At 42.3% G+C, this 144,179-nt stretch overlaps 1 long non-coding RNA gene and 1 pseudogene across 4 annotated transcripts; one reads left to right on the top strand and one right to left on the bottom strand.

The window, feature by feature from the left end:
* Positions 1 to 58,218: 58,218 nt before the first annotated feature.
* Positions 58,219 to 138,485, bottom strand: LOC131278795 (uncharacterized). 4 transcript variants are annotated; one of them, XR_011649089.1, is made up of 5 exons: positions 90,926 to 91,006; positions 89,962 to 90,247; positions 88,999 to 89,056; positions 84,607 to 84,680; positions 58,219 to 64,348 (listed from the first exon to the last, which is right to left on the bottom strand). It is a non-coding gene; the product is annotated as an uncharacterized lncRNA (long non-coding RNA). The 4 variants fall into 4 exon arrangements; XR_011649090.1 differs by lacking the exons at positions 84,607 to 84,680; positions 89,962 to 90,247; positions 90,926 to 91,006 and adding exons at positions 137,650 to 137,709; positions 138,361 to 138,485; XR_009186230.2 differs by lacking the exon at positions 84,607 to 84,680.
* Positions 100,664 to 108,428, top strand: LOC101431404 (RNA polymerase II elongation factor ELL2 pseudogene; annotated as a pseudogene).
* Positions 138,486 to 144,179: the final 5,694 nt, after the last annotated feature.

Below are 144,179 nucleotides of genomic sequence, written 5' to 3'. Positions count from 1 at the left end.
TTAGGAAATAAGGCATGCTATACAATACTATATTTTTATCCAGAGATATGCTTCTATTCCTCTATTAAGTCAGCATTTCTGTTTCTGTTACATAAATATGATCTGCTTATCTCAGGGATATGTATAGCATATGGTATCTGAAAGATTTCTGATTGAAATATTGAGTCCTGAAGCTATTACAATGAGTTTTAATAAACTATAGTCCTTTACTGTCTTTACGATACAGTTTCCAGTCTAAGGATGAGTATAACAGAAGATTTTGAGCTACTTGAACATAAAAGGCATTAATGTTTAAAAATCCTTCAGGGAAGTGGATGTAGCTCAAGTAGCTGAGTGCCTACTTCCCATGTATGAGGTCCCAAGTTCACTCCCCAGTACCTCCTAAAAAAAATCCTTGAAAAAGTCTAATTTATATTAGATGAGGAATCACCTGAATAAGAAGAAATTTATTAATGACAGATAAGCAGAAGAGAATGAGTTCAAAAAATGATGTTTATCATTTCCATGAAATTTGGGAAAAAAAGATTATACTAGAGAAGTTGTAACTCAAATTGGGTGAGAAGAGTCATGAAATAGTCAAACTTTTGAACTGGCAAGAAGTCAATATGCTGAAAGGATAAAGATGAAATGCTGAGTTTCTTCATCATGCTGTCCAGAAGTTTTGATCTTAAGGTACTCGACTGTACTTCATCTATTTTATGAAATTCCTACTTAAAAAATGAAAGTTCAGCCAAACGCCTGAAGAATGCCTTCAGACCAAGTCCTGTATAGGCACAGATGTTTGTGGTGGGTGGTGGGTGAAGCTGGGTGGTGAGGTAAGCGTGCTGGTCTCTTGCTCACGTGTGACGGTGTTTTCCATGGACTACTTTCATAGCAGTCCTTTGACTATTAATAAAAATACTTGGCAGCTTGAAGCCAGCATGCATCCCACTGAGTGCGGATCTACAATGACATCTCCATTGAGAGGACAGACACAGCAGCAGGTTGTCAAGTTGTCATGGTAATAACAACAAAATTCTCCTACCATATTTTCAGTACAAAAATGGTGCTATGGGTATCGTTTTTCCTTAGCTTAAATTCAGTGCCATCTAAGGAAAATTATGCAAGCCCCTTGGGTACATCACAGTTCCTTTCCACCTGACAGGAGGCTGCAGTTAATCTCCAGCAATTGCACAGCTCAGGAGGAAGCCACTTGGCCACATTCTCCTCCATTAATTTGCAACCCATCCATGAACTGGCATGTAACACCCCATGTAAGTGAGGCTGATTTGCCATAAATCCAAGTCGTAAATGTAATTTAGTGTCTTATGAATCCTTAAAGGGGCATCTGGAGAGTTTCTGTGGTGGAATAGGAGGACCTCTGGGAAGATATGCAGCCCTCAAAGAAGCTGGCCTCCACAGATAAATGCAAAATAATTCAAGATTCTCCCAGAATTACGCTAAAATCCCATAATTACAGTAACCCTTCCGAATTACACTCTGCAGTTGGCAGAGACATAGTTTCTAAAGATGACCAAAATCCCATCAATTTCAATCTTCTTTACTTAATCCTTACATGCAAAACATTACAAGAAATAGCAAAATCAAGAGAGTAACCTCAGGATAAGGCAGATTCCTCTTTTTGCTGCACTTGTACTGTTCACGAAATTCTCCTTAAAGGACTGAATGAAATAAATGATAGAGGAGCATATTGAGGTCCTGGCATGCAAGTCCCTCAGTGAGAAAAGAGAAAAACCTCCAGCTTTAGAGGTTCTTTCCTTGTAGTTATATGAAAGTTCTATATTCATGAGTCAAAGACCAAGTCTTCATCAAGATGCTTAAAATTGTGTTGTTAAAAACCACTGAGAGGGAAGCGGACTTGGCCCAATGGATAGGGTGTCTGCCTACCACATGGGAGGTCCACAGTTCAAACCCTGGGCTTCCTTGGCCTGTGTGGAGCTGGCCCATGCACAGTACTGATGCACTCAAGGAGTGCCCTGCCACGCAGAGGTGCCCCCCACGTAGGGGAGCCCCATGCGCAAGCAGTGTACCCAGTAAGGAGAGCCGCCCAGTGGGAATCAAAGTGCAGCCTGCCCAGGAATGGTGCTGCACACACGGAGAGCTGACACAACAAGATGATGCAACAAAAAGAAACATAGATTCCAGGTGCCGCTGATAAGGATAGAAGCAGTCACAGAAGAACACACAGTAAATGGACACAGAGAGCAGACAACTGCGCGGGGTGGGGGGGGAGGGAAGGGAAGAGAAATAAATAAATAAATAATAAATCTTTATTTTAAAAAACCACTGGGTTTTCCTTTCTTTTTAGTGAGTTCAACTTGCTTTTGAGTTTGAAGAGTACCAATGTTTGCAGAAATAGAGAGGTTTTACTACTATTAAAAATAAATCTTTTAAAATCCATAAAAAGTAGACAATGTAGTACCTAATATTTACTGGATTTGAAATTCATTTTTAAGATTATGGTGGGAGAAAGGAAATTATATTTTAAAAGATCCAAGTAGTTCCATATCTTTAAAAACAGGGACTTAAATCCAGGTGTAGTTGGCTCCTTGAGGAATATCAGTGGAATGGTCCTTCAATTACATAAATGCTTGGAAGAAATGTTAATCCTCCCAGTTGTGGGCTCTAGGTTAGGCTATGGAGGGAATGTCTAGCAGTGCGTCTAATAACTGGTTTCTGCCCCAAGGTCAACTTGAAAAGCCTTGACCTGAGCTTGTAGGTCAACAGGTCAGGGTACAGCTGCATTTGGGAAAGGCCGCACCTCAGGTTATGCCAAACAACTCTGTAATGATCACCTTGTCCGAGTTGATACTTGAGAGCATCCTTGTCCAATGCCACCAGGAAAGGACGTTTTCTGAGTCAGAGTGTAAGTGCATGTGGTGCTATTTTAATTGGTGAAGGACACCAAAGTGGCCTCCAAATTGGCAGTCATCCCACAAGCAAGCTTGGTATTCAAGTTTGTGGCCTTTGATAATCTATTATGTGAAAGAGATAATTCATTGTAGATTTTCAATTTATTATCATGGGCTTTCTGGATAAACAGTGATATTTTCTGCTGATAATGATAATTTTGCTTCTTCTTTCCCAATGTTTATGAATAATTTTAACTATTTTTTCTAATACCATGGTCTTCCAAAAGCTGTTCAAAAATAGGGATAATAGCAGGTGTTCTCATTTTGTTTTCATATTTGGTGTCAATCCTGTCAGTGTGAAACTTTTGATTTTAGTCATTTTTAAAATCATGTTAAAGAGTACCATTTCATCTTATTCCCAATGTAATAATCTTTGTTCAAATTTGGATTGAAAGTTGATTTTTTTCAAAACATTTTTATCTCTTTATATAAAAGATTTTACAGGTCTGTTTTTAATTACAAGGTGTTTCATCAGTTGTGCTCCATAATACCAGACTATTTTCCCCATTCTTTGCATTTCTTATTGCACTTTTTCATTTATTCAGTCATTTATCAATGGCGTTCTCTACTAGGTGGACCCATAAAGATGGGGAACTTGTTTCTTGTCATTGTTTTGTCCAGACACAGTGTGGACCATCAACAAATAATTTTAAAGGATCAAGTGGATGAAACGAGGAGCCACAAGAGCATCTAGATTGAAAGGAGCTGTGTTTCAGCCACCACCACATGTGGCAGAGGCATTTGCAGTAGAAGTAAAACCTCCATGCTTGCCAGGGGCAGATACGCCTCTGAACTTTGCTGCCTAAAGCACTGAAATGGACTGAGTAGGACCCTACGGTTACTCAGTGATCAAAGTGCCCATCCTGGCCCCATGTGCATCTCTGTGTCCAGAGAACTCCTGTCTGTGGAAGCTGTGCTCACATTTAACTTGAAACCTATTAGAGATGCTCCCTTACCATACCCCGAGCTGGTGAACCAGGTCATAGCAGCACAGATGGGCAGGGAAGCGGAGCTACTGACCAGACTAAGGCTGAATTCCAGCTCTGAGCACATCACTGCCTTGCATCCAAAGAACCAAGTACAGACTCTGGAAAATATTTTTAAAAGAACAATTTGCAGGCAGCAGAGAACAAAAGCAGGCATAAATTGGATGCATTTCAGCTTTCAGAAGCAGAGGCCACATTTGGTGAGCTTCACTTTCAGGCAGCTTTCTCTATTGGGGTCTTCCAGTTTCAGTAGTGTGGAATGGCCAGAACTCAAACAGAAAATCAAATTTCTTTTATCTTGATTGACTGAAAACAACACTTTTGCCCACAAGAGTGATTGGAAAATGTGAGCACTGGAGAATCAAGTCATAGATAAGGGAGGCTTCACATTTTTATTAAGCTCCCCAAAATCCTTGGCTGACTCCTGAACTATAAATGCATGGAGAGACTCCAAAATCCTGGTGGAAAGCAATATCTGGAAGCCTGGAATATCTGAGAAGAGATTTCCCATTACAGAGGAGCAGAAGTTTGAACCTTGCCAAATCCGAGAAGTGGGTTAACAGCTCAGGTTTGGCTGACACCCCGAAAGGAAATAAAGATTCATTCTGAGACAGAGAGGCAAAACCAAAACACCCCATCCTTAAAAATTCCAACATGATCTTCCAGCAAATTATGTTCTTGCTGGAATAAAAATCAAAATTCTTCTAAGGGAAATAGCAAAATCCAGAGTCTCTTCAACAAATCATCCACACTTTTCAGTATTTGATAAAACAATTATTAAAAAGGAACAGGAAAAGGTGGCCATGTTAGGAGGAAAAATGATCAAGGCAAACAAACCATGCAATGACTCAGATGTTGGAATTAGGAAAGGAAGATTTTAAAGCATTTATCACAAGTAATTAAGTGACAAGATGCCATGATGAGGGATATCAGATAAAATAGACTTCAGTATAAAAAGGATTACCAGAGAGAAAGAGGGATATTTAATGATGAAAGTATCACTTCGTCAGGAGAACATACCAACCTTAAATGGTATGTACCTACTAATGGAACTTCAGCACATATGAAGCCCAAACTGCCAGAACAGAATGGCAACTAGACAAATCCATAAACATAATTGATTACTTTACAGCTCTGTTTCAGTAACTAACAAAACAACTGGTCAAAATGTCAGTAAGGATATAGAATATATGAGCAATACTATCAGTCACCTTTACTTAATTGAAATGTGTAGAACATGTCACGCAAAACCTGCAGAATACACATTCCATTAAAATACAAATGGAATATTCACTAAGTAAATGCTGGGCAAGAAAATAAGTCTTAACAAATTTCAAAATATTGAAATAATACAAGATATGTTGACTACAAAGGAATAAGTATATGTCAATAATAATAGGATATATTGTACCATATATATATACATATACACCATATATATATGTATGTATATATACCATATATACTGTATATATATGGTGGGTAAAAGGTTCGTATATTTTTCAAAACTCATCAAATTTATATCCAATTGTATAATGCATTGTACATATATTTTATCTTAGTAAAAATATTTAGGGGAAAACCTGAAATAAAAGAAGCTGCTTAATTATCTTTTGTGACTGCAGTGGAGCCAATTCTTTATGAATTAAAAATCTATCTCTTGTGGGCAGATGTGACTCAAGCAGCTGAGCACCACCTCCCACATGGGAGGTCCCAGGTTCAGTTTCCAGTGCCTCATAAAGAAGATGAGCAGATACAATGAAAAGGTACAAAAAGCTGACACAATGAGCAGAAAAGTGAGCAGACACAATGAGCATGGAATGATGTGCCTCAAGTAGTTGAGCTCCCAACTCCTACATGGAAGGTCCCAGGTTCAGTTCCTGGTGCCTCTTAAAGAAGATAAGCAGATACAACAAGCAGACAATCAGCAGACAATGAGCACAAACAGCAAGCAGAAACAATGAGAAGACAGATGAGGGAGCTATCTTGGGGTGAGGAACCTAAAAAAATTCCATCTCTATACCTCCAGAAAATAAAACCCCCATCTTTCCTCTAGGAATGACAAGGACCCACACCTGACTTACATGTCACTTACAGTTTTGAAAACAATAACCGAAGTATAAGAGAAAAGATACTTTGAGGAAAAAACATTCCTTAAATTCTTTATCAGTTTTTAGTTTTCAATAGTTTTTAGTTTAAAATGAGCTAAACATAATACCTCAATAAAATTTTGCTCAAAGTGATTAAACATACTTTCTTCCATTTTTCTTACTTGGATCTTAGGTTGACTTTTTCCCATCTTTCCTACTTCCTTCAGTAATGGACTCCATTTTCTCATTTATCTTCCTTTCTCTCACTTTTTTAATGGTCAATTGATTTTCTTAAATTGACTTTTTCAATTTTTTAATTGTCTTTATTTAAAAGATACATAGATCACAAAGAATGTTACATTAAAAAATATAAGGGGTTCTCATATACCCCACACCCCACACCCACACTCCTCCCACATCAACAACCTCTTTCATCATCATGGCACATTCATTGCATTTGCGGAATACATTTTGGAGCACTGCACACATGGATTATAGTTTACATTGTAGTTTACACTCTCCCCAGTACATTCAGTGGATTATGGCAGGATATATAATGTCCAGCATCTGTCCCTGCAATATCATTTAGGACAACTCCAGGTCTGAAAATGTCCCCACATCACATTTCTTCTTCCTTCTCCCTGCCCTCAACAACTACTGTGGCCTCTATCTTCACATTAATGACACAATTTCTTCCATTGCTAGAGTCACAATACTTCTATAGTATAATACCAGTAAATCCACTCTAATCCATATTTTGTTCCTCCATGCTGTGCACCCTGGGATGGTGATGTCCACTCCACCTCTAAATAAAGAGGGGGCTTAGATCCCATATGACTGATGGATGCAATTCTCCTGTTTGAAGTTGTAGGCATTCTTGGTTCCCTGCTGTGGTGGTTGACCATCTTCACTTCCCTGTTAGCTAACCTGGGTAAGTCCAACAAACCAGAGAGTAGGTGCTGCAACTCTGCTGAGGCTCAGGGCTGAGCTGATTTGAATCTCTTTCACTTTTAACTTTCTAAATATCAGTCCATTGTGAGATCACTTTCCATTTCTCAATAACCACTTCCTAAAACTGCTGATCTCTCCAGATGATACCAGTCCTTAAATTAAGGAACTATTGAACTGTATTGGTGCCACATGCTAATGTTTGAAGAAATCATCTTTTCAACTTTGACATTTTCTTAATATTAAAATAATTGATCATTTACTGCTCTGTGAGTAGGGGTGAGGGACCAAAACCAATCCCCCCTCTATCCCTACACCTAAAACACAATTTGCCACAAAGTTGAGGATCTATAAAATTTCATTTTAGTGAATGATTATTCATTATTTGGACTTGAAGGATTGATAAAATTCATAAGATTTCTGGGAAGGATACAGATAAGAATAACTATGTCCATAAATGCTAATCATTTTAATTGATGTTGAAAATCCAATATAAATTAGGGATGTAACCTCTGAGCTCCTGGGCTCTGCCCGATGTTCTGAGTTTATTCTAGAATTATCCAAATGCTTGAACAATCCAAAAATTACTATTAGAAGAGGTAGATCCAGGAACGTTTGATTTTGCCTAAAGTTAATCCAGAAATCTCAAGTACCGAGATGAGGGTGAGTCAGTTCAAAGATTTTGTTAAGTAGTTTCCAAAGTGTGAATTATATGGAATAGTCTCTCTAGAATGCTAATAAAAGAAGGCTTTGTACATATAAAGAGATTATATAGTCATAAAAAGAGATGAAAAGTGGACTAATTGCAGGAAAAAAATGGAAGAAGAAAACTGTGGAGACAAGTGATTGAAACCAATAACTGTAAACTAATATGATTCTCCAGTTGGCCCAGGAATTGATGACCCCACTTCAGAATACACCAGAGTTAACACAGTGTAAGTTTTCTGAAGATTCCCTTTTGATTTTCTGGCTCTTGGGTAAACCAGAGTTTAGGGATAGAAGAAGCATCACATAATCAGAGGTATGACCTTGAAGACAAGGTCTAGAGAGCAGATAATACTCATTCCTGCTCTCAAGCTCTTTGCTGCTGAAGCTGCCTTAGAGAAAGTCATTTTACAACAATTCCCTAAGAATGTTAAACTATTAATATGGAAAGGGGAGCATGTAACATTGCTTTCAAGTGTGCTAAGTCTATTTGGCTTTCTTTTGTTTGCCACCATTGTCTTGGCTGAGTTTGGGGAGATTATAAAGGGATTAAATGGTCATGTTTATGATATTCTTTGGTAGTATTCAACTATTGAGATTACAAATGAATTACAAAGTTCCATAGCTATAGAGATGCTAACTTATTCTAAGATAAGGAAAGGAATAAAGGACATAGACATGCACCTTCTTCATGAAATGCAAGTAAGACTATATATATGTACATGTGTATGTATTTGTATATGTATTTGCATTTAAGTATCTGACAATGAAAATAGACCCTTTAGATAGGTCTTTGATTTCATTTCAAAATCTTTGTACACTACCCTCACATTAGTTGAAACAGCTCAAATTTTGAACCTACGTTTGTTGAAAGGATTTTAAGATAGAGGACACGTCCATCTGTTGAGTGGCAGAAGTAGTCCAAATGCCCAGCAGGCTTCATCACTAGCCCTGTGTCTACACAAAGGGAAACTGAGTCCTCTTTCTCTATTCATTACAGTCTGTCAGAGACATAAAAGATAGAGGAGAAATTAAAACACATTTTGAAAGAAAATGAGTTCCCAGCTGGAAAAATGCCAGTGCGTGTCTGCGGATGAGTCCCCCTAAGTCGTACCTGGGATGTGAGTGCCCTGAGGCACCACTGCAAGTTCAAAGCTCCCCTCTGACCTGCAGTGCCCATGGTGGGCACCTCCTTCCCCTGTTAAGCAGGATATCTTGAAGCATGAGCAGGACAGCGTATTCAATTGGGAGCAAAAAATTCCAATACATTCCAGAGGAAATTGGAAATTCTACGTAGGAACTATCTTACCATAAATATTTTCTGGGCTGATATGATTTTTTAAAAAGTATTAGATTATTTGCAGAGAGGATTTTAGTCAATCTACTCATTCAATGAACAAAAGAGAAGAAAAAATGAAGAAAACTCTCTAACTTCAAAAATAAAAAATTAATGAAATCTCTATCTTCTATGAAATAAGGAAACAGCCACAGCCCATGCACAAAATGCTACTAAGAATGACCAACCAGTGTTGTGCAATATGAACAGAGCCCAGAGATAGAGGGAATGGTAGGTTTAAGAGATGCTTACAGCAAAACAAATGCTGTAGAAGCCGTGGACTGATCCGATTTACACCACCACTGCAGATTCCCACAGGCCATACTAAATACTAGCACAGAACACAATATAATTAGGTTCATATTCATTCAACATAAATAGAATTGACCAAAAACCACCAGTGTGGATCTCTGCAAAACCGGAGTCCATCCCCAAAGAAGAAACAGAATGGAAAAACAATGTAAAATACACCTGCAAGGAGAACTCTCCAAGGCAAAGATGGAACATTCAGAAGTAATTCCCCAGAGTCTCAAGCACAGAAGGAATACTAATTCTCCCTAGAACACTAATCAGAAAGAGCTATGTGCGTTTGAAGATGAGATTATATAGTCATAAAAGGATATGAAAAGTGGACTCATTGCAGGAAAGAGATGCAAGAAAGAAATAGAAACTGTGGAGAGAAATGTCACCTTAAAAAGAGCAATATATATTATTTTAAAAGATTGTTTCTAAAAAGAAAAAAGTGGAACAGAAAGCAATATTTAAAATTCAGTTGAGTAAATAGGTATGTCTACTTCAAAGTGCTTAGGGCCCAAGAAAAAAAAAGTGATAGAAAATATTCAACCCAAGAATATCATGGTAAAACTGCTGAATGAAGTGTAAAATTTAGCATGCAAATATGAAATTTCAGGTAGGCTTACAGGACAGAAAATACTAAAGCATTTTAGACATTGCTCTGAGGCAAAGAGCACGAGACCAAAGGATCTTACCACTCAAATTCCTCTAAATTATATAGGAATCAAACTCAAGATATATGAACCCAAGAATCCTCCTCAAAATGACCGGAACTGAAATAAAAGTATGTAATAAATAAAATAACCACGGGATAGTAAATTCACATAAAATAATGGGAGGCAAAATTTACAGCGGTTATGTAGAGATAATTTAAGAAACACTAAGTGTAAATGCATGAATAATCCTTGCAGGATCAAATGTAAATGCCATGGGAGGTGGGGCAAGATGGTGTCTGAGCGAGTGCACCTTATGGTCTCTCCTGCAAAGAGGCGGCTGAGTCTTGCCAGAGTGGGCTCTCTTGGGGGCTTGTAGGGTGGAGGGCATGTGGACATCAATTTGGAGAGAAAGTGACAGAGGTGGTGCTTGCTAAAGGTAGAATTGCGACTTACAAGTACAGAGGTTGGAAGCTGTGGGCTGGCAGGATCCTTCCCGTGGGGCTGGCGGCCGCGGTGTTTCCTGAGAACTTTCCTTTGTGCTGTGGCATTCCTGGGGCCCATGGTCCCTGGATGCATGGTCCCCAGGCCAGTGTCCCCTGAGCCACCATAGCCCATGTTCCATGGACCTACATGCCTTGGTTCCGCAGAGTCCCGGACTTCCCTTTCCCAAGTCCAGTGCACCCAGAGGTCTGGGATTGCCTTAGCCCTCTGGTTTTGGTGGGAAGGATTTGGTGGGGGGATTCAGTAGGGGGGCCTGGCTAGTGTGGGTTTGATTTTTTGGTGTTCCCCCCCCCTTTTTTTTTTCTTTTCTTGCACTGGGAGGAACATACCAGCTGGATTGGGGAGACTCTGGGAAGAGAGGAGTGGCGAATTTGCTGAGAAAGCCCAATTCACCTAAACACCCTGGGATAGGAAAATTGGCCTGACAGAAGGTGGAGTCAGAAAATCAACAAGCCCTCTCATAGCACACCTAAAGGAGAGGGACTGCAGGAGCTGCTTTCCAAGTCTCCAGTAACATACTTGGCATTCCTGGTGAGGTGTGGGTGCTCTCTCTCTGGAAAGTAAGAGTCATTGTTTTCTGTGCAGAGCTGATTCAACAAGGACCCACTTGAATCTCCTACTGGACCTCTCAGGCAGCTTTCCTGCTGCTTGGGAGAGAGGGACGTGTGGAAGGGAGAAAAGGGGGAACATCAGATCCCTAAGCATTTTATTTAACTACAAATAGAATTCCTAGCTTGAAACTTTCCCTAGTATTTGGTTGGTTTTTCCTTGTTTTTCCTTCCTCTTTATGTCCCCAAGGCCCTTTTTTCTTTCTTTTTTCTTTCTTGCTCTTTTCCTTTTTCCTGCTTACTACCCCACTCCCTTTTGTCCCTTTTTTTCCTTCTTTCTTTCTTTCTCTGCTTTCCTATTCTTCTTACATTAGGTGCTGCAGGGAGAGCTTCACATTTGCTGTATTTCTTCATCCTCCATTTACTCTTTTCTGTGTGTATAGATTTTGGCCAACAACACTACTCCCTTTCCTCTACATCTTTTTTATCCTCCATGATTGATTGTTTCTCTTACATTAAACCTCTCTTTCTTAGCCCCCTTATTTTTTTTGACTTTTTATTACTAATATCTTTGTTCTGCTTTCTGCCTTATATTCACTCTTTATATTATTGTCCTCTCTTTTCTCTTTCCCTCTCACCTGAACACACAGGCCTTTTAATTCATGCTGTATTCCTCCCCATATTCAGATTTTTATCTACTCTACTTTTCTTACTGTTATAACTCTACATACCTTCCATGAGTCTCATATCCATTCTCCTATATCTCACATGGTTCCTCTGTTAATATTTACTATTAGTACTACTATTATTCATTTTCTTTTCTTACTCCTTTAGCTTTCTCTGGCCCTAATATTTTCCTTCAAGTTAACTTAGCCAAAAACAAGGAAATAGAATAAGAAGAACAAAGTGACAAAGAGAAGATTTAACATGCACGCAAAAACAACTAATTAAACTCCAAACTAGACAAAGAAGGTAAGCAACTGACTAAACCCATCAAGATGAAATGATGACCAGACAGCAACAAAAACTACAAACCAAACCAATAATCAGGAAAATATGCCCCAATCCAATGAACAAACTAAAAACCAGGAAGAGGAGCAGAACATCGAACAAGTAATTATAGATTGCAAATCATATATTATGGACCAGTTTGATGAGGTGAAGGAAGAGATTAAGAATATGAAGAAAACAATTGGAGAGAATACAGAAGAAATTGCAATCATACTCAAAAATATACTGGATATGATGATGATGAACAGCACAATTCAAGAAATCAAAAATACACTATCAGCAAATAAGAGCAGACTCAAAGAGGCAGAGGAGAGATAAGTGATGTGGAAGACAGTACATCCAAAATCAAACAGATAGTAGAACTAGTCAATAAAAAGATAGAAAAAATCCAGCAGGGGCTTAGAGACCTGAATGATAATGCAAAACGTGCAAACATACATATTATAGGCATCCCAGAAGAAGAAAAGGGAAAGGGAACAGAAGGGGTGTTGGAGGAAATAATGGCTGAAAACTTCCCAAACCTATTGAGGGAGATGGATGTACATGTCCAGGAATCACAACGCACCCCAAACAGTATAAATCCCAACAGCCCTACCCCAAGACATATACTTGTCAAGTTATCCAATGCTCAAGACAAAGAGAATACAAAAAGCAGCAAGAGAAAAGAGAACCATCACATACAAAGGAGGCTCCATAAGATTAAGTGCTGATTTCTCATCTGAAACCATGGAGGAAAGAAGACAGTGATATGACATAGTCAAGGTACTAAAAGAAAAAAAATTCCAATGGCGAATACTCTATCCAGCAAAGTTAGCATTAAAAAATGATGGAGAGTTCAAACTATTCACAGATAAACAAAAACTAAGAGGTAATGCCAACAAAAATCCTGCCCTTCAAGAAATACTAAAGGGAGTTCTGCAGAAAGAAAGAAAAAACAAGAGAGACAGAGTTGGAGGAGAATGTAAGAGCAACTAAAAAGACAAAAACAGAGAAATAAAATTAAACAGAATATGACAAACACAAATCCAAAGAAAATATGGCTAATATAAGTAATTCTTTGAAAGTAAGAACACTGAATGTCAATGGATTAAACTCACCTGTCAAGAGACTCAGATTGGAAGATTGGATAAGGAAATATGACCTTTCCATATGCTGTCTGCAAGAAACACATCTTAGACCCAGGGATTCAAGGAGGTTGAGAGTGAAAGGCTGGAAAACAATCTTACAAGCAAACAAACCAAAAAGGGGCAGGAGTAGCTATATTAATATCAGACAAAATAGACTTTAAGTGCGAAACAATTGTGAGAGACAAAGATGGACACTTCATATTATTGAAAGGGATAATCTTTCAAGAAGAAAGAACAATCATAAACATTAATGCTCCTAACAAGGGTGCCTCAAAAATATGTGAGACAAACACTGGAAAAACTAAGTGAAGGAAGAGATGCCTCTACAGTTATAGTGGGGGACTTTAATATACCACTATCAACTTTGGACAGAACATATCAAAAGAGAATCAATAAAGAAACAAGACTTTGAACAATATATTAGAGGAGCTGGACCTAATAGACATATACAGAACATTACATCCAAATACAGCAGGATATACATTCTTCTCAAGTGCACATGGATTATTCTCCAAGATAGACCACATGCTAGGCCACAGAAAAAGTCTCAATGAGTTCAGAAAGATAGAAATCATACGAAATAATTCCTCTGACCACAGTGGAATGAAGTTGGAAATCTACAAGGGCCAGAGACCCAGATTTGGCACCAAGATTTGGAAGTTAAACAACAAACTCCTAGAGAAACAGTGGGTCAAGGAGGAAATCTCAAAATAAATTAATAAGTACCTTGAAACTAATGAAAATGATAACACAACATATCCAAACTTATGGAATGCAGCAAAAGCAGTACTGAGAGGGAAATTTATGGCCATAAATTCATACATCAAAAAAGAAGAAAGAGCTAAAGTTGAAGAACTAAATGCACACTTGGAGGAATTAGTTAAAAAACAACAAACTAACCCCAAAGGAAGAGAAAGAAAGAAAGAAATAACAAAGATTGGAGCAAAACTAAATGAAATAGAAAATAAGAAAGCACTTGAAAAAATAAACAAAACCAAGATATGGTTCTTTCAGAAGATCAATAAAATTGACAAACCCTTAGCTAGATTAACAACAAAAAAGAGAGAAGATGAAAATACACAAAATAAGAAATGAGAAAGGAGATATCACCACTGATCCCACAGAAATAAAGACTATCATAAGAAGATACCTTGAGCAATTATATTCCAACCAAAGCAACAATTTAGAGGAAATGGACAAATTCCTAGAAACACATAAGCAGCCTACATTGACAAAAGAAGTTGACAATCTCAACAAACCAAGCACAGGTAAAGATTTAGAAACAGTCATTAAAAACCTCCCAATTAAAAAGAGTCCTGGGCCAGATGGCTTCACAGGTGAATTTCACAAAACATTCTGGAAAGGACTAACACCAATCTTGCTTAAATTCTTCCAAAAAATTGAAACAGAAGGAACATTTCCTAACTCATTCTATGATGCCAATATTACTCTAATACCAAAGCCAAATAAAGATACCACAAGAAAGGAAGATTACAGACCAATCTTTCTAATGAAACTTGATGCAAAAATCCTCAACAACATATTTGCTAATCATATTCAACAACACATTAAATAAATTATATACCATGACGAAGTGGGTTTCATTCCTGGTATGCAAGGATGGATCAACATAAGAAAATCAATTAATGTTAATGTAATACACCACATAAACAGATTGAAGGGAAAAAATCACATGATCATATCTATAGATGCAGAAAAAGCATTTGACAAAATACAGCACCCTTTCTTGATAAAAAACACTGCAAAAGATCAGAATAGAAGGAAACTTTCTGAACATGATAAAGAGAATATATGAAAAACCCACAGCTAGCATCATTTACAATGGTGAAATCCTAAAATCTTTCCCTCTAAGATCAGGAACAAGACAAGGATACCCACTATCACCCCTCCTATTTAACATAGTCTTAGAAGTTCTTGCACTGAGGCAAGAACCAGACATAAAGGGCATCCAAATTGGAAAGGAAGAAGTCAAAATTTCACTATTTGCAGATGATATGATCCTATACATAGAAAACCTGGAGAAGTCTACAACAAAGCTTCTAGAACTTATAAATGAGTTCAGTAAAGTTGCAGGCTACAAGATAAATGCCCAAAAATCAGGAGTATTTCTGCACACCAATAATGAGCAATCTGAGGAGGAAATCAGGAATCAAATACCATTCACAATAGTAAATAAAAAAATCAAATACCTAGGAATAAATTTAAACTAAGAGGTAAAAAACTTACACACAGAAAACTACACAACACTGTTCAAGGAAATCAAAAAAGACCTAAATAAATGGAAGAATAGTCCCTGTTCATGGATAGGAAGAATAAATATTATTAAGATGCCTATCCTACCAAAACTGGTCTACAGATTCCATGCAATCCCAATAAAAATCAACACATCATTCTTTAATGAACTAGAGAAACTAACTATAAAATTTATTTGGAAAGGAAAGAGGCCCCTAATAGCCAAAGACATATTGAAAAAGAAAATGGAACTGGAGAATTCACACTACCAGACTTCAAAACATACTACAAAGCTACAGTAGTGAAAACAGCATGGTATTGGCACAAGGATAGACACATTGACCAATGGAACCGAATTGAGAGTTCAGATATAGATCCTTGTATATACAGCCATATGGTATTTGACAAGGCCACCAAATCCTCTCAACTGGGAGAGAATGGCCTCTTCAACAAGTGGTGCCTGGAGAACTGGATATCCATATGTAAAAGAATGAAAGAGGATTACCAACTTATGCCTTATACAAAAATCAACTGAAGATGGATCAAAGACCTAAATATAAGAGCGAAGATTATAAAGACCCTGGAAAGCTAAGTGCGGAAGCATCTACAGAACCTTGTAATAGGAAACGGCTTCATGGACTTCACACCAAAAGCATGAGCAGCAAAAGAACAAATAGATAAATGGGACTTCCTCAAAATTGAAGCCTTCTGCACCTCAAAGGAGATTGTCAAGAAAGTGAAAAGAGAGCCTACACAATGGGAGAAAATATTTGGTAAACATATATCTGATAAGAGACTTATATCTTGCATATATAAAGAACTCCTATATCTTGAAAATAAAAAGACAGCCCATTTATAAAATGGGAAAAATATTGAACAGACACTTCTCCAAAATGATATACAAATGGCTAAAAAACACATGAAAAAATGATCAAAATCCCTAGCTATTAGGGAAATGCAAATCAAAACAACAATGAGATATATTCTTACTCCAATAAGACTGGCAGCTATCAAAAAGTCAGAAGACTACAATTGTTAGAGAGGATGTGGAGGAATGGGAACACTCATCCACTGCTGGTGGGAATGCAGAAGGATCCAGCCATTCTGGAGGACATTCTGGTGGTTTCTCAAAAAACTAGCTATAGATTTGCCACATGACCCAGCAATTCCACTGCTGGGTATATACCCAGAAGATCCGAAAACAAGGACACAAACTGGTATATGCATACCAATGTTCATAGCAGCACTATTCACTATTGCCAAAAGTTGGAATCAACCCAATGCCCATCAACAGATGAATGGATAAATAAAATGTGGTATATACATACAATGGAATACTACTCAGCTATAAGAACAAATACAGTACAAACACATATGATCACATGGGTGAATCTTGAGACCCTTATGTTGAGCGAAGCAACCCAGGCATTGAAGGACAAATACCACACTACCTCTCTGATATGAAATAAGTAAACCAAGCTGTCTCAGAGAACTAGGGACAGGATGATAAACTTTAAGGTAGTTGGAGGATAGAGGAAGGTTGTGAGCCGACAGCTACTCGGGTGAAATCTATGGTAAGCTGGAGGTAAGTATTTGTACAGGAAAGGGATAAATTGAGAGCATAGTGATAACTTTGGGTGGGGCTGTGTGGGCTTTAGGGGTGCTAGGGATGGGAGGATGGGTCAGATTACCCAAGAAATTGGGGAGAAGGTGAGGGGAACATTTTATCATGGGTGATTGTCAGGTATGTGGTTGAAATTGTAGTGCAGAGAAAACTCTTTATTTTTTTATTTTTATTTTTTTTACCCTTTGATAATTTTATTTTTTTTAATATTTATTTATTATTATTATTTTTTAATTACATTAAAAAAATATATGAGGTCCCATTCAACCCCACCGCCCCCGCCCCCCACTCCCCCCACAGCAACACTCTCTCCCATCATCGTGATACATCCATTGCACCTGGTAAGGTCATCTCTGAGCATCACTGCACCCCATAGTCAATGGTCCACATCATAGAAAACTCTTTAAAAATGTAATATGGAAGGTTGCATGTTTGGAATGCTTAAGGGGGGGGCATCTGACACAGGGCAAGCTTCTGGGGAGTATGTGAGTGCTCATTTTGTCACAGTATATTATATCATTGGGTGGAGACCAATAGTGAGAGTGAAGGTATACCCACATCCTAGGGAGGACTGATGTTCTCAAACAGAGGGAACTGTATCTCTTGAGAGAATCAGTGGCTCCCAGGGGTTAGGCCAGTCAAGTATGTCAAGCCCTCAACATTTTTGCAACTATCTCTGAATATGGCCCCTCAAGTAATGAAGATTGATTGTCATGGTAGACCCTGAGGGGAGGGGGAAAGAAGTGTTGAATACATGGAATCAGGATAACTGTGGGGCAATAGAAGTGTTCCACAGGATCATGCCATGATGGATATAGGTCATGTTAAATTACACCAAAAATGTATAAAAGTCTGTAGGCTAAAATGTAAACCATAATGGAAAACATAAGATAACTAAAAATTTAGAAAATTGTATAGTCTAAAATATAAACCATGATGTAAACCCAAATGGAACCATGTTTGAAAGCTATCGTTTCAATATCTGTACATTAGCTGCAGCAAATATTATATGAACATGTAAAAAGATCACTGTTGGGGAAGGGACAAAGGGTTTGATGTAGGATATGTGGGAGTAACATATATTGTATATGTGAATTACTGTGACCTAAAACTTATGTCAAGAGAAACTTAACAATCAGGGGAAAAAAAGAAAGAAAGAAAGGAGGTAGACACTGAGGAAGAAATTGCCTTGCCACTGTACATACAGGACAACACCTGTAGTACTGATGAAAGGCAAAATGTCAAAAACAAAGCTTTTTCATTTTTTCATTTCTTTGATACCCAAGTTTATTTTTCCTTTATTTAATTTTTCTAAATTTCTATGTATTCTATATCTAACTTTTATTTTTTTTTTTTAATTTTTTTATTTTTTATTGACTTTGTAATAATATTACATTAAAAATATATATGTGAGGTCCCATTCAACCCCACCCCCCCACCCCCCCTCTCCCCCCCCCCCAACAACACTCGTTCCCATCATCATGACACATCCATTGGATTTGGTAAGTACATCTTTGGGCACCTCTGCACCTCATATACATTGGTTCACATCATGGCCCATACTCTCCTCTATTCCATCATGTAGGCCCTGTGAGGATTTACAATGTCCGGTGATTACCTCTGAAGCACCATCCAGGGCAGCTCCATGTCCCGAAGACGCCTCCACCTCTCATCTCTTCCTGCCTTTCCCCATACCCTTTGTCCATTATGTCCACTTTTCCCAATCCAATGCCACCTCTTCTATGTGGACACTGGATTGGTTGTGTCCATTGCACCTTTATGTCAAGAGGAGGCTCAGATTCCACCTGGATGCTGGATGCAATCCTCCCATTTTCAGTTGTAATCACTCTAGGCTCCATGGTGTGGTGGTTGTCCTTCACCTCCATCTTAGCTGAGTGTGGTAAGTCCAATAAATCAGATTGTAGGTGCTGGAGTCTGTTGAGGCTCAGGATCTGGCTATCACATTGTCAGTCCAGAGATTCAAATCCCCTAAATATATCTTAAACCCCAACATTAACTGCACCTCCAGCACATTAGCATGAAAGTCTTATGAAGGGAGATCCCATCTGAGTCCAGATTCATCACACATAAACACCATTTCCAAAGAGGGGCCATCTGCCCTGGTAGTTAACCCCATCGGCCATGACCATAATTCCCATGGGTCTCTTTAGCCCTCAAAGGAACCAATATCTGGGGGTTGTATCTGCTTTATCTGTCTCTCTGACTCTGCTCATTTGTGCATGAGGGCAAACCTTCTGCCAGCCTCCAGACTCTTTTTTAGAAACTCGTAGCCATATAAACTCATTTCTCCTTTCCATTTCCCCCTTACTTTAGGTCAAACAGCATTTTAAAGTCATGGTATTTTATGTAGACATGGATATTCTGCTGATCCGCATTGAACCTTCCGTATAAGGTCATTTTCCAGTTGCATCATCAGTTGGTAGTTGATAGTGGTCCCTCGTTGCCAGGGAGGCTCATCCCCGGGTGTCATGTCCCACGCTGGGGGGAAGGCATTGCATTTACATGCTGAGTTTGGCTTCGAGACTGGCCACATTTGAGTAACATGAAGGCTGACAGAAGGAAATTCCCAGGCACAAAGTTGCTCTAGGCCTTGTTATTATTTTGGGTTTATCAGCTCACAAGCATAGTCATTAGTATCAGGGGCTCACTGTTGAACCCTCACTCCCTCCCGGTCCCCACCACTGTACCTGGGAGACTGTCGCTGCTCCCCTAGGGACCACGACAGAGCACCACTGGCCGGGAACCCAGTACCCCCCCTACTGTGGTTTTTAATTGTTGCCACTATGAGTATATCCAAACATTACCATGCACCCTGGACATATGTTCTGTACAGCTCCCTGTCAGTCATATATCATCTGTCATTGGTATCCCATACCAGTATCCCTCCATTGCCATTGTTGAAACACTCTGTGATCCAGAACTCCCCGAAATTTGAAGCCCAATATAATGTCATGGTCCCTTACTAGGGAATGGCATATAGCGATGAGTTTAAAGGATAGATAAAGAACTTGGATAAAGTTAGATAAAGAACTTAGATAAAGAATGTTGACTTGAAAAAATTCCACTAACTTTTAAACCCATCATTATATTCCATTTTTCTATTAATGGAAACCTGGGTTTCCTTTTTAAAGAAGTTTTGGACTACAGAGAGGTTCAACTATGCTGAGGGAGGAGCACTTGTGTGGGGTGTCATTAGTGAGGTCCAAATGTTTGGGAGGGAGTTCTCCAGGGCAAGTATACAGGGTACATACAAAGGTTTGGATATTTTTATAGTGGTTTCAGTTGGAAACGACAGATGAGAGAGTACTGAATTCCTGACCAGGGGAGCTCTATCACATTCCCCAATGGAACAACAACAATCCCCCAAGTGCAGTGGCAAAGACAAATAAAGATAGATGGTCCAATGATGAGCCCTTGATACTGATGGTTCTGATTATGGCCTGTGTGCCTGAAATATGAACTAGGTCTATAGCTGTGGGGTGCCTAAGAGTTACATCCTGAAAGCCTCTATGTTGCTCAAATGTTGCCACTCTCTAAGCCAAACTCAGCAAGTAGATGCATTGCCTTCCCCCCAGCATGGATATGACTCCCAGTGATGAGCCTCCCTGGCACGGAGGGATTAATAATCAAGCACCAGCTGATGATGTAACTACAAAAAGACCATGAACAAAGTGGTCAATTCAGACCAGCAGAATATCTTAGCCTACATATGGTATCAGGTGTTAAAAACTGCATTTTGACCTTCGATAAAAGGGAGAAATGGAAAGGGCAAATGAGTTTATATGGCTATGAGTCTCCAAAAAAGAGCCGAGAAGTCATCAGGGGGTGATGCTCATGCATGCCTCAGCAGGGTACCAGAGACAGCCAAGGTAGATGGAAACCCAGGTGCTGGTTCTCCTGAGGGCTTCAGTGACCCACAGGTTCTATGGTCAAGGCAGATGGCTCTGGAGTTCAGGGCCACATCAGTTGGCCCTACTTTGAAGTTTGTGTTCCTGAGTGTGATGGCATCGGACTCAGATATAACCTTTCTATACATGCCTCTTCTGTTACTTTTATCAGACCTGTGGTTGGTGTTTGCGTTGGTGTATACACAGGAGACCTGAATCTCTGAACTGTTCATGTGACAGCCAGGCCCTGGGCCTCAGCAGACTTGCAACTCCTACCCTCTGGTTTCTTGGACTTACCCTGGCCAGCTGACAGGGAGGTGGAGAGGGTCAACCACCACACCAAGGAGCCAAGAGTGCCTACAGCTGCAAGCAGGAGAATTGCATCCATCATCCATGTGGAATCTAAACCCCCTCTTGATGTAGAGGGGGACTGGACATAGCCATCCCAGGTCGACAAGATGGAGCAATAGCACATGGATTAGAGTGGCCTTACTGGTGTTCTGCTGGGGAAATATTGTGATTAGTAAGGGACGAAATTGTAGTAGTGATGTGGAGAGGGTGGCCACGGTGGCTACTGATGGTTGGGAGAGGGAAGAAGAGATATGGTGTGGGGGCATTTTCAGGATTTGGAGTTGTCCTAGGTGGTGCTGCAGGGATGGGTGCTGGACATTATGTGTCCTTCATGGCTCATTGGCTGTACTGGGGGAGAATGTGGACTTCAATGTGGACCATTGTCCATGTGCTGCAGCGGTTCTCCAGAACATATTCGCCAAGTGCAGTGGATGTGCCACAATGATGGAAGAGTTTGTTGATGTGGGAGGGGTGGCAAGGGTGGGGTGAGGGTTATATGGGGACATCATATTTTTTTTAATGTGACATTTAAAAGAAAATAAAGAAAAAAATGGAAAAAAAATGGAAATGCCATGCATCTTGTGGTATAAAAATTAAAGTAAAAACTGCACAAATAAGGAAGTGAAAAATGTGTGGAAAGTTAATTTTTTAATTTAGTCATCTGTTATAAAAGGGAAATAATATTGAAGAAAACAAGTCAAAATTTTACATTATATTTTCTTTACTATATCAGGATGTTTCAGTAAATAATGCTTATTAGTGTAAATAATATTTTACCTGAATTTCATCATCTTCAGGTATTTCATTGATTTTTCTAATTCAGTTTGAATTGAAAAACAAACATTTAAAACATTCACATTCTAAACTTACCTGTTTAAAATATTTCTGTCCTTGTAAATATTCCTCTCCTTCCTCCCTCCCTTCTCGGAACCACTTTCTCTTCCTCCTCTCTCCCCTCTCCTCCCTCTTCCTCTCTCTCCATAGATAACTGTGAGTCCAACCAAGTCCAGAATAAACACAGATTAAGCTGTCCAATCACAGAATTGAGAGCTAAATAGGTAGCTGCTTTAAATAACTCAAGTTTGGAGGTGATTTTTCACCCTGTAAAAGCTAGTAGTTGCATCATACAATTGTCTATAAAACATGGATTAAAACAATGCATTTTAGTGTTGTCTGGATTAAATGCAATGCTGATTCCACTTACTACAGGATCTGTTACACAGGAGGAGCCTGTTAAAAGCTAACTATGACTAAGGAGACGGACAACTGCTTTGGCTTCTAGGACCCCAAAAACGTGATAATGAAATGCACAAATGCATGAGATAGACTTTCTCACCTCAGAACCATCTACACACATCTCCAGCCTTACACAGTCCCTGAACCCAGCTGCTTCCTTCCAGCAGTCCCTCAGTAAGGACCAGTTTTTACATGAGTCCAGTTCTCAATTAGCCATTTGTGAAAATGCCTATGAAAGGAGTGGCAGTGGATGGTAGCAGATGGAGCTTTTTCATCCCCTGCTTGGCAGCTCCCTGACCAAAAACAGGAGCCACTCTTTTTTTGTTTTCCTTTGATTTTTCACATGACCCTAATCTACAAAATACTTTGGACTAAGTATTTTCTGTGATCCTACCCATTCACTTTACTCTTTTATTTGACTTTATTATATTCCCCAATGGTTGCCTTCTATTTAATGTATTCTTTGGACATTGGAGTAAAACCAGTGCTTTCTCCAACCCAAGACTTCTCTTCTGGGTCTGCAGTCCATTCAGACAGAGCAAAGGGAAAGAGGAGAAAGGAATGTGAGGATGGTACTCTAGAAGTTCCTTCCAGACTGCTGGCGGTAAAGATCTTTTTTTAATTGATCATGGTCCAGGAAGGAAGAAAAGCAGGTGGTAACAAGGAGAAGAAAAGAAACTTTGGAAAAAAAGAAATCATCCAAATGATATGTTCTTTAAATGTCACATAATTACAGATGTTAGGGAAAAGTTCAGGAAGCAAAACAGCACATATCCTCTGGAAATATAATAGGATCTGGTTGCTTCAAATAATACAGACATTTCCCATCCACATGTTCAGCTGTGGAGAAGACATGGTCATTCCAGGCAGCCAAAGGGACATAAACTTCACCAGGTTGTCAATTCACCTGTCATTTTTAACAGGCAAGTTGTTTGACCCCTACCTAAATGTGTATTCGGTGGAGATTACCTCCACAACAAGTTGCTTCAAAAGCATTTATTAAAGAGAAAAGTGTATCTCAGTAGTCATCATTCTCAGGTTGATGCAGTGGTCCTCCCTCCTGAGGCTGATGATGTGGTCCTCCTTCCTGTGGTTGATGATGTAGCCCTCCTTCCTGAGGTTGTGGTCCTCTTTCCTGATGTTGTGGTCCTCCTTCTTGAGGTTGATGGTATGTTCCTCCTCCCTGACACTGATGGGTGTGGTCTTCTTTTCTGAGATTAATTGTAATGGTACTTATTTCTAAATACTATTACTCTTTCCTAAGATTGAATTTCTTGTTCGGAAAAGAACCAGAATATTACTGTTGCTGAGTAATACGTAATTACTGGTTATTGCTGATATAAAAACCTAGAATTTAGTACCTGGTAGTAATTATTATCTGCTTCCCATCAGAATTTCTTAATTTATGATACGATATTTAGGATTTGAAAAAAAGCATGGTTTGCTTTCAAGAAATGAAGAAACATATTTCATTTTAGGTTGATACAATATTACAGACTAGCACAGAGAAAAGTAGTTCTAAATTAGCCCAAAACTTAACTTGCATTGAACACACTGAATATGACACATAATCTGTATAGAAATGTGTGGTTCTATCTGCCTGTTATGCTATCCTCTTCCATAGATGAACATAACTCCCAGAGTGCAAATAACTCTTTTTCCTTAATACCAGCATTATTTTTTAAATTTACAATGTTTCATGCATCTCTTTTTGGAACAATTTGATATCCCATTCAAAAGAATGACCTAACACCATATACAAAGATAAATTCAAATGGAACCAATACATAAATGTAGGAGCAAAACTATAAAACTCTTAGAAGCATCAGGGTAAATTTTCCTGAACTTATATTTGCCAATGGGCTCTTACATATAACACTAAAAACACAAGAAACAAAAAAAAAGTAGATAAATAGGACTTCATCTAAATTTTAAAATTTTTGTCTAAGACACTATCAAATAAGTGAAAATAAAACATAGAGAGTGGGAGAAAATATTTGTAAGTCATATGCCTGATAAGGGTCTAGTTTCTGTAATATAGAAATAATGCTTATACCTCAATGACAAAAAAGACAAACAGCCTAATTAAAAGTGGAGAGAAGACTTGAGTAGATATATTTCTACAGAGCTGCCAGCATGTCCTGGCACTTCCTGCACCTCTCCCAGGCTCTTTTGGGGTTCAGGCCACTGACCGTGACATGCTTCCATGTAAAGACCTGTTGGCACACCTGCCTCAAGCTTAGATTATGAAACTCCAAGTCCAGCAGTTCTTCCTGTCTTGTCTCTGTGGCCCCAGCATTGGGTACAAGGCAGGGCAGGTTCATATGCTCTGTGAAGAAATAGTTAACTAGGTGGAAAGCATCCCCTTTAGCAGGAATGGAATCACTGCCCTTTGGTCTGAATCAGAGATGCAAATGGGGGGGCAGTATTGGGGACAGTGGGGACTGAGAAGTCAGAGGTCCCATGGACTCAAGTGCTACATGCTTAAGGAAAATTACCAGAGACCTATAATTTCCCATCTTTTCTCATGAGAAGGGCGATGCTGACACTTCTCATGAAACCACATAACAGGATTGAATTTTATACCTCAAAAAGGAGGTATTTTTTCTTTACTAAATTAGAACCAAATATGTATATCTAAATGTTTGACCCATGTGTATTTAAGATAAATTAAGATAATGTTATCCAAGTCTATTTCTTCCTATTCATTCCAGGTATAAAAATTGATATAAGCAAATATATTTTATTCACTTTTTATTTTTAAATAGGTTTTAGATTTCATTAATGTTACATAAAAAAATAAAGGGGTTCCCATATGCCTCATTCCCTCCCCATCTCAAACTTTCCCACATTAACAACATCTTTTGTTAGTGTAGTACATTTGTTATAATTGATGAACCCATATTGAAGCACTTCTATTAACCATGGACTTCAGTTTACATTACAATTTTCCGCTCTGTCCCACAAAATTTTGTGAGTTATGACAAAATATGCAATGGCCTGTATCCATCACTGCAATGCCATGCTGAACAAATCCAATGTCTTGGAAATGTCCCCACACTCTACCTATTCTTCCCTCTCCCACCCCTCAGAACCTCTGGTGGCCACTGCCTTTATATCATTTATAAAAGTTCTTCCACTGCTAGCATATTAGTAAGTCTATAGTAGAATAATAAGTCTACCTTAGCCCATTGTTTATTCCCCAATCTTGAGGATTTGGGGATGGTGATGCTCACTTTGCTTCTAACTGAGAGGAGGCTTAGAGCCCATGGGGCAGATAGTTGGAACTATCTTGCTTGCAGTTGCAAACACTCTCTGTACTTTGGCATGGGTGTTGTCCATTGTCATCTCCTTGTTAGTTGTCCTGGGTGAGTCCAATGAACTGGTGAGTAGGTGTTGCAAGTCTGCTGAAATTCAGGGCTCAACTGGCATCATGGACAGACCAAAGATTTAAGTCTCTGGGACATATGTTTATCACGTATAGTGCTAATTATAGGTTCAAATAAAAGGGGCAGAAGAGCCACGTGTAGAGAACCTATAAATGAGTCTAACTCTCTTGTACTGGGGAAGATAAATTCCAAAGTAAGGAATCCCTGAGCTTGTTTGCCCTGCTTATAGTGTCTGGATGTCTCTAGAGCCCTCAGGAGCCCTGCTGTTTAAGGCACTGTTTACGGCAGAAGTCATGGAGATCTTTTTGAGACGTGCATCAACATAACCTCAGTAATGACCTCCCAACTCACTTGTGAAATCTCCTAGCCATGGAATCTAATTTGTATTTAAATTTTCCCTGTTTTGGTCAAGGTCTTTTTCAGCTGCATTGCTAGTTGGTGCTTCATAATAATCCCTCAGTGCTGTGGAGGCTTATCCCTGGGGAGTCATGTCCCACACTGGGGGAAAGTAGTGTGTTTATATGCTGAGTTTGGCTTAGAGAGAGATCACATTTGAGCAACAAGGAGGTTTTCAGGAGGTAACTCTTAGTCAGTATATAATACTAGGCTAATTGTCAATTTCACAAGAAAAAGTTCATAAGTACAAGCATCGATATCAATGGCCTGGAATAATGGTCTGTCTCCCTTTACTAGGCACTGCCCTTGCACTTGGGGAATTCTTGCTGTTCTATTAGAGAATGTAGCAGGACTTCCCAAGATGGGAATGTCAATATCCTTTTCATTATTGTGTGGACTCCATCAACCAAGACAGTGTTCCATAAACACTTGATCATATTCATATATCTTAGAGGCATGTCACAGGTGAACCCCTTCTCATGCATCCCCCCATCACTGATATCCCACACTAGTGATCCTCCCCTACCACTGCTGTGACCAGTGATACTAAACCTCTGCAAAATGAGGCCAACAAAATAACCAAATAAAATTAGTGAGAAAATGAAATAATAATTTTAAAAATAACCAATAAAATTTAAAAAATTGAAATAATTTTAAAATGTTAGACATTGTGTCTTTCACCACTGAAAGATCTTTTGTCGTATATATATAGTGACATTTTCTTCCATTTCCTTCCAGTGTCTTATTTTTCTCATTCTATCTTCATAGAAGCTTTAGGACACAAAAAAGTCACATAGAGAATACAGGTGATTCCCATACACCCAAACCCTCCCCCTTTCCCCCCCTCTCTTATTACCAACATTTTACATAAAGATAGTACATTTGTTGCAACTGAAGTACAAATATCGAAGCATTGCTACAAACCATAGTCAATGGTTTACATTATGGATTACATTTTGAATCATATACTTTTATAGTTTTTGATGAAATTTGAAGTGGTTTGTATCCATTATTGCAACATCATTCTGAAAAATTCTAATGCCTTAAAAATTCCCTACATTCCATCTATTCTATTCTTCCCGACCCCACCCCTCAGAACCTATGGCAACCACTGTTTCAATTTTTGAGGAATAAGATTCTTAGTTACTTGCAATAATATTTAGGACTTGACATATTGGTCTGTTTTCTATTAAGAACAGCCTATATTCTCTAGGGATTCTTGTCCCTCTAATTGAGAATGTAGCAAGAGTTTCCAGGAAGGGAATTTGATATTTTCTTGATTACTGTGTGGGTCTCCACCTACTGATATAACATACTATGACAAGATGGACATTTATATAGTCCATAGAAGCCTTACCCAGGTGCACCCTATCCCATCCAACACCCTTCACCAGTAACCTACCCCTGACATATTTGCCAAAAGAACATCCCCAACATTGTAGTATTAAGCACCGATCTGCAAATCCCCAGAGTTCACCTGCTCCTTCCCTTGGCCCTCCCCCCAGTTCCATGGATAGTCCAACTCACAGACCAGTAATGCCGAACCCAATCACATCATTGCACCACTGTCATGCTCATCACTGCACAGCTACAGCCTGCACCTTATCAAAGAGTTTGCCTCTATGGGCATCGGCTCACCACCCTCTACTCCCTTTTAGTCTCCTGATAACCTATCTTCCAGACTCTAGTTCTGTGAGTCTGCTCAATTTGCTTAACTCACATCAGTGAGGTCATGTACTATTTGTCCTTCAATGCCTGACTTACTACACTCAACATAAAATTTTCAAGATTCATCCATGTTATCCCACGTGTTGATACTGCATTCCTTCTTACAGTTGAGTAGTATCCCATTGTGTGTCTATACCACAGTTTCTTTATTCATTCATCTGTTGATAAACAGTTGGGTTGCTCCCAACTTTAGGCCATAGTGAATAATGCCACAATGTACATTGGTGTACATATTCTGTTTGTGTCCCAGTTTTCAATTCTTCTGGATATAGACCCAACAGTGGGATTGCTGGATTATATGACAGTTCTATAGTTAGCTTCCTGAGGAACTGCCAAACTGTCCTCCACAATGCCTGCACCATTCTACATTGCCACCAGCAGTAGATGAGGGTTCCCATTTTTCCACATCCTCTCCAACCCTAGTAGTCATCTGCTTTTTTTTAAAAGCCACCCACCTAATGGGTGTAAAATGACATCTCATTGTAGTTTTGATTTGTATGTCCCTAATAGCAATGATTTGAATATCTTTTCATGTGCTTTGTTGCCAGTTATATTTCTTCTTTGGAGAAGTGTTTGTTCAAATCACTTGCCCATTTTTAAATGGGTTTAATTGTTTGTCTTTTTATTTTCAAGATATAGAATTTCTTTATATATACTGGATATTAGGCCCCTATCAGATAGATGTTTCCCAAATATATTCTCCCATTGTGTAGGCTGCCTTTTCACTTTCTTGACAAATTCCTTTGAAGTGCAAAAGTTTTTAAGTTTGAGGAGGTCCCATTTATCTACCTTTTCTTTTGTTGCTCATGCTTTGGGTGTAAAGTTTATGAAACCATTCCTTACTACAAGATATCATAGATGATTCCCTACATTATCTTCCAGGAGCTTTAAGGTCTTGACTCTTGTATTCAGATCTTTGATCCATCTTGAGTTATTTTTTGTATAGAGTATAAGGTGATAATCCTCTCTCATTCTTTTGGATATGGATATCAAATTCTCCAAGCACCATTTATTGAACAGGCCATACTCTCCCAGTTGAGTGGGTTTAGTGGCCCTTTCAAATATCCGTTGACCATATATGCAAGGATCTATATCAGAACTCTCAATTCTGTTCCATTGATCAGTATGTCTACCTTTGTTCCAATATCATGCAGCCGTAATTGCTGTAGCTTTGTAGTATGTTTTAAAGTCAGGTAGTATGATTCCTCCGATTTCACTTTTTCTTTTATAATAAGTCTTTGACAATTTTGGGCCCCTTATTCTTCCAAATAAATTTCATAGCTAGCTTTTCCAAGTCAGTAAAAAATATCGTTGTAATTTTTATTGGGAATGCATTAAATCTGTAAATCAGTTTGGGTAGGATAGACATCTTAATGATGTTTAATTTTCCTATCCATGAGCAGGTAATATTCTTCCACTTATTTAGGTTTTCTTTGATTTCCTTTAACAATGGTGTGAGTTTACTGTGTACAAGTCCTTTACATCTTTAGTTAAGTTTATTCCAAGGTATTTGAGTCTTTTAGTTGCTATTATAAATGAATTTTTTTCTCTATTTCCTCCTCAGGTTGTTCATTATTGGTATACAGAAATGCTACTGATTTTTGTGCATTGAATTTATATCCTGCCACTTTATCAGCTCTACAAGTTTTGTTGTAGATTTCTCGTGGTTTTCTATGCATAGGATCAGATCATGTGTGAACTTTTTACTTCTTCCTTTCCAATATGGATGCCTTTTATTTCTTTTTCTTGCATAAGTGCTTGAGCAAATACTTCTAACACAACGTTACAAAAGAGCAGTGACAATGGGCATCCTTGTCTTGTTCCAAATCTTAAAGGGAAAACTTTTAGCATTTTGTCATTGAATATGATATTAGCAATGAGTTTTACATATATACCATTTACCATGTTGAGCAAGGTTCCTTCTATTCCTATCTTTTAAAGAGATTTTATCAGGAAAGGGTGAGGTATTTTGCCAAATTATTTTTCTGCATCAATAGAAAGGATCATGTGATTTTTTCCTTCTATCTGTTAATGTGGTGCATTACATTGATTGATTTTCTCATGCTGAAACATCTTTGCACACCAGGGGTGAAACCCACTTAGCCATGATGTATAATTCATTTGATGTACTGATGAATATGATTAGCAAGGATTTTCTTGAGGATTTTAGCATCTAGGTTCATTAGAGAAAATTGACCTATAGCTTTCCTTTCTTGTGGCATTTTTGTATGGCTTTGGTGTTAGGGTATGTAGGCATCATAGAATGAGTTAGGCAATGTTCCCTCCACTTCTATTTTTTGGAAGAGTTTAAGCAGGATTGATATTAGTTCTTTTCAGAATGATTGGTAGAATTCATCTGTGAAGACATCTGGTCTTCTTAATTGGAGGTTTTGATGACTGATACAATCTTGTTACTTGTGATTGGTCTGTTGGATTCATCAATTTCTTTTCATTAGTCTAGGCTGCTTGTGTGTCTCTAGAAATTTGTCCATTTCATCTAAGTTATCCATCTTGTTGGCATACCATTTTCCAAAATGTCCTCTTATGATAGTCTTTAGTTCTGTGGAATCAGTGGTGATATCCCCTTCCTCATTTCTTATTTCATGTTTTTGCATCTTCTCTTTTTTTCTTTGTTAAGCTAGTTAAGGGTTTGTCAATTTTATTAATCTTCTCAAAGAACCAGCTTTTGGTTTTGTTGATTTTTCCTAGTGCTTTCTTCTTTTCAACTTCATTTAGCACTGCTCTAATTTTTATTACTTCCTTCTTTCTACTTGCATTGGTATTAGTTGTTCTTTTTCTAATTCCTTCAAATGTGCTGTTAGGTCTTTGATTTTAGCTCTTTCTTCTTTTTTAATATAGGCATTTATGGCTATAAATTTCCCTCTCAGCATCCCATAGTTTTGATGCATCCCAAACCTATATGCATCCCATAGGTTTTGATACATTGTATTGTCATTGTCATTCATTTCAGGGTGGTTACTGATACATTTGTAATTTCCTCCTTGAGCCACTGATTGTCTAAGAGCGTATTGTTTAACTTCCATATCTTTGTGCCTAATCTGCTTCTCTGCCCATTACTGATCTCCAGCTTCATTCCATTGTGGTCAGAGAATTTACTTTGTATAATTTCAATCTTTCTGAATTTATTGAGGGTTGTTCTGTGGTCTATCATGTGACCTATCCTGGAGAATGATCGGTGTGCACTTGAGAAGAATGTATATCCTACTGTATTTGGGTATAATGTTCTGTATATGTCTATTAGATTCCTAATAGACATATTATGTATTATTTAAGATCTCTGTTTCTTTACTGATTCTCTGCCAAGATGTTCTGTCTAATGGTGATAATGGTGCATTAAAATCCCCCACTATAATTATAGAGGCATCTATTTCTCTGCTTAGTTTTTCCAATGTTTGCCTCATGTATTTTGAGGCACCTGGTTAGGTGCCTAAATGTTTATGATTTTCCTTTCTTCTTGATAGATTACCCTTCTTTGTCTCTTATAAAAGTTTTACATTTAAAGTCTATTTTGTCCATTATTAATATAGCTACTCCTGCCCTTTTTTGGTTATTGTTAGTATATAAAATTGTTTTCCACCCATTCACTTGCAACCTCCTTGTGTCCCTGGGTCTAAGGTGGGTTTCTTGTAGACAATGTATTGATGGAGCATATTTCCTTATCCATTCTGTCAATGCGTCTCTTGATTGGAGAGCTAAATCCATTAACATTCAATGTTATTATTGTCAAGAATTACTTACATTAGTCATATTTTTTAGGTTTATGTATGTCATATGTTGTTTTTATTTCTTTTTATCTTTTTTGTTCTTATCAATAATCTTCATTTCTACACTCTCCTTCAACCCTCTCTGTTTTTTCCTTTCAATGTGAAGAACTCCCTTTACTATTTCTTGAAGGGTAGGTTTCTTTTGACAAACTCTCTTTATTTCTTTTATCTGTGAATATTTTGAACTTGCCCCCATTTTTGAATACCAACTTTGCTGAGTACAGCATTCTTGGCTGGGAAATATTTCTTTTAGCACTTCAGCTATGTCATACCACTGCCATCTTGCCTGCATGGTTTTGGATGAGAAATCATCACTTAATCTTATTGCACTTCCCTTGTATGTGATGGGTCTCTTTTCTCTTGATGCTTTCAGAATTCTCTTTTTATTGAGCATTGGGCAATTTGATAAGTATATGTCCTGTGGTAGGCCTGCTGGGATTTATAATATTTGGAGTGTGCTGCTTTTCCTGAACATGCATTTACCTCAAAGAGTTGGAAAATGGGCGGCAGACTTGACCCAGTGGTTAGGGCATCCGTCTACCAAACGAGAGGTCTGCAGTTCAAATCCCAGTCCTCCTTGACCCATGTGGAGCTGGCCACATGTGTGCTGATGTGCACAAGGAGTGCCGAGCCACACAGGGGTGTACGCCAGGCAGGAGAGTGCCATGTGCAAAGAGTGTGCCCCAGAAGGAGAGCCACCCAGCACAAAAGAAAGTGCAGCCTGCCTAAGAATGGTGCCAAGCACACGGAGAGCTGACACAACAACAAGATGATGCAACAAAAAGAGACAGATTCCCATGCCGCTGACAACAACAGAAGCAGACAAAGAAACAAGATGCAGCAAATAGACACAGAGAACAGACAACTGGGGTGGGGTGGGGTGGGAGGGAGGGGAGAGAAATAAATAAATAAATCTTAAAAAAAAAGAGTTGGAAAATGTTAAGCCATTATTTCCTCCAACACTCCTTCTGCCTTCTTCCACTTCTCTTCTCCCTCTGGGATACTTATAATGCATATGTTTGTGCATTTCATGTTGTCATTCAAATCCCTAAGTCCCTGCTTGATTTTTCCTATCTTTTTATCTCTCTGTTCCACTATCTGTCTGATTTCAGATGCACAGTCTTTAACATCAGTTCTTTCCTTTTCTGTTCAAATCTGCTGCTATGTGTTTCATCTTAAGTGTATTTTTTATTTCTTGCACTGTGCCTATCTTCACCATCAGGTCTGTTATCTTTTCATGTGTGTTTACAATTTCTTCAGTATGTTCTCCCAGCATCTTCTTAATATCCTTTCTCTTCCTTCACTTCATTTACTGATTAATGATATTTGTTTGGACATCCCTGATTAGTTTTTCCACATTCTGCATCTCTTCCTATTTTTAGGTTTGTTTATTAGACTAAGCCATGTCTTCCTGTTTCTTATCATGGCTTGTAATTTTTTGTTGGTGTCTAGACATCTGTTTATCTTGATGTACTTATTAAGTTGATTAGATTCTCTTTCTACTTTAGGGTTTTATTTTTTTGGAGTCTTTGTGTGTGTGTGTGTGGTAAGTTTCCTTTTTGACACTTGGTTCCTCTTAATCTATATACTTGCATTTGTCTGTGTTCCCTTGAAAAAAAATATTAGGGGCAGAGAAAAGGAAAGAGACAAGAAGAGAGAAAGAAGAATAGTATTAATAATAATAAAAGTAGAAGAGGAGCCATACAAGAGATAGGAAAATAAAAAGTAATATGAGTAAAAAAATCTTTAAAAAATACAAAGAAATAAGAATTAAAAAGGTGGAATAGAAAAAAATGAAACAAAAAACAAAATAGAGAAAAAAGAATAGGCTGAATTAAAAAGCTGGAAAGAGGAGAAGGAAGGTTAAAAGAAGAGAGAGAGAGAGAGAGAGAGAGAGAGAGAGAGAGAGAGAGAGAATAAAAAATGAAGGCCAAACAAGAAGAGTTGGAATGAAAGAAAAACAATAGATGGCAGAGGATAGGAAAGTGAAGCAAGAAAAGAAATAAAGTAGGTTGAAAACTAAGGAAACGAAAAAAAAGAAACAAAGAAAGAGGAAAGACACCAAACAGGAAACAACAACAAACAAACAAATACAAACAACCAGGAAAAATAGCATTCCTTCTTAGGCCCTTAAGGAGCTTCTCAGACTGCCAGAACTGATCAATTAATCACCCTGCAGCCTATCCTCTACAGATGATGTACCTGGTTTTAACAATTAAAATAAAGAAGAAGATAAAAAGAAGAAAAAAAGAACTAATGAAAAATAACAGATTCAAGACAATCTAAAACAGAAAAAATCTGTCTATGCATCCCCTGTCATAAAGTACTGACTGATAACCTGGCAGATTCCCTTCTCTTCCAATGTACCAGGAATCAATCCAGGGACCTTCTGTATGCAAGGAAAGAATTCCTCCACTGAGCTACATCTGCCACCCAGATTTACTAGGCCTCTGAAAGTTTATCTGGGTCTTTCTACCCCTGTTCCCTCAGGCGAGTTAGGTTTCCAATAGTTTGCTAAGCCAGGCTGAATATGTGACTGTCTCCACATCCTTACTGACCTAATTCCTTTCTGCCAGGGCAGCTGGTTGTGACAGCCTGACTGATCAGATCCCCCCTCTTCTCTCCTTGGGGCCATCTCAGTGCTGGTTGGGGTCTCTTGAGATTCAAAGGGGTTCAGATGCCCAAACTCACCAAAAATAAACCACTCTCCACCCTCTGCCAGTCCCCTCTTTCTCCTACGGAACACTCCCTCCCATTCAGTTGGCTTCAGTGAGCCAGGCGTTTTGTCAAGTCTTTTCACCTTGAGAGTGGGGCATATGTGCTATTTCCAGCCACAGGGGGAGTAACTTATGGTTGGTTTTCCTTTGGCTTCTTTATGTGCCTCACTCCCTCCTGGATAATGTGTAGCACCTTCCTGTTCTATAGATCCCCAAAGCAGCTCCCTCAGGTAGGCTTTTGCCCTTTATCTGCTGTCATTTGTGGGAGAGTTGAGCTTTGCCCTTCTACCTGGATGCCATCTTCCTGGAAGTCCATATATTTTTTTATGATACTTCTATTGAGCATAGGTGAAGTGGTTCTTGTAAAATAAGAAAAAATTTAAAATGTAAAGTAAAAAGCAAATATAAACTAATTGCATTTACTTGATGACAAATAGACTTTTATATGTTTATTGGCTATTCAGATATACTTTTCTGTGACATCACTTGTCTTTTGCCCATTTTTCTATTGGGTTGCCAGCCTTTGTCTTATTAATTTGTAGGTGTTGTTTGTATATTCTTGATAAATTGCTCTTATCAGATTAAGTATTGTAAATATCATGGCTTGCCATTTTACTCTCTTAAAAGTATCTTTTGCAGGGGTGTCCCCCATGTAGGGGAGCCCCATGTGCAAGGAGTGCGCCCCTTAAGGAGAGCCGCCCAGCCCAAAAGAAAATGCAGCCTGCCCAGGAATGGCGCCACACCCATGGAGAGCTGACACAGCAAGATGATGCAGCACAAAGAAACACAGATTCCTGTGCCGCTGACAACAACAGAAGTGGACAAAGAAGACGCAGCAAATAGACACAGAGAACAGACAACCGGGTTGGGAGGGGGAAGGGGAGAGAAATAAATCTTTAAAAAAAAAAGTATCTTTTGCACAGAAAATCCTAATTTTAATATATTCCAATTCAATGTTTTTATTTCTCTTCTGGTCCCTTTACATCAATTTTTGCCTATTCCTAGGTCATAATGTTATTCTTTGATATTTTCTGTTGGAAACTTTTAAAAAGTCTTTCATATTTAGATTTGAAATTCATGAAAAATGTAGTGTGAATGGTGTAATCAAAGGATCAAGCCTCTCCCTCCTCCCCCACATGGTTATCTATTGACATCAATCTACTTGTTTGAAAAGACCATCTTTTTTCACCACTACACAGAACGCTCAAGTCTGTTCTATTGATATATTTTCATTCCTGTTCCACTCTTACGTTTGATTCCACTAAACCAGCGGCAGGACTCACCCCAAAGAAAGAAATAAGGGAAGATCTATCCAGGACTGCCCCAAGCCACCTCACAGCTGGGCTTCGTGAGAGTCCAAAGAAAGAGCCACTACACTCCAGGGTAATCAGTCTGAAAGCATTTATTAGGAGAACTTCTTTACAGAGCACAGCAGCTACCTTGTGACAGACAGCAAGATAGCAAGAAGTTCATTAGATTGTGTCCATGCCTATGGCAGTTGCTTACAGGTTGAGGAACAAAGGTGACTAAGTGCCAGGGGCCTGTGTGCAAGTACTGGGAAATCATCTTGCTATGTGCTCTTTTCTCAAAACAAGATGTGCTCCTGATAGGCTGCACTCAGGTTAGAGCAGCCAAAGCTCCCTGTGCCTCTAGAGTGTTGGAGGGATGTCTGAGGAGGAGGGCAGGGGTGAATTCAGTCCTTGGTGGAGTAGGAGATGCTATATGTATTGCACAACCCATCTCCCTACCAGACTGTACAGTCTCACATGCCCCTTCTCCTGTAGGTGTCCCTAGGCTATGGGCAGGGTAGAAGTAAAGCTTGTAAAATGGTTTTCCCCATTTTTAAGGAGCATTGGAGACAAAATCTGCACCAACAATAGAATAAGTCCAGTTGCCCCAATATGCAGAAGGCCTATCAATAGTGTTTTCCAACAGTGAGCCCACCCTGAGAACCAAGCCTTCCTTTGGCACCACGATGAATCATTACCCATTTGACCTATGATTTGCAGTTGTTTTTGTGGGTGGGCAAAGGACTTATTCACTTTGATTTCCTTATCGAGACTGTAGGCACAACACTCAGTTTTTATTAAGGCACACTTTCCCTTTGAACTGCAGTGAGAATATTCAGGACCATGCAGTTTTGTAACACAACCTTGCATAGAGCCACAGTTTCTTGATTTAGGGGAAGAAAGCTGCGGCGGCTTGCTCGGTCGGTAGAGGTGGGGTCTGGCTGTGGACGAGGGGTCGGTCCAGCTCAGGACAAGGGGTCAGTCCCACTCCCGCTCGGGACGAGGGGTCGGTCCGGCAGCAGACGAGGGGTCAGTCTCACAGGGGTTGCATGGTTCGGCTGACGGGGTCGCCCGGCGAAGCCGGCGACGAAGGAGTCACCCAGAGAAGCAGGTGATGAAATGGGGACAAGGGAGGCCAGGCCCTTGTCAGGGGCTCTCAGGACTGGAGGGCGCACGGCAGAAGAACTACCACGGAGACAAGGTAAACACGCAAGTCCACTTTATTGAGGGAGAGGCAACAGTTTTATAGGGGCTGGGGAAGGCTGATTGGTTGAAGCCACACCCTGTTCTGATTGGTTGCCGGAGAAAGGTCAGTGGGCAGTACTGGACGGGGGAGGGGTGGTGATTAGGGATTGGCTGTTGCTGTTGCTGGGGGAAGTGGCAGGGTTCAGTGATTGGTGGCTGCTGTTGCTGGGGGAAGTGGCAGGGTTTAGGGATTGGTGGCTGCTGTTGCTGGGGTGGAGGGCAGACTTGAGTTTCCCGCCCATGCCTGGCTGTTGCTGCTGTCGGGGGAGGGGAAAAGGGCAGACTGGATTTTTCCGCCCACGCCTGGCTGTTGCTGCTGTTGGGGGAGGGGAAAAGGGCAGACTGGAATTTACCGCCCTGCGCCTGCACAGGGAGAAAGAAGAAGAAGGGTGCCGCCCCACAGGCATCGTGTGGCACCATCCGGGAGGAGGGGCGGCCGCGGAAGCATGGCTGCCGAGAAGGGGAGACCCGAGGGCACTCTGCGCCCATGCCGAGCTCCCTTCAGGGGTGGCGGTGAGTCCGAACAGCCACCCTATTATGGGGGCAGCGGCTTGGCCTGCCGTGGCTGCTCCCCCGCCAGGCCAGCAAACCACACTTCAGCCTGAGGGGTGACCGCATTTCCCCCTTCTTTTCAAATAAGGGCCAGGATGGCAGCAGTAACAAGTAGCCGAGGCTCAAGAGGCAGTAAGCAATGAGGGAAGCGGGGCTGAAGAGGGAGGTGAGTATGATGGGGATATAAATGTACAATTTAGGGGGCGGTATCTTGCCATTGCAAGCAAGGGTGGCCAATGTCCAATTCTCGTTGATCTCGGTGGCCATAAGGTCCATCTGCTGTTAAAAGTCCAGAGTGACAGCGTGTTACAGGTAGTTGATCTCTCTTTGGCGGCGAAGAATGGCAGAGGCAGACTGTGTGATGGTCTGGAGGATCACAGCGGTGAGGACAAGTCGCGTCAGGGCACCAGCGACGGTGGTGGCGGCAGCGTCGGGAGTGGTGGAGACGTAGGCGAGGACAGCAAGAAGGCCAAAGTCTCCACGGGCGCGAGAGAGGCTGATGTTAATGGGGCGGGTCGACATGGGGCGGCCCAATCTGCAACGCAATGGGGGTTCAAGCAAAAAAAGGAGGGGGGCAGGGGACGAGAAAGGATGCTTTGGATGGCTGAGAAGGGGAGTGAGGTTGAGACAGGAGGAAGCTCCGCAGAAGTATGGGGAGGCAAGAGCAGAAGCGTTATTGGATGCTAGAAAGCAGGCCGTGGGCCAGGGAAAGCGGGTTGCGGGCTGTTTAGCGGGGCTGGAGCTGCTTGAGAGCGATGGCGGCATGGGGGGCCGCGGTTACAGAAGACTTGGGGCTGTTTCAAAGAGATCTTACACCGGTGAGTGTCTAGGAGACCGGCGAGGGCCCGAAGTTGCGGGGCTTGCTTAGCAGATAGGATGTTAATGGCCTTTTGGAGTTGATAAGAAAAGGGGCCCTTACCTTGAGAGTGTGGCGATGGGAGCCAAGGTGCACAGTGAGATGAGGGGTCGGAGCCGATGGGACTCCGACGGTGGTCGCGGGCCAAGAGAAGGCCCCGACGAGGGGAGGGTGGAATGACGAGCAGTGGAGCAAGGCAAAGGGGAGCAAGCGCAGAGGGGAGGAGGCAGAGGTGAAGGCAGGGGTGGAGGTGCTCAGGCACGCGCTCCTGAGAGTTTTATTGGCGCCTCTTAATCATAGCGGGTCAGTATAAGCCCCCGACATGGAAGGAGAAAGCCATCCAGCGATTCTCCCAGACCGCCGTGGATTGTATGAGGTTGCCAAGGTTCAGGAGGAGCAATGCAGAGCGAAAAGATAGGGGTGAGAAGAGAGGAGGGCGTAGGGCTGTGGTAGGGTTACTTCAGACGTGCAAGCGCAAGCTCCCGAGAAATCCAAGGCTCCTCTTAATCATAGCAGGTTGGTATAAGCCCCCGACATGGAAGGAGAAAGCCATCCAGTGATTCTCCCAGACCGCTGTGGACCATATGAGGTAGCCAAGGCTCAGGTAGCGGCAATGTTGCATGAGAGAAGCCACACGGAGAGAAGAGAGGAGGGGGGGCGCCAGGTTATGGAGTGAGGCTGTGGTGGGGTTGCCTTGCCCCACATTGGGCGCCAGCTGTGGCAGCTTGCTCGGTCGGTAGAGGTGGGGTCTGGCTGCAGACGAGGGGTTGGTCCAGCTTTGGATGAGGGGTTGGTCCCGCTTGGGACGAGGGGTCGGTCCCACTTGGGACGAGGGGTCGGTCCATCAGCAGATGAGGGGTCGGTCTCACAGGGGTTGCGCGGTTCGGCTGACGGGGTCACCCGGCGAAGCCGGCGACGAAGGGGTCGCCCGGAGAAGCAGGCAATGAACTGGGGACAAGGGAGGCCAGGCCCTTGCCAGGGGCTCTCAGGACTGGAGGGCGCACGGCAGAAGAACTACCACGGAGACAAGGTAAACACGCAAGTCCACTTTATTGAGGGAGAGGCAACAGTTTTATAGGGGCTGGGGAAGGCTGATTGGTCGAAGCCACGCCCTGTTCTGATTGGTTGCCAGAGAAAGGTCAGTGGGCGGTACTGGATGGGGGAGGGGGTGGTGATTAGGGATTGGCTGTTGCTGTTGCTGGGGGAAGTGGCAGGGTTCAGTGATTGGTGGCTGCTGTTGCTGGGGGAAGTGGCAGGGTTTAGGGATTAGTGGCTGTTGTTGCTGGGGTGGAGGGCAGACTTGAGTTTCCCGCCCACGCCTGGCTGTTGCTGCTGTCGGGGGAGGGGAAAAGGGCAGACTGGAATTTTCCACCCACACCTGGCTGTTGCTGCTGTCGGGGGAGGGGAAAATGGCAGACTGGAATTTTCCACCCTGTGCCTGTGCAGGGAGAACGAAGAAGAAGGGTGCCACCCCACAGGCATCATGTGGCGCCATCCGGGAGGAGGGGCGGCCGTGGAAGCATGGCTGCCAAGAAGGGGAGCCCCGAGGGCACTCTGCGCCCATGCCGAGCTCCCTTCAGGGGTGGCGGTGAGTCTGACCAGCCACCCTATTATGGGGACAGCGGCTTGGCCTGCCGCGGCTGCTCCCCCGCCAGGCCAGCAAACCACACTTCAGCCCGAGGGGTGACCGCACAGATTTAATGCAATCCAGATAAAAATTCCACCAGCATTAAAAAAAAATTTAAAACATGATAAATAAATTTATTTGGAAGGGTAAGGAGGCGTGAATAGCCAGAAATATCATAAAAAGGAAAAGTGAACCCTCATCTCCAGACTTTAAATCATAATACCTACCTACAGTGGTAAAACCAACATGGTAGTGACCTAAAGACAGACACAATAGACCAATGGATCCAAGTATATCCTCACAGGTGTGCTCAAGTGATTTTTGACTAGCCTGTCAAACTCACACAGCTCAGGCAGAACAGTCCATTCTGCAAATGGTGCTGAAAGAATTGGACATCCATAACTGAAAGAGGAAAAGAGAGCCCTATCTCACACCCTATACAAAAACTAACTCAAAAATGGATAAAAAAACTGAAAATAAAGCAAGAACCATAAAACTTCTAGAAGAAATTATTGGAAAATATCTTCAAGACCTGGTGGTAGGTGATGGATTCTTTTTTTTTAATAGTACATTAAAAAAATATGAGGTCCCATATACCCCCCACCCCCTCAAGGTGGTGGATTCTTAAAGGAGATAAGAGAAGAACTGAGTGAGCTACTGCTCTTTAATGTATGTAGAAGTTTTAATTAGCTTTGCTGTAAAAGTGTGTAAATGCATAGAGTAGATGGTAACACACAGTAACAGCTAGTTTATAAATGGAGATGTGACTGAAAATGGTAGTCTAGTTATGTAAATGCCAATTGACAATGCTTGAGAATGATCTAGGAACTGGATAGCACAGTAAATCAAGAGGTGGGTGAGAATTGTGGTTGATGGTACGGATGCAAGAGTTTCCTTTGCTAGCTAGAGCAAATGTATATCACTACTGCAGGGTGTTGCGAATGTGGAGAAGCATGGGAAAAATATTGCTGGAGTGACCTATGGACTGTGATTAGTAGTAATAATATAATATTCTTGCATCTACGTGAAAGATGTACTGTGTTGATACTGAGGCAGTATGGAAAATGCGAACCAAAAGTACACTATGGACATGGCAATAATCAGATGATATTATTTTATCTGTAGCAAATGACACACCACGTTGTGGTGTGTTGATGAAAGGGTGTTGTTTGGGAATTCTACTCATGTGCATGATTGTTTTATAAATTTACAACTTCTGTCATAAAGAATATATATTTAAAAAATAATAATAGGGTGGGTTGGGAGAAAAACATACCAAATGTAAGATAAGAACTGATCAATGGTATGATTTTGACCGTGTTCTTTCATAATTTGTAACAAACATCTCACGACGATGCAGGGTGTTGGTGGAGGGTTGATGTAAGGGACCCCTGTATGATGTTATGCATATTTGCTTTGTAAGTTCACAACTTTTACTATACACTTAATTGTTTATGTATGTTCATATATAAATGATCTAAAGATAATAATAATTGGGTTAGGGGAAAAATTGTTTAATAGAAATATTTTGACAGTGCTCTTTAATCATTAGTTAAAAAGGTTTAAAAACAATGCAAGTTATTGGTGGTAGGGTGAGATGGTATATATGTTTGATGTTATATGTATTTGTTTTGTAAGTTCACAACTATTATACATTTATTTTTTATGTATGTTATGTATGAATGATATATTTTCAATAAATTTTTAAAAAATGAAGGCCAAAAAAAACATACAAAACAATCCTATGGAGGGAAGCAGATTTGGCTCAACTGATAGCTCAACTGATGGAGTGGCTGCCTACCATATGGGAGGTCCAGGGTTCAAACCCAGGGCCTCCTGACCCATGTGGTGAGCTGACCTACATATAGTGCTGATTTGCACACACCTAGGGGAGCCCCATGTGCAAGGAATGTGCCCTGCAAGGAGAGCTTCCCCACGTGAAAAAAGTGCAGGCTGCCGAGGAGTGGTGCCATGCACATGGAGAGCTGACACATCAAGATGATGCAACAAAAAAAAAAAGAGACACAGATTCCTGGTGCCACTGACAGGAATGCAAGCAGACACAGAAGAACACACAGTGAATGGACACAGAGAGCAGACAACTGGGGGAAGGGGAGAATGGGAGAGAAATAAATAAAAAATAAATCTTAAAAAAAAAAGACCCTATGGAGATCTGTGTCTTCCCTGTCCCTTTGCCATAGAGCCCATCCCATTCCATCCTCTGTAACGACATATATAGCTCAAATGGTCACCCTGGAGTCACAGTTTGCAGGACCTGTGCTTGGCTACTAACATTTTTTTCTTTGACAAAGTTCTCTTCTTCCTTGTGACTCTAATTTCATACTGTTCCCTTTTCCTTAGCCAATACAGGGGGCATGGGCATTGTGCCAAATGAGGAATGAACCTCCTCAGATAGCCCAATAACTCCACAAGAGCCTGCACCTCTTTAACCATTTGTGAGCAGGGTAAGCTTGTGTCTTATTTTTCACAGCTGATGGAAAAACACAAGTTTTATGTAACCATATTATCCTGAGCAACTTGACAGTATTTCCCGGTCCCTGCATTTTCTGAGGGTTGATTACCCATCTTCTCTTCTGGAGGTGGTGCCAGACCTTCTCAAAGGTTTCTGTAAAAGATTGGAGTCTATAGAGATCAGCAAAATATCATCTACATAAAGTTCTACATGTATTCCTGGAAGTGGACCCAAGGTTGCCAGGTTTCTGCTCCTAACCCATGACAAATAGTAGGACTATGTAGATATCCTTGGGGAAGGCCTCAGAAGGCCCACTGCTGTCCTCCCTATGTCCTGTGACTGTTTATCAGTTTGCATACTAAAGAATGCATTCGCTAAGCCCATCATAGCATGACAGGTCCCTAGCCAGGTTGTTAATGTCTCTAATATTTGGGCTATGTTGGCTATGGCAGCATAGATGGTAGGAGTCATTTGGTTCAGTTCCAGATAATCTAACAGCCATTTTCCACACTCCATCCAGCTTTCATCCAGGCCAAACTGGCCTATCAAGAGTCATCTGTGCTGGTGATATAATTTTCACCTTTTCCAATTCCAAGATAGTTGCACAGGTTTCTTTTTGTCTCACAAGCAGGTGATCTTATTTAATAGCTACTGTTTTCCTTGGTCATGGTAGGCAGCAGTTTCCCACCTTGTATTTCCCTGCAGCCCTGCCTTCATGACACCCACCTTTAGGCAAAATTCTCCAAAATTGTATCTAATACAGCCCCTAAGAGAGCATCTACTCCTAGTATATTGTCAGGTACTGGAGATAGATATACCCACTGTGGGATAGAGGGGTTGGACCTATCTGACAGATGATACTGGGATGGATGCACCCTGCTTTAGTTTGCTAAAAGCTGCAGAAATGGGTTGACTTTTACAATGAGGATTTGTCAGGTTGTAAACATACAATTTTGAGGCTGAGAAAAATGTCCAAATCAAGGCACAATCTGATGATGCTTTCCTCTTGAAGATTGGCACATGGAGGCATCTTCTGGTCTCTCCCTTCTCTTCCAGGTTTTGTTGCTTCAGCTCCTGGCTTCCTTTTCCTGGGATCTGTTGATTTCAGCTCTTGGTTTTCCTGTCTTTTTCTTTCTGTTCCTGTGGTTTTTTTGTATTCTGTGGTTTTCTGTCTGTATTTATCCCATTTATAAAGGACTTCAGTAAGAGGATTAAGATCCGCCCTGGGTCACACCTTACTGAAGTAACCGAATAAAAAGAAGATCCCACCTCTAATAGGTTTATACCCACAGGAATAAATTAGCCCTAAGGACATGATTTTCTGGGGTCCATAAAAGCCTCAAACTATCACACATTCTTATACCCATGAATGTATGTCAGGGGTCCGGAGAACTGATGGGGATTCCCATATATGAAGTTCATTGTGCTCCCTTTTCTACTAGGGCCAACACCTTTTTTTATTTTGTGGGGTCCAGTGTATAGTTACTTCCATGGCTTCCAGCTCCCAGAATGGTCCTGTATCTCAGGGAACCTTGGCCATTCTCTTTCTGTCTTCTCCTGAGGTGTCAGAGCTCTAACCCTTGCCTACAGGACCCTCTAGTATATTGCTGTTCTGGCTTCAGCCCCTTTCGGTATTTCAACAGGACTGCATTAGATTGCTTGTCAATTTTCTCCTGTGTCACCTTAGCTTTCAGCCACATCTGGCTTCTGGAAACCCTCTTTGCACTGGATTTTGGGGAGAGGTAATTATCTTTTCCCTGTATTTCACTCTCCCATTTGACATTCTGAACTCTGGGTATCCTGTTATCTGTCTCTTTCTTTCCTGTCTTAGCAAGGACTTCTCCTGCCTCATGCAAAGGTATACTGGCAAGAGGACCTAAAGTGGGGAGGAGTGTCCTCTTCCAACTGAGAGGTCCCACTTTTAGTCCTTGATTTAATAAGTTTTCCTCATGCTTGTATAAGAGTGGCAATGCCAGAGCCCCAGAAGAGCAGGGCATAAATGGCCAAGTGCATTGTCAGCTCTCTGAGTAGTGCTTGGGCTTCAATAGTTTTCCAGGGAACAGTCATGCATCTTGGTAGGCATTAATGAGCCAACTGGTTAAGGTATGATTGCCCTGCACTGCCTTGCCCCATGTAAGCCCTATCTGATGGATGGGTGGGCAGTGGCATTATTGATCTTATCAGCCTTACTGCCAGACAAGACTCACCCACAGCCTCACTAGCTATGCCACCAGTATCTCCTAAGGATTTCGGCAGAAATGGCTTGCAATATCCATCAGCTGTGGTGGGATATATTCCCATTTGGAATATGTTTGACTCGCTGCTGGAGGGGCCCTTGAGCTCCCACTGCTTGTGTCTCTTTTACTTTATCCTGTATAAGGGACTGAGTGCACAGAGACACTTCCCCACCCTTGTCTTCTGAGCTGACTACCTCAACCAAATCACCAGACTCACTCTCTTTCTAAAGGATTCTGTATCTTTGCATCCCAGTTGGTAACCTTCACGATAGCCCATACCTTCACTTTAAGGAGTCTTTTCCCACACTTTTCTGCACATAGCAGGCCAAGGTGTTTAACCTAGATTCTCCTTTTTCCACCTTTATCCTCTTTATCTACCTTTTTCATCATATCAGTCACCTGCAAAGTTGTAGTTGACTTCATGTCTTGCTCCATCTGCACCTTTTCCTCTACATTATATTCTCTGGCCTCAGCTGCTAACTCTGCTTCAGTAGCAACCTTTACTGCCCACAGGAGGGGCTACTCTATGCCAGCCACAAGATCCTTTACCTCCTTTCTGGCTGGGTGCAATTTTGCCTGGGCCTTTGGAGCATCACTATACTCCTGAGGCAACTTAAAGGTTTCTAAGAGATGTGTGGCAGGCGTGGACCATTGTGGGCAGCTTGGAATTTCCTCATTCAGTTCCTCTTGTCCCCATCCCATTTCCCCTGACTCCTGCTCAATACCAGTTGTTGAACCAGCAAGCTGGACTTGCCCTGAAAAAGAAATCCGAGAAGGCCCATCAAAGACTGCCTCAAACTGCCCAACAATGGGCTGGTTGTGATTCCAAAGAACCACTAAATACCAGTATTTATTAGGGGAACTTACTTATAGAGAGTTGAAGCTACCTCATGGCTGACAGCGAGACAGCAAGAATTTCAGTTGCATATGTCCGTGCCTATGGCAGCTGCTCATAGGTCATGTATATATATGGGTGAGGAACAAGTGCTAAGGCTTATGTGCAAGTACTGGAGAAAGAGCTCGGTATGTGCTCTTTTCTCAAAACAAGATGTGCTTGGAGCAGGCTGTGTTTGAAGTTATGGCAGCCAAAGCTCTGTGTGCTTCTACGGTGTTAAGAGGAAAGTTTGTCTGAGGAGAAGGGCAGGAGTGAGGTCAATCCACTGTCAGGTAGGAGGTGATATATCTACACATGATATCATATTATCTTAATACTGTGTCATAAAAGAGATCTTAATAGCAATATAAATCAGCTTTGTTCTTATTCAAAATTGATTTGGCTAGTCTTTGCTCTTTGTATTTTCTTATTGATTTTAAAATCAGCTTGATATTTTCCACAAAAACCTCGTAAGACATTAGAATTATTTTAAATCTTTTATTAGTTTTAATCAATTTCATAAAAGTTGTCATCTTCCAATATTATTCCAAGTCATGAATATATGTCCCTTTATATTACGTAAAGCTTTAATTTCACTCAGTGTTTGGGGTTTCCAGTGCTACCACATTTCCTTTTGTATTTCCTTGTTACTGTATTAGAAGTAGAACCAATTTTGTATATTAACCTCATATCTGGAGACCTTAAATAATTGACTATCAATTCTAAAATTTACAGATTCCTTTGGATTTTGTATTTACACAAATATGTCACCTACAAGTTAATGAGAGTTCACTGTTTTCTTCTCCAATTGTTAGGCCTTTTATATCTTTATTCTGCCATATTGTATTGGTTCTAACCATGTGTTGAAGTGGCTATACCACTTCTATTCTGCCATTTTCTATTTCTGAAAGAATAATGTCAATAATTCACCATTAACTATATTGTTTGTGGTAGGTTTTTATTAGCTTAAAGAAAAGGTTTCCTTTTATTTTCAGTTGTTAAGAATTTTAAAAATCATAAATAGGCACGGGGTTTTATCACATGCTCTTTTTGTATTTATTGAGATGGTCAAATTATTCTCTTTTGTTCTCTTCATGTAGTGAATTATAGTGTTCCATTTTGAATATTAAAAATAATCATATTCCTGGAATAAACTTTCCCTGGCCATGATGTATTATGCTTTTTATATATTGATGGTATTCAATATTGAGTATTACAATCCATAATTGCATATGGGGACCTCATATTTTTTAAATGTAATATTGAAAAAATAAATAAAGACCAAAAAAAAAAAAGAATCTAATAGCATGTTAAAATAAGTATGCACCATGACCAACTAGGATTTATCCCAGAAATACAAGGCTAGTTCAACAGAAAACAAATTCACCTCATTAATAGAATGAAGGAAAAAAACATACACAGTCATCTCAATTGACACATTAAAGACATTTGAAAATATCCAACACCTGTTCATGATGAAGACATTCAGAAAAAATTAAGAGAGGGGAACTTCCTTGGCATTCTAAAGGGCATTTATGAAAATGCCATAGCTAATATCTTACTCAATGATGAAAGACAAAAAGCTTTCCCTCTGAGATCAGGAATAAGATAATGGTTTCTGCATTCATTACTGTTCTTCAACATTGTACTGGAAGTTCTAGCCAGAGCAATTGGACAAGAATAAGAAATAAAAGTCATCCAAATTGAAAAGGAAGAAGTAAAACTCTGTTCATGATGACAGGATCCTTTGTATAGACAATACCAAAGAATTCACAAGAAAAGTAATAGAGTCAAAAACAAATTCTACAACCTTGCAGGGTACAAGATTAACATGCACTGGGACCCCTTCTCCTCTGCTTGGGAAAAAGGGAGCCTCCCAACCTGCTTCCCAATCCTACAAGGTAGACACAGTTGTCCCTGCCATTTGGCAGAGGAGGAAAGTAAGGCTCAGATCTGGAGGCCTTGTCTAAGGTGAAAGGGCTTCTGAGGAGTGGGGATAATTGGATGGGGGAGCCCAGACCCTTCCCTGACCCCTGAGTGAGGGGCCTCTCAAGGACTGACTTTGGAAGAGGGAGTGGATTTATGGCTCTGGGGGCCTGGGGCAGAATTAGGATCAAAAGGATGGAAAGCGGTGAGTCCTCCAACTATCAGCTCCTTTCATCTTCACAATTGCCCTCTGTCCTCTCAGGCCTTCCTCACTGGTTGTCCTGCTCCCCAAGATGTCTGGATTTTGGGTCTTCTCAACATTCAGATTCAGATGCTATTTCCTCCGGAAGCCTGCTCTAATCCACTGTAACTAAACTGTCCCCTTCCTGCTTCACTGGGTGTCCCGCTGTCTCTAATTTACTAGGTTCTAGTCTTTTGGGTTGGGAGCTATACTGTGATGATGCCTCATCACACAGTAGGCACTCAATAAAGATGTGGCAGATGCTATAGGTTTGCCCCCCATGTCCCCTTAGCACCCCACTACTGTGTACGCAAACCCCAAAACAAGAATAGCACCTGCAGTTCTCACCTGGGGGCTTTTCAAGTCACCTGAGCCTGCCCTGTCCACACACTGGGCATGCTGGAAATGTCAGGGAGTCAGTGCCCCTTGCAGGGAGGCACACAGGACACAGGAGCTGGTGGGCCACTGCCCCAGCCCTATCCACCTCTGCAGGGAAAACTCAGATGAGTGGTCTACACTCTCCTAAGAGCCCCAGGACTGAGCTCAGGGTCCCACAGCAGTCATCCTCTGAGACCCGCTGCCTTGCACTCTCTGCCACTTTCTCATCGCTGTCTCCACCCCACCTTCCCTTCCTTAGGTGCTTCCTGGGATCAGCCTGCAAACTAGTTGCACTGAAAAAAGAAAACTATAGCAAGGGGGTTGCAATCACCTGACAGCGTAGAGACGCTCTCTTTTCCTTTGCTGGCAGACACATTGGACCTTCCATAACTGGTGCCCTGCAGCTCGGTGTGTCTCAGCTGGCTGTCCCCGAGGCTCGGTATGCCTCAGCTGGCTGTGCCCCGAGGCTCAGTGTGCCTCAGTTGGCTGTGCCCCGAGGCTCGGTGTGCCTCAGCTGGCTGTCCCTGAGGCCGGGTGTGCCTCAGCTGGCTGTCCCCAAGGCCCCGTGTGCCTCAGAGCTGGCTGTCCCCGAGACTCACTGTGGCTCAGCTGGCTGTGCCCTGAGGCTTGGTGTGCCTCAGCTGTCAGTCCCCAAGGCTTGGTATGCCTCAGTTGGCTGTCCCCGAGGCTCGCTCGGTGTGCCTCAGCTGGTTGTGCCTGAGGCTCGGTGGGTGTGCCTCAGCCGACTGCGCTCCCCTGACCCTGTGTTAACCCAGCAGGCCCCTGCCCACGCCTGGGGCTCTGGACTCTGGAGGAATGGGTCTGACCTTCCTACAGACTCCACGCAGTCCTGATGAAGCCACCACGTCCTCCTACAGTGGAGGCTGAGTGTGCTCTTAGTTAAACCAATGCGAGCTTGGTGTGGCCCCTCATGCCTTCCCTGCACACAAGGACACAGTGGCAGTGCTGGGCTTAGGTCAGAGGTCATCTGTCAGGTCACTGGGCCCCCTGACGGCCACATCTGGGACTTCAGACCTCGGCTTCTGCTGAGAACTGAACATGAGGCTTCAGGAAAATGGGATTTCATGGACAGTCCCTCCCTGGCCCTCTCCCCCCCTCCCTCCCCTCAGCTGACCCTTGGCTGGGGGCTTGATCGGGAGCCCCTCAACCCTAGTGAGGGGAGAAGGGGTGCAGCCCTCTGTGACACCCCCTGCCTGAGTCCTCGGGGCTGGAGAAAACGAGCCTCCCCTCTGAGCTGCCCACATCTGAGAGGAGTGAAAGGGGGACTCTCCTGGGGAATTCTTCCTCCTTATTTTAAATCAGAGCAATAAATGCACATTTCCCAAGAGGCAGAAATGAAGCAGACCCTGCAGAGTCAGAAGGAGCTGGAATGGGCACGGGAACAAATAGCCCCACTCATGAAATGCCGCATGGGAGGACTCCCTCACCCTGACAGGGCAGAGGGGCTCCTGGCCACGGCAGGCACTGAGCCGCCACGTGGTCACTTGAGGCCAATGACAGTGGTGGCCCTGCCAGTTGGAACATCACCCAGGAGGCAGAAGAGCTGGAGAGGCTGGCAGGGGTCTGCCTGGCCACGTGCCCTGACCTGAGCTCAGACATGGCCCCACCTGACCACGGGGGCCCTGGGGTTCAGTCCAGGCACGAGCCCAGGTAGGGAGGAGGGACACGTGGAGAGTCCCCAGGCTCTGGCACAGACCCCTCACAAGCGGGAGGACCTTGGAGCCGGCCTTCTGGTGTCACCCTGGCATCCACACAGAGGGGCCACGGCAGTGACACCCACGGGGCCTGGTGGACCAGGTCGGCACACCTGTGCTAGCTGACCTCTTCCAGGTGGCTCACCTGAGCTAGAGGAGACCCGGGGAGGCAACCTGGCCTGGGGGCGATTAGTGTGTCAGGACATGCTCTGGGAACAACGCTGAGGGGAGGCGCAGTTGGAGCCGGACACCGCAGAGAGGTGACAGCAGGACGTGACACGGCCGTCATCCCAAATCACCTGCCAGGGAAGGGGCGGTGGGGGACGGGGGCTGCCCTGTGTGGAAACGCAGATGAAGGGGCTTCTCCTGGGCCCTGCACTGAACCTGTCAGCCCAACAGCCCCGCAGGGAGGGCAGCAGGGGGCTGGAACCCAAGCGCCTGGTGGCAAGGTGAGTCCTGAGGGTCCCCCACCCACGCCCACCCCACTCGCAGGGACTTCCCTGCCGAGGCCTCCACAGGCAGGGGCGAGACCAGTCCAGGGAGGGGTCAGAGCCATGGGCCTCACTGGCCTCACAGCCCGGGGTCCCCTGCACCCCGAGAACCCCCGCCTTCCAGAGCCAGGGCCTCAGGCTCGCTGACCGCCTCCTCCTCTTCAGGCGCTGGCCTGGCCGGGCTCCTGCAGTGCCCGTTCACTGTCCCCCTCCTCGAGCCCTGGGCTGGGGGCCAGACCCTCCGCAGTCCCAGGTGGAGGCTCCGCCCACTAAGGAGCAAGGAGCAGCACTGGTTGAGCAACCAGGGGGAGCAGCGCTGGTTGAGCGACAGGGGGGAAGGCGCAGCCCCCAGCTGCGGGCACACTCGCCCTTCCCACACGCAAATGTGGCCCCTTCTCTGGGCCCCAGGAGATGCCTGTGGTCCAGACCTCAGCCTCCCACATTCTGTCCCTTCCAGTCCAGGCTGGCAGGGGTTCCTTTCATAGGGATCTCTCAGAAGCTTGTTGGTTTTCACGTGCTGCACAGGGGTCCCAGCCATCAGGCAGCAGGGCGTTCCCAGCTCCGACCTGGAGAACCGCATTTGCAGTCCTGACTTGGAAAGAAACCACTGCCCGGTTCCATGCTCAGCTAATCCCTCACAGGGAGCGCTATTTTCTGGGGCTTGCTTTCTCAAAGCTCAGAATTTTCCCAATCATCAATTTCTTTTTTTTTTTTTTTTTTTGTACCTAAGAGTTCAGTTTCCAGTTATCCCTTTCCTCTCACGTTTTATTATAAGGTTCAAGGAGAAGCGGGCTGCACCTTCCACCCACACTTAGCTTGGAAATATCCTCAAGTTCATAGCTCTTAAGTTCTCCCATCTGTCATCAGGAATCAATATTGCCAAGTTCCCTACCATTTTAAAACAAGGACTGCCTTTCTTCCAATTTTCAATACACATGCATTCTTTCTATCTAAGGATTCATCAGAAATACCTTTTGCATTCATATTCCTACCAACAGGCTCTTCAAATAAATTTAAGCCTTATCTTTCAAGCACCTCACAATTCTTACAACCTCTGCCCAACCTAATTCCAAAACCCTTTCCACTGTTTCGTATTTGCAATAGTAGCACCCCTCTCTCATGGTACCCACATCTGTTCTGGTTTCCTAGGATGCTCAAAGCAGATACCATGAAATCAATTGGCCTAGACAATGGAAGTTTGTTAGCTTACAGCTTGAGGCCGAGAAAATGTCCAAATCGAGGCCTAGCCCAGAATGGAGATGGAGGGTGCCCAGAGGAAACTGCTTTTCTCAAACGCGTACAGGTGCTTCTGCCTGTGCCATGCTGGGCAGCCTGTGCCAGGTGAGGCAGTGGCAGCTCACCCACTGCTATCCTCTGTCTTCTGATCCATGGGACAGGCTGGTGGCCTGGACCAGGTGCTGGCAGGGGAATGAGAGGCCTGGGGTCAGCATCCCCTCCCAGCGTGGGCCAAGGCTGATGCTCACCCCAAGGGATGCTGTGTCTCTAAACACAGGCAGGGTCAACAGGGACAGAGGGCAGAGGTCAAGGTCAGAGGTCAGAGGGAACCAGCCTGAGGATCCAGGGCTGAAGCCCGAGGAGGTCACTGGTCCCAGGGCTGTGTGGTGATGAGGACTTGCCCTCCCAGAGGTCCAAGGGTCTGAGGGCTGAGCAGGCCATGACCAGGTGAGCCGGGCAGCCCCGAGGATGGCAGTGGGGCCAGGCCCCTCTGGACTTTGACACCAGCCTGAGGAGGGGGAGCCCCCATCGTGGGAGGGGGGCTTCAGGAGCTTGTAAGGCTGCATCTTGAATCTGGGGGCTTCTATCGCCTAACATGGAAGCTTCCAGGGACCCACGAAACCTGCACAACTTTCCACAGGCCACTTCCAGATGCCCCCAGCCTGCGGTGTCCCTCAGTGCCTCTGTCAAGGGGCGTTTCCATGGAAACATCAAAGCAGCCCTGCCAAAGGCTGCTCCTAGCAGCACAGGCCTGACCTGCCTCAGGCTGTGCAGAGGCAGCGACCCCAGAGCAGAGGACAGGGCTGAGGGGGCAAGGGTGGGGTTAATGGAGGGGCGTGGCCTGGAGTGAACTGGAGGTGGGGCCTGGGCGGGGCCTAGAACTGAGCCAAGGGCCGGGGCCTGGGGGTGGGTCCTGAGGTTGAGCTGAAGGGCGGGGCCTGAGGGCTGGGCTGAGGCAGGCAGCAGGGCCTGGGGGCCTGGGGGTGGGGCTGCACGGGTTGAGCCGCGGAGGCGGGGCCTGGGGCCTGAGGGCCGGGCCGGGGAGGGCAGCCAGGACCAGGGCTCCAGAAGCTGGAAAGCCTTGGGAACCAGCAGAATTTCCTCCTGCAGGCTCCTGCCCTCTGGGTGCTGCCCGCACCCCCTCCCCCCCCCACATCCCCTGCGTGGAGGACTGAGGGGCTCCCAGACATCTGCCCGGTACCCCTACTAGTCAGGGTCCCTCCTGGCCACCCACTGGTCACATGACTCCAACAGAGCTGCTGTCAGGGCCCAGACAGGGGGAGGGGCAATTAGGAGGGGGCGCTGGGGGCTGTCAGGCGCTCCCGGAGTTGTCTCCACATGTTGGGGAGCCTCTGCCTCTGTCCTCTCGGGGTGCCCTGCCCCCTCCTGCTCCTCTTCCCACAGCTGCGCCTCCTCATGGCAAGCTGAGCCCTGGGGTCACGCTGAGCTCCTCTCTGCCCCCTGCCCAGCACCTGCACCCCCGCAGTCCCTCCCTGCTGCCCAGCCTCCACAGGGCTGTGCTGCCTGGGAGGGGAGGGCGGGGTCTGTCCCTCACATGCAGGAAGTGGGGGTCAGCGCTCAGCAGACACCTCAGGAGCCCCTCAGGAAGTGGGAGGTACTGGGGGTAAAGGTGTCCTCTGAAAAGACCCCCGAGCTTTGGCAACTGTATGGCTTGACCCCGTGGCCCCAGGCACGTTGTGCAGCCACCACCAGGAGGGTGGAGTGGAGCCCGGTGGTCCTGAGGGTGGACGAGGCTCTGCACAGCTCCCAGCAACCCCCAGATGAGGGATGGGGACCCCGCTGCTCAGCTCAGGTGGCTCTGACACGTGGAAGCAAGAAAGTGGGTGGGACCCATGGGCGGGGCCCCAGTGATGCCCTGTAGAAGAATGACCAGCGGGTCAGCTCCTGAGCCCAAAGGCGACCTGGGACCCTCATGCCTGAGGGACAGGATTCCTTGTGTCTGGGAACCCCCCCCCCCGCCTGCACCCCCCACCTCACCACCCCACCAGGTGGGGCCTCCATGGGAAGCCAATTCTGGCTACTGTAGCACCCGCCCTGGGAGGTGTTCCCTGGGCACCCAGAAATCAACACGAGGCAGGAGGTAGGGGGTGGGGGACCCTACCCTGGGTGGGGGCTGTCTCAGAGATTGGCTGGGAAGCCTGAGCCAGGGTGCAGGGCCAGAAAGCCTGTGGCTGAGGTTCACCCCCTAGTGCCTTCCTGCCTCAGCACCAGGTGCCCAGGTGCCCAGGTGGGGCCTGGGGGTTGGGGAGTCCCCTGTGATGTGCAGTTGGCTCCAGGAGATGGCACCCGTGGCTTAGAGTCATCCCTTTCCCTTTTAAAGAGCTGATCTCAAAACCAAAGTGTTTGCAGTCACGGGACACACAGGACTAGGACTTCTGTCTCACCTGGAGCTGGTTTCCTGCCCGTCGTGTCACACGTTTCACCACGTTTCCTTGGTTAGGCTGATTTTCCCCTTTCTGCAGGCAGGCGCCAAGCTCAAGGCGCCCCTTTGCCAAAGCTCAGCCTCTGCTGGGGATCAGCAAGCCTGGCCCTGAGCCCCCAGCCCCAGCCCCCCAGCCCCCTGCAGCCACCCTAGTTCCAGCGACGTGCAGGGCCGCAGGCGATGAGCCGAGCAGAGTCCTGGAAGCCGGGCAGGCCAGCTGGTCCCGTCATCACCAAGCCCGCGGGGTCTCAGCATTCCTGGTCCTGTCCCCGCAGTCCCCCCTTTCCTGACCAGTTCCCCCATGCTGCTCCTCCCAGCCCACGTCACCCCGCGACGCCCTTCGGAGCACCCACTTCACGCCTGGAACTTGCAGCCTCCACCTTCTACGGCACCTGCTCCCCCTCCCATCCCTCGGTCAAAGCCTGGGTTTGCTCCCCGTGACCGTCACATGAGGACGATCAGGCCACGCTGCTCAGCCAGTGCCAGCCCCGTGGTGCTGTGGAGACTGTGGGTGACCAACGTCCACACCCCGTGGCCATGGACCAGGCTCTCAGCCCAGGGCTCCTGCCCTCCTGTCGGCACCGGAGGGCCCTTGCTGCCTTCACACCCAGCTAAGGGACAGCAGGTGAGACTGTCACAAAGCCTCAGGTCAGCAGGCGTGAATTGTAATCCAATTCTGGGATACGCTGCTCACATTCCGTAAATCCCTTCTATCCAATTGAATCACTCCAAATCCCAATTCTGTGATTCCAGTGGAATATTCAGCCTATCATCATTGAATTTTTCCCTGTCCCTCTGGTGTCTGGAAAGTTCTCCAGCAGCCCCACCCCAAGGATTTAACCTAACTCTGAGCCTCGGATGGACTCCCCATCCTCTGCTACCCTCAGGCAGCCCCCACCCCATCCTCTCTGTAGCACTTTGATATGGTTATGAATTCCGAAAATAGATATTGGCTTACATTTGTAGTCTGATCTGTACTTGGGCATGATTGGGTTTTGATTAGGGCTTTAATTTTGCCATGTCTTTAGGGTGTTGCGTCCCACAACCTTGGTGGGTGGAGACTCACAGATAAAAGGTGTGGCAAAGGACAGAGTTGGGGGGGCTTTTAATATTGGAGTTTTGATGTTGGAGTTTGATGCTGAAGCTGGAGCCCCAGGGAGAGAGACTGAGCTATTTTCCTGAGAGTCTACAGCTGACCTTGTGGAGAGAGGCAAAGTCTAGAGAGCCTCATGGTCTACAGCTGACCTTGTGGAGGAAACAGAGGAGCTGAGCCCAGAGGAACCCAGGAAGCCTGAGCCCTCGCAGATGTCGGCAGCCTTCTTGCTCCCACACGTGGAAATAGACTTTGGTGAGGGAAGTAACTTAGGCTTTATGGCCTGGTATCTGTAAGCTCCTACCCCAAATAAATACCCTTTATAAAAACCAACCCATTTCTGGTATTTTGCAGCAGCACCTCTTGGGCTGACTAATACACTCTCCTACCTGCAGGCAGCTCCTGGGCTTCCTCTTCTTTGTCCCTGTCCCCAGAGCCCTCTGTCCTGCCCCTCCACCTCCTAGAGGGTTGAGGCCTTGGTGGTGGTGGTCTCTGCAAAGCTGTCTGCAGGCATGTACTGAGCAGAACTGAGGGCGTGGCTAACTTCACAGAACAGAGGAGGGAAAACACATACCTGGAAAAATGAAATCACATCTCAATAAGTTATCTTCCAGCATGAGCGGCTAAATTAAGATGTTGAAAGTTGCCACAATGAGCCAATGAGGCTAGAATAAGATATTTTGATTTCAGATGCATTTTAGTGATCCATTTTAGCCAAGAACTTGCTTTCTTTCCATCTTTATGTGGGAGAGAAATAAAACACCACAAGGCCAAGATTCCAGATTTCGAATACCTGCCAATTCCAGAACCTTCCAGCCTGGGTTCTGACCCCCAGACGACTATCTGGCAGGTTGGTGAAGGTGTGAGGAGCCTCCTGCTTGGGGGTGGGCCCTTGGCCCCTGAGCGGTGTCCTGGGAGAAGGGGCAGCGGCTCCCCACATTGGCAGATGGCAGGCTGGGGGAGGCTGGAAATGAGGCCTTTAGGGAGAGGCGGTTGTGGACTGCTGGTGGGGGGGAGCGTGGACCCCAACTCTGTTCTGCCCCAGCCTTCAGCAGGTCTGGCTGCACCAGGGGCTTCTGAGCGCAGAGCACCCTGCTCCCCCAGGCGCAGGAGACCCAGCTTAGGGGTGAGGCATCAGCAAGGCCCTTCCCAGGGCGCCCGGGACCTCCCTGGCCTTGGAAATAGCGGCGCCCCCGGGGGCGGCAGGCCCCCTGCAGGCTGCTTCTCCAGGAGGGGAGGTGATGGGTGATTTGCATAATTTTGGTTCAGTTTTTAGGATGCAGGCTGGGAGGCCTAAAGACCATGCAATACAATGCGAAATCCCTAGAGGAACCCTTTCCTTGAAAACCTCCTTCTCCCATCGTTTGAGCTGGCACAGCTCTGAGCAGAGAGGACTGGAAACGCCCCGACAGGGGGCAGGGCGGGCGGGAGGAGCAGGGACGAGGCGACGCCTGCCTTCCGCTCCCCGCGTGTCACCCGGCAGGCCGCCGTGGGCCTCGCCCCGCTGCCCCGGCTGCCTGGAGGAGGCGCTGCCTTCAGGGCCGTGGCCAGGGGCTCCCACCAGGGCAGCCCAGGCAGGGGGGCATGCGGGCAGGGCAGGTTTCCCCAGGAGCTTGCGGGGCCCGCGCGCCTCCCCTTGGCCACTCCTCTCGGGCGTGAGGCCGCGTGGGCAGCGGGGACCTCACCACAGCTGACCCGGCCGCCCTGGGCCCGGGCCCGCAGGAGGCGGCCACAGGGGTGCGCCCACAGGAGGGGAGCAGGGCTGGGGGCCCGCGGGCTCCTCCTGCAGCGCGCCCCGGGCGAGGTGGGCAGGTGCCGGGGCCTCAAGACCTTTCTGGGTGCTGCGCTCCCCAGCTCTCCAGGCCCCCTGCCTCGGGGCTGGGCCAAGCCCCCAGGCCCTGAAGGTGAGGTGCTCTGTCCTTCTCTCCTCACACTGTCCAGCAGAGACGTGGCCTGTTCCTCACGGAGACTCCCTGGACGCAGCTCAGTGCCCAGCCCCAGCCCCAGCCCCGCCGCACCCAGCTCATGGGTGGTCGTCGCCATCTGGTCACCCTGCCCCTGGCCACAGTGTCCTGGTGCAGGGCCCAGCTCTCCTGTCCCACCTGTCCCTGGGTCCTGTCTGCAGCCCCCCTGCTCCTCCCCTTCCCTGGGGACGGCCTCTGGGGAGATGGCCCCTCATGCCCCAGGCCCCTCCTCCTTCCTGCGGTCCCAGGATAGACCCCCAAGGGCCCTGCCCAGACAGCCAGCCCAGGCCCTGCCAGGGTGAGGCCCGAGCACTCGGGGCCTTTCCAGTCCCTTCGTCTTCCGTGCTCCCACCCACGCCCCAGCCGGGCCTCCCGGGCCCCCTGTCCCTGCCCACCTGGACAGGGAGGCCTCAGGCTCCTGCAGTCCCACTGAGCCTCACTCCCCACAGTCCCCCAGAGAGCCAGGCAAACCCCCCTCAGCTCGCCCTTCCTGGGAACTGGGCGCTGCCTTCCCTCGGGCTGTCTGAGCTGCGCCATCCCCCGTCCTGTGTGCCAGGCAGGGGTGGGGGGTGGAAGGGGACATGCCAGGGACAGTGTCCACCCCTGAGGACTGGGAGGAGGTGGGGCTGATAATGTGGAGAGAGGAATGGGGCGCCTGAGGTTAGGGAAGAGGTGAGAGGTCAGGAGGGGACAGAGGTCAGGGAGGAGGTGTGAGGTCAGGAGGGGACAGAGGTCAGGGAGGAGGTGAGAGGTCAGGAGGTGTCAGGTGTGATTCAGTGGGGGTCAAAAAGGGCTCAGGGAGGGGCCAGATGGAGTTGGGGGGCTTCCCCAAGCATGTGGCCTCTGAGCCTGGGAGCACATGGGTGTTTGGCAGGTGGAGAAGGTTGGTGAGAAACATAACAAATGCAGCTCAGTGTGGGCTGTGGCTGTGATTGGATCCAGCATGTCAAAACGGTGGGGTACTCCAGGGGAGGGCAGCCTGGGCGGTGGGGACACCCTGGGGGTCTGCAACCCCCCAGGACTGCATATGACCCAACAGTAATGCAATGTGAGCCACGTATGCAAGCCGCCACAGCATTTAAGTTTTCTATTATTAAAAGTAACAGATATTACTTTTAATAATGTTTTATTGAACCCACTGTGTCCAAAATACATTCCCTTCAAAATGCAGTCTTATTTTCCTACGCTGCTCAAAGCAAATTTCAAGAAGTGGCTCGTAGTTTGAACAATGGGAATTTTTGCATCATGGTTTTGAAGTCAAGATGATGTCCAACTCAAGGCTCATCAGGGCGAAGATTTCTTCCCCAAGACCAGCTGCCTGTGATCCTTGGCACCTCTGTCACATGGCAAGGCACATGGTGGCACCCATCTCTTCTGGGTTTCATTGATTTCAGCTTCTTGCTCCCTCTCTGAACTCCAGTAATAGGATTAAGGACTATCCTGAGGGAGCTGGGCCACACCTCAACTGAAGTAGCCTCATCAAAGAGCCCTATTACACTGGGTCCACACCCATGGGATCAGATTTAAGAACATGTTTTCTGGTGTACAGACAGCTTCAAACCACCACATAGTCAATATAAAAGTGAATGGGATGTTTATATTGTTTTGTTCATACCAAACCTTCCTACCCAGTGTATTCTTTGCACTCACAGTTCAATTTGGGCCAGCCATGTGCTCAGGAGCCACACGTGGCTCGAGGCTCCCATATTGGATGGCTCAGGTGTAGGACCCCATACTCGGCAGACCTGCATCTATTTGTAATTCCTGTTTTGAATATCTCTCTGAATCAAAAACTAATCTCATCGTGATTTTATCTGCATTTTGCAATATTATTGAACTTATCTCCTGAAAGTGACGTCTAAATGCTTATGGAACCATAAATGACAGGGAATGGACAGCATGCATGTGGTTCTGGTCATAGGCATACCCAGTGTGTCCCTCCAGCCTCCTCTTACTGATGGGAGCATGGGTTCCTTAATTGTGCATGCTGGCAAGGGAAAGCCCAGGGTTCATCAGTCTACTCAGTCAGGCCCTCCCACAGGGCAACAATGGCCTCATCTACTAGAAAGGACACTATGCTCTCAAAAGAGACATAACCTACTCAGTGAAGGAAGAGAAGTTTAAAAGCATTGCAGCTCAAGAATTAGGCTTATATTTAAAAATTGGTCTGATTACCTGTTTTTAATACCACCTCTGGTATTTCTGAAGAAATATTCTGTTAAACAAAGCAGACATGACAATTCTAGATCCTTTGAAAGCATGTGTTTCACCCCCCAATATTATGATAAATTGGTTAATGATTTAAAAGGCAATCTAACTCTTCAACCCAAAAAAATAAGTCTCCCAAATCAAAGTTCCTCATATATAACTATGATTTCTTCTGACATTCTTTGATCTAGAGTGAAAAAATTCTTTTTTTAAACATGCTACGAAGCTCCTCTACAATATCATATTTTTGTTCACTTCTGCATGATTTATCAACTGCCAAATTCTTTTGAATATCAACTGTAGAGTCAGATCCATGAAATATGCCAAATTATAAAAGATAATAATAAACATAAAAAAAAGTAATTATTTATGAGAACCCAAAACTTGAGGTGGTGACATCAGCAAAATGGTGGAATAAGAGGCTCCTGGTGAATGGCTCTTCTTAGAATAGTGGAAACCTGGCACTCTGTCAGAAACAACTTTCCCAGAATTCTGGAAATTGACTGGCAATACATAACTTTTCAGTAAACAATGAATCAGAAAAAGAAAACCTAAAATTGGTGGGAAAGCTGCAGAAAACCTTCACTTGTGAGCCCCTCCCCAGCTGTTGGCTTGGCCCAGTGTCTGAGGCTTGATGGTTTGGCAGCCTGCACATCTTGAAGTGCTGGTCCCTGATGCCTGGTGATTCTTTCACCTAAACACACACATTACACGTCTTTGTACATCAGCTCCAATCTGCTTCTTCGAAGACTGACTCAAAGCACGTGTTTGTTTTGCCTAACATGGAATTTGCCAAGGATGGAGAAACAGTGCAGAAAGGAGGAACAGAGCACGGGAACAGAGCTGAGATGACTGCAGTGTCTGGGGTGAAAGACTGTAATTGATACAAACAGCACAACCCAGGGCCCGAAGAGGAGAACCGGAGAAGAGAAACTCCTTTTGTAGAGAGAAAACAGTTGCACATACTGAAAAATTCTTGAAAGGTCCCAAACATGCCAGGGCAAGATGCATGCTTAGAAACCCTGAGAAGAATCTAACTTTTCACCATAAACTGACCTGTACATTCAGTATAAACTGGGCTGGATATTGAAGAAGAATCTCAACACACAGCCAATGTACCCTAAAATCTGGTAGAATTCCAGAGTCAAAACCAAAGGAATTAAAAGCCCAGACTTTGACAGAAGATCACAAAGCATACAAAGAAACAGAAGAGATGGTCCATTGAGAGGAATAAAGTAAAACAACAGAAGAAGCACAGATACTGGATGAGTAATCAGGGATTAAGTCAACTCTCACAAATAAGTTCACTGAGCTAAAGGAAATTATGGACATAGAAGTAAAGGAAATTGCAAAGCCGCGTGGAGGAGAAAGTCCCCAAAGGACCAGCCGGCCCACGGGGCAGCCCTACCACCACCTCCATGAGGCCCAGTGCCGCTGGCATCCGACTCCACGGTGTGGGGTCCGCTGGGTCCTCAGGGCCCGCAGCTCCTGGTCTGGTAAGGGCTGAGCTGAGCGCAGCCTCCACGCACAGGGCACTTCCCCACTGCCCACAGCCAGAGCAGGCAGTGGCTGCAGTGCTGAGCCCGTGCCCCTGTCACGGCACCCCCAGCCCAGACCCAGCTCCAGGCACCAGTGGACTCAGAAGGACCCTGGGCTCGGGGATTCAGACACCGCACTATGAGGCTGTGTGTTACCCAGATCTCTCCTGTCCACTCCCAGAAGCGCCCTTCCCAGCTCTGGCTCTCAACCTCAGCACCAGCCTCTGGCTGAGCAGGAACGCCCTGGAAAAGCAGGTCTGGGGCTTCCTGCCTGGAAACCTTTGTCTACGTCAGTCCTGGCCCTGAAATGCCTAATTAAGTGACCGTGGCATTGTCCTTAACCTCTCTGAACCTCAGTTTCCTCCCCTTTGAAATGGGAGTTAGAATACTGTCATATACCTGATGATTAGAAATCATATGTCCAGTCTGTGGGGGTCTCCACCTGTAACCGGGGATGGCACCTGCCACCTGGAAATGTCAAGAGCTGGATGATTCCAAAGAGGGAAGGACTGGGTAGCCTGGGAGTCTTCTCTCCATTTAATACCCCCACCTCCAACGCCATCTATTCCTAAGTTCTTAGGGTTTCCCTACAGGATTCCATTCAGCTGTCCCACAGGGGCCACAGGGCACTGAAGAGGTGCCCTCCCTGATGGGACCACCGAGAGGAAGACGGTGGTCGCGTCAGGCAGGTGAGAGGCCAGGGGCAGCACTTGGGGGCCCCGGATGGGGCGGCACCAGGCCTTCCTGCCACGACCCGCTGCACCCGCTTCCCTTTCTCTGGCTAAAGACGTGTTGGTGGCATCTGCCTCCAACAGGGCCCGAACTTCCTGGAGCCAGTGACAATAAGAACAACGTCCCCAGAGCTGAGCGTGTGACTCTGTGCCTTAGAAAATCTGGGCTCCAAAGTTCAGGCCCTGCTCCCAGTTTAGATTCTTCCTCCACTGCCAACCCGAGGCATGTGCCGTGGATTTAATGAGAGAGATTGGGGGGTGGGGGTGACAACTCAGGCAGCGAAACAGTCCTGGCCTCTTCAACCCACCTTCCAATCTCTCGGGGACACCCCCTGGAGATGTCAGAGGCAACCAGGACCATGGAAAAGACACGGGCCACTTGGAAAATGAAACAGCCCCATCATCCGGGTAAGTAAAGCCCGGGCTACGTGACCCCAGAGGCAGGGAGGCCCCAAGGGGACTGGGGAGCACCACGGCCAAGCCCGAGCTTCCTCTGGTCCCTCAAGGCCCTTGCCCTCCTGGACAAGGGATGAGCCCACCCCCCGCCGCCCGGCTGCCGCAGGGGCTCCTCCTGTCCGCTCTGCACACAGGGCCCATCAGTGGTCGGCGTCCCGGGGCTGCCCCGCACCACACGCAAAGCCCACCTGCAGCCCTTCTGCTCTCCCCCATGCTTTCCCGTGAGAGTGCCCATGGCTTGCTCGCATCGCCACACTTCTCTGTCCTCTCACCCAACACCTGCCATGTTGCATCACCCCGAGGACGGGGTCTGGCTCGCACCCCTTTCCTCCAGTCTGCTTTTCATGGTATCCGGTCCCTGGGATGCGGCGCTTAGTAGGAGCTCCTAAAGGGCTAAGTAGCAGGTGAGGCCAATGGCAGCTCGGCCTCTGGGACCCTGTGTCTTGAGGGTTTCTCATGAAGCAGGGGCCAGCTGGGGGCTGCACGAGGTGGGGAGGGGCCTGCAGAGGCCGTGACCAGCAGCCCCTTGCAGAGGCTCTCACCGTGGTCACACACGCCCCCACCCTCCAGGCCTATGGGAGTGGGAGGGTGTTCTTCTGGAATCATCTGGCTCTTGGCCTGGGGCCCAAAGTTCGCAGGGTGCAGGCTGAGGCACTGTGGGTATTTCAGGGTGGGCACCAAGGCCCCAGGCCTGTGGGCACAGGGCAGCGTCAAGGGCGACCGTCTCGGGCATGGGCAAGGAAAGGCGACGGGGCAGGGTGGGGTGGGGATCCTGGGAGGCTGCTGAGGACCCTCCTACCCACTGGCTCTGGGCTGCTGCTGGGCGCCCCCCAGCCCTGTCCAGTGACACTTTGGAAGGGAGCTGAGCAGTGGTGGGGTTGGTTCTCCACTGTTCCTGGGGCTCGGTCTGCACCAGCCCCAGCAGGGTTTTCTCTCCAGGAGAAATGGCCCTTGTGCTCTGGGGAAGAGCCCCTCGGGACAGACAGGGGCTCCCAGGACCCCTCCCACTCCCCCAGGGGCCTTCGCCCCCCACCTCCCAGATGCAGGCCCACAGCAGAGCTGGCAGACCCTCCTGAGCCCGTGGCTGGCCCCGCCTCCCCCCACTGCCTGCTGCAGGCCCTTGGCGCTGGCGCCCCCTGCAGGGCCTTGGTTTCCCTCTGGAGCTGGCCAGGGGAGGACCGCCTCCTGCTAGGTGAGGAGAGGGAGGCGTCCTCAGCCTGTGAGCACCCTCTGGGTTCCACTTGCGGCCCGCGAAGGACTGAGAGTAACTGCAGACCATAAAGATGCCTGAGCCCAGCCTCTGCCTCCAGGCTCTGTTCCCAGGCCGGGGTGGCCAGGGCGAGGGGCGAGGGAGTGCCAGGTACTCACCAGCAAACACCCAGAACCTAGTAACACACAATTCACCAAAAATGCAGCAATTCTGAGGGTCCTAGTGGCCCCCTGTGAGGGTCTGGGGGAAAAGAGGGCCCGTTTAGCTCCCTCCCACCCCGCACAGATCCTGTGACTCCCCCTTGCTGTTGTGAACAGCCCCGCAGAGCAGCAGGTCACAAAGTGGCCACACGTCAGCCTCCTGGCCTCATAATCATCGGGTCCCGGGGCAGACGGAAGGGGGCGAGCAGGCAGGTGCGGCCGGTGCCCAGAGCCAGCCGCTGCCCCTCTTGGCGCGCTGCGCGGGTGCGTGGCGAGGACGTGCGGGCCTAGGCCAAAGGCGCAGGCCGGGGCCGTTCAGCACGCGCAGAGGCGCCCGGCGTCTGGGCCTGCCCTCTTCTGACTGCTGCTGCTGCTCCTGCCACCGCAGCTGCTGAGCTCGGGACACAGACCCCGTGTTCGGGGCGGGAGGAGCGCTTTGTCTGCAAAGGGGGAGCCAAAGGAAAGCGTGAATTCTGAGTTTGACCTCTACTTCATCCTGGACAGGTAAGTGGGTGGCGCCGGGAGCAGGGGCCCCGGGAGCCGGGGGCGGGCAGTGGGCGGAGCAGGACCCAGCTCTGCAGGAGGTGCCCCATGGCCCTTCTCTCGCCTGGCTCTGGGGGGCGCTTCCATCAGGCACGACCAGAGAGGGCTCTGGGAACTCCTTGCTTCCGGAGGCAGAAGGATGCTCTAGGCTTTTGTGTCCAAACACTTTTCCTTTTCAGGGGAACAATGCCACCATCGTGTTTCTGCAAGGCGTCTGTCCCTCCATCAGGTGGACTGGTCCTTGTCCTACTTCGCCTTAAGCAGGCAGCAAGGGCAGGTGATGGCTAGGAGCTCCCTCCTTACTCACCAGTTGCAAATCTCCTACAACACAGGACAAAAGATAGAGTCTGCAGGACTGAGCCTTCTTTTCTGAGCATCAAAAATAATTAACCATTTTCCAGATCATTAGAAACACTGGTGAAGGGGCACGGCCCACCAAAGACTGAGAGTGAAGCATAAGCTTTGAGAACACCCTCTCTTCCCACACCTTACAGCACACCAGCAGGGCTCAGTGCAGTAACAGTGGGTGTCAGCGCAAGAGCTGCGAGACAGACTCTCTCAATAGGAGTCCTGAGGGAAGTGCAAAGTCAAGAGGGAAGGAAAAAAACAAGGACACTGGAGGAATTTGAAGCCTCTTTCATCTACAGCTATAACAAATGTTAAACACAGCCAACTCCTGGCCAGAATAACATAAATCCTCATGCTAAAGCCTATTTACTTCAGTTCCCGTTACCTAATACCACATGTCCAGCTTTCAACAAAAAATTTCAACAAATGCCAAAAAGGCAAGCAAAAATATACTCTGAAGATGCAAAGCAATCATCAGAACCAGACTCTGACATGGCACAGATGTTGGAATTATCAGAGAAGAAACAAAGTGACTTTGAGAGATATGTTCAGGACTTGAATGGAAAAAGCAGACAACATTCAAGAACAGATGAATAATATAAACAGAGAGAGAGAATCTCTGAGAAAAAAATCAACAGGAAATGCTAGAAATAGAAAACACAGTAACTTCAGCCATAAAAAAGGAATGAAGTTCTGATACAGGCTACAAGAAGGAAGAATCTTTAAAGCATCATTCTATGTGAAATAAACCATGATTCATGATTCCACTTATATGAATAAGCATTTTCATATAGACAAAAAGAAGACTGTAGGTTACCAAGGGGTTGGGGAAAGGGGAATGGGGAGTTCTTGCTTAATGCACAGATTTTCTGTTTATGGTGTTGAAAATGTTCTTTTAATGATGTAACATGATGGTAATGTTAGCACAACATTGTAAATGCAATTAATGACACGGAATTGTACACTTAAAAATGGCAACAGGCAAATTTTAAGTTATATATATATATATATCCACATTTAAAAAAATTTTAAACACGGTAACAGAAATGAAGATGGCCTACCATGGGCTCATCTGTAGAGTCTAAACAACTGAAGAAAGAATTGGAGAACTTGAACAGAAACTTACAAACTGGGAGAAAAAAAAGTACCTAATACATGGAGCTGGATTATTTGAAGTAATAATGGTCAAGAATATTTCAAAAGTAACAACATATCCAAGAAGTACAGAGAACACCAAACAAGATAAATACAAAGGATACACATAAACATGTCCATACAGATCAAAGTTAAACCACAGAAAACCAAAGACAGAACAAATACTGAAAGAAGTCAGAGGAAGTTTAAAAAAAAAAATAAAACACCTTACCTACAGAGAAACAAGAATAATAACAATAACAGGCAATGTCTCATCAGAAACCACACAAGAGGAGAATGGAGTGAAATACATAAGAAATGAAAATGACACATTGAAGCATATCTGTATAATTCCAATAAAATCATACAAGCCTCCAGATGAAAAGAACAGGTTGCTCATAAAATAGAGAAATACCCTAGCTTTAGATGTCTCCTCTGCAGTAGTGGAAGGAATAAGATAATGTGATTATGAAAAAGAACTTCAATCCAAGAATCCTCTGCACAAATAGCTTTTCATACTACAGGCCAAAAATAAGATGTGTTCAGACTGCAGTCTCGAAAAGTAAATGACCCAGATGACCCTAGCAGAGAAGAACCTGAGGTGTTCCTACAAACCAGGAAACAAATCTCAAGCAGGGAGAACACGAAGAGGAGAAGGAGTAGCAAATAGTAAATCTTGTTATAGATAAATGGTTACAACTAAATGGATAATGTTAACATGATTTGAAATGCACAATGTAGTATTAAAGAAGAGTAACTGAAATTGAAAAAATTCACCATAAGGGAAAAGATATATATATTAAAACTATGGAAAATTACTGATATACTAGCAAAATGATATACTAGTAGAAATTAGCAAATTGAAGGAATATGGGGATGGGATAGGATGGGGGACTGAAGCTTTCTAGAGGTTGTCTAAGGAGGTCTGGAAGAGGAGGAGTGGCAACCACAACACTGTGGAACAGCAGGAGGGCATTTAAGTAATCTGGAACATTAATAGATACAGGCTCAGTTATAATTAAAGGTAGGCTGATAACCACGAAAAATGAAAATCAGAAAATTACCAAATCAATAGAGAACAAAAAAGAAATGAGAATTCTGAACACGCCAGAAAAAGTAAAGAAACTAAAAAAGTATAATGGTACAAATTATAGTGTATATGTTATGTTTTATTATACTTAAATATAATAGTTGCTAAACCAAGACAGAAAGCAAATATACAAATTATCACAGGAAATACGAATGCCTGAATTCCATATCTGAGACAATCATATTGGTTTTAAAAAACAAAATCCAGTCATAAGTGGTTTTTAAAAAAAGACAAATCTGAAACAGAGATAAAGGCAGAAAATAAAGGAATAGGCAAAATATTTCAGGAAAATGAAAATGCAAATAAAAAATTTTCAGGAGAATGCAAATGCAAATAAAAGGGAAGCAAGCATTTATCTATATCAAAGTGGAACTTGCAGCCTTAACCTTTCCATGGTATAAAGACAGATATCATATAATGATAATTAGCAAAATTAAGTCAAAAGGTTAAAAGTCATTATTTTTATGAAGCCAAATATAAAAACAGCAATACAAGATAATTTGTATTATCAGGGACTATTGGCAAAACTTGATGAGGTAGTAATAATGACACCTAAAATCTAAGGGTATTTACTCTATACCAAATATTCTTCTAAACATTTTCAAATTACATAATCTAATAATTTTCATGACAGACCTGTAATATATAGACTAACTTTCCTCAAAATAAAAGACAAGAAAATCAAAGCAAAAAAGAGTTAAGTAGCATACCAAAGGTTACCCAACTACCCAACTAAGGAGGAAGGGGTAGATTCAGGAAGGAAACCAGGGCATCTGACAACAAAGCACTTAATCATTTGATCACATTCTGATCACTGAGAAATTTTTAAATGAATTCTAAAATGTAGAAATTTTACAACCTATATCAATTATGGGCTTTAAAACTGAGATGAAAACGATGATTTCACCAAAGATATCAATAAAGGAAATGTTCCCTAAATAAAACTTTGGCTATAAGATAAATACCAAATCCAAATTAAGTTGTCTTTACATGACAATATAAGAGCCACAAATAAAGCTCATTTGTCTAACTCATTTTTTAATTAAAAAAAACTGAAAATTATTCATTACTTATTTATCTAACAGAAATTGGAAAAAAATAAGAAATAAAGGAAAACAGGACAAGATAACAATAAAATCAGTGATGGATTAAAATAAAACAAAAGAAATAAGGAGGAAGACTAAATAAAATTAAAAGCAGTTTGTTGAAATTAGCCCATAAAAGAAAATGAATGTAAACCTACTATCAGTAAGGAAACAAGGTGATAAAATAAAACTTCAAACAGCTTTGAGAAACAAAACTTAAAAACCAAACTTTATAAGGGAACAGTTGTGACTCAAGCAGTTCCCACATGGGAGGTCCCAGGTTTGGTCGCCAGTGTCTCATAAAAACAAAAACAAACAAGAAGCAAACAAATGAAGAAAAAAGAAGAAAAAAACAATGCAGGAAAGCCAATGTGGATCAGTGGCTGAATGCCAGCTTCCCACATACAAGGTCCCAGTTTCAGTCCCCGGTCCCAGTACCTCTAAAAAAAAAAAATTTATGAAGAAAATAAAACCATAGAAAAAAGAAAAATATCACAATCCTTATTTAAATGTTCCTAATATTGGCAGACTACATATAGGAGTATTCTAAAAGAATAGTACAGCATGTCCCATTAGATTATTTTCTCTATAAAAGTGATGACTTTGTTGTTCACAGCGATATTTCCAACAATGTAACCACCAGTGCTCACTATATGTTCACTGAATAAACTTAATGGCCAAATAAGATTTATATTAGGAATGTAAGACTACTGCAACAATAGGAAACTTATCGGAGATATTAATTTTTTTAAGGAGGTACCAGGGATTGAATCCAGGATCTTGTACTTATAAAGCAGGCACTCAACCACTGGGCTACACCTGCTCCCCAAGGAGATATTAAATTAATTCATTAGTTGTGGCTACAGATAAATATATGAATGTGACTCACTAATGGGCACTTAGATACATATTTTAAACTATGGTAGCCAATGATAACTTGAAAATGGAATGACTATCAGTCAGTTAGGGTTAATATCAAAAACAGTAAGTTATTATGAATAAATTGTTTTGTTTGAAGGAGACATTTGAACAAAGTCCTGAAGGGAGAAGGGAGAAAGGGAGGGAGGAAGAAAAGGATAGAGGGAGGGAGGGAAGAAAAGGAACAAGGAACAACTGATACAAATAGAAAACAAATAAAAAGATGATGGAAAAACACAAAAATATCAATATTCACATTAAATATATGTGGCCCATATATTCCAACTAAAAGGCACATATTGTCAGATTGGATTAAAAAACAAAAAGCAACACCTGTTTAAATACAATAGTCAATAAACTCTCATTAGATATAAAGACACAAATAGATTAAAATTAAATGGATAGAAACAACCAGCAAGATGGCAGCAGAGGAAGGAGATCCTAGAGTCAGCTCCTGCTACAGAATAGCTAGTAAGCACCCAGAGCTAAAAAGCACCTGTTTGGGGGCTCCAAGAGACTGGAAGAGCAACCTGGAAGGAATGGAAGCAGGAGACCACCCACCTGCAGAGAGGATTCGTAGAGTACTCCACACTACAGAGGCTGGCACCCATCCTCCACAGGAGGCCCAAGCCACCTCGGGAGCTATTGCACAGCTGGAATTGGAAGCTCCACTTCCCAAAAATGGGGAAGGAAGAGACAGAGGGACACCAACTTCAGCTCTGATTATTAAATTCGGTAGGCTAAAGAATAATCCCAAGAACAGCTGAAGTTTGAACCTGTCCAAGTCAGAAAGAGGCTGGTAGCCTCCATTTTAACGCTATCCCTGGCACAAGGGGAAGCAGAGTGGGCTGCAAATCCCAGTGCTGGTAGGAACCGGCTTCTTTCCATGCAGATCACATTGCAGCTCCACTTTAAGCCCCAGCTCTACCTCCAGCAGGGAGGAAGCTGTGGGGACCTGTGCCAGCCTCTCCAGGAAAACACAGACCACGCTGTAGAGGCCAGTGATCACCCTACTCTAGTGGCACAAACCATGCAGGAAGCTTTTCTGTGGCTGGAAGTGGAAGCCCCATGTCCCAAAAAGAGGGTAGGGAGAGACAGTTGGCCACCGACTCAATTACTGATTAGTAAATTCGGCTAGCTAAAGTATAACTCTAAGAACAGCTAAAGTCTGAAACTGTCCAAGTCGAAAAGAGGCCAGTGGTTACCATTTTGACTCCGCCCCAGCATGAGGGGAAGCGGGGCTGACTGAAAATCACAGTGACAGTAGACAACTGTTTCTTTCACCCAGATCAGCCTGCAGCCCTAGCCGAGGCTTCAGTCCCACCTCTAGCAGGGAGGAAGCTGTTGAGACCTGCACCATCTCTAGGTAACTGCAGGGACATTTGGCTGGCACAGACTAAACAGTAGGAAATCTACCAGGGCAACTGCAGTCATTTTGTACCCGCATGGCATAGATTGCTGCCCACACCTATAGCTCCATTCCAGCCCCAGGTAGGGGAGAAGGAGGTGTGAAGCTTCATCAGTCTCTCTGGGCAACTACAGTCTAGGCCTGCACAACTTGGATTACTATACACAGCTGTGCCTCTGTCCCTACCCCTCACAAAGGAGAAAGTTGGGAGAAGCTTTATTGGTTCCTGGGGCAATAAGGGCAGCTTGAGCCAACTAGATCCCCGGCTCCTACTACACAACCACCAAGGGAGAAAGGGCAGGAAGCCCTCAACTGGAGGGGAAAGCTGCGCCCAGAAAAATATGTCTAGTAAGCCAGATGCCAAGACACCAACAAAAAAATTACAATCCACACCAAGAAACAGGAAGTGGAGACAACTAATCACAGATGTTCAAACAATCTCCTTAATAAATTCAATGAAATGGCTAAAGAGATTAAGGATATTAAGAAGTCACTGGGAGAGGGAAGCAGATTTGGCTTAATGGATAGAGCGTACACCTACCAATGGGAGGTCCACGGTTCTAACCTCACGCCTCCTTGACCCGTGTGGAGCTGTACCATGCACAGTGCTGATGCGCACAAGGAGGGCCATGCCACGTGGGGTGTCTCCTGCATTGGGGAGCCCCACGTGCAAGAAGTGTGCCCTGTAAGGAGAGCTATCCAGTGTGAAAAAAGTGCAGCCTACGCAGGAGTGGTGCCGCACACACGGAGTGCTGACACAGCAAGATGATGCAACAAAAAAAGACAAGAGATTCCCAGTGCTGCTGATGAGAATACAAGCAGACACAGAAGAACACACAGTGAATAGACACAAACAGCAGACAACTGGAAGGGCCCCTCCCCCCGCAGGGAGAGAAATAAATAAATAAATAATAATTTTTTAAAAAGGAAGATAAAACTGGGGGAAGCAGATGTGGTTCAAGTGATAAGGCTCCGCCTACCATATGGGAGGACCCAGGTTCAATCCCTGGAACCTCCTGGTAAAAAAGAAGACAAAGTGTGCCTCCAAACTGAGCCAGTACCCACACAGTGAGCCGAGTCCCCACGCAAATTCCTGCATGGTGCGCCAAGTACCCACGTGAGTGCCCGCATGGTGAGAGAGTGCCCACATGGTGAGCCAGGGCCAGTGCAGTAAGCCAGTGCCTGCACAAATGTGTCATGAAGCAAGACGATGATGCAACAAAAGGAGAGACAAATGGGAGAGTCAAAATAAAGCATAGCAGACATCAAGAAGTGAGGTGAGGGAAACCGACTTTGGCCCAGTGGTTAGGGCGTCGGTCTACCACATGGGAGGTCCGTGGTTCAAGCCCTGGGCCTCCTTGACCCGTGTGGAGCTGGCCCATGCACGGTGCTGATGCGCGCAGGGAGTGCCCTGCCATGCAGGGGTGTCCCCCGCGTAGGGGAGCCCCACGCGCAAGGAGTGCACCCGTACGGAGACCACCCAGAGCGAAGGAGGAAGCAGCCTGCTGAGGAATGACACCGCCCACACTTCCCGTGCCGCTGACAACAACAGAAGCGGACAAAGAAACAAGACGCAGCAAAAAGACACAGAAACAGAAAACAGACAACCGGGGGAGGGGAGGGGAATTAAATAAATAAAAATAAATCTTAAAAAAAAAAAAGAGAGAGAGGTGGCACAACTGACAGGGAACCCCTCTCCACATCAGAGGTCCCCAGGATCAAATCCCTCTGAATCCTAGAGGAGAAAGATAAGAAGACAAAAAATAGAAATAGATACAGAAGATCACACAGCAGATGGACACAGATAGCAAAAACAGCAGGTGGTGGAGTGGGGGAAATAAATAAATCTTTAAAAAAAAAAGAAGACATTGGATGAGCACAAAGAAGAATTTGAAAGCACACAGTGAAAAATAGCAGATCTTACAGGAAGGAAAGGTGCAATAAATTAAAAATACACTGCAATCATGTAACAGCAAATTTGAGAGGCAGAAGAAAGGACTGGTGAACTTGAAGAAATGGCCTCTGAAAGCAAAAATACAAAAGAAGAGATAAAGAAAATAATGGGAAAAATTGAACAAGTTCTCAAGGAAGTAAATGACAGCAAGAGATGTGCAAACATATATGTCATGGGTGTCCCAGAAGAAGAGAAGAGAAGAGAAGAGAAAGGGGGTAGAAGGAATATTTCAAGGAATAACGGTAGAAAATTTCTCAACCCTATTGAAGGGTCATGTCTAAGAAGCACAATATACTCCCTTCCAAATAAATCCAAATAGACCAACTCTGAGAGAAATATTTATCAAAATGTCAGATGTCAAAGACAAATAGAATTTTGAGAGCAGCAAGAGAAAAGCAATGCTTAACATGTAAGGGATACCCAATAAGACAAAGTGCTAATTTCTCAACAGAAACCATGGAGGCAAGAAGACAGTGGTGTGATATATTTAAGACACTTCAAGAGAAAAACTTCCAGCCAAGAATCTTATATCTGGCAAGATTGTCTTTCAAAACTGAGGGGAAGTTTAGAACACTCACAGGTACATAGAAACTGAGAGAGTTTGTAACCAAGAGACCAGCTTTACGAGAAATACTAAAGAGTGTGTTATACTCTGAAAAGAAAATACAGTAGAGAGAGGCTTGGAAGAAGTCTAGAAATGAAGATTATATCAGTAAAAGAGTTAAAAGTCTCAAAAGAGTGGTGAAAATAAAGTATGACAGATAAAATTCAAATATTTTGGAATAAACTTAATGAATGATGTAAAGCACTTGTAGTCAGAAAACTACAACTCATTGTTAAATCAAAAAAGACCTAAATAATTGGAAGAATATTCCATTCTCACAGACTGGAAGACTAGATATCATTAAGACGTCAATTCTATTCAAAATGATATACAGATTCAATGTAATCCCAATAAAAAATTTCACCACCATTTTTTAAATAAGTGGAAAAAATGAATATCAAATTTATTTGTAAGGATAAGGTGTCCTGAAGAGCTAGAAACATCTTCAAAAGAAAAGCAAAGAGAATCAGCAAGATGGGGGCAGAGTAAGGAGCTCCCAGAGTCAGCTCCTGCTACAGGGCAGTTAGCAAACACCCAGAGCTCTCTGGAGCTGCTGAAGCACCTGTTTGGGGGCTATGGAGGCCAGGAGAGCATCCTGCAACATCCTTGGGGGAGTGGAAGGAGGAGACTGCCCGTCTGCAGAGAAGAGTCATAAGTAGAGCACTCCATGCCATGGAGGCTGGTGCCCATCCTTCACCGGAGGCACAGGCTGCCTCAGGAGCTGTTCCAAGGCTGGAATTGAAAGCTCCACTTCCCCAAAACGGGGGAGGAAGAGACAGTTGGGTACTAATTTCAGCTATGATGAGGAAATTCAGTGGGCTACAGTATGATCCTGAGGACAGCTAAGGTTTGAGCTTGTACAGGCCAGAAAGAGGCCGGAAGCCACCATCTTAACTCCACACCTGGCACGAAGGGAAGTGGGGTGGACTAAGGATCCCAGTGGTGGTGGGGACCAGCTTCTTTCCATCCAGATCATATTGCAGATCTAGCCTAGGCCCCACTGCCACCTCCAGCAGGGAGGAAGCTGGGGGGACCTGTGAGGCAGGCTGAAGTCTGGCTGGCAAGTATAGCCGCGCCCAGTGGGGAATATGCACAGCCCACCACTCCGGTGTAGGGCGGCTGGAACGGGTGAACTGCCCTCAGCCATGGAACGGGCACACTGCCCTCAGCCCCGCCCAGGCAACTGACACCGGCCTGCTGATAGCCAGCAGAAGCTGCCTATGCCCACATCCCCCTCCCGCACTATCAAGCCACAGCACAAGCCACACCATGAAAGGCAAGGAACTAGTCCCTATCAATCACTCCCAGCCCTGTTCCCCTCTCTGCCTGTGCCGCCCCTTCACCAACCTAGAATCTGCCTCTTCCACCCAGCAACTGCTCGCCACCGCCAATCCTATCCCCCTTTGGCCACAGATAATCAGTCCCCTGCTCACTCCCCCATAACCCTATATAAACACATGTACTTCCCTTAATAAATTAGACCTGCGTACTCACCTCGTCTCCGTGGTAGTTCCTCTGCCACGCGCCCTCCACGCCTATGAGCCCCAGCAGGAGCCTAGGCCTCTCCTGCGCCCTCGTCTCCCGGACTGGACCATCAAACCCCGTAGACCTGCACCAGCCTCTCCCGGAAATTACTGGCCAAGCCACAGAGGCTGGTGATTATCCTGCTCTAGCAGTATAAGCAGCCCCAGGAGCTATTCTGTGACAGGAATTGGAAGTTCCATTTCCCAGAAACAGGAGAGAAGACAGTTGGCTGGTTGGCTGCCAATCTCAGCTACTGATTGGGAAACTTGGCTGGCTAAGAGATAACCCTGGATCAGCTGGGGTGTGAACCAGCTCAAGTCAGAAAGAGGCCAGTGGCTGCCATTCTGACTCTGCCCCCAGCCTGAGGGGAAGCTGGGCTGATGCACATCTGCCTGCAGGCCCCCTAGGCTTCAGCCCCGCCTCTGGCAGGAAGGAGGCTGAAGAGCCCTGCACTAGCCTATATAGGTAACTGCAGGGAACTTTGGCTGGCATAGACTGAAAATCAGAAGTCTGCATAGATTGCTGCCCACACCTGCAGCTCCATCCCTGCCCCATGTAGGGGAGAAAGAGATGTGAAACTTCATCAGTCTCTCCAGGCAACTACAGTCTAGGCCTGCATGTGGATTATTCCACACAGCTGTGGCTCTGTCCCTGTCCCTGGCAAAGGAGAAAGTTGGAAGAAGCTTCATTGGTCCCTGGTGCAATGAGGGCAGCTTGAGCCTCCACAGCTTACAGCACCAACTACCTGCTTGGCTCCTACTGCATAACCAGCAAGGGAGGAAGGAAATGAAGCCCTAAACTAGAGAGAAAAACTGCACCCAGAAAAAATACTCCAGTAAGTCAGATGCAAAGACACCAACCAAAAAGTACAATTCACACCAAGACACAGGAAGCTATGGTCCAGTTACAGGAACAAGATAAACCTCCAGATGACATAAAGGAGTTGAGACAAATAATTATAGATGTTCAAACAAATCTCCTTAATAAATTCAATGTGATGGCTAAAGAGGTTAAGGATATTAAGAAGACAATGGATGAGCACAAAGAATAATTTGAAAGCATACATAGAAAATAGCAGATCTTACGGGAATGAAAGGTGAAATCTATGAAATTTTAAAACATTGGAATTATATAATAGCAGATTTGAGGAGGCAGAAGAACGGATTGATGAGCTTGAAGAAATGGCCTCTGAAAGTGAGTATATAATAGAAGAGATGAAGGAAAGAATGGAAAAAATTGAACAAGGTCTCTGGGAACTAAATGACAGCAAAAGCCATGCAAACATATGTGTCATGGGTGTCCCAGAAGGAGAAGAGAAGGGAAATGGGGCAGAAGGAATATTTAAAGAAATAATGGTAGAAAATTTCCCAGCCCTATTGAAAGACATAGATATCCCTATCCAAGAAGCACAACATACTCCTATCCAAAAAAATCCATATAGACCAACTCCAAGACACATACTCATCAAAATGTCAAACGCTAAAGACAAAGAGAGAATTCGGAGAGCAGCAAGAGAAAAGCAATGAATAACATATAAGGGATAGCCAATAAGATTAAGTGCTGATTTCTCACCAGAAACAAGGGAGGCAAGAAGAGAGTGGTCTGATATATTTAAGATACTACAAGAGGAAAACTTCCAGCCAAGAATCTTATATCCAGCAAGACTGTCTTTCAAAAATGAGGGCAAAATTAGAATATCCACAGATAAACAGAAACTGAGAGAATTTCTAAGCAAGAGACCAGATTTTCAGGAAATAGTAAAGGGTGTGCTAGAGCCTGAAAAGACAAGACAGGAGAGAGGGGCCTGGAAGAGAGTCTAGAAATGAAGATTATATCAATAAAAGTAACTGAAAGTGTCAAAAGAGAGGTGAAAATAAAATATGACAGATAAAACTCAAATAGTCAGGAATGAACTTAACTAATGATGTAAAGCACTTGTATTCAATGTTAAGCAAATTTAAAAAGCCCTAAATAACTGGAAGAACATTCCATGCTCATGGATTGGAAGACTAAATATCATTAGATGTCAATTCTACTCAAATTGATATACAGATGTAATGCAATCCAGATAAAAATTACACCAGCGTTAGAGAAAAAATTGAAAACACGATCATTAAATTTATTTGGAAAGGTTAGGAGTCCTGATTAGCCAGAAACATCATAAAAAGGAAAAGTGAACCCTCATCTCCAGACTTTAAATCATAATACCTACCTATAGTGGTAAAAACAGCATGGTACTGGCCTGGAGACAGACACACAGATCAATGGAACCAAATGGATGGTCCAGAAACAGACCCTCACATCTATGGTCAAATGATTTTTGACAAGCCTGTCAAATCCACACAACTCGGGCACAAATGGTGCTGAGAGAACTGAATATCCATAGCCAAAAGAAGGAAAGAGAACCCCTATCTCACACCTTATACAAAAATTAACTCAAAATGGATCAAAAACCTAAATATAAAAGCAAGAACCATAAAGCTTCTAGAAGAAAATGTAGGAAAGTATCTTCAAGACCTGGTGGTAGATGGTGGATTCTTAAAGGAGATAAGAGAAGGACTGAGATGGAGTACTGATGTTTAATGTATGCAGAACGTTTAATTACTGTAAAAGTATAGAAATGTATAGAGTTGATGGTAACACATTATAGTGAATAACAGCCAGTTTATAAACAGGAATGTGGCTAAAAATGGTAGTCTATGGATGTAAATGCCAATTGAAAGAAATCTAGAGAATAATCTAGGGACTGATTAATAGAGTAAACCCAGAGGTGGATGAGAATTGTGGTTCATGGTACAGATGCAAGAGTGTCCTTTATGAGCTACAGCAGATGTATATCATTATTTGCAAGGTCGTGGGAATGTGGAGAAGGAAGGGAAAAACACAGCTGGAGTGACCTATGGACTGTGGTTAACAGTAATAATGTAATATTCATGCATCTACGCCAAAGATATGCAGTGGTGATAATGGGAGAGTATGGAAAAAGTGTGCCAAATGTATTCTATGGATCTGGTAATAGTCTGATATTATCCATAATCTGTAACAAATGTTCTACCATGGTGTGGTATGTTGATAGAGGATTGTATGGGAATCCTGCACATGAGCATGATTGTTTTGTATGTTTACAACTTCTGTCATAGAAATATATTTGAAAAATAATAACAACAGGGTTGGTTGGGGGGAATACTCTAAATGTAAGATAAGGACTATAGTAGAAGTAGTAAGATTTTGACAATATTCATAATTTGTAATAAATGTCTCACAACAATGCAAGGTGTTGGTGGTGGGCAGATGTATGGGATCCCTATATGATGTCAAGCATGTTTGCTTTCTAAGTTCACAACTTTTACTATACACTTATAGTTTATGTATGTTCATGTATAAATGATACAGCAGCAGTAGTAGCAGTAATAATAATAATAGGCTTCGTTGGGGGAAAAATACACCAAATGTGAGATACTTTGGTTAGTAGTAATATTTTGAAGATGCTCCTTAATCATTAGTTAAAAATGTTTCACAACAATGCAAGGTATTGGTGGTAGGGTGAGGTGAGGTGAGGTATGAGAACTCTGTATGATGTTAAGTATGTTTGTTTTATAAGTTCACAACTATTACTTTACACTTAATGTTTATATATGTTTATGTATGAGTGGTATACTTAAATTTTTAAAAATGAAAAAAAAAGTAAATGGATAGAGGGAAAGACAAGTGGCTCAGGCAACTTAGCTCCTGCCTTCCACATTGGAGGTCCCTGGCTTGGTTCCCAGTGCCTCCCAAAGAAGAGAGTGAGCTGGCACAATGGGCAAGCATGGCAAGCTCATGCAACAAGATGAAACAACAAGAGACACAAGAAGAAAAAACATAATGAGAGACACAACAAAGCAGGGAGTGGAGGTTCCTAGGAGTGGAGTTGCCTCCTAAAGAAGACAGCGAGCTGGCATGATGGGCAGGCACAAGAGACACGCGCAGCAAGCTGACACAAGATGATGCAACAAGAGACACAGGGTGGAAAAAAAAGAGAGACACCACAAAAGCAGGGGGCAGAGGTGGCTCAAATGATTAGGCACCTCCCTCTCACATCAGAGATCCCAGGTTCAGCTCCCCGTGCTTCCTAAAGAAACAAGAAAGATGAACAGACACAGCAAGTGCAAACAACAAGGGTGTGAGAAGAAATAAATAAAAATGAATCTTTAAAAAATGTAAATGGATAGAAAAAGATATACAGTGCTAACACTAATCAAAAGATTAAAATAACCCATGCTATCATTCCATTAATATCAGACAAAGGAGATTTCAAAGCAAAGGTTGTTACCAGGAATAAAGAGAACATTTCATACTCAACAAGAAATAAAAAAAAATCCCAAAAAAGAAAAATCTATTTATGTAAGCAGAAATAGAACTTTAAAACATATGAAACCACAGCTTATAGAACTGAAGTGAGAAATAGACAAATGTACCAAGTCAGAAATTTCAAAATCCTATCTCAATAACTGATAGAACAAGTAGAGAGAAAAATCTGCAAGATATAAAAGATTTGAGCAACTACCAATTGAATTAGCTTAACCTATTTGTCACTTATCGAACATTTCACCCAGCAACAATAGAATACACATTCTTTCAAGTGTACACAGAATATTTATCAAGATAGTCTATATTCTGGGTCCTCAAACAAGTCTCAGAAAATACAAAAAGAGAGAAGCAGACTTGGTCTAATGGATAGGGTGTCTGCCTACCACACGGGAGGTCCGCAGTTCAAACCCCGGGCCTCCTGACCCATGTGGAGCTGGCCCATGCACAGTGCTGATGTGCGCAAGGAGTGCCATGCCACACAGGGGCATCCGCCCTGTAGGGGAGCTCCACACACAAGGAATGCACCCCGTAAGGAGAGCCACCCAGTGCGAAAGAAAGTGCAGCCTGCCCAAGAATGGCCACACACACGGAGAGCTGACACAAGGTGACACAACAAAAAGGAACAAAGATTCCAGTTGCCGCTGATAAGGATAGAAGTCTTCAAAGAAGAACACACAGTAAATGGACACAGACAGCAGACAACTGGGGGGGGAGGGAAGAGGGGAGAGAAATAAATAAAAAATAAATCTTAAAAAAAAATACAAAAAGATTCAAAATATGCTCTCTGACCACAAGGAGATTAAATGAGAAATCAATAGAAAGATATCTCGGAAATATCCAATTATTTAGAAACTAAATAACACATTTCTAAATAACCCGAAGGCCAAACACAGTGTTAAAATGGAAATTTCCCAATTTTTGAACTCAATGAAAATGAAAACACAGCACATCAAAATTAGTGATATTCGGTGGCAGACTTGGCCCAGTGGTTAGGACGTCCATCTACCATATGGGAGGTCCGTGGTTCAAACCCCAGGCCTTCATGACCTGTGTGGAGCTGGCCCATGTGCAGTGCTGATGCGTGCAAGGAGTGCTCTGCCACGCAGGGTTGTTCCCCACGTAGGGCAGCCCCACGTGCAAGGAGTGCGCCCCATAAGGAGAGCCGCCCAGAGCGAAAGAAAGTGCAGCCTGCCCAGGAATGGCGCCGCACACACGGAGAGCTGACACAACAAGATGATGCAACAAAAAGAAACACAGATTCCTGTGCTGCTGACAACAACAGAAGCGGACAAAGAAGAAGATGCAGCAAATAGACACAGAGAACAGACAACCAGAGGAAGGGGGGAAGGGGAGAAACATAAATAATAAATAAATCTTCCAAAAAAAAAAAGTAGAGTTTCATAAAAAAAAATTAGTGATATTCAGTTAAAGCAGGATTTAGAGAGAATTTATAGCATTAAACACCTACATTAGAAAATTTAAAGGTCTGATTATCAATAACCTCAAATCTACCTTTGGAAACTAGAAAAATAACATTGAGTTAAAACCCAAACTAAGAAAGAAAATAAAAAAGATCAGAGTAAAAGTCAATGAAACAAAAAAGAAAACTAAGAAAAAAATTTAATGAAGTTAAAAGCTGGTTCTTGGAGATCAAAGAAAAAAAACCTGATCAGGAAAAAAGAGCAAAGATACAAATTACCAATATCAGGAAAGGAACAGGTAATATCACTATAGATTCTACAGCTATTTAAAGGAAAATAAAGAAAATTATAAACAACTCCATGCCAACAAATTTAAATAACATGCATGAAATTAATAAACTCCTTAATAGAGACAAACTACCAAAACTCATTCAAGAAGAAATAACCTGAATACCTTTATAGCTAAAATTGATATAAAGAAATTGAACTTTATATCTAAAATTGATATAAAGAAATTGAACTTGTAGCTAAAATTTTTCCCACAAAGATAACCCTGGAACAAGATGATTGCACTGGTAAATTCTACCAAACAATTAATTAATAATACCAATCCTACAAAAATGCTTTAGAAAACTGTAGTGAAGAAAATACTTCCCCACTCATTTTATGAGGTATTATCCCAATATCAATATACACTACAGTAAAACTGCACACTTATATCATTCATAAACATAAAAGCAAAAAATTATAACTCAAGTCAATCTCAAATCTTAATAAATCAACAATATATTAAAAGGACAATATGTCATGAACAAATGGGGTTTAGCCCAAGATTTCAAAGTTGGTATAATATTTGCAAATCATTCACTGTAATCCACCCTTTTTAACATACAAAAAATGAAAAACATCTCAATAAATGAAGAAAAGCATTTGAAAAACTTCTCTCACATCTATTCTTCAAAAAAAATCCCAGCAAACTAAAAGTAGATTCTCAACCTGAAAAGTAAATCTACCAAAAAAACTAGATCTAAGATATTTTTCTTTTTTTATTGTTTTTTTAAAAGATAAATAGATCACACAAAATGTTACATGAAAAAACATGAGGTTCCCATATACCCCACTCCCCACCCCACCCCCATGCTCCTCCCACATCAACATCCCCTTTTCATCAGTGAGGCACATTCATTGCATTTGGTGAATATGCCCCGGAGCACTGCCACACTGCACAGACCATAGTTTACATTGTAGTTCACGCTCTCCCCCAGTCCATCCAGTGGGTTATGGCAGGATAAACAATGTTCTGCCTCTGTCCCTGCAATATCATTCAGGACAGCTCCAAGTCCTGAAAATGCCCCATATCACACCTCTTCCTCCCTCACCCAGCCCTCAGCAACTCCCATGGTCACCTTCTCAAAATCAGTGATACAATTTCTTCCATCTAACATCATATTTAATATCAAAAAATTGTATTCTTTCTACATAAGATCAGGAACAAGTTAAGGATGCCTGCTTACAATACCTCTTCTACTCAACACTATCCTAGAGATTCTAGTCCATGTAATCAGGCAAGAAAAATAAATAATAGGCATTCAGATAGGAAAGGAAAAAGTAAATTATCTTTATTTGCAAATAACATGGTTATCTATGTAGAAAATCCTATAGATCTACAAAAATCTGTAGTGAATTTAGTAATGTTCCATGGTACAGGAACAATATACAAAAATTAAATGTTTTTATACTCTAGCAACAAACAAGAGGAAACTGAATTTTTTAGTACTATATACAGTAGCATCAAAAATATGTATACTTAGAGTAAATTTAGCAAAATATGTGTAAGGTACATATAAAGAGAATCTACAAAACATTGCTGAGCGAAATTAAAGTCCTAAATAAGGTAAAAGGTATATAGCTTACTCATGGAAAAAAAGACTCAAAATTCTAAGATGTCAATTCCCACCAAACTAACTGATGGATTCCATACAATCCCTATCAAAATACCAGGGTTGGTTTTTTTTTTTCCAGTAGAAATTGGCAACCTGACTCTAAAGTTCATAGGGAAATGCAAAAAACCAAAAATATCCAAAACATCTTTGAAAAAGAACAAAGTTGGAGGACTTACAATACTTCATTTCGAGGCTTATTTTAAATTTACAATAATCAAAACAGTGTTATACTGGCATAATAAAAAAACAAATAGATCAATGGAACAGAATCTAGAAGTAGACACACATATACAGTTAATACATTTTCAACAAAGGTACAAAGGTAATTCAGTGCAGAAATGGTATTAGAACAATTGGATATGAAATAAAAAAAGAATTTCCATCCATATTTCTTCCCCATATACAAAAATTAACTCCACTGGCCCACAGGCCCAAATGTAAATTATAAAATTATAAAACTTCTAGAAGGAAAACATGAGAGAAAAATTACTTATTTCTAGAATACATACAGAATTCACAAAACTTGATAAGAAACTAAACTTTAAAAAAAAATTATCTGACTACACACTGCACCAAAGAAGGTATGTAGATGGTAAATAAGCACAGGAAAATATGCTCAGTGAGATACTACTATAAAAGTACAAATTAGAAAAGCTAAGAAAAAATTTTACATACTAAAACTGTATTAAAATACCAAATGATGGCAAAGATGTGGAGCAACTGGAACACTCATACATTGTTTATATGAATTTTGGGATACAGTCCAGCAGTTTCTCAAAAAGTTAAACACATATATATTTACCACACGTCTCAGCAAGCCTACTCCTAGGTGTTTACCAAAGTGAAATGAAAACACGTTCACACAGAAACCTGCAAATGACTGTATGCATTTGTCAAAGCTCACAGAACTGTATACTAAAAAAGATAACTCCTAGTATATGAAAATTATATCTTAATTTTTAAAGAGGATAAAAAAGGTTAAGCACAAGGTTTGTACAGGCAATTCATATGAGAAAATGACAAGTGGCCAAAAGGTAATCAACATCATTAACACCAAGGAAACGCCAAACAATGACGCACCATGCAACCTCTCCAGAATTATTACTGAAAACAAAACAAAACCTGAAACTACCAAGTACCAGCCAGGATCCCAGAATTACTACTAAAAACAAAACCAAACCTGAAAATACCAAGTATCAGCCAGGACATAGAGCAACTAGAACTCTGAGCAATGCTGTTGAGTGTGAAAACACCTACAATCACATTAGACACAGTTGGGCAGTATTTACTACAACTGGACATATACATACCCTGTAATCCCTATATTCAAGTAATCTGTATTAGTCAGCCAAAGGGGTGCTTGCTGCAAAGTACCAGAAATTTGTTGGCTTTTATAGATGGTACATATTTGGGGTAAAAGCTTACAGTTTCAAGGCCCTAAAGAGCCCAACTGAAGGTTACTTTTTTCACCAAAGTCTATTGCCACATGTTGAGGCAAAATGGTGGGGACTATCTATGAGGTTTCAGCCTTCCTCTCTCTCTCAAAGCCCAGTGGGCCCAGCTTCTTCCCATCTCAGCTGTAGGCTGGAGGGCTCATTTATTTCTGGGCCTTCTTAGCTGCTCTGGGTTCTGGTCCCTTCAGCTGCAAACTATCAGGTGAATGGTTCATCTCTCTCCAGGGCCCCAGGCTCAAGCTCCCTCCTCTGCAGTGTCTATGGGGCACTCTGGATTCCTGTGAATCTTCTTCTGTGCGAGTGTCTGTTTAAATAGGCCACTGAAAGGGCAGGGACTCAAACTGAGTCACCTAATGATGTGGCCAATTTAATCAAAGGCATCTCAGCTGAATCTAATACAAAGGGTATCATGACCAGAGAAACACACCAATTTACAAACATATCTCTTTTTGGAATTCATAAATAATATCAAACTGCCACAAAATCCAACTCCAACTTATAAACTTAACAGATGTGAGCACATAGGGGCACAAAATAAAATGTTCAAGAATATTAATATCAACTTTATTCACAGACCAAGTATTGGAAACAGTTCAAGTCCATCATGTCATATTCCAATTATGAAAAATTAGACAATAATGAAAGATTAAAAGGCTCCATATGACCTGACCATCAATTCTTCTCTGGTTTCATCTGCTATGCCTCTACACCTCTTGCTGACTCTAAATAAACTGGCCTTCTCCTTGTTCTTAAAAAGCACAGGGATCATTCTCAAGAATGATGAAATACTGCCTCAGAGCCTTTGTACTTGCTCTTTGCTCTGTCCCATACATTCCTATAACTCATTCTGTCACCTCTTCCAAGTATTTGCTCATTTTTCAGTGCCTATGTTTTCAGTAAAGTCCACCCTCAGCCTACATCTCGAGGAGAACAGAAAATACAACATACCAAAACTTCTGGGATACAGCAAAGGCAGTGTTGAGAGGGAAATTTATAGCTCTAAATGTTTACATTAAAGGAGAAGCATGATCACAAATCAGAGACTTAACCTCACAACTGGAGGATCAGAAAAAGAAGAACAAACTGAACCCAAAGCAAGCAGAAAATAAGTAATAAAGATTACAGTGCAATTAAATGAAATAGAGAATTTAAAAAAAAAACTATAGAGAACATCAACAAAAAAAGTTGGTTCTCTGAAAAGATCAATAAAAATCAACAACCTTTAGCTAGACTGACAAAGAAAAACAGAGAGGGCTCAAATAATTAAAATCAGAAATGAAAATGAATACATTACTACTGATCTCACAGAAATAGAAAGGACTGTAAGAGAATACCATAAAACTTACTAGTTATGGATTTGTTGAGATCAAAATTAAAAACTTGTGCATCAAACGACTTCACCATGAAAACAAAAAGACACCTATGGAATGGAAGAATATATTTCAAAGTCACATATCTGATAAGGGTTTAACATCCAGAACATATAAAGAAATCCTACAGAACAAAAACAAAAAGACAACCCAATTAAAAAACAGGCATAGGCTTCTCCAGAGAAGATATACAAATGGCCTAAACACACATGAAAAGATACTCAACATTAGCCATTAGGAAAATACAAATAAAACCACAATGAGATACCATTTCATACCCACTAGAATGGCTACTATTAAAAAATGGAAAATAACAAATGCTGGAGAGGATGTAGAATAACAGAAATACTCATTCCTTAGTGAGAACATAAAATGGTACAGCCCACTGTGAAAGACAGTTTGGTGGTTCCTCAGAAAATTAAGCATAAAATTACAATATGATACGGAAATCACACTTGAAAGTATATACCCAATGAACTGAAAGCAGATACTCAAACTAGTATTTGCATATATATGTTTATAGCAGCATTATTCAGTTGCCAAAGATGGAAGCAATACAAGTTTTCATCAAGAGATGAATGCATAAACATGATATATACACACAGTGGGATATTATTCAGCCATAAGTAGGAATGAAGTTCTGATAGTTGGATGAATCTTGAAGACATCGTGTTGAGTGAAATAAGGCAGGCACACACAAAAACAAATATTCTATGATCTCAGTGATGGAAATAATTAGAATAAGCAAATTCAGACAGTGAGAAACCAGTGTACAGATTACCAGGGTACAAAGAGGGGCTAGGGAATAGGGAGTTAATGCTTAATGGGTACAGTTCTGTTTGAGGTGATGGAAAAGTTTTGGTAATGAATGGTGGTGATGGTAGCCCAACATTATGAATGTAATTAACAGTGCTAAATTATATATCTGATATGATTAAAGGAGGAAATTTAAGTTGTATATATGTTACGAGCATAAAAATATTTTTTAAAAGAATCATAAGACTAGTACAACATAGGCAGTGAACCCTACTGTAAACCTGGTCTGTGGTTTATTATATAAATAAAATATTCTTTCATCAATTGTAACAAAGCTACCACACGAATGCAGTGTTAGCCACAGGGGATAACACGGGAACTCCATGTTATCTGCATGCTTCATCTGTAAACCTACAATTTCCACAATTAAAAAAATTATTTTAAAAAGTTATAACCGGGGAAACGGACTTTGGCCCAGTGGTTAGGGCGTCTGTCTACCATATGGGAGGTCCGCGGTTCAAACCCCGGGCCTCCTTGACCCGTGTGGAGCTGGCCATGCGCAGTGCTGATGCGCGCAAGGAGTGCCATGCCACGCAAGGGTGTCCCCGCGTGGGGGAGCCCCACGTGCAAGGAGTGCACCCATGAGGAAAGCCGCCCAGCGTGAAAAGAAAGAGCAGCCTGCCCAGGAATGGCGCCGCTCACACTTCCCGTGCCGCTGACGACAACAGAAGCGGACAAAGAAACAAGCGCAGCAAATAGACACTGAGAACAGACAACCGGGGGGGGGGGGGGGGGAATAAATAAATAAATGAATCTTTAAAAAAAAGAAGTTATAACCAGTTAAACTAAATCCTTTTTTTTCTTTATTTTCTTTTAAAAGATGTTACATTAAAAAAATATGAGGTCCCCACATACCCCCCCACCCTTCCCACATCAACAACCTCTTCCATCATCATGGCACATCCACTTAAAACCGGTAGAGAGGCAGGCCATGTCCAGCATTGTCACAGCAGGTAATTCTACCACTAACCTGTGGCTGTTGCTACCACTAGAGCTTAGGGACTAGTGTATAGGATCAAGAAATCATATTGTGATGTAGGCAGATAAGGAAATGTTGAAAGCTTCTAGGATTTGATGACTTTGTCAGTAAGGTACTGGAAGACATTACTGAGTTGGAAATCACACTATATGAAGGATTACTATATTAGATCAGATCTTGCTAAATGGAAAAAATATAACGATGCTGGTTCCTGGAGAAGGTCCTTAAGCATGAATGGATTACCTTGACTAATGCTAGATTCAGTTTTGTTTTATAATAGCAACAAAATATATTTCCTTTTTACCTTTCAATGTTTAGAGTTTATGAAGCTAAGTTTCCTGTTATTTGAAGATACACTGTAAATGCAAATTTTTAAAACTATACATAACTAACCAGGGTAGAATTTAAACAAACAGATTACAGGAACAAAATTAAAATGTAGCAAAACAAATATATGCATATATAGCTTTATAACTCACTGGGAAAAAAACAACAATAATTACAACTGGCATTCCTACTGGAAAAAATAAGAACCGTTCTCACAACTTACCCAAAAATAAAGGTAATGAAAAACAACACATTACTATTATTAGACAAAAATACAGCAGAATATCATAATCTTGTTAACAGAAATGTTTTTTAAAGACATAAAAAAAAATCCATGGAGCACATGACAATTTAAATTTTTATTATTACTAAAGAAATATCCTTGTTAAAAACAAGGCAAACACTGGGGAAAGATATTTGCAACATAAATAAGAGAAAAAGGATTACTATTAAAATTACATAAAGTATTCTCACAAGCATAAAAATAGGGGAAAAAAACAAAATGGGCAAATACATGAACAAGGTAATCCATATAAGAAGCCTACCACATCATGCACAGTTACTCAATAATTCATTGTTAAATAACAGACCAGCTGTGATGGGTCCTTAGTAATGGAAATGGGAACAGCCTTGTGTGTAAAGAAGCTTGGACTTCACAATGCAGGCAGCTGGAAGCCAATGAAGTTCTGTCCGCATGGAAGAAACATTAACTGATCAATTTTGCAGAAATTATTGAAAATGGGCTTGAGTTGCTAGAAAAAGGAGATATACAGAGTAGTCCTAAGAAAAAACTAACCTATGGCAGTGTAGAAGGGATGAAAGAGGGCATTCAGATTTTAAAAAAATTTTTTTAAAGATATAAGAAATACACATACAAAAAGAAACAAAAATGGACTGAAGAACTGAGGTAGGGAGTGATTCAGGACAAATTCTGCTTTTGGTCACTTGGATGACAGGTTAAATGGCATTAATGTTTGATTGAAAATAAAGGAACATGAGTACTTTTATTTTGGATCTGTTGAGCTGAGAGGCTTTTTAGGCGAGAGAAAACAAGTAAAGTACACATTAGGGCTCATGGTAGGAGCTGAGGACCAGACTGGAGAGACAGATTTTGGGGTCCCAGCAAATGCATTCCAGCTAACAAGAAGAGGAAGTAGAAGGATCAGGAAAGGCACCTGAAGATAATTACTTTTAAGAGTAAGAGGATGAAAAAGGCACCAGAAAACAGAAAATTAAGACAAAGGCACAGGGCCAGTGTGGTGGTGTCAGAAAAACCAACAGGCCAAAAAGGCACTCTCAGGAAAGAACAGTTCAGTGGTGTCAGGGAGACAGCAGACACTAGAAAATAATTAGGTCCCTGTGACCTTCACCAAAAAAAGATAAAAGAAGTAGAAAGGACAAAGCAAGAATGGTCTGAAATGTGAATCAGAATTACAGGCAAAAGTACCAGAGAGTATAACTCTGAATTGTCTGCACCACCCAGAAATACAGACTAAATGGGAGGAAAAGTCATTTATGAAAATAATCTCGATCACATGCATTCCATTCCTTTCACTGGATACTCTTAAGTTTTATTTCTAGATCAAACAGGAACACCAGAAACTGATCAAGAGCAGCATGATTCTATATGGTAGCCACTAGTCACAGGTGACAAACTGGCACTTAAAATGCTGCTACTGCAGCTTAGGAACTAAATTTTAATTATTTTTAATTAAATTTAGATGGAAATATCTACATATAGCTACTGGCTACTCTACTGGACTGCACAGGTCTAGTGCCACAATATTTTACTTCACTGAAAACCAATCACTGAACTCTCTCTTAGCTCTAGAGTTCTCTGCTTCCATTGAAGAACCACTACTTGAAAGAGGCTGCTTTTTCTTTCAGGGATGTTTTTAGAAGGTTGTACACGTCAACACACATACAGAGTCCAAGAAAGGAACTTCTTAGACTTGAATACCAAGAAATCTTCATGTCTTCACTAACCATTGATATAGTTTCTCCTTATAGAAAATGTAAATCATGTAATAATGTCTACATTTTGATACAACCATGAGATCAGAAACAAATTTATAGTTCTGATAACTCTGAAACTTGTACATATGTGACATCAGCCTACTATTGGTCAAAAATTGTTATTTCCTTGTTGTTGATTTATATATATATATTTCCACTCTAATCTACTGACTCTTAAAATCCTTACACAAAGGTATTTTAAATAAAGTTGAGAACAAAAATAAACTCACCTGGCATCTGTTCATTTCCTGCTTGTCTTGGGAAAGCATAAAGAAGTGTGATTTAGAGCTGGAGAAAGAAGAAAGAAGTCAGTCTGCAGAAATCTGATCTCCTTGCAGCTCTTGGATATACTGGCCTAAAACACTTCACAGAAAGGCAGTTCAAACAATGAGGAGGCTTATCTAAGACCAGTTCATGTTCAGCTTAGACATCCAATTTTCACTGGGTGAAAGTACACATATCAAGCCCATTATTTATTAGCAATGTATGTATGTCTCCCTCTGAATTGGGCACACACACTCAAAAACGTAAAGCAGAACCAATTTACAGACTACAGAATGCTAAAAAATGATATTTTCATTAAAACAAATGCAGGAAATTCGCAAATTGTACCCTTTATTCATTTTACTAATATAACACTGTGGATTTTGCTGAAGTTGAACAATTCAAAGAACTTTGAAAAAGAGAGTGTTTTAATAAGATATCTTTTTTAATGTATTCTAACAATTGCAATTTCATAATCTTTCAATAAGAAATCTGTTTAACAGTGCAAAGGAGATAGCATGAGAATCAAAAAAAAAAAAAAAAGAAAAACTAGCAACACTTGGCTTTATCAATAACCAAGGAGTAACCCAGAACAATTCATTGACTCTCTACAGGGCCACATTTTTCTTCTTTCAAATGAGGGAGAAATAGCTAAACCCTGTATAGTCTTCCTGCACTACCATTTTGTGATTCTAGATCAGAATTTTTTAAAGAAAATAAAAACTATCTCAAGATGCCACACACAGTAGATAAGACATGACATGCAAGCTCAGGATCTGGAAATTTTGAATGGAGACCACAAAAATGTGTACTATATGGGGAGGGTTAGGTAGAATTTCCCCAGTTGTGGTGAGTGATTGCTTCCTCCCTATAAGCACCCACAAAAAAGTGACATTTCCTGCACAGCCTGCCCCTCACTCAGTACACACCTCTCTGCTGAAAGCTGGTCCTGGACCTTCCACCTCACCAAGCTGTGACCGCTTCAGATGGGACATCTGAAGTCTGATTTATTTAGGGCAGGGGCACCAAAAATTGCTGCTGGCCTTGCAAATCTAGAATATGCTCCTTTTGGGGTCTTCCACTTCTCTGAAGCTCTGGCCAGGGGTCTGAAGTCACAGGAGTGTTTTCTTCCAGGTGGGATTGAGATTCCTGCAGTTCTTTCCCTCTTATCTCCTTGGAACTGCTTTGTTCCAAAGGAGATGATGGGACCTAGGCCTAGAGAACAAAATCGTTTAGTTGGAACCTTCATATAACCTCCAATGTGACTCTCTGGGAAGTCTCTGTTCTCGAGAATCCCAGGCTAGACCTCCTACCGGCTCAAATCAGGCCCACTGGACACAAAGGATGGGAAGTTTAGGACAAACCCATACTCTCCATTACTCCCAGGGCACCTGAGCATAGCCCAAAAAGCACCCGTGGCCCTTCAAGGCTGGGAGGGCCCAACGCTGGCACTGGGCAGTGTCCTATTAGCAGCCACAAAAGATGAGGCCACAACAAATGTAGATTTCAGTCCAACTCACTTCTATGCTAGCTGGGATTGTGTAAATCATTCATCTCGCAGCCTGTTTTCTTATTTGCTAAAATGGGCCTATTAGCCCGACCTCAAGGATGAAAATTCAACAAGACACCAAACGGAATAACAGCTCCCTAATCATTGCTAGCAGACACTCGGCTAAGCGCCGGATGTATTCCCCGCTTCTGAGCGCGGCCCACTCCGCCGCGTGAAGACGGTTGAGACCGAACTCGGCCCGCCCACCCCCGTGCGGACCGGGCCGCCGCGTGCAGCGCGGAGCCTCGGGCCCCGCCCCCGAGCCGTCCCCTCCTCGCAGGGGCCCGCGCTCCTCCCTCCTCGAGACCCAGACGCCAGCACCCCCGCGCGCTTCAGCAGCAGACCTGCGCGGGCCGCGACCGCAGTCCCGGAGGCCGCGGGCCCGAGCCAGAGCCGCCGCCGCGCCGGTCCCACCGCCCCCCGCGGGCGAGGGCACACTTCGGAGCGCTGGGCGGGTCCCTGGGGGCGCGACGCTCGCCTCGCGCCGGCAGCGGAGGCGGCGACGCGGGGCGGGCCCAGGGGGCTCTGAGGCGGCTGGCCGTGGGCGGGGCCAGGGCGCACAGGCTCGGCGCGCGCGGGCAGCGGGACGCGGGGCGGGCCCAGGAGGCGCTGAGGCGTCTGGCCCCGTGAGGGGGGAGGCGCGTGTCGGGCGGTGGGCGCGGCCAGGGCGCACAGGCTAGGCGCGTGCCGGCGTAGGGGGCGCGGGGAGCCCGGGGAGGGAGGGGCCCGGGGGGGGAGGGGCCCGGGGGGGAGGGGCGCGGTGGGCGGGGCCAGGGCGCACAGGCTGGGCAGGTGCCGCGCTGCTGTACTGAGAAGAAAGGAATTAAGACCTTCGACAGTCTCACCTCCTCTCAGAGATTTGCGCGTTTAGCCATTGAATGCACAACGTCCTGATATTTTGCAGAAACACGGCCTCATATGCTTATAATTTATGACTACTTTCAGAATAAATTTTCTTGGGAAATAACATTTTCTTCGCATTGATAGTAAGGAAAATAAGTTACATTCACCGTCGCATTGAAACTGCGCAAAGTACTTAATTCAAGCTAATAAAAAATGTGTAAAGAAAATGTCGTTTTGTGGTGTATGACGTTTGGGCTTGACAGATAATCCTATCATTTTCTGCGACGGAAGACTCAATCCTTGACAGAATTTCAAAGAGAATGTCGAATTCTATGTCTGCTTTCTCTTCGCTTTTTATTTTGTATTGTTATCGTTTAGGAAACAGAATTTAAAACAAACATCTTGCCACCCCAGAAAACCTAACCACAAAAGTAGAAGAGACAGAAAATAGTTTTATTTTTTAAGAACTAAACCAGAATGTGATGCATATCATGGACAATCCACTAAAAAGACTGCAAAGAAATCTCACTCTTTGGTGTAGTTAGGCAGATACAAATCACTGTATACATGTTCTGAAGGTAAATGATAACTAGTCCTCAAGTAGAGACCTTTTTGTAATACATAGATTATCCTAAATTCATTTGGTAATCTGGGTGACCATCTGTGTTAGCTAATTGCCTTTATCCACAGGAAAAGGAAATCATTTTTAAGACAGGTAGGTTTGCAACCTGGAACCAGGCACCCATTAAAGTTAGGCCCCCATTCTCCCACAGAACCTGAGGTTACATTTCAAAGAGATGGTTCCCAGATCCCTGAGAAAGACCTTCTTGGGCGTAAAGCTGGCAAGAATCTTATTTAGCTTTTAAAAAGACACACATCTCAAAGGGAAGAGAAAATATACAATTACCAGTTTTCTAAACAAAATCCTCTTTTAAAAGTGAGAGGAGTCTTTTCCCTTTTTGCAGCAGGGAAAAATAATTTTTCTCCTTTTCAATTTGTATTTGCCCTTATAGTACTCAACAAGAGAATTGTAAACTTGATCTAAGAGAAGAAAAATGGAATTTTTTTTTGCCATACACAGTACTGTAATGCCCCCCCCTCCCATATATTAAAAGCATTCTATTACTATAATTTTAGTTTGGAATTGGTTCCAAAGAAGAGTGCTTAATATTTTATTACATGATTGAGAGGGGAAAGAATTAAGTCTTCAATTAAACATACTGGACAAATAACTAAGTACTTGAAATTAAAATGTGCTTAAACAGTTCACATGTTACAGTAAGTGCCATTTCATATAGAATCAAGATTAAAACATGAAAATTATTACTTTGTGGTAGATTGAATCATGATGCTAACAAAGACATGTTCACGTCTTGACCCTTAGTCCTGTCAGTGTGAACTCATCTGTAAATTGTACCTTGGAAGATCCTGTTTAGATGAGGCAAAACTATATTAGGGTGGACCTCAATCCCATATGGCTGGAGTCTTGCAAGTGGAGGAAACTGGAATGCAGTCTGCTAGAGGAACCAAAGGAAGAGTCAGACAGGGGTCACCTTTATGTTGCAGGAAATTATACAAAGCACCTTCTCAGATCATAATGGAATGAAACTGGAAAACAATAATAGGAAAGAATTTTAAATTCGCAGTTGTGTGGAGACAAATAATGCACTCCTAAGCAATCAGTAGGTCAAAGAAGAAATCACAGGGGAAATCAGTAAATGTATTGAGACAAATGAAAATGAGAACACAACTTATCAAAACTTATGGATACAGCAAAGGCAATCTTGAGTGGGAAATTTATAGCCCTAAACAGCTATATTAAAAAGAAGAAAGAACTAAAATCAAAGATCTAACTGAACAGCTGGAGAAACTTGAAAAAGAACAGCAAAAATTCCAAAAGCAAGCAGAAGGAAAGAAATCCTAAAAATTAGAGGAGAAAAATGAAATTGAGAAAAAAAAATCAGCAAAACCAAAGCTGATTCTTTGAGAAGATCAATAAAATTGGCAAACACCTAGCTAGACTAACAAAGAAAAAAAGAGAGAAGATGCAAATGAATAAAACAAAATGAAAGGTGTGAAGTTATGGAAGACCCACAGAAATAAAAAGAATCATAAGAATATATTGTGAGAAATTGTATGCCCACAAACTAGAATACCTAAGTGAAATGGACAAATTCCTAGAAATGCATGAACAGCCTACACTGGTACTGCAAGAAATACAAGAATTTACTAAACAATATTTAATTAGATTATCTCCATCATCAAAAATCACCCAACAAAGTCCAGGCCCAAATAGCTTACATTTGAATTTCCTGAGAATTTCAAGAATTACACTAATCCTGTTTAAATCATCAAAAAAAAATTGAGGAGGAAGGAAAATTATGCAACACATTTTATGAATCCAATATCATCCTAATACCAAAGACAGATAAAGACACTACAAGAAAAGAAAATTACAGCCCAATCTCTCTAATGAACATAGATGCAAAAATTATCAATGAAATACTTGCAAGTAGAATGCAAAAGTGTATCAAAAGACTTATATATCACTGCCAAGTGGTATTTATTCCTGGTATGCAAGGGTGGTTCGACATAAGAAAACCAATCAAAGTAATACACCACATTAACAAATTATACAGGAAAAAAAACACATGACCATCTGAATTGATGCAGGAAAGGCATTTGAAAAAATTCAGCATCTTTTCCTGATAAAAACACTTCAAAAGATAGGAATAGAGGGAAATTTCCTCAATATGATAAAGAGATATATAAAAAAACCCACACCCAACATTGTACCCAATGGGGAAATGTTGAAAACTTTCCCTATAAGATCAGGAACAAGACAAGGATGCCCACTGTCACCATTGTTATTAACAGTGTACTAGAATTTCTAGCTAGAGCAATCAGACAAGAAAAAATTATAAACGGCATCCAAATAGGAAAACAGGAAATAAAGCTCTCGCTATTTGTGGATGACATGATATTTGGAAAATTCTGAAATGTCTACAACAAAGCTACTTGAGTTAATAAATGTGTTCAGCAAAGTGCTGAACATGCAAAAATCAGTAATGTTTCTGTACAGTAGTATCAAGCAATCTGAGGAGGAATTCAGGGGGGAAATTCCATTTATGATAGCAACAAAAAGACTCAAATACTTAGGAATCAATTTAATCAAAGAAGTGCAGGACTTATATGCAGAGAACTACAAAACAAGGCTTAAAAAAATCAGTGAAGACCTAGACAAATGGAAAGACATTCCATGATCATGGATTGGAAGACTGAATATCATGAAGAGGTCAATCCTGCCCAAACTGATTTATAGATTATGCAATACTAATCAATATTCAACAGCCTAATTTACAGAAAGAGGAAAGGCAATTACCAAATTAATTTGGAAGGAATAGTGCACCTAAGTAGCCAAAAGCATTCTAAAAAAGAACAGTGACATGGGAAGAATCCCACTGCCTGACCTTGAAATATATTACAAAGCTACCATGGTCAAAAGAGTATGGCAGGAAGCTGATGTGGCTGGGTTGGGGCATGCTGGCCTCACTCATATAAGATCCCAGGTTCAATCCCTGGCCTCAGTACCAAAAAAAAGAAAAGCCAGTATTGCATTGGCAAAACGATAGAAGACACATCAATCAGTGGAACAGAAATAAAAGTCCAGAAATAAACCATCACCTCTATGGCCAACCGGTTTTCAATAAACCTATCAAAGCCATGTTAAAATACAAAACAGTCTCTTCAACAAATGGTGCTGGAAGAATGAGGTACCCAAAACAAAAAGAATGAAACATGATCCCTATTTCAGTCCTATACAAGAATCAACTCTGAATACATTAATGACCTAAATATAAAAGCCAGGATCATAAAACGACTAGAAGAAAATGTAGAGAAACATTTTAAAGATCGTGTGGTATGTGGTGGTTTCTTGGAACTTATACCAAAGCACACACACAAACACACACACAAAGATAAATGAGATCTTCTCAAAATTAAGCACTTTTGCCCCTCACAGGATTTGTCAAAGGGGTGAAAAGGTAGATGTCTCAATGGGAGAAAATATTTGAAAATTACATATCTGAAAAGGTTTTAATACCCGTGATATATAAAATGATGACCAGACAGCAACAAAAAATGACAGACCATACCAATAATCAGGAAAACATGACCCAATACAATGAACAAACTAAAAACCAGGAAGAGAAGTGGAACATTGAACAAGTAATTAAAGCTCTCAAAACATGTATCATGGAACAATTTGATGAAGTGAAGGAAGAGATTAAGCATATTAAGAAAACACTTGGAGAGCATACAGAAGAAATTGTGCTCATGCACAAAAAGATCATGGAGATGATGGGGATCAATACCACAATCCAAGAAATAGAAAATACACTCTCAGCAAATAACAGCAGACTTGAAGAGGCAGAGGAAAGAATTAATGATGTGGAAGACAGTACATATGAAATCAAACAGATAGTAGAATTAATCAATAAAAAGATAGAAAAAATCCAGGAGGGACTTAGGGACCTGAATGACAATGCAAAACATACAAACATACACATTATAGACATCCCAGAAGGAGAAGAGAAGGGAAAGGGGATAGAAGAAGTGTTAGAGGAAATAATGGCTGAAAACTTACCAAACCTATTGAAGGAGATGGATGTACATGTCCAGGAAGCAAAACGCACCCCAAACAGCCTAAATCCCAACAGGCCTACCCCAAGACATATACTTGTCAAATTATCCAATGCACAAGACAAAGAGAAAATACTAAAAGCAGCAAGAGAAAACAGAATCATCACATACAAGGGAGGCTCCATAAGATTAAGTGCTGATTTCTCATCTGAAACCATGGAGGCAAGAAGGCAGTGTTATGACATAGTCAAGGTAATAAAAGAAAAGAATTTCCAACCAAGAATACTCTATCCAGCAAAGCTAGCATTGAAAAATGATGGAGAGTTCAAAATATTAACAGATGAAAAGAAACTAAGAGAGTAGGCCAACAAGAAACCTGCCTTTCAAGAAATACTAAAGGGAGTTCTGCAGGAGGAAAGAAAAAACAGGGGAAACAGAGTTGGAGGAGAGTGCAAGAACAACTGAAACTACAAAAAGAGAAAAAAAATCAAACAACATAACACAAACACAAATCCAAAGAAAATATGGCTAATATAAGTAATTCCTTGAAAGCAATAACACTAATTGTCAGTGGATTAAACTCACCTGTTAAGAGAAACAGATTGGAAGATTGGATAAGGAAATATGACCCATCTATATGTTGTCTACAAGAAAAGCATCTTAGACCCAGGGATTCAAGGAGGCTGAAAGTGAATGGCTGGAAAACAATCTTACAGGCATACAATAGCCAAAAAAGGGCAGGTGTAGCTATATTAATATCAGATAAAATAGACTTTAAATGCAAAACAATTGTGAGAGACAAAGATGGGAGACTACATATTAGTGAAAGGGATAGTTTTTCAAGAAGAAATAACAATCATAAACATTTATGCCCCTAACAAGGGTACCTGCAAATATGTGAGGCAAACACTGAAAAAACTAATTGAAAGAATAGATGCCTCTACAATTATAGTGGGGGACTTTAACACACCACTATCACCTTTGAACAGAACAGCTCAAAAGAGAATGAATAAAGAAACAAAGGCTTTGAACAATATATTAGAAGATCTGGACCTAATAGATATATACAGAACATTACAGTCAAATACAGCAGGATACACATTTTTCTCAAGTGCACATGGATCATTCTCCAAGAAAAACCACATGCTAGGGCACAAAGAAAGTCTCAATGATTTCAGAAAGATTGAAATCATACAAAATAATTTATCTGACCACAGTGGAGTGAAGATGGAAATCTGCAAGGGCTAGAGGCCCAGATTTGGCACCAAGACTTGGAAGTTAAACAACACACTCTTAGAAAAACAGCAAGTCAAGGAGGAAATCTTAAAAGAAATCAATAAATATCTTGAAACTAATGAAAATGATAACACAACATATCAAAACTTATGGAATGCAGCAAAAGCTGTACTGAGAGGGAAATTCATAGCCATAAATTCATACATCAAAAAAGAAGAAAGAGCTAAAATTGAAGAACTAACTGAACATTTGGAGGAATTAGTTAAAAAAAAAACTAACCCCAAAGAAAGAAGAAAGAAAGAAATAACAAAGATCAGAGCAGAAATAAATGAAATAGAAAATAGAAAACCCCTCAAAAAATAAACAAAACAAAGAGCTGGTTCTTTGAGAAGATCAATAAAATTGACAATCCCTTAGCTAGACTAACAAAGAAAAAAAGAGAAGATTCAAACACACAAAATAAGAAATGAGAAGGGTGATATCACCACTGGCCCCACTGAAATAAAGAAAAACTGTATTCCAACAAGAAAGACAATTTAGAGGAAATGGACAAATTTCTAGAAACATATAAGCAGCCCACATTGACAAAAGAATAAAATTGATCATCTCAACAAACCAATCATAAGTACAGAGATAGAATAAGTCATTAAATACCTCCCAACTAAGAAGAGTCCTGGGCCAGATGGTTTCACAGGTGGAATTCTACAAAACATTCCAGAAAGAAATAACAATTTTGCTTAAACTCTTCCAAAAAATTGAAACAGAAGGAGCATTGTCTAATTCATTTTATGATGCCAACATTATCCTAATACCAAAGCCAAACAAAAACACCACAACAAAGGAAAATTACAGACCAATCTCTCTAATGAACCTAGATGTGAATATCCTCAACAAATTACTTGCTAATCATATTCAACAACACATTAAATTATACACCATGACCAAGTGGGATCCATTCCTGTTATGCAAGGATGGTTCAACATAAGAAAATCAATTAATGTAATACATCACATGAACAGATTGAAGGAAAAATATCACATGATCATATCTATAGATGCAGAAAAGGATTTGCATCATTGTTCTTTAAACCCACAATTTCTCTAATAAAGAAAAAAATAAAGAGCCTCACAGATATAATCAGGAACAAGATTATAAGTAATTGGGGACTTATCCAACAGTTTAGATGTTCCATAATGTTTGATCATTTACCCCTTAACTAAAATTTGAGCACTCACCCAGCACAGCTATTTATACATTGAAATATATGTGAAATCTCATTCATATTTTTTAAAAATACAGATACCCATGTATAAATATGCTAGTATTTCCTTCATACATTCAGTGGATTTTCTTGGGCACTCCTTGAGGTAGTATTCTCCAAAGCATCACCTGGGAACTTGTTAGAAAACCACGTTCTCAGGTCTTGCCACAGACCTACTGGGGCAGCCAGCTACCAAGATGGCCTCCAAAGACTCTGGCCTCCTAGAATTACTGCCTTGGTGCAATCTCCTCCCACATTAAATAGGGATGAATTTTTAAACCAATAGGATGTTGCTAAAGCTGCCAATACAAAATTACCAGAAATGGGTTGACTTTTATAAAGGAAATTAATTTGAGGTAAAAGCTTACAGTTCTGAGGCAGTGAAAAGTCCAATTCAAGGCACCATCAGAGATGTTTTCTCACCAAAGGCTGGCTGCCAGCAGATCCTGGAGGGTCTGCCAATCTCCCTCTACTTTCTCCTCAAGCTCAGCTGTGGGCAATCTGGCTTCTCTCCCTAGGCATAGCTCCTGGAGCCTCTTGGGGCTTCTCTATCTTTCTGCAGCTGTAGGTGAACCTGGAGTCCTTTCCTTCACATGGTAGGGTCAAAATGGCAGAGCACCCTTTCTCTCTGTCTTTTCTTTGTGTCCTCAGTTTATATAAGACCCAGCAAGAGGGCAGAGACCCAACCTGGGTCATGCCTCACTGATATATACTCTAATCAAAAACCTGAAAGCAATCTAATCAAGCGATCTAATCAAAGGCCCCTTAACTGAATATGATGCAATCAAAGGACCCCACACTCACAGGAATGGATTATTTAAGAACATATTCTTTTCTAGGATTCACAAAATTCAAACCATCACAACAGAGTGTGATTTCTGAGGCCAGGTCAGAAAAGACATTGTTCCCTTTCACTTAGTTCCCTCTTGTTTGCTTTCTCTATGAAAAGCCAACTGCCATGCCATGAGGTCACTCAATCACGACAGCAAGGTCCACATGATAAGGAACACTGGCAAGTTAGTGGCCAGCACTAACTTGCCAGTGATGCAAGTCAGTCATCTTAGCAGTGCATCCTTCAAACCAAACTACAAAATGGCTGCAGCCCCAGCTGACCATGAGACCACAACCAGAACCACCCTGTGAGGCCACCTGTAAATACCAGGCCCACAAAAATGGCATGAGATGCATTATTTTTCTGCAAACCTACAACTACTCTAATAAAAAATATAAATTAAAAAAAAAACTACATGAGATACCAAATATTTGTTGTTTTAATCCACTAATTTCTTGGGTAATTTTTTACACAGCATTAAATAACTAATATACAGGAAGTGGACTTGGCCCAGTGGATAGCGCGTCCATCTACCACATGGAGGTCCACAGTTCAAACCCCGGGCCTCCTTGACCCATGTGGAGCTGGCCCATGCGCAGTGCTGATACACGCAAGGAGTGCCGTGCCATGCAGGGGTGCCCCCACGTAGGGGAGCCTCACACACAAGGAGTGTGCCCTGTAAGGAGAGCTGCCCTGCATGAAAGAAAGTTCAGCCTGCCCGAGAATGGTGATGCACACATGGAGGGCTGACACAACAAGATGACGCAACAAATTTGTGGTGCCACTGATAAGGATAGAAGAAGTCACAGAAGAACACACAGTGAATGGACACAGAGAGCAGACAACTGGAGGGGGGAGGGGAGAGAAAGAAATAAAAAATAAATCTTAAAATTAATTTAATTAATTAATTAATAATACAGCTACATAATCCATTATTCTGGGAATAGGGCCTAGCAATGAGTGTTTTAACAAGCCCTCCAGGTGATTCAGATAGACACTAAAGTTTGAAAACTAGACCCAGAGATGGGGTTGATAAACTTCCATAAAGAGCCATACAGTAAGTTATATCTTAAAAGCCATATAGTTCTTGTCGCAATTAATTAGCTCTGTCATTACAACATGAAAGCAGCCACAGACAACACATAAACACGGGGGCTTTTCTGTGTGCCAATAAAACTTTATTTACAAAAACAAGTGGCACTAAATGACAGTATGCCGGAAGTAGGATGGCTGTCACAGTGACAGTGGTGGCACACTGTGGCCTTTAGGATGGCAGTGGGCCTGCAGGAGGAGCACCACTCTAGGTTGCCATGCAGGCATGTGGAGCAGGACAGTATCACTGTACTGCACATGAACCTCACTGAGATGGCGATTGCACCAGAGACTACCAGGGCCACAAGAATTTAATTCCTTTTTCACCTTCGATTCAGTTCCAAGGGCTCCAAGGACTCGTCAAAATTCCTAAAAAGTGATCTCCCCAGTGAAGTACATAACTTTAGCTTTTATTTGTCAATGTGGGTAAAGACGACCCTCAAGGTTCGCATCCAGCAAACATTCTCCAGCTCTGGAGCCTCCCAGCTCAAATGTATGGGATTTAAACAAGATTAAAAAAAATTAATTTGTGCAACAAACAACTGGTATCAGATGACACAAAAAAGAATGATCCAGGCAGAGAAGAAATCCCACAACCATAGCACAGAAGTTATCAACCATATATGGTTATCAAGCCATATACATAGGAAAAAGAGTGCAAATTCAGAAAGCAGCTCAAGATGTTTCAGATGCAGTACCTAAGAGAAAAAGGTCAACTCCCATGAACCCTACAAATACAATTCAAAAGACACACAGCAGCAGCAGTGCTTCTCAGCAGCCATATAGGGACAAAGTGATTCATTTACTGGCACTGTAGGCCTACAAGAAACCTGAGCTGCTTGCTCCACTGCAGAAAGATGGCATCAATTAAAAAGACAAGAACTTCCTCAGAGCAATTCTGAAATAGGTAGCCAATCTGAATTCTAAGGTCCTCTCACATACCTTAAAAGATTATGTTTTAAAGAGCCTCGAAGAGGGAAGAGGACTTGCCCCAGTGGTTAGGGCGTCTGTCTACCACATGGGAGGTCTGCGGTTCAAACCCCAGGCCACCTTGATCCATGTGGAGCTGGACCATGCACAGCACTGATATACACAAGGAGTGCCCTGCCACACTGGGTTGTCCCCTACGTAGGGGAGCCCCACATGCAAGGAGTGCGCCCCGTAAGGAGAGCCACCCACCGTGAAAGGAAAGTGCAGCCTGCCCAGGAATGGTGCCACATACATGGAGAGCTGACACAACAAGATGATGCAACAAAAAAAGAAACACACATTCCTGTGCCGCTGACAACAGAAGCGGACAAAGAAGATGCAGCAAATAGACACAGAGAACAGACAACCGTGGTGGGAGGGGGGAGGAGAGAGAAATAAATGAATAAATAAATCTTTAAAAAATATATATATATATAAGAGGTTCCCATATATCCCACACCACACCACACCCCACTCCTTCCACATTAACAACCTCTTTCATCACTGTGGCACATTCATTGCATTTGGTGAATACATTTTGGAGTACTGCTGCATCACATGGATGTTAGTTTACATTGTAGTTTACATTCTCCCCAGTCTATTCAGTTGGTTATGGCAGGATATATAATGTCCAGCTTCTGTCCCTGCAATATCATTTAGGACAACTCCAAGTCTCGAAAATGCCCCCACATCACATCTCTTCTTCCCTCTCCCTGCCCTCAGCAACTACTATGGCCATTTTCTCCACATCAATGATAAAATTTCTTCAATTGCTAGAGTTACAATAGCTCTATAATAGAATACCAGTAAGTCCACTCTAATCAATATTTTATTCCTCCATCCTGTGGACCCTGGGATAGTAATGTCCACTCCACCTTGAAATCTAGAGGGGGCTTAGATCCCACATGGCTGATGGATGTGATTCTCCTGCTTGCAGTGGTAGGCACTCTCAGTTCTCTGTTGTGGGGGTTGACCATATTCACCTCCCTGTTAGTTGGCCTGGGTAAGTCCAATGAACCAGAGAGTAGGAGTTACAACTCTGCTCAGGCTCAGGACCAAGCTGGCACATGCCCAGTCCAGAGCTTCAAGATTCCTGAGTATACACCAACCCCAGTACCAACCACAGGTTCAGTAAAAGTGACAGAAGAGGCATGTGTAGAAAGGTCACATCTGAGTCCAACTCTATCACACTCAGGAACACAAATTACAAAGTAGGGCCCACTGACAAGGCACTGAACTCCAGGGCCATCTGCCATGACCATAGAACCTGTGTGTCTCCATAGCTCTCAGGAGCAACAGTACCTGGGATTGTATCTAATTGTATCTACTTTGGCTCTCTCTGGGATCCTGCTGAGACATGCATAAGCACGACCCCTCTGATGACCTTCCAACTCTTTTTTGAAGACTCTTAGCCATATAATTTCATTTGTCTTTATCAATATTCCCCTTTTATTCAAGGTCTTTTTCTAATTGCATCATTAGCTAGTGATTGGTAGTAATCCCTTGTCACCAGGGAGGCTCATCCCCGGGAGTCAAGTCCCATGCTGGGGGTAAGATAATGCATTTACACGCTAAGTTTGGCTTAGAGAGTGGCCACATTTGAGCAACATGGAAGCTCTCAGGAGGTAACTCTTAGGCATTCTGCAGCTCTAGGCCTAGTTAAAATTTCAGGCATGCAGGCTCATAAGCATAGTCATCAGTATCAAGGGCTCATCTTTGGACCATCCTTCTTCACTGGTCATTGCCCTTGCACTTGGGGGGTGGTTGCTGTTCCATATATATAGGGTATATAAAAATGTTCAGATATTGGTTGGGTATTTTCATACTAGTTAGAGTTACAAACGACAACTGAGGTAGTGCTGAGTTCTTAAACTATGAATTCTAACTCCAATTCCCCTAGCACTCAGAAGGCCAGGAGACTCAAGACTACCTTCTGACAGTTTTAGTCAAAATGGTAGTTATCCATTTATAAACCCCCTCATCATGACTCTTCTACCTTCCACTTACTTGTTAAGTTTATTTCTCTAAGATGTAAAGCCTTCCAATTGCTCCTATGCTGGTTGAGCCTTGAAATCCTACAGGTTATGTGGTCAACTCCTACTCTCCTGTTCCTAGGGCCTTTCCTGGACAGCTAACAAAATGACAGTGATTGACCAGTCCCAGCCCCAAAGCAAGGGATATCTCCAACTGCAAGCAAAACAATTTCATTCCTCTGCCCCATAATATCTATATCCTTTCTCAGCCTGAAGCAGTCAGAGGGGACATCATCCCAAATGCCTCAAGACTGAGGAATGAACAAAAATAAGGTGGTGGGGGGAGTGTAACTGCTAATTAAAGTAGATTTATTGTTATTGTGGTTATCATCTTATTTTAACTGAGTAATTGTAACAATTTATATAAAAATAAATTTTTAAATAAAAAAACAGTAGTATCTACTAAGAGAAAGAAACTAGACAACAGGTACTACATATTGTTTGACTCCATCTATACAAAATAGAAATAGAAATAAATTAGAAAAACAGAAACAGAATAGCAGATGTGAACGGCAGGGGAAGCATAGAAAGATTGAGAGGCAATTTTTAAGGGGTAGAGCTTTTATCCTTTGTTTTTTGGTTTTTCATTATTATTATTATTATTATTATTATTGGAATGATGAAAATGCTCTAATAATGACTGAAGTGATAAATGCACAACTACATGATTACACCAAATACCAATAATTGTACACTTTGCATGAACTGTATGCTTTATCAGTACATACCAATAATACTGATTTGTTTGGGAAAAAATAAAGAAATGACACTGAGACTGTCGAGGGAACTTGCCAAGTTAAATAACTCCAGTCAAGTTCCAATGAAGGAGTTAAAGAGAGCTGTGCTGCCTCAAAAGAGTCTTCCTCAACACCTGCACTCCCAGATTATTTGATAAAATATATTGTTGTTGTCTCCTATGAGCAATGCCAGAATTACAGGGATGACATCAATGCCAAGTATTATGAGTACAGGGCCTTGCAGACCAGCATGGAGACTGTCGCTAGAAGATTTATCAGACTTGGTGCAAAATGAAAGTACCTTTCTCTGAGCTCAAAACAGCATCAGAATGTTCATGAAGTTTTACAAGAGTATCAGAAGATCAAGCAGTCTAGTCCCAATTACCAGGAAGAAAAATACAGATGAATTTTCATAATAAGCTGGCTCATATTAAAAGACTAATAGGCAAATTTGACCAACAGCAAGCAGAGTCATGGCACTAGAACTCTGCTGAGGCCAGAAGATGAGAACAAAGTTAAGTCTATTTAATTAAAATTCCAAATGAGTTGCATGAAGATTCCAAAAGGATGAAATTTCGCCTGTTGAAAGTTTCAGTATTAGTAAACTTGAGTTCCCCCCTTTTTTTTTTCCACTTTACTTTGCTTCCTTGTATTTTTGAAGCTTTTTCTGGTCCTGTTTTTCCCCTAAAGACTTGTGTTTATGTCAATAAGAAATCTTTTATTTTAGGCAGATAGTGGAGATACAGTATCTATACGTCAAGTCATTTTTTTTCATCAAAAACTTATGTTTGTCACTAGGAATTTTTTTGTAAGATATTGGGAACCCAATTCTCACACTTCAACGTTGTGTGCATAAAAAAATAATAATAATAATATCCAAAGTCAAATGCTTCAGGATAAACATAAACCTATTTTCTGACCCTTCTTAATGTGAACTCTTTGCCATAAGTTGTAGAATGAGTAGAAATGCGCACAAAATACAAAAAATAAAGTATATATGTACGTACATAGATATACATACACATATGTATATACAGGCTGACTTGATCTAGAACAGTAAATCTGCCTGCAAGTTAACTCCTCATTGCAATGGTTGCCTTAAGGTGTTTACTAGTTGAGTACATAGTGTGGTTAAACATAAGCTACACCGCTTCCCACTTGATTAGAGCAACAGGAAGCACACCTACCAGCGTCTGAAGCATGTGCTTGAACTGTGTGTGTACAGGTTATGTGGATGTGAGCAAGCATCAGAAAAAAAGCTGCAACTCCTAGAAGACCAAATGCTAAGGTTAAATAACTGACAGATGCTACTACAGGGTTTTTTTTTCTGTCAAATTGTTACTTTATTGCAGAAGACAACACATTTCCATTTCAACAGTTTGTCAGCTTTAATAATGTTAGGTAAAATCCTTATGTTATTAAAATGAAAGAGGCCTACAGTTTGGGAACAAAAGTATAAAATTAAACATGCAGGTACCTACTTACATACTGCTATAATGTTTTGTTGGTTTTTTTTAGGAGGTACCAGAAAATGAGCCCTGGACCTCCCATGTGGGAAGCAGGCTCAACTGCTTGAGCCACATCCTCTTCTACAAAGTATTTTTTGAAGACACATATGTAAAGAGGTTATTACCTACATGTAATATATATCTGAGGTTTTTTTGGTTTGTTTGTTTGTTTATTTTATCCTGGGCACCAGGATTATTAAAAAGCAGATATAGTTAAACATATCATACTGCGATTCATCAAAACAGCACACATTTTCATTTCATGGAGCATATATGTGACTTAAATGATCACTTGTTTCATCATGTGGGAACATAAATTATGTGGTTAAAAATATAAGGATTTTGAAGTAATGTTAATTCAAGTTGTATTGTCATTTAGTATTGTCTTTCCAAAGTGCTGCCAATTGAAAAGGCAAGCATTATGTTTACAAATCTCTTTTGAAATGTTTGTCAAACTTGGGATAGTATCTTTAATAAAGATGTTTGTCTCCAGCATCCAAAAACAATAACTTTTTAAAAAGTGACAGAGGAGCGGGCATAGCTCAGTGGATGAGTGCCTGCTTCCCATATACAAGGACACAGGTTCAATTCCTAGTACCTCCTTAAATAAACAAATAAAACTACTTTCTTTATTTCAAGTAGCAACTTCCTTAATAATAATTTTTAAAAATTTATTTTTGCATCTTGGGATGTACATGTTCCTAGAAGGAAAGGTAGAGTATAAAACAAGGGACTGAAAATACAGTGAACTCAGGTGTGTGGTTAGTAATACAAATACAAGGAAGTTTGTTCAGAGAAAGCCTGGTGAGGCTGCCCCAGGGAGCAAAGGGAGTGAGGGTACTGGCTCCCCACCGGCGCTCTGGAGGCGGAGCTCAGGTGTGCCAGGTGAGAGCAAGCCTCACCACTGCCCACCTGCAGCCCAACGCTCTTGAAAGGACAGCGAGACTACAGTGAACCATCTCCCTGGGGGCACTACAGGACCCCTGAGCAATAAGCCACAGCTCCAACCACTGGTTTCATCGCTTCTTCTGTAGCTGTCATTTTGTTTGGCTTAAACTTTCTAGCACTATAAAAATGTGATAATGGCAATGGAATGTTTCTTCAGTGGGTTCTTTGAGCTGCCATATGGTTGGTTGCCTTAGATGGTCAATTTCTGATATTACCTAGCCCTAAATTTTGGCCTTTTGCAAAGCTTGGCAGCTGCATTTGGGCAACAGAGAACAGAGCTCTTGTCCCAATTATCAAAACCACTGGTTTACAGAGCAGATGTGGCTCAAGTAGTTGAGCACCTGCTTCCCACACAAGAGGTCCCGGGTTTGGTTTCCGGTGCCTCCTAAAAACAAAAAAAAACAAACAATAAGCAAAATAAATGAAAAAACCAACTCAGAGTTAGCAACATGACTCAGCGGTTGAGCTAAGCATCAGCTTCCCACATACGAAGTTCTGGGTTCAGTCCCCAGCCCTGGTACCTCAAAAAAAAAAATTAGTTTAAGCATTGGAATCTTAATCTAAGGATCATGTAATAGATTAACTGGATGGGCAAGCTCAAGGCTTGGCTGGTTTGGAATGGCTGCACAAGAAGTATCAAAACCCCTGCTAATTACATTGGAGCTGGGCTATCAGTAGTAAATGCTTTCATATTTTTGTTTGTCAGAAGTGAAATACCAAGTAACTGACATACCACAGATACCACACGTTAGTCACAGAATATGCAATCAACCAAACTCAAGATAACTGGTGTGAATATGACTGATTGGATAAACTTTCTACAGTGGGAAACGGATGTGGCTCAACTGATAGAGCATCTGCTTACCATATAAGAGGTCCAGGGTTCAGTACCCAGGGCTTCCTGGCCCTGTGGTGAGCTGGCCCAAGCGCAGTGCTGCCACACACAACGAGTACCATGCCACGCAGGGGTGTCCCCCATGTAGTGGAGCCCCACTAACAAGGACTGCACCCCACAAGGAGAGCCACCCTGCATGAAAGAAGTGCAGCCTGCCCAGGAGTGGCACCACACATATGGAGAGCTGATGCAGCAAGATGAAGCAACAAAAAGAGACACAGATTCCCAATGCTGCCTGACAAGAATGCAAGCGGACACAGAATAATACACAGCGAGTGGACACAGAGCAGACAAAAGGGGAGGAAGGGGGGAGAAATAAATAAAAATAAATCTTCAAAAAAAGCCTTCTACAGTGCTACACCACACGGTGGGCTGTAGTCTCACAGTGATAGCTGGAATACTCTGGATCCACATTTGCCAGTCATTTATAACAAGGACCACAGTAGACAAAATGGTGGTAAGTATGTAGGGGCAAGTCAATACAATTTTGACTATGTCTTCGTACGCTTCAGTGGCATCTTTCTCGCAAGTACAGTCTACTTTTTGGCCTACTACATAGCCATGAAAAATAGTCCTAAACTATATTCTGAAGCAATCTTAGGAGGATTCCTTTGAGGAATCCTCTGGGCAATAGCTACCTGCTATTAGCTAATCACTAACTAATCACTCTCTAAGTGTGTGGTCAGTTTTCCAATCATCATTGCTGATCCAGGATTCATAACTCCAGTGTGGGATATCTTCGTGTTTAAGGACATACAGAGTCTAAAATACTACCTGTTAATGATATTTATATTTTGTATCATCTTGACAGGAGGATTAGGCCCTGCTCTTTCTAAGATCTAACAATCAAAAGACCAGCAGATGGCAGCAGTGGTTAAAAGACCATCTCTGCCACTACAGCAACAATGTTCCTTAAAGAGTTCATTTTCAAATTATAAATGGATCTCAATTATTCTTTTTTCACAAAATATATTTATGTATTCCCCTTCTTGTCCCCCTCCCCCCCACCCTGCTTTTGCTGTCTGTATCCATTCACTGTGTGGTGCTCTGTATCTTTTTTTTTTTAAGATGTATTTTTATTTCTCTCCCCTTCTGGCTCCCCACCCACCCACCCAGTTGTCTGCGCGCATGTCCATTTGTGGTGCGTTCTTCTGTGTCCACTTGCATTCTCGGCAGCACTGGGAATTTCTGTCTCATTTTGTTGCATCATCTTGCTGTGTCAGCTCTCTGTGTGTGCAGCACCACACTCTTGGGCAAGGTGCGCTTTTTTTTCTGCGGGACAGGTTCTCCTTGCAGGGCACACTCCCTGCATGTGGGGCTCCCCTATGTGCGGGACACTCCCACATGAGATGGCACTCCTTGTGCGGCAGTACTGCACTTGGGTCAGCTCACCACACAGGCCAGGAGGCCCTGTGTTTGAACCCTGGACCTCCTATATGGTAGGTGGACACTCTTATCAGTTGAGCCACATCTGCTTCTATTTCTTTTTTTGGTCTTCTCATTTTTTTTCTCTTCTAGGATTCACCAGTATTCAATTCTGGGACCTCTGATGTGAGAGGTTCCCTGTTAGCTGCGTGACCTCATTTCCTGGTTTCTGGTTCACTGCACTGGCACTAACTCACCATGTGGGCACTCAGCTTGCCACACAGGAACTGGCTTGCCACGTGGGCACTGGCTTACTATGTGGGTGCTGGCTTGCCACGGAGGCACACTTTCTCTTCTTCTTTTTCACCAGGAGGCCCCAGGGATCTAACCATATGGTAGGCGGAAGCCCTATCACTTGAACCACATCCGCTTCCCTCAACCATTCTTCAAGTGTGTAAATGATTGTTCCCCACAAATGTGAGAAACATGGAAAACTGAGTTGCAGGCAAGTAGAAAAGGGAAAATTCTTCTGATGAACTGTATATGAAGGACTTAACTGAGTGATTAAAATGTCTACATTTTCACAGCATTATTTGAGAGGGCTCCTTTTACCACAATATGTAAACATTATTGCATAATCCAGAAAACCATATGGAGTCCATTTACAAAGAACTTACACTCCAAATTTCCAACTTACTATCCTCATTAATTGAGAGAGGCAGAAATAATTTAGCAGAGAAAAACTTACTTTATAATAGAATCAATTCCAAATGATCTGGATCCTAGATAAAGAAAATGTCAAGGGTGGTAACTGAATGTTCAAAAGTCCATTTTGTTATTTTTAGTGAAAACTTACATTCACTTCAAATTAGTATTGCCCAACTCTACCTCTCCCACCCATCTTAGCTCTAAATGATTTTTATTATCCCTAGATAAAATCCATCCTCAAAGAACAAAAAATTTTCACCATTATTATATATGTGTGTATATATATAATTAATTGCGTACGTATACACACACACATACAGAAATACACCATTCAAAATTTGGAGGAACATTCTACAGATACTGAAGTGAGTTCTAGCTTATCAGAATGAGAATTTTAAATGGCCCAACACGTCTTTGGATGTATCATTTACTTTTTTTTTCCTGAAATTCCTAGAATCTCTGTTGTTAACTGGTAGTTTTCCTGTTTTTCTCTTGTATTGATTTGTCATTTCCACTAGGCAAAGGAAAATGAGAGAAAGCTGGCTTTATTTATATATGAAAACTAAACTGGAAACACTAGTACAATGTTTATCACAATATCATACGAAATCCAAATTCTACAAGCTCTCACCTGTTAGTACAGTACATTGCTGTGCAGGAGAGATAGAACAGCATTCTGCTTAAATGAATGGACTCTGGTTTAAATCTTTTCTTTTTTTTCAAGAAAAGAAAGAGTTTATAGCCTGGTTGGCCAGCAAGGAGACTAGGCAAGCCTCAGATCAGTCTCCTGGTTTGAATCTTATCTCTGCCTCTTCTTAGTTTTGACTTTGAACAAGTTTTTGAGCCTCCCTATATCAGATTCTTTATCTCTAAATTGGAATAATGATAGTATCTATCTTGCATGAGAGGTTCAAATTAGTTAAAATCTGTAAAATACGTTCAAGAGTATCTGGCACTTGGCAAACACTATATAACTGTTCGCTGTTAATATGTGTTGCTTGAGAAGGTAAACACGTATCTATGGATTGGAGAATACCTTTTAAGAAGTTGTCTCACCCCTCATCCAAACAATTATACTTCTTCCTCTAGCTATGAATTCAACATAACTGGTGTCCCTGTTTTAATACTGATTTGCTTATATAAATAAAATATTTGTAACATTTTATAAATAAAATTCATTTTAATTTCAAATTGAGAAAGCAGACTTGGCCCAGTGGATAGGGCATCTGTCTACCACATGGGAGGTCCGCGGTTCAAATCCCGGGCCTCCTTGACCCATGTCGAGCTGGCCCACACGCAGTGCTGATGCATGCAAGGAGTGCCGTGCCACGAAGGGGTGTCCCCAAGTAGGCGAGCCCCATGTACAAGGAGTGCACCCTGTAAGGAGAGCCGCCCAGCATGAAAGAAAATTCAGCCTGCCCAGGAATGGTGCCGCACACACGGAGAGCTGACACACAAGATGATGCAACAAAAAGAAACACAGATTCCTGTGCTGCTGACAACAACAGAAGTGGACAAAGAAAGAACATGCAGCAAATGGACACAGAGAGCAGACAACGCGGGGGTTGAAGGGGGAAGGGGAGAGAAATAAATAAAAAATAAATCTTTAAAAAATAATTTCAAATTGATATGTCATTAATTATGCTGATAAATGGAATAAACTGACATGATTTTTTAAAAGTTTGGGGAAGCAAATGCGGCTCAAGTGATTGAGCTCCCACCTACCACATGGGGGGTCCCAGGTTTGGTTCCTGGTGCCCCCTGGAAAAGGCAAGCAAGACAGAAAGTTGGCCCAATGGGCAGGCATGGCGAGCTGGCACAACAAAATGATGCAACAAGGCGACACAAAGAGGAAAGACAATGAGAGATACAACAAAGCAGGGAGCTGAGGTGGCTCAAGTGATTGAATGCCTCTCTCCAACATGGGAGGTCTCAGGTTCAGTTCCCAGTGCTTCCTAAAGAGAAGACAGGAAGACACAGAGCACACAGCAAATGGACACAGAGAGCAGACAGTGAACACAAATGGGGGGCGGGGGGGCAAATAAACAAATAAATCTTTAAAAAAAAAAGTTTGTTCAGGAGCTATAAAACAAATATATGCCATAAGTACAAGTATACCTGAATGGGGTATAAATGTATTCTTGTTGTCATAGGTATGTCTTCTGGATAGGTAGAAGCTCATACAGTAGCTATCAAAATATTAAACTTGCATCCTGGGGAAGTCCTGCTTCTTTCTCAAATGAGATGGTAAAGAAAAACAAAAAACAAACTCTGGACTACATAAGCCTTACCTAATAAAAGAAAACAGTCCAATATGCCAAGCCCTCAATCATAATGCTTGCACTTATGAAACTTACTCCTATAATAATGAAACTAAGCCTAATTATAATCAATGCCTAAGAGTTACCTCCTGAAAACCTCCTTGTGGAGGTCTTCCCTATAAGCAAAGCTCTGCAAATAAACTCACCACCTGCTCCCAAAGTGGGACATGACTTCTGGGCATGAGCCTCCCTGGCATCAAGGGATTATTACCAAGTGTTAATCAGCAGTGCATCTGGAAAAAGACCTTTACCAAAAGGGGAAAATATTAAATAAAACAGAGTTTTTAAAGAAAGACTCAATCAAAAGTGCTCCTCAGATTTTATACACCTGTATAATTGTTTTGTAGGTTTGCAACTTCATAACAAAAATATGTTTAAAAAAAAAAAAGTGCTCCTGAGGGCTCTAGGGACATCCAGACACCATAGGCAACCCACAAAGACTCATGTAATCAACCCTCGGTGGGCCCTATTTGGGAAAATATGAAAATACATTTCCCAAATATAACAGTTATACTCATTTAAAATTCCCCTAATCATGATTCTTCTACTCCTTTTATACGAACCTGTAATTTTCAATGCACTCATCAAATATGTTTCTCAGAGATGTATTTCCTCTTCCCCATGATATCTAAGACCCCTCTCAGCCTGAAGCAGTCAGAGCAGGCATCATCCCAAATCCCTCAAGACTAAGAGAAGAACAAAAATAAGGGGGGGAGGGAGCAGATGTGATTCAAGCAGTTGAGCCCCTGCTTCCCACATGGGAGAGCTGGGGTTCAGTTTCCAGTGCCTCCTAAAAAAAAAATAAATGAATGAATGAAAAAACTAATTCAGGGGAGATTGATATGGCTCAGTGGTTGAGTGCCAGCTTCCCACATTTGAGGTCCCAGGTTCAATCCCCAGCCCCAAGATCTCAAGTAAAATTAAAAATTAAAGAACTATATTATATGAACAGAGAACCCTAAGTTCAACCATGGACTTTAATTAACAGTACAATTATAAAAAGTCCTATCATCAGTTGTAATGAATTTTCAACACCAATGCAAGGTGGTGGTGGTGGGGTGGTGTATGGGAATCCTGTATTTCATGCATGATTGTTCTGTAAACCCACAAATTCTCTAGTAAAGAAAAAATTAAAAATTGAAATATTAATTTTTTTTTTAAAAGAGGCAGATCAGGTTTGACCTGTCTATAGACTAGGCAAACAAGGTAAAATATGATCATATCAAAACTGATCTCATAAAATGTGCCCTAAAGTACCAAAGGGACTGCCTCGTGAATAACTGAACAAGCATTTCTAACGAGTTAGCAGGTGATGCTCACGCTGCGGCTGATCCAGAAACCATGCTTTTAGACTACCTTCGCCTTAGGATTTACGGTCTTAGGGTATACAGCCCCACATTTGAAATCCTAGGTACAAATATTAGCACCAGTAAAGACATGAAATAAACACTGGACTTCCATGTCCACACTTGCATTGCAGGAGCAATGATGTGTAATTGTGGTAACCAATACAGTAGCACCTAGCTACATGGGCTATTGAACAACTGAAATGTCGTTAGGCTAAACTGAGAGTGCCATACGTATAAAATACACAGCAGATTTCAGAAGCTTAGTTCAAAAAAAGGAAATATTTCACTGAGAGTGCCTTTTCAAATGTCGATTATGTGTTGAAATGGTATTATTTTCTGTATCCTGATTTAAATTAAATATGTTATTAAAACTAATTTCACTTGCTTCTTTTTCACTCCTTTTTTTAATGTGTGGGCTCATGTTATATTTCTATTGGTCAGCACTGAGCCAGAAGGACAGTGGAGATTGGCTTAAGGGAAAAGAGAGGGCAAAGGACAGTAAGAGAGCTGATTCAGGCAGTAATAATGGAGGGGCAGAGGAAAGATGATACACAGAGATATGATGCATCAGTCGCCAAAAATCAGGCCCCTGACTCATGCTATAAAGGGAAGATGGGTAAATGAGCACCAAGGGTATCTTTATGAGCATCCAGGTAAAACCCAGTACCATTTGCAAAACCAGAAAGTGGAGAGAAAGAGGCTGGGCTTCAAGTGTCTCTGGGAAAAGCAGAGCAGGCTCCCCAGGAGGCAGCTGGAGGGATGCTTCTGGGGCTCAGAACAGAAGCCCAGGATGAAGTTAAGGCCTGGGGGAGTCGCCGGCATCTCAGTGGTAGCTGAAGCCAGCAGTGAGTCAGAAGGCTCCCAAGGGAAGAGCCTGTGGGGGCAGAAGAGCAGGTACCGGATCTGAAAGAGCCCTCCTCAGGAGCCTGGGAGAAGCCCAGGCCACGAAGAATGAGAAAAAAATTCTCTGAAAGGGAAAACTAAACCCAGGAGAGAAGAGTTTAGTAGGAACCCAAATAACCACTAGTTCCTCACTTACAGAAAATGAATAGAAAAAGAAGCAGATGTTTTAGGGAAATTAGAAATAGAACAATAAGAACTAAGATAATCAAAACAACTGAACACGGAGAAAACAAAATTATAGCAAGAAATGGAAGAAAATCAGCTTTTAATTCCAATGATACTCTTACATATACTGAGAAGAAAATTACTAAAATAAAGTAAGAACAGACTTCTAGAACACAGGACAAAAGTCCACATAGGAGGTGCTAGGAGGAAGTTTTCAGCTTATCAGTAACACTGTGAAGGTCACCACCCAGGGGCATGGCCACCAGAGGGCGGAGTGAAGCGTGAGTTGTAGAATGCTCCCCTGCCCCACCTTACAGCACACCAGCAGGGCTCAGTGCAGGAACAGTGGCCATCAGCTCCAAGAGCTGCCAGACAGACTCTCTCAACAGAGTCTTGGGAAGTACAGAGGGAAGTGCAAAGTCAAGAGGGAAGGAAAAACAAGACACTCGAGGAATCTGAAGCCTCTCGCACCTATAGGTCCAACAAACATTAAACAGAGCCCAACTCCTAGGCAGATTTAACATAAATCCTCACACTAAAGCCTATTATCTCAGTTCTTATTACCAGATACAACATGTTCAGCTTTCAACAAAAAATGACAGGACATGCCAAAAGGCTTACTCTGAAGACGCAAAGCAATCAGAATCAAACTCAGGTGTGGTACAGATGTTGGAATTATTACACAGGGACTTTAAAATAATTACGGTTAATACTTGAAGAACAGATGGAGGGAAGTGATGTGGTTCAAGTGATAAGGCCTCCGACTACCATATGGGAAGACATGGGTTCAATCCCTAGGGCCTCCTGGTGAAAAAGACGAGAAAGTGTGTCTGCACAGTGAGCCAGTGTCCCCATGGCAAGTCAAGTGCCAGCATGGTGAGCCAAGTGCCCACACAGTGAGCTGAGTGCCCACGAGGTGAGCCGAGTGCTCATGAGGTGAGCTGAGTGCTTATGTGGTGAGCCAAGTGCTCACGCAAGTCCTGCATGGCGAGCTGAGTGCCCACATGGTGAGTCAAGTGCCCGTGCAGTAAGCTGAGTGAGTGCCCACATGGTGAGCCGAGTGCCCACATAAGTACCCGTGTGGTGAGCCAGTGCCCATGTAGTGAGTCAAGTGCCCACGTGAGTGTCCACATGGTAAGCCAGTACATGCATGACAAACCAGTGCCCAAGTGATAAGCTGAGCACCTGAGCAGGAAGCCAATGCCCAAACAAGTGAGTCACACGGCAAGAGGATGACACAACCAAAGAGAAACGAAAGGGAGAGTCAAGGTGAAGCATGGCAGAGAACAGGAACTGAGATGGCACAATTGACAGGGAACCTCTCTCCACATCAGAGGTCTCCAGGATTGAATCCCAGTGAATCCTAGAGGAGAAAGATGGAAGACAAAACGAGACATAGATACAGAAGATCACACAGCGATTGGATAGATAGGAAAAACAGTAGGGCAAAAGAGGGGGAGGGTAGAAAAAAAGAACAGATGGATAATGTAAGCAGAAAAACTCAACCAGAAATGCTAGAAATCAAAAGCATAGTGACAGGAAAGAAGAATGCCATGGACAGGTTCATCACACAAAGCCAAGGAAAGAACCAGTGAACTTGAAAAGGTGTCAACAGAAATGTCACAAACTAAAATGCAAAGAGAAGATGAAAAAAGAGAGCATTCAAGAACTTGGGGACATCAAAAGGTATAATAAATGCATGACTGAAATACCAGAAAAAGAAAGAGAATGGAGCAGAAGAAATACTGGAAGTAATAATAGCTGAAAACATTGTAAAATTAATGACAGATAAAGGGAGCTCAGAGAACATCAAAGAGAATAACTACCAAGAAAACCACATCTAGGAATATCATTTTGAAGTGCAGAAAACCAAAGACAAAGGGAAAAATCTTGAAAGAATGCAGACAGGAAAAAACACATCTTACCTAGAGGGAAACTAAGATAAGAATGACAGTAGACTTTTCATCAAAAACCATACAAGCAGGAAGAGAGGGGATCATGTAAAATATGAATGTGAGTAATACTGCATATATAAGACTGTTTTTCTCTGAAACTGAACAAATGTATGTTAATGATACAATATGTTAATATCAGGCAAAAAAAAAAAACAACCACATTATGCTAAATGAAAGAAATCAGATACAAAGTACTAAATATTATATGATTCTATTTATATAAAATGTAAGTATAAATCAATTTATAAGTACGGAATCAGATTAGTGGTTATGTAGGGCTGGGAAGGATAAAGGGATCAAGAGGTGATTGCTAAGTGGTACGGAGTTTTTCTTTTTGGAGTAATAAAATTGTTCTGAATTTTTTTGTGGTGACAAATGCACCAACATTGTGATTATATTAAAAGCCATTGATTGTATACTCTGGATAGATTTTATGGTATGTGAATATATCTCAATAAAACTTTAAAAAAGTGAGAGGAGTGAATATTAAAAGTCTTGAAAGAAAAAAAAAACACTAATCTAGAATTAATGATTAATGAAAAAGACACACTGAAGCTTATCTTTGTTTAATTCTGATGACGATGAATCAATCTGAAAACCTTCCAAATGAAAAAAAAAAGGTTATTCATAAAGAAGAGAACTATCCTAGCTTTAGATGTCTCAACTGCAATGCTAGAAGGAAAAAGATTGTTTAAGATCATGAAAAGAAGAAATGTCAATCTAGAAATCCTACACATAAACAGTTTTTCATATCAAAGGCCAAAAATCAGATGTATTCGGACAGCAGGGCCTCAGGAGGAGTAGATCACCCAGGTAACTTCTGTAGAGAAAACACCTGAGGAGGTGCTCTAACAAGCACGCAAACACCTCTCAAGCCAGAGGAATATGAAGCGTAGGGAAGAAATGGGAAACAAAAAAATCTTGTTATAGATAGATGGTTAAAACTAAATGGATGGTATTAACATGATTTGACATTTATAATGTAATGTTAGAGAAGAGTAATTGAAACAGAAGAGAAGGGGAAACCAATTAGCAAAATGAAGGAGTATGGGTATCAAGGTGGGGGGATTGAAGCTTTGTGAAGGTTGTCTAAGGAGATCTGGAGAAGAGTGACAACCACACCATGAAGCAGCAGAAGAGCAAGTAACTAATCCTGATATTACTAGATAAAGGCTTAGTTATAATTAAGGATCGGCTGGTAACTACGAGAACTGAAAATCAGAAAATTACCCAATTAACAGAAGAAAAATGAATAAATGAGAAATCTGAACAAGCCAGAACAGGCATATTAAAAGAGTACGCTTAATGTATATAACATATATTATTATATTCTTACATAGTAAACTAAGATGGATAAATATAATCAAATTTATGAATAACTGCAGAAAATATGACTGGATGAATTTCTTATCTAAGAAAGACTGTCATATTGGTTTAAAAAAATCTTGCCATTTGTTGTTTATAAAATATAAATCTAAAACAAAGTGATAAAGAATGGTGAAAATTGCCCAATAAAGTCTCTGCAAGATTTATGTAATAGAAATATGTTTAAAATTTTTTTAAGTTAAAAAAAAAAGAAACCATAGAGGCAAGAAGGCAGAGATTAAATCTAGCTGCCTCTTTTGTGAATAAAATTTCATTGTATCATTACAAAAAAATAAAAATAAAAAAGAATGGTGAAAATGAAGGAATGGACAAAAATTTCAGGAAAATGCAAATAAAGGGAAGCAAGTGTGGCCTTATTATATTATATAAAGTGGATGTGCAGCCTTAATCTTTCAATGGGGCAAAGAAAGGGGGCATGTAATGATAAATGGCAAAATTAATCAAGAAAAGACAAATCTGTATGTATCCAAATAGAGGTAGGAAAAACTGCTACAATTATAAGAGAATTTGTTTAAAGAAAACAATCCACTTTACAGTGGGAGAAAATGCATATCTATAGAGAAGAAAGCTCAACTATCAAATAGAGATCATTTAACTCTTATGTTTCAGAAAATTTTGCAAAAACTGGTCAGGTAATAATAATAATAACTAAAATTTAGTGGATACTTTTATTTAGAAGAGCGACTTTTAAAGGATATTATAAATATATTTTTCCTCTTATAACACTATAAACCTATAACAGATATTATTTTCCCCATTTAACAGATGTGAAAATCGAGGCAGCAAATGGTTACCAACTTCCCAAGGTCACCATGCTCATCTGACAAGGCTCTACTCATAATCATTATGCTGTGCTTTGCTTAGAGAGAAACTGTCACTGAATTCTAAAAGTCAGAAGTTTTGCAAGCTACACTGTCTTGATTGTGGGCTATAAAACTAAAATTAAAAAAAAAATTCACCCAGAAGTTATTGATTCATGAAATGAGACACAGTGTACAAACAAAAACTTTAGATCAAAGAAAAAACAATCAACATCCAATTTACAATTTCCTAGAAAGAAAAAGAAGGGAATAAGTTACATGAAAACTTGAGAGCCACAATTAAAGCTACTACAGAGAAAAATTGTCTTTAACTGATTTTTAAATTGAAAGACTGAAAATAATTATCAACTCTATATTTAGCTAAAAGAATTTTGAAAAATAACAAAATAAAAAGAAAGCATGAAAAGTAAGGATAAAATTCTAAATGAATGAAATTAAAGCCAAAATAAATGAGGAAGGCTAAATAAAACCAAATGCACTTTTTCAGTGTATCCTAAAAAAGACATTATATACCCAATGGGCAAATTAGAGGGGTAAAGTAAAACAGCAAAATTATATAACAGAGTTGAGGAAAGGCATATATCCACAAAGATGGAAGAGTAATAAATTATAGAAGAATCATATGTGACATTTCACAGCAATACGTTTTCAGAATATAAAGGAAACAGACTGTTTACAACAAGATAATAAGATCAATAACTGAAGATGAGATTTGCAAATCTACTGATGATTTAAAACCAGCAGCACTGGAATCTTTAAAGTAAATTCTAGTCAGTCTTTCAGGAACAGATGAGTCTGGCATTGTCATATACTCTTCCAAAAAATATGGAATGCTCCCAAATCATTACTGAACTATGGTAATCTTAAAATTAAAACCTTATAAAGCAGTACAACAAAAGAAAACTACAGGACAATTTCTTTTATAGTTTGGATGCAAATGTTCCTAATGAAATGTTAGCAAACAAAGTACAGAAGATTATTATTAAAACAATACATCATTTATCTAAGATGTGGAAGATATATATGCTAATTCAAGCCTACTGAGAACTGAAACAAAAGGACCATTTGGCCTTTCATCTCTGTATAAAAGGGACTCAAAAATCTTGTTCGGGGCTCGGGATTGAAACAGAAAGCTCCCGAGTCTGGCCGGCCGTCAATAAACCATTTTTCCTTCTCAAAAAAAAAAAAACAAAAAAAACCATCATGATCCATTGGAAAATGCTCTCTTTGAAAGTGGTAGCTTTCTTTTGTTCACAGCAGTCTTTTCATCTAAAACACAGTAGGTGCTCAATAAATTTTTTAAGTAAATGGAAGGACAAATAGGGTTTATTTCAATAACATAAGGCCAACTGAAAATAGAAAACTTATCCAATTTATTCTCAATGATGAATCATTACACCATACCTTAATCTTGTCTGCAAGAAGAAAATCACTAGCTAATGAGCAATTAGATGCAGAATTTTAACTATACATTAGCAATATTGATTTAATAATGGAAAAGGGAGGAAAACATAACAAACTGGAGCAATGTTGAAAATGACAAATAGCTACAAAGGTATATGACTTAGATTAAAAATCATGTAAAATGTTAGGGAAGAGATCATACATCTGGTAATGCTTCTGGTGTAAAATACTGTAACAACTCAATAATAAAAAGACAAATAATCCAGTTAAAAAAGGGGCAAAGAATCTGAATAGATAAATCTCCAAAGAATATACACAAATGACAATAAGCACATGAAAAGACACTCAACATCATTAATCATCAGGAAAATGCAAATTAAAACCACACGGTAATATACCTACTAGGATGGCTATTATTTAAAAAATGGAAAATTACTAGTGTCAGTAAAGATGTGAAAAAACTGGAACCTTCATATAATTCTGGTGGGAATGCAAATTAGTGTAACTGCCATAGAAAATGGTTTTAAGAGTTCTCCAAAATGCTAAACACAGAGTTACCTACCATATGATCCAGCAGTTCTACTCATAGGTATACACCCAAGAGAACTTCAAACATATGTCTACATAAAAACTTGTACGTGAATATTCATGGTAGCATTATTGATAACAGCCAAAAAATGGAAACCCAAATGTCCACAAACTGATACGTGGATTAAAAAAGTATGGCATATCTACACAATGGAATATTATTTGGTCATAAAAGAGAACAAAGTACTGACACACTACAACATCGGTGAACGATGGAAACATGCTAAGTAAAAGAAGACAGACACAAAGGCCACATGCTTTATGATTCCCTTTATATGAAATGCCAAGAAGAAGCAAATCTATACAGACAAAAAGTAGATAGTGGTTGCCAGGCAATGGGGATAAAGAAGGGTGAGCAGTGATTGCTAGCAAGTTCAGGGCTTCTTTTGCGAGTGATGAAAATGCTCTAAAATTAGACAGTAGTGTAGCTGCACAATTCTGTAAATATACTAAAGTAAAGTGCACACTGAAGCATACACTTTAAAAATTATGGAAAGTGGACTTGGTCCAATGGATAGAGCGTCCGCCTACCACATGGGAGATCCAAGGTTCAAACCCCGTGTGGAGCTGGCCCATGCATAGTGCTGATGCGCGCAAGGAGTACTGTGCCATGCAGGGGTGTCCCCCGCGTAGGGGAGCCCCATGCACAAGGAGTTTGCCCCATAAGGAGAGCCGCCCAGCGCAAAAGAAAATGCAGCTGCCCAGGTATGGCACCGCACACATGGAGACCTGACACAACAAGTTGATGCAACAAAAAGAGACACAGATTCCCGGTGTCACTGCTAAGGATAGAAGCAGTCACAGAAGAACACACAGTGAATGGACACAGAGAGCAAACAACTGGGGAGGGGGGTAGAGAGGGAAATAAATAAATAAATCTTTTTTAAATTATGAATTATATCTCAATAAATCTATTGTTTTTTAAGTATTACTGAAGGACATAAAACAATGTTTTTGAGAATTATGACTTATCAAAATATTGAGCCATCAAAATTAACAATAAGGGAAACGGACATGGCCCAGTGCATAGGGCGTCCGTCTACCACATGGGAGGTCCATGGTTCAAACCCCAGGCCTCCTTGACCCGTGTCGAGCTGGTCCATGCACAGTGTTGATGCGCGCAAGGAGTGCTGTGCCATGCAGGGGTGTCCCCCGCGTAGGGGAGCCCCACGCACAAGGAGTGCTCCCCAAAAGGAGAGCCGCCCAGCGTGAAAGAAAGTGAAGCCTGCCCAAGAATGGAGGCACACACACGGAGAGCTGACACAGCAAGATGATGCAACAAAAAGAGACACAGATTCCCATACTGCTGACAACAACAGAAGCAGACAAAAGAAGAGCACGCAGCAAATGGACACAGAGAACAGACAACTAGGGCAGGGAGGAGAAGGGGAGAGAAACAAATAAAATAAAATAAAATAATTAACAATAACATTTTAAGGTAAATATTTAGCAAGCCAATTATTTTGTTTGTTTTTCTTAAATTTTTTACAAGGGGGAAGAGATTTCATTAGATACATATTTTTTTAATTCAGGAGGAAAAAGAGACAAGTAAATCTCCAAACAAAACTGCAGAGTGGGCTTTTGCCTTCCTAGGCATTACTATTTATCATAAAGCTGTTTTGATCAAAAGAAAATTAGGTCAATGAGGGAAAAAAGTCCAGAAATAGATTCAAATATATACAGTAACTTAATATACAATAAAATCACAACTTCAAATTAGAAATGCACAGGATGATTAATTTATTAAATATAGTTGACATAACGATTTTTAAAAGTTTGAGCAAATAGGTATGAAATGTAAAACAAAAAACAAAGAAACCCTCAAAGTAAAGACATTTAAATCTACTATTAAAAGATAAAAATATTAGATAAAGGACAACCAGCAAGATGGCAGCAGAGTAAGGAGTTCTTAGGGTCAGCTTGTGCTACAGGGCAGTTAGTAAACACTCAGACCTATCTGCAGCACCTGTTTGGGCTCCAGGAGACCAGAAGAGGATCCTGCAACATCCTTAAAGGAATGGAAGGAGGAGACTGCCCGTCTGCAGAGAAGATTCATTGGTAGAGTGCTCCACACCACATCCTCCGCTGGAGGCATAAACCACCTCAGGAGCTGTTCCGCAGCTGGAATTGGAAGTCCCACTTCCCAAAAACGAGGAAGGAAGAGACAGCTGGGAACCAACTTCAGTTATTAATGAGTAAATTTGGCTGGCTAAGGAATACAGCTAAACTTTCAGCTTCTCCAAGTCAGAAAGAGGCCAGTAGCTGCCATTTTAACTCTGTGCCTAGCATGAGGGGAAGCAGGGAGGGCTGAAAATCACAATGCTGGTGGGGACTGGCTTCTTTCCACCCAGATCAGATTGCAGCTCTAGCCTAAGCCCCAGCCCCACCTCTGGGAGGGAGGAATCTGGGGGGACCTGAACCAGACTCTCCAGGAAACTCCAGGTCACGCTGAAGAGACCAATGATCACCCTACTTTGGCAGCACAAGCAACCCCAGGAGCTATTCTATGGCTGGAATTGGAAGCTCCGTTTCCAAAAACAGGGAAGAAAGAGACAGTTGGCTACCAATTTCAGCTACTGATTAGTAAACTTGACTGGCTAAAGTATAGTCCTAAGAACAGCTGAAGTTTGAACCTGTCCAAGTTGGAAAGAGGCCAGTAGCTGCCATTTGACTCCACCCCCAGCTTGAGGGGAAGCCAGGCTGACTGAAAATCGCAGTGATGGTAGAGACCAGTTTCTCTCACCCAGATCAGCCTGCAGCCCTAGCCTAGGCTTCAGTCCCACCTCTGGCAGAGAGGAAGCCGGCAGGCCCTGCACCAGCCTATCCAGGTCCCTTTGGCTGGCACAGACTGAACAGTCAGAAGTCTACCGGGGTAACTGCAGTCATCTTGGACCCACACTGCATAGACTGCAGCTCCATCCCCTCTCCAGGGAGGGCAGAAAGGAACATGAAGTTTCATCAGTCTTTCTGGGCAACTACAGTCTAGTCCTGCACAACTTCGATTATTCCACACAGCTGTGACTCTGCCCCTATCCCTGGCAAAGGAGAAAGTTGGGAGAAACTTCATCAGTCCCTGAGGCAATGACAGCTGCTTGTGCCTCCACAGCTTATAGCACCAACTACGTCTTTGGCTCCTACTGCACAACCAGCAAGGGAGAAGGGGCAGGAAGCCCTAAACTAAAGAGAAAAACTGCACCCAGAATAGATACTCTACTAAGCCAGATGCCAAGACACCAACAAAAAATTAAAATCCACACCAAGAAACACAAAGATGTGGCCCAGTTAAAGGAACAAGATAAGCCTCCAAATGACATAAAGGAGTTGAAACAATAAGCATAGATGTTCAAACAAATCTCCTTAATAAATTCAATAAGATGGGTAAAGAGATTACAGATATTAAGACGATACTGGGGGAAGCGGATGTGGCTGAAGTGACAGAGTTTCATCCTACCATATGGTAGGACCTGGGTTCAATCCCTGGGGCCTCCTGGTGAAAAAGAAGGGAAGGCGTGCCCACACAGCGAACCAGTGCCCACGCAAGTGCCCACATGGTGAACCAGTGAGCGCAACTGCCCACATGGAGAGTACAAATGCCCGTGTGGTAAGCCAGTGCCCGTGCGAGTGCCCATGCAAGTGTCCACATGGTGAGTCAGTGCCCATGCAAGTGACTACAGCAAGATGATGATGCATCAAAAGAGAAACAAGGGGAGAGTCAAAGTGAAGCACAGCAGAAACCAGGAATGAGGTGGTGCAATTGACAGGAAACCTCTTTCCCCATCAGAGGTCTCCAGGATCAAATCCCAGTGAGTCCTAGAGGAGAGAAAATAAGAAGACAACACAGACAACAAAACAGCAGGGTAGGAGGAGGGGAAGGGGGAAAATAAGTAAATCTTAAAAAAAAAAAAAAAAGAAGACCCTGGATGAGCACAAAGAAGAATTTGAAAGAAAGCATACGTAGGAAAATAGCAGGCCTAATGGGAATGAAAGGCACAATAAATGAAATTAAAAATACATTGGGGGAAGCAGATTTGGCTCAACAGATAGAGGGTCCACCTACCACATGGAAGACCCAAGTTTCAAATCCAGGGCCTCCTGGCCCGTGTGATGAGCTGGCCAACACTCCATGCTGATGCACGCAAGGAGTGCCGTGCCACGCAGGGGTATCCCCCGCAAGGGGGGCCCCACGCGCAGGAGTACACCCTGTAAGGAGAGTCATCCAGTGAGAAAAAAATGCAGCCTGCCTGGGAATGGCTCCGCATGCATGGAGAGCTGACGAAGCAAGATGACACAACAAAAGGAGACACAGGTTCTGGCTGCCGCTGACAAGAATACAATCAGACACAGAAGAACACACAACAAATGGACACTGAGAGCAGACAACTTGGGGGGGAGGAAAGAGAAATCTTAAAAAAATACATTGGAATCATATAGTAGCAGATTTGAGGAGGCAGAAGAAGGGATTGGTGAGCTTGAGGAAATGGCCTCTGAAAGTGAGCATACAAAAAAACAGATGAAGAAAAGAATGGAAAAAATTGAACAATGCGTCAGGGAACTAAATGACAGCAAAAGATGTGCAAGCATATGTGTCATGGGTGTGCCAGAGGAAGAAGGGAAGCGAAAAGGGGCAAAGGGAATATTTCAAGAAATAATGGTAGAAAATTTCCCAACCCTATGGAAGGACATAGATATCCATGTCCAAGAAGCACAACAGCTCCTATCTGAGTAAAATCTGAATAGATCAACTCTGAGACACATACTCATCAGAATATCAAATGCCAAAGACAATGAGAGAATTCTGAGAACAGAAAAAGAAGAGCAATGTATAACATATAAGGGATACCCAATAAGATTAATTGCTGATTTCTCACCAGAAACCATGGAGGTAAGAAGACAATGGTATGATATATTTAAGATACTGCAAGAGAAAAACTTCCAGTCAAGGATCTTATATCCAGCAAGATTATCTTTCAAAAATGAGGACGAGTCTAGAATATTCACAGATAAACAGAAAATCAGAGAATTTCTAACCAAGAGACCAGATTTTCAGGAAATTCTAAAGGGTATGCTAGAGCCTGAAAAGAAAAGACAGAAGAGAGGCCTGAAAGAGAGTCTAGAAATGAAGATTATTATATCAATAAAAGTAACTAAAAGGGTCAAAAGAGTGGTAAAAATAAAATATGACAGATAAAATCCAAATAATCTTTAAAAAACTTAACCAATAATGTAAAGCACCTGTATTCAGAAAACTATAACTGAATGTTAAAAGAAATTTCAAAAGGCCTAAATAATTGGAAGAGCATTCCATGCTCACAGATTAGAAGACTAAACATCATTAAGATGTTAATTCTACTCAAACTGATAAACAGATTCAACACAATCCCAATACAAATTCCACCAGCATTTTTTAAATAAATTGAAAACATGAATATCAAATTTATTTGGAAGGGTAAGGGGTCCTGAACAGCCAGAAACATCTTAAAAAGGAAAAGTGAAATTGGAGGACTCTCATCTGCAGACTTTAAATCATTTTACCTAGCTACAGTGGTAAAAACAGCATGGTACTGGCATAAAGACAGACACATAGACCAATGGAACCAAACTGATGGTTCAGAAATAGACCCTCTTATGTATGGTCAAGTGATTTTTGACAAGTCTGTCAAACCCACCTCCCCAGCTTGGGCAAAATAGTCCATTCAACAAATGGTGCTGAGAGAACTGGGTATCCATAGCCAAAAGAAGGAAAGAGGACCCCTATCTCACATCTTATCCAAAAATTAACTCAAAATGGATCAAAAACCTAAATATAGGGAAACGGACTTGGCCCAGTGGTTAGGGTGTCCGTCTACCACATGGGAGGTCCACAGTTCAAACCCCGGGTCTCCTTTACCCGTGTGGAGCTGGCCCATGTGCAGTGCTGATGCGCACAAGGAGTGCCGTGCCACACAGGGGTGTCCCCCGCATAGGGGAGCCCCACGCGCAAGGAGTGCACCCCGTAAGGAGAGCCGCCCAGCGCGAAGGAAAGTGCAGCCTGCCCAGAAATGGCGCCGCCCACACTTCCTGTGCCACTGATGACAACAGAAGCGGACAAAGAAACAAGACGCAGCAAATAGACACAGAGAACAGACAACCGGGGGAGGGGGGGAATTAAATAAATAAATAAATGTAAAAAAAAAACCTAAATATAAAAGAACCATAAAGCTTCTAGAAGAAAATGTAGGAAAATATCTTCAAAACGTGGTGGTAGGTGGTGGATTCTTAAAGGAAATAAGAGGAGGACTGAAATGGGCTACTGATGTTTAAAATATATAGAAGTTTTAATTAGCTTTACTGTAAAAGTGTGGAAATGTATAGAGTGGATGGTAACACATAGCGAGTAACAGCTAGTTCATAAATGGGGATGTGACTGAAAATGATAGTCTAGGGATATAAACGCCAATTGACAGAATGCTAGAGAATAATCTAGGAACTGAATAGCACAGTAAACCGAGAGGTGGATGAGAACTGTGGTTAAGGGTACAGATGCAAGAGTGTCCTTTGTTAGCTAGAGCGAATGAACGTCACTATTAAAGGGGGGTGGGAATGTGGAAAAGCATGGGAAAGATATAACTGGAGTGACCTATGGACTGTGGTTAACAGTAATAATATGATAGTCTTGCATCTATGCCAAAGATATAGTGTGTTGATAATGAGGCAGTATGTACAATGTGTGAGAAATTTACACTATGGACATGGTAACAATAGGATGATATTATCTATAATCTGTAACAACTGTGCCACTATAGTGTGGTATGTTGATAGAGGTGTGTTGTTTGGGAATTCTGCAAATGTGCATGGCTGTTTTGTAAGTTTACAACTTCTGTCATAAAAATATATTTAAAAAATAATAATAGGGTGGATTGGGGGGAAAATACACCAAATGTAAGATAAGGACTATAATTAGTAATAAGATTTTGACAATATTCTTTCATAATTTGTAACAAATGTCCCACAACAATGCAAGGTGTTGGGACCCATGTATGATGTTATGCATGTTTGCTTTTAAGTTCACAACTTTTACTATAAACTTATTGTTTATGTATATTCATATAAAAATTAGGTAAAGATAATAATAGGGTGGATTGGGGGAAAAATACTTTGGTTAGTAGTAACATTTTGACGATGCTCTTTAATCATTAGTTAAAAATGTTTAACAACAATACAAGGTATTGGTGGTAGGGTGAGGCAGTGAGAGTCCTGTATGATCTTATATATGTTTGTTTTGTAAGTTTAAACTACTACTATTCATTTATTGTTTATGTATGTTTATGTATGAGTGATATACTTCAATAAAAACATCCTAAAGGCAAAAAAATAAATTAGGTTAAGATTTTAAAATTAAGCTACATCGTACTTACAAAGGAAAATAAATGGCACACAAAAATTCATTCATTCATTCATTCATTCATTCAACAACTTCTGAATACTTTCTATGTGCCAGGAACTGTCCTGGATACTTGGGAAACATCAGTGAACAACAGCCTTCTTACCCCGCTCCCTTAGATTTCAGGAAGTGTACAGTCATTCAAGAGGGGAATAAGAGATGATAAACAATAAACAGGGAAGTCATGTGGCTCAACCAGATGGGCACCCTCCTACCACATGGGAGGTCCTAGGTTCAGGTCCCAGTGCCTCCTAGAAGAAGACGAGCAGATGTGACCCTCACCACAACCAGATAGAATGCCACCCCTGCCACGAGCCAGCAGACACCACAGCCCATGGGGTGCAGATGTGGCTCAGGACACTGGGCACTCGCCTCTCATGTGGGAGGTCCCTGGTTCGGTTCCCAGTGCCCCCTGGAGAAGGCCAGCAAACAATGAGTAGACAGATGAGAGAACCATCTAGGTGGGGGAAGGGATAAATAAAGATTAAAAATAAATAAATAAATAAATCTTACCAAAAAAACCCCACAATAAACAGAGTAATGAGCAAACTCCAGGTGAGAAGTGCGGTGGCAAAAATACAAAACAGATGAAGGTAAGGGGGGTAGGAATGCTAGGGATTAGTGCAGCAATTTTGAACTCGGGGTCCAGGTAGACCTGCCTGAGCTGTGGGCTCTGAACATGGTCCAGAGGAGGAGAGGGAGTTGGCCACAAGGTCCCTGGGGAGAGCACACTCCAGGCAGCAGGTACATCTCGCACAAGGATGGAGATGGCATTGTGCTCAGTATGTTTCTAGAACAGCAAGAAGGCCAGTGGGGCTGGTGCAGAGTGATCAAGGGCTGAGGAGGAGGCGAGATACAGAAGTAATGAGCCACATAACCCTTTGGAAGAACTCTGGCTTTTACTCAAAGGAAAATGAAATGCTGGGCAGAGGAGTGCCATACCTAACTCATTCCCCAGGTAGCAAGAACTGCTCTGTGTCCCCTGACATCATCCAGGCAAGAGATGCCTGAGGGTTGTTTTGGGTAATTGCAGGTGATTAGAAGAGGTCAGATTCTGGATATATTTTGGATCTAGAGCCAAGAGGTTCTGCTGATAAGTAAGATGTACAGCATGAAGGAAAAACAGGTCAAGGATGATTCCAAAGGGTCAGCTATCAATCAAGAAGGGGAAGGCTGTGAGAAAATAGGTTTGGGAAGGAAGTGGCCAGTAAGTCAGTTGCAGTCATGTTCAGCTGTGTCTATTAAACATTCAAATAGAGGTGTAAAGTAGACCCTTAGATATATGACTCTTAAGTGCAGGAAGAGGTCTGGGTATGGTGGTTTTAAGCTGTATATTCCCCAGAAAAAAACATGTTCTTAAATCTAATCCATTCCTGTGGATGTAAATCCATTGTAAGTAGGTCCTTCTGCGGAGGTTACTTCAGTTGAGGTGTGGCCCACCTCAATCAGGATGGGTCTTATTCCTGTTACTAGAGACCTTTATAAGAGAATGAAATTCAGACAGAGAGAGAGAAAGCCACAGAAGCAAGAAGATGAAATCAATGAAACCCAGAAAAGAAGGGAGAGACCAGCACATGCAGCCATGTGCTTCGCCATGTTGCAGAGGAGCCAAGGAACACCGGCAGCCAGTCTTTGGGAAGAAAGCAACACCTTGATGATGTCTTGATCTGGACTTTTTTTTAGCCTCAAAACTTTAAGCAAATAAATTCCCATTGTTTAAGCCAAATAATTTCATGGTATTTGCTTAAGCAGCCTAGGAAACTAAAAGAGTATGAGGAGTCATTGGCCACAGAAATACTTATGAGAATCAACAAGAACACCAAAGGGTAGGTCACAGATAGAGAAAGGACGAGGAGCAAGGGCTGAGCTTTGGGACTCTCCAACATCAAGAGGTAGGAAGAAAAGAAGGAGCCAGCAAAGGAAAAGGAGCAAGCAATCAGAGAAGGAAAATTTTAAAAATGTTGTATTCTGGAAGCCAAATGAAGAAAGTTAAATCAGAAGGAAAAAAGTGATCAACAATGTCAAATGCAGCTAACTGGTCAAGCAAGACGAAGCCTGAGAATTCACCACTGGATTTAGCATTTAGCGACATGGAAGTCACTGCTGCCCTTGACTAAAATATTAAGAGTAGGACAGGACTAAAACTTTTAGTTCCTATCAAGATGCTAAATTAGCACAAGTGCAAATCCAGAGAAATGTAAAGAAAGAGAGCAAAGCAAACAGAAATCCTGGGTGCCAATGGGGTTATTTTTGAACTGTCATGTGTACAGCCATGGCTTTGGCCTGGAGGTGTAGGCAGGTATACTGAAGGACAGCATTGCTTTTTCCCAAGCTTTCCCTGGAACAAAGAGCACCTGCTCCCACACATGGGGATGAGAAAAGATGAGCTGAGAAGGAACTGAACTTATATCATATTCTAAAGGATAATTTCCCTAATATAAAGAAATGCAATCGATAATTTTAAAACTTTCCACAAAGAAAATCCAGACCCAGATGAGATCACTGGTGAAATTTTATGAGCAATTAAAAAATAAATAACATTGGTCTTACACAAATGCTTCCAGAGAATAGAGAAAGAGAAAACACTTAAGATGTATTCCAAGGTTAGTATAAAATAAATATAAAATCTGACAAAAACATAGGAAAGGAAAATTACACTTTATCTCATGAATAAAGACAAAAATTCTAAACCAATAATCATGAATTACCTTTTTTTTAAAACATCAAAAATCAAGTTGGATTTTTTTCCTGGAAAATAAGATTGGTTTAACATTTGAAAATCAAAACATTAATAGAGGGAAGCGGATGTGGCTCAACTGATAGAACGTCCGCCTACCATATAAGAGGTCCATGGTTTGATTTCCAGGGCCTCCTGGCCCGTGTGGTGAGCTGGCCCATGAGCAGTGCTGCCATGCACAAGGAGTGCCGTGTCACACAGAGGTGACCCCCGTGTAGGGGTGTCCACACTCAAGGACTGCACCCCACAAGGAGAGCCACCCTGCATGGAAAATACAGCCCACCCAGGGATGGCACCACACACACGGAGAGCTGATGCAGTAAGATGATGACACAACAAAAAGAGACACAGATTCCCAGAGCCGCCTGACAAGAATACAAGTGAACACAGAAGAACACACAGTGAATGGATACAGAATGCAGACAATGGGGGGTGAGGGAGAATGGGAGAGAAACAAATAAAATAAATCTAAAAAGAAAAATTAGTAGAATTACCTCAATTAATATGTCAATATTATTTAATCCATTAAAAGAATAAAGGAGAAAACTATATATTCATCTTAATAATAAGTAATTCAGCATCCCTTGGATGATGAAAACTCCTTGCAAACTAGGAAAATAATGAAACTTCCCAAAAAATATGCACCAAAAATCTTACAGCAAAAATCACACATAATGATAAAATATTGAAAAGTTTCCCTTGAGACTGGGAAGAAAACAAGGATGTACTACTTCTAGTTCATGGTATATTAAAACTCCTAGGCACTGCAAGAAGGAAAGAAAAAAAATAAAAGTTTAAGGACTAGAAAGGAAGCAATTTCTATAAGTAGAAAATACAAAATATTCTACAGATAAAATAATAAAATTAATAAATGGTAAAGTCACCGAATACAAGGTCAATATACAAAAAAAAAATCAACCACATTTCTACATACAAGCAACACACAAATAGGGAAAAAGTTTTCAAGTACCTATTAATAAATCGAACAAAAGAAGTACAAGGACTCCACATGAAAAATTATCAAACCTTGCTGAGAAAAATTAAAGACCTAATAGAGAGAAATACCATGTTCATAAATTGAAAGGTCAATATTAATATGACCTATACTATCTATAGATCAATTTGGTTTTCAATGCAATACCAAATTCCAGCAAGTTTTTGGGGGAGAAATTTATAAGATGATCATAAAGTTTATGTAGAAAGACAAAGAACTTAAAATAGCCAAAGCAATCTTTTTGTTGCTGCTGTTGTTTTACTTTTTACTTTCAGGAGGTACTGGGGATTGAACCTGGGACCTCATGTGTGGGAGGCAGGTGCTCAATCACTGAGCGACATCCACTCCCCCAGGCCAAAGCTATCTTGAAAAACAAAGGTGGGGAACTTACATCCACAGATATGAACACTTTTTTTGGTATGATTGCATTTATTTGAATCGCCCAGAATAGGCAAATCCATAGAGACAAAGTAGATTAGTGGTTGCCAGGAGCTAGAGACAGGGGCATGGTTAACGGCTATGAATGGATATGGGGCTTCTTTCCTTTAATTTTTATTGTGGTAATATATACACAGGATTAACATTTCTCATTTTAAGTATACATTTCAGTGATATTAATTACATTCACTAAGTTTTGGTAGTGGATGGTGGTGGTGGTAACACTGGGTTGGCTTTTTGGGGTGATGAAATGTTCTGGGATTAAATAGTGGTGATGGTTGTACATAGCTGTGAATATAATAAAGTCACTGAATTGTACACTTTAAAAGGGTGAATACTTGGATATGTGAATTATATCTCAAGAAGAAAATAATGGCATTTGCATAAATTTAGTTTGCCTACTTCTTTACATTCTGCAGAGAATTTGGGATATGGACAAAGTCTCAAAAAATTATAATTTTTTTCCTCTGATCTAGTTCAGATGTTGACGTCAAATGGAAGGGGAAGGAGAAGGCAGAAGGGCAGGTCTAAGACTGCGGTGCCAGTAATTATGGTTCTGAAGGTATTATGTGAAGGGGAGTGAAAAGAACACTTGAGCTGGGCCTACAGTGGACCTGGCTCTGCTAACATTCCAGGCTTCTCTCTGCCCCCTCCAGCCACCGTCATCACCTTGCATCATCTGAACTATTGCAATTACCTCTTTCTTTTTCCTTTTTTTTTTTTTTTTTTTGAAGTACCCAGGGGCTAGGGATTGACCCCGGAACCTTGCACTTGGGAAACCGGTGCTCAACCACGGAGCCACTTCAGCTCAGGGGAGCTGAAGTGGTTTTTTTCCACGTTTGCTTGGTTTTATCATTTGTTTTTCTTAGGAGGCACTGGGAACCAAACCAGGACCTCCCATATGGGAAGCAGGTCTCATTACTTGAGCCATATCAGTTCCCTGCAAATGCTTTTCCTTTTTCAATATATTTGTACATTTAATAATTGAAAATATAGACAATAACTTGAAAAAGAAAACAGTTGAATAAAAACATACATTTCTCAATTAAATGTACTGGACACATACTTTTTTTAATCATTCAATATGTTACGCATATTATTTATGGTATAAAGCTAAGTAACAGGGGCTGGAAATATTGGCACAATGCTAGACAAAGAGACAAATGCAATAGAACTGAGAATCCAAAAAGAGACCCACAAGTAGATGGCTACCTGATTTTCAACAAAGACACCACTGCAAATTTGAAAGGAATGTCTTTCAAAAATGGTCCTGGAGGAAATGGATAGCCATAGCTCATATCAAAATATTGTACATATGTATATGTGTATCTAAGTATACATACACATATGTGTATATATGTGTATGTGTATATAAAATACTTTAAGATGTATCATACTTAAATGTGAAAGTTAAACCATTCAAATTCTAGATGAAAATAGAATTTTTGAGTTAGGAATAGGTAAAGTTTTTTTTTCTCCTTTCTTTTTTATTTATTTTTATAATATTACATTCAAAAAATATGAGGTCCCCATATACCACCAACGGTCCTCACCCCACTCCTACCCCCATAACAATAATCTCCTCCATCATCATGAAACATTCACTGCATTTGGTGTAAAGTTTTTTTAAACAGAGCATAAAGAGCACACAGAAGTAAAGACCGGACTAAGAACACATAAAAAAAATAAATTGGACTTCATTAAAATTCAAAACAAGTGTCAGACTCAAAGAAGATATTTCCAATACCTCTATCTGACAAAGGACTCATATAAAGAACATATAAAGAACTCCTACAAGTTAATATGGCAGAGACAAACACCATTTTTTTTTAATAGGCAAAAGACTGGAATAGATTTTTTTTTAATCAAAAATCAGATAAAGATAAAATAATGGCCAGGAAATATATGAAAGCATGTTTGATACTATCAGGCATCAGAAAGATGCAAATCAAAACCAAAATGAGCTCTTCTGTCACTTATTGAACCTGCAGTTGGTGCTGGGATTGGTGTATACTCAGGGGACTTGAATCTCTGGACTGTCCATGTGCCAGCTGGGCCCTGAGCCTCAGCAGAGTTCCAACTCCTACTCTCTGGTTTGTTGGACTTACCCAGGTCAGCTAACAGGGAGGTGAAGATGGTCAACAACCACACAAGGGAAACGAGAGTGCCTACAACCACAAGCAGGAGAACTGCAACGATCATCCATGTGGGATCTAAGCCCCCTCTCAATATAGAGGTGGACTGGACATCACCTCCCAGGGGCCACAGGATGGAGGAATAAAATATGGATTAGAATGGACTTACTGATACTCTACTATAGAACTATTGTGACTAGTAATGGAAGAAATTTTAACATTGTTATGGAGAAAGTGGCCATGGTAGTTGCTGAGGGCAGGGAGAGGGAAGAAGAGAGGTAATGTGGGGGCGTTTTCAGGACTTGGAGTTTTCCTAAATGATATTGCAGGGACAGATAATGGACGTTATATATCCTGCCATAACCCACTGAATGTACTGGGGGAGAGTGTAAACTACAATGTAAACTATTATCCATGTGGTACAGCAGTGCTCTAAAATGTATTCACCAATTGCACTGAATGTGCCACAATGATGAAAGAGGTTGTTGATGTGGGAGGAGTGGGGGCGGTATATGGGAACCTTGTACATTTTTTAATGTAGCATTTTTTGTGATCTATATATCTTCAAAAAAATAAAATTTAAAAAAATGATGGGGGTGGGGGTGGGGAGTGGGGTATATGGGAACATCTTATGTTTTTTAATGTAACATTTTGTGTGATCTATTAACTTTAAAGAAGATAATAAAGAAATGAAATACAATTTTTTAAAAAAGAACGAAAAAAAACAAAATGAGGGAAGCAGATGTAGCACACGTGGTTGAGTACCTGCTTCCCATGTATGAGGTCCCGGGTTTGATCTCCAGTATCTCCCTAAAATAAAAGAGAGAGAGAGAGATACCACTACACTCACCAGTTGGGGGGGTGGAGGGGGAGGGGAAGGGGGGTAGAGAGAGAGAGAAAGCCTAAGACCAGATGTGGCTCAAGCAGTTGAGTACCTGCCTACCATATGGGAGGTCCCAGGTTGGGTTCCCAGTGCCTCCTAAAAGAAAACGAGGAGACATAGAGAGCACACAATGAACAGACACAGCAAACAGCAAATGAAAACAATGGGGGGAGGAAATAAATAAATTAAAAAAAAAAAAAGCATCACCAACAAAACCAAGTGCTGACTAGGCTATAGAGCAACAGGATCTCTCGCATATGGCCGACTATATCATTTGTATCAAATAATACAATTACTTTGGAAAATGTTTGGTGGAATCTATCAAAGCTAAGCATATATATATATATCAATTCTACTTCCAGATTTACACCCCTCAGAATCAAATGCACATGTATACCAAAGAACATGTGCAAACACCCAAATTACAAACAGTTCAAATGTCCATCAAGACTAGAATGGATAAATTGAGGTATCGTCACATGATGGGGGAAAAAACCTCCTGCAACATGCAACAACATGGCTATCTCACAGATGTAATGTTGAATAAAAGGAATCAGACACAAAAAGAATATATATTGGGAAGCAGATGTGGCTCAAGTGACTGGGCTTCAGCCTACCACATGGGAGGACCCAGGTTCAAGCCTGGTTAAAAAAAAAAAAGCAGGCCTGCCTGGCGAGCCAGTGCCCACACAGCAAGCTGAGTGCCCGTGCAGCGAGTCAGCACCTACGCAAGTGAGTCACGCAGCAAGGTGATGATGCAACAAAAGAGAGACAAAGAGGAGAATGAAGGTGAGGCACAAGAGAAACCAGGAACTGAGGTGGCACAAGCAACAGGGAACCCCTCTCCATATCAGAGGTCCCCAGGATCGAATCCAAGTGAATCTTAGAGGAGAAAAAAGAGAAAACCAAAAGAGAAACAGATACAAAAGATCATACAGTGAATGGACATAGACAGCAAAAAACAGCAGGGTAAGAAAGGGGAGAAAAAGAAAAAAGAAAAAATATATTTTTTAAAAAGAATATATATTGTATGATTCTATTTATATGAAGTTTAAAATCAGATGAAATAATATATAACGATAGAGGGCAAAATAATGGTTACCCTTGAGTGGCAATGGGGGAAGTGAGGTCTTGGAGAGAACACAAAATAGCTTTCTGTCCCATATCTTGAACTGAGTGACAGCTATCTATGTACAAGAAAAATTTGTCAAGTTGTTCACCTGGGCCTTGTGCCCTTTAACTCAATCAAAAAAACAAAGATTAATAACTTGAAAGTAATAAAACTTGATCACTGACTGGCTGTGTAGCAGGTAAAAGACATCCATTAGGATAAATGCCATTCTTCACTTGGATGACAGGCTGGTTGGTGATCATATTGGATGGGAAATAAAGGGAAAGAGTCGGGGGCTATAATACTTTTATTTGAATCGATGGAGTTTAAAGAGCCTTTGGATACCTACAGAGATATACAGCAGAGTGGTGGCCTTTAGGGTCTAAAAGTAGGGGAAAGACAGAGCCAAGCAGTCCGGCAAATAATGCCTTCCCATAGAGGCGAATCAGGGAGAGTAAGGATGAAAGAGGATCAAGAATGGACACCTTGGGAGAAGCAATTAAGAAAGGCAAGAAGAGGAAGATAGCTCCGTGGAGAGAATTGAAAAGAAATAATCACAGAGAGAGGAAAAAACCAGAAACCAACCAAGACAACACTCTAGGAGAGACTGGACATGAGCACCAACTGGACAGAAAGCTCAATTAAAGCAAGCACTAAAGTATCCACAACCTTGCCGTAATAAGGGTGCTGGTGTCCCTCATCAGACAGATCCACAAAGTGAAGCAGTTTAAAATGCCAAAGGGAAATGGGAAAACATCTGCCAGAACGCACAACTTGAAATCTATCTCCTGCACCATGTATACATAATATTTACAGAGATTATCTGAAGGTGATACAAGCCTTTCTTTTCAGAGATATCCTAAATTCTATGCCCGGCTCAATTAGGACCATCAGAAAGCAATCCACGGGACCAAGGTGTTTTGGCCCCTGGAAACCTGGATTGGCTGAGTTCACCTCTGACACAGTGCCATGCTTCCCCTGAGGATCAACGGGAGGCTGCAGGCTGCGCTGATTTCAGGTACTCACTTAGAAAGCATGTCTATGTTACCTTTACAAAAACCAGGAAAGGAACATTGTCTAGACTTCAATGCCAAGAGCTCTAAATGCCTCATGAGGATTTAGCATGATTTCTTTCCATGGTCAATGCAAATCACATCACAGATAATGTCTGCATTGTTGCTATGCCCTGCAAAAGATCAGACAAATCAGCTATAACATCATAGCGCCTATATAGTTCTGTATTCCACTTTGTCCTGATATTGATGGCCTTCCGTGTATTATTCCTGATGTTAACTTCCATCCGTTTCTGCATTCCCATTCTCAACTACAGACCTTAAGGACCTCGTACAAGACACAGTAAACAAAGTAAGGAATAAAATAAACAGCTCACCTGAGATTTGTCCATTTTCTGCTGCTCTGGGAAACATGGAGAGAACAATGAAGGGGGGAGCTGGGGAAGAAAAAAGAAAGAATGAGACCACAAGAAATCTAACCTGCCTTTCCCCTCCTGGATTCTCTTGCCTAAAAAGCTCCACCTGCCAGGTGACTAGAATGCCCTCCCATAGGAAAATGTCCTTTGGCCCTTCTCTATGTTGGTAGTAGTTTCTCCATCTTTTGACAGAAACCAGTTTTGATGTAGTTCAGTGGCTGAGCGCCTGCTTCCCATATGCCAGGTCCTGGGTTCAATCCCTGGTACCACCTTTAAATAAAAATGAAAAGAAAAGAAACTGTTTTTTTACTTAACTATACCAGAAAACCTGACTGCACATTCACCCTCTTGGACTCAGCAGTTCTCATCTTTCATGTTAGGCAGAAATTGGCAATCCAGGATGCCCTTCCCCCACGACCTTCTGAGCCCAGGAGTCAGGATGGAAGCAGCATCTCTCAGCGCCCCGTCTGCTAAGGGGCATGGAGCCAGGCCCCCTGTCACCTGCAAATGTGGGGCGTTTGAAAGGAGTCGAGGGCAGTTAGGGAGGACTGAGAGGAATTTCCTTAGAGTAGGTGGCACTTCTTTTCCACCTCCAGACCACACCCTCTCAAATCCTCAAATGAAGCAACACTTCCTGGGCAGGCCGGCCCCTCTGCCTTGGCCCCAGCTCACCTGTCTCTTCTGAAATCTGGCTCAAAGCTCCTATTACAGTTTGGGGTGGCTTCTGGATGGAGCTCAAGGATTGCAAATTGCTTCTAGCCATTCACAGGTAGGTTTCGCTTTCTCTGGCTCTTCTGCCTCTCTGCTCTGAAGCTCTGAGGGTGGGCCATCTTCCAGGTGGGATTTCATTTCCCAAGGTTCCCTCTTTGCCACACAAGAGCGGCTTTGTTCCCAGGAACCAGGACCTGGGCCTAGGCGACAAAATCATTTGAGTCGGAACAGACATCAGAGCTCCAAACCTTGGAGCTCTCTGACCCCAGGATCTCAGGCTAGTCTTTCAAAGAACGCAAATAATCCCGGACCTCTGGGGATACACAGACTGGCCGGTTCCGATCAGGCCCAGAACCCTTGGATAGTAGTGCTCTGATAGGACACCAAGGACCTAGAAACACAATGGTCACATAATGAAACGGAGGCCACATCTGACACAGGACAGTGCCGTCCTTGGGCTCCTGCCGTGAAGCACACAATGCTCAGTTTGAGTAGAATCGCTGTTTGGAAGGAGGAAACGGGAAGGGAGGTCGCCGTGGACGCGCTCACCGGAGCCCGTCCCCTGCGGCTTGGGGCTCCGGGGAAACGCGCTTCGGCCCTCGACTTGTGGCAAGGGACTCTCCCGACCTCCCGGTGGGCGAGGGCTCAACGCGACACCTCTCGGAGGCACGCAGGGTCCTTCAGGAAAGGGGCGGAGGGCATAGCGAAGAGCACCCGAAAGAAGCCAGAGAGCGCCCCGCGGAGGCCTATCCTGAGAGCCCGACTCCGGCTCCGGCTCAGCCGCAGGGCCCTCCCCAGCCTCCACGAGCTCTTCCGCGCATGCGCCACCCCGCCCGCGCCAGCGCCCGCGCTCGCGGGGAGATCGAGCGAGATGGTGCCTGCGCAGAGGGGCCTTACCCGTTTCCCGCGCAACGGGGACCAAGGTCCATTTCCCGTCAGCCCCAGCGGCTGATTGGCGCCCTGGGCTCCGCGCGGTGCGGCTTGCCGCAGGGACTGCCAGGAGCCCGCAGGGGCCGGCAGGGGGCGGCGGGGGCCGGTAGGGAAGCAGCGGGGGGCGGCAGGGGGCTGCAGGGAGGCGGCAGGGGGCGGCAGGGGGCGGCAGGGGGCGGCAGGGGGCGGGCGCTACCCCACGTGGAATGCCTTATTCGGACTCTAAGCGGAAGGAGCTGGAAGGAGGAACAGCGCGGTGACAGCAGGGCTTTGCTCCTGGCAGTAAAGCACACAGGGCTGGTGGGGTAGCTGAAGTAATGGAGTTGATAAAATATTGTAAAGCTAGTATAGTGTCTCATGCACACCAACTGAAAGGATCGTTCCTTGTATTAGAGTTTTCTAGGGAGACAGAACCAACAGGTAATATGTGTAAATATTAGAGTTTTATATGAATTGTCTCAAGTGACTGTGGGTTGCACAATTCTGTAGGGCAGGCTGGGAACTCTGATCAAAGTTTTTCAATGAATTTCCCAGGCTGGCGGAAATAGAAATGGAAATTCTCTCTTCTGGCTGCTGAAATCATCACATCTCCTTTTTTAATATTTATACATTTTTTTCCTAGCCCCCTCATTGTTTTTATGCTGGCTCTCTGCTTTCTGTGGTCATTTACTATGTGTTTTTCTGCGTCTGCTTGTTTTTTCTTTAGGTGGCACTGAGAACCAATTCTGGGACCTTCCGGAGTAGGAAAGAGGTGCTCATTCTCCTATGCCAAATCAGCTCCCTGGTCTGCTGCATCCCTTCCTGTCTCTCCTCTGTGTCTTTTTTTGTTGCATCATCTTGCTGCGTCAGCACTCCTGCACAGGCCAGCACTCTTGCACAGGCCAGCATGCCATGCAAGTCAGTTCTCTTCTTGGGCCAGCTTGCCACTCCAGCCGGATCACCTTCACCAGAAGGCACCTGGGATCGAACCCTGCACCTCCTGTATGGTAGACTGGAGTCCCATCGCCTGAGCCACATCCGCTTCCCATTACCTCTTCTTTTCAGGCCGCCAACTGATTGGCTCAAACTTCTCTCCTCATTGAAAGCTATCTCAGTTGATTGTAGATCTAATCAACCATAGATGCAATCATCTTACTGATTATTTAAGTCCATGAAATATCCTCACAGTAACAAGGCAGGCCAGTGCTTGCCCTGACCAAACAATGGGACACCATCACCTGACCAAGTTGACACATGAGCTTATCACACACACTCCTGTAGTTTACTTAGTCTGTTTTATAAGAAAATTTTCACACAGCCTTGTCAATCTTAAAAGGACTGTATACAACCTTTTAACATTTCACAAAAAACACGATTTGAAGGGCATAAGTGTTACATAGCATGTTTCAGTAAACAACTATCTTTTTCTTGGTCAAACAAAACCTGGCATTTTCTTACAAACATTTCAAATAGAAATGCAATAGAATTCAATGAGCAATAGATATATTCATACCTTACCTAGAGTCACCAGTTGTTAATATTTTGACATGTTTTCTTTATTTGTATGTACTAATTTTTATTTGTGCTGAGCCATTTGAAAGAAATATTAAAAAAAAAAAAAGCTGTACTGGACTGTGGGAAACAGGCAAGGACGACTTTATTCATAGCTACCAAGGAAGGGGAGAGAGAGTAGACCTCAACTCCATTGATAAAAAGGACAGCAAGCTTTTCAAGAGCTGCGTGTGGTTTGGAGGATGGTAGAGGTTTGATCTTTGACATTGGCAGTAGTTTAATGAGATTGGAGTTAGGAGCACTTGGTTAGATTGTTTTACTCTGCAGTAATTAGGCCACCTGTCATCTGTAAGAGCTGGGACAGAGGAAGGGAAGAGGGGGAAGGAAGGGCCAAGGCTGATAGCTTGGAATAGCTAGTATCTGAACTTGTCTTTCCCCTCCTTTTTCCACTGCAGTCTGAGTTGTTTTTCTCTGCAGTCCTTCAGTTGCAAGATAAATTTCAAAGTAGTCAGGTTGGAGGAGGGAGACTGTAGGGGCATGCAAGGAGCAAGGCCAGCAGCCTGTTCAAGAGAAAACCAATCTTGGTCAATAAATTGCAGACATGATGACACTTCAGCCCTAAATATGTCATCATGAATCTTTTACAATTAAGGACATATTCCTTCATAATCACAATACCATTATCACACCTATAAAATTTAACAGAAATAAAAAAAAAGTCTATCAAGTTCCTGCTCAAATTTCCCCAGTTATCCCAAGAATGTCTATTATAACACTTTTATTAAGATTTTTGAAGTTGTTTAAAAAAAAAAAACAGGATCAAGTCAAGAATTATACATTAAAAAAAAAGAATTATACATTGTACTTGGTTTACTTAGCATTTTACCCTTTTTAAATTCCAAACAGTCCTCACTCTGCTACCAATGCTTTATTTTTTTAATAAAATTTTTATTAGAGAAGTTGTAGGTTTACAGAAAAATCATGGAGAAAATACCAAGTTCCCATATACTTCCCTCCCATTATTGACATATTGCATTAGTGTGGAAGCTTTGTTATAATTGCTAAAAGAATATTATAATTGTACTATTAACTATAGTCCATAGTTTACATTAGGGTTCACTGTTGGTGTTGTACAGTCCTATGGTTTTTTTGGGTTATTTTATTTTTATTCTAGTAACTTATATACAACCTAAAATCTCCCCTTTTAACCACTTTCAAATATATAATTTAATGCTGCTAATTATATTCACAGTGTTGTGCTACCATCACCACCCTGCTTTGTCTTTTGTGACATTCCTTTATCTTGTCCAGGGGGACAAAGAAAGTAGAAGGTGAGCCTGAGACATTGTGATTTGACAAAGTACAGGGAAGTGCAAAAAAGAATAACAATGTCACATCAAAAGGGCATCAGACCTGGAAGCGGACTTGGCTCAACAGATAGAGCATCTGCCTACCACATGGGAGGTCCACAGTTCAAACCCAGGGCCTCCTCGACCAGTGTGGAGCTGGCCCACGCGCAGTGCTGATACACACAGAGAGTGCCATGCCATGCAGGGGTGTGCCCCAAGTAGGGGAGCCCCATGTGCAAGGAGTGTGCCCTATAAGGAGAGTTGCCCAGTGCAAAAGAAAGTTCAGCCTGCCAGGAATGGCACCACACACACGGAGAGCTGACACAGCAAGATGATGCAACAAAAAGAGACACAGATTCCCCATGCCACTGACAAGAATGGAATTGAACACAGAAGATCATGCAGCAAATGGACACAGGGAGCAGACAATTGGGGTGGGAGGGCAAGGGAAGATTAAATAAATAAATAAATAAATAAATAAATAAATAAATAAATAAATAAATAAGACATCAGACCCAATTTGAAGGGGCTCCCACTGGATAAAATTTGAGCATTAAGTAGAAAGTATAGGAAATTAAGTAGACACACTTCTCCTATTCCTCTAACTAAGCTAATAGTCATGGACATTATATACAATAAGACTGAAAGTCAGGGATAAGAAGGCAGATGGCCAGGGACCTGAAAACCCCAGGAAATAATATGCATCAATAAAATTGCCCTGTTTCAAATAAAAAACAGGAAAAACATAGCAGTGAGTTCCAAGCACTTTCTTTTTGCATCATATATCCCAAACTGGGGCCTGGAGAAGCAGGCAATCTGGAAACACTGACAGGTACAGATAAGACCACCCCCAACAAAAATCATAGTTCTCTAAACAGAGGACAAGGAAAAGGTCAACATAGTAAGACAGAAAACATTTAGACAATAACTGATATATTCAACTATACACAATAGTAGTAGTAGTAATAATAATAAAAGCTGCAGACCTACCTCCACCCAGTGGGGAGCTTAGCCTTCCATCCTTTTACATAATTATAGCTAGCTCCCTCCTCCAACAGTGTCAAGAAAGGCTGAGTGTGAAGCTAGGATTTTCATGAGCTTCCAGCAATAAGCCCTGCACCTGCTTTAAATGTCAGTGTAGACGACTTTGGAGGAGCGACTAGGCCCCTCTCCCTCTCCCATCCATGTGGTTTCCTCAGGGAAGAGCCTGGACCCACACTCCTGCCCTGTCTGACTGAGGAATATTTATTGCCCTGCTGTCGATGGAGGCTAAGAGGAGAACCCCAACTTTCACCCCTACCAGTGCCCCTCTCTCTGGCCTTTGCTGCATCAGAGGGGGTCTTGTGTAACAAAGATTTAAATGAGAGCCAAACTCTGGTAACATAATACCCAGGATACAATAAAAAAAATCACCCATCATGCCAAGAACGAGGAAAACCACAACTTGAATGAGAAATGCAATCAAGGCTGACACCAACAGTGGGATGAACCAGAGGTTGGAATTATCTGACAAGGATTTTAAAGCAACTATCATAAAATGCTTCAATGAATAATTATGAACAATTAAGTCTTGATAAAGAAAGAGAAGATATAAAGAAGAAACAAATGGTAATTTTAGAACTGAAAGAAATACAAGTGCAATAAAATACTCAGTGGTGGTTTCAACAGTAGAATAGAGAGGACAGCTGAAAAAAACCAGTGAACTTGAAGACAGAACAGTAGAAATTGCCCAATCTGAAAAGAGAGTAGACTGAAAAAATTACTAGGACAATGTGGAAAAATAATAGCATTTACATCATTGGAGTCCAAAACGAGAAAAAGGTAGAGTTAAAAAATCATTTGGCAAAATAATGGCTGAAAAATTCTCAAATTTGACAAAAGGCATAAGTCTACAGCCTGAACCCCAGACAGGAAAAACCTAAAGAAATCCATGCCAACACATATCATAGTGAAGAACACATCACTGAAAATGAAATAAAGAAAAAAATTATTGAAAGCATCAAGAAAAAA

This window comes from Dasypus novemcinctus, chromosome 6 (genome assembly GCF_030445035.2).
Source record: "Dasypus novemcinctus isolate mDasNov1 chromosome 6, mDasNov1.1.hap2, whole genome shotgun sequence".
Lineage (NCBI taxonomy): Eukaryota > Metazoa > Chordata > Mammalia > Cingulata > Dasypodidae > Dasypus > Dasypus novemcinctus.
The sequence above is the reverse complement of the archived record's forward strand: the minus strand, read 5'-3'. Positions and strand labels throughout refer to the sequence as shown.